Source organism: Tubulanus polymorphus, chromosome 6 (genome assembly GCF_964204645.1).
Source record: "Tubulanus polymorphus chromosome 6, tnTubPoly1.2, whole genome shotgun sequence".
NCBI classification, from domain to species: domain Eukaryota; kingdom Metazoa; phylum Nemertea; class Palaeonemertea; order Tubulaniformes; family Tubulanidae; genus Tubulanus; species Tubulanus polymorphus.
In genome coordinates this window covers 563,350-705,624 of record NC_134030.1, presented here as the reverse complement: position 1 = coordinate 705,624, position 142,275 = coordinate 563,350, and the positions used below count along the sequence as shown (strand labels likewise).

The 142,275-nt window shown below is 39.0% G+C and overlaps 6 protein-coding genes and 1 non-coding gene across 7 annotated transcripts; 3 read left to right on the top strand and 4 right to left on the bottom strand.

Moving 5' to 3' along the window:
* The first annotated feature begins 3,649 nt into the window (after positions 1 to 3,649).
* LOC141907116 (uncharacterized) lies at positions 3,650 to 5,179 on the top strand. The gene is made up of 4 exons (XM_074796687.1): positions 3,650 to 3,758; positions 4,161 to 4,377; positions 4,656 to 4,762; positions 4,840 to 5,179. Exons 1-4 carry the CDS (start codon positions 3,650 to 3,652, stop codon positions 5,061 to 5,063), a joined length of 657 nt encoding a protein of 218 aa, XP_074652788.1. The 3' UTR covers positions 5,064 to 5,179.
* A 2,478-nt stretch (positions 5,180 to 7,657) lies between these two features.
* LOC141907642 (uncharacterized) lies at positions 7,658 to 9,740 on the top strand. Its single transcript, XM_074797356.1, has 4 exons — positions 7,658 to 7,868; positions 8,080 to 8,290; positions 9,178 to 9,284; positions 9,362 to 9,740. Exons 1-4 carry the CDS (start codon positions 7,763 to 7,765, stop codon positions 9,589 to 9,591), a joined length of 654 nt encoding a protein of 217 aa, XP_074653457.1. The 5' UTR covers positions 7,658 to 7,762; the 3' UTR covers positions 9,592 to 9,740.
* Positions 9,741 to 10,751: 1,011 nt separating this feature from the next.
* Positions 10,752 to 12,945, bottom strand: LOC141907448 (uncharacterized). The gene is made up of 3 exons (XM_074797093.1): positions 12,640 to 12,945; positions 11,948 to 12,039; positions 10,752 to 11,500 (listed from the first exon to the last, which is right to left on the bottom strand). The coding sequence occupies exons 1-3, from the start codon at positions 12,651 to 12,653 to the stop codon at positions 11,289 to 11,291; spliced, it is 318 nt and encodes a 105-aa protein (XP_074653194.1). The 5' UTR covers positions 12,654 to 12,945; the 3' UTR covers positions 10,752 to 11,288.
* Positions 12,946 to 78,269: 65,324 nt separating this feature from the next.
* On the top strand, positions 78,270 to 84,302 carry LOC141907051 (phytanoyl-CoA dioxygenase domain-containing protein 1 homolog). The gene is made up of 10 exons (XM_074796602.1): positions 78,270 to 78,443; positions 78,574 to 78,676; positions 79,167 to 79,286; positions 80,154 to 80,303; positions 80,709 to 80,815; positions 81,198 to 81,249; positions 81,766 to 81,903; positions 82,990 to 83,102; positions 83,417 to 83,516; positions 83,938 to 84,302. Exons 2-10 carry the CDS (start codon positions 78,587 to 78,589, stop codon positions 83,995 to 83,997), a joined length of 930 nt encoding a protein of 309 aa, XP_074652703.1. The 5' UTR covers positions 78,270 to 78,443; positions 78,574 to 78,586; the 3' UTR covers positions 83,998 to 84,302.
* Positions 84,303 to 85,307: 1,005 nt separating this feature from the next.
* LOC141907046 (uncharacterized) lies at positions 85,308 to 91,107 on the bottom strand. The gene is made up of 5 exons (XM_074796596.1): positions 90,932 to 91,107; positions 90,235 to 90,321; positions 88,840 to 89,011; positions 87,449 to 87,555; positions 85,308 to 86,425 (listed from the first exon to the last, which is right to left on the bottom strand). Exons 2-5 carry the CDS (start codon positions 90,317 to 90,319, stop codon positions 86,166 to 86,168), a joined length of 624 nt encoding a protein of 207 aa, XP_074652697.1. The 5' UTR covers positions 90,320 to 90,321; positions 90,932 to 91,107; the 3' UTR covers positions 85,308 to 86,165.
* An 11,449-nt stretch (positions 91,108 to 102,556) lies between these two features.
* On the bottom strand, positions 102,557 to 102,628 carry Trnaq-cug (transfer RNA glutamine (anticodon CUG)). Its single transcript has one exon. It is a non-coding gene; the product is annotated as a tRNA-Gln (tRNA).
* A 2,673-nt stretch (positions 102,629 to 105,301) lies between these two features.
* Positions 105,302 to 123,602, bottom strand: LOC141906845 (homeobox protein Dlx6a-like). Its single transcript, XM_074796279.1, has 3 exons — positions 123,028 to 123,602; positions 121,541 to 121,722; positions 105,302 to 107,567 (listed from the first exon to the last, which is right to left on the bottom strand). The coding sequence occupies exons 1-3, from the start codon at positions 123,311 to 123,313 to the stop codon at positions 107,199 to 107,201; spliced, it is 837 nt and encodes a 278-aa protein (XP_074652380.1). The 5' UTR covers positions 123,314 to 123,602; the 3' UTR covers positions 105,302 to 107,198.
* Between the last annotated feature and the right edge of the window lie 18,673 nt (positions 123,603 to 142,275).

Here is a 142,275-nt window from a genome sequence, read left to right as displayed (position 1 = left end):
GACTATATCCTAATAGTCATCTTCAGGAATACTGTATTCCTTGAGCTAGTGTAGTTTATTCAACGTTTCGACTATATCCTAATAGTCATCTTCAGGAATAATGTTATTCCTGAAGATGACTATTAGGATATAGTCGAAACGTTGAAATAAACTACTATCTCGAAGTTTCATTTTCGGACTTTTTATTATCATTGTGGGATTCTCTCCTCATCGCGTCAACACGGATATAGTGTTCTACCTATCGTAATACATATATGGATAATGCGGGATAATTACATTGTAAATACGTTATATAGTATATTGTATTAAAAATACATTGTATCAGTTCAGGCCGTAAAATAGATGTATAAATATTTTACTGATTTGATGACGTCATTTGAATGTCATTAATTTCATAAACTTCATCGGATTTTATACTCAATATATTTGTATCAAATGTAATATTTATTGTACTAACTTCTGAATTTTAGTTTTGTTGAAATAATAACTTTGAATAAAAAAGCTTAATAAAGCTATTAATTCTCAAAGCTCCTTGATTTGAGTGCAGATTCAATTCGTGACGTGTGACAGTGTGATCAGTGAGATGTAACGGTTTGGCGATTCTGATATTCATTGACATGAAACAACTGATATATAACCTATAACCACAGGTTGGGACTAAAAACAAGGACATTTTTAGAAAAGAGCCCCTATAAAGAGTATTATACTACAATAATACAATGTAGTTATATCCAATAGAAATGTAATGTACAATCATTCTCTTGAGACTGACAGAGGTTTCGTGTACTCTACGGGTATACTGGTACAGACACGCAGGGCCTTACATAATGAGGGGCTTCCCCCCTCACCGAAATTTAATGTAGAACCCTTCACCTGAGACTGACAAATATTGTATTATAGATTGTTCTTGTTGGGGTATTTAAGAAGAAGAATCGTTATATCGGTTTCCTGTCATCAATTCTAGTTATCATTACGGAGTAAATTTCAATTTTTTATAGTTGGTCAAAAAATGGAAATCATCTCTAAATGATGGTGCGGCATGTTGCAGTTTGACCGGTGAGATGGTGCGGCATGTCACAGTTTGACCGGTGAGATGGTGCGGCATGTCACAGTTTGACCGGTGAGATGGTGCGGTATGTCACAGTTTGACCGGTGAGATGGTGCGACATGTCGCAATTTGACCGGTGAGATGGTGCGGTATGTCGCAGTTTGACCGGTGAGATGGTGCGACATGTCACAGTTTGACATCTTCACCTTTAACCACAGATTGGGGTCAGCAGCTATTGGCCTCATTAACACCCACATATAGGGGTGACAAAAAATGGTGTCAACTCAATATTGATTTTTGAATGGTGTCACGGCAAAAGAGGTTACGGGACTGAAGTCTTGTGCAAACAGCGTTTATTAATAAATGATAACACGTGACGTGTTCGCCACTTCTCATATCGACAAAAACAATCTATACGTGTATATATAACAGTAGCTCAACCGTGTAGTTCCCAATCCTCCTCTTTGAGTCTCTCTCAAACTTCTATGTCTATATATTGCCGCAAGATGTATGATTTCATTGTTATACGGAGTGGACGAATATTAGCAGTTAATATCCTGTGTTTATGGATACTGATTGTGGATATATCTTCTGTTACTGGATACAACGGTAGGTTTTACATCATTCCGAGCGTGGCACTATGATTTTGAGAAACCTATAATGCTGTATGTGTGTGGGTTGGTGAGGGGTGCTGTGTGGGTGGTTGAAGGGTTATAACTTTGGCGGGGAGGGTACTTTATGTGGTAGAGGGGTATGCAGTGTGGATGAGTGGGTGCTCTGTTGGTGGATGAAAGGATGATGTGGGCGAGTAAGGGTTTTGCAGTGTGGGTGGGTGAGGGGATACTGCGTGGGTGGATTTTTGAAACTTATAGTTTCTAAGATCAAGTCAAGTGGGAAGTTTATGGATAGCATGGATATAAATTCGAACCCGGGACGTCTAGCATCGGGATTGTATAATATTCTATTATATTTACAGGCTCGGTTTGTACGGCGTTTTGTAGTAAAATGGACAGTGACTACGGAGGACACTGGTTCGATGTTGAATATTGTACAGGTGGAGAATTCTGTTGCGGAGGGAAAGGAATAACGAGTTACATTAAATACTGCTGCACAAGAGAGGGATATAGAATACCTGAGAATGAGAACCGACCAACAACAACTACTAAAAGTTCATGTGAAAACGCAGGGTAATTAACAGGTTCAAAAGACAGTCAAGGGGCCCGCAGTTTATCCGGGCCCCGCAGTTTATCCGGGGCCAGATGCCCATAAGACAGTCAAGGGGCCCGCAGTTTATCTGGGCCCCGCAGTTTATCCGGGCCAGATGCCCAAAAGTTGGTTGAAGATAGATCTTGGATAGTGACAATTAAAAATGCATTTGAGCAGTTAACTTTAACCAGCTTTTCTGCAACTGGATGTTTTACGTAATTTGATACAATGCGACTTTATCATTCCCGATTTATTCCTATACACAACACACAGTCGAGGTCTCACTAGTAGCAGTGACGTCACTGGGAGGTTGCCATTAAACTTTAACTTTCAACTTGTAGACAACAAATACAAAATTATTTAGTACTGGGTGGTACTGTGCTTCCATCGGCTTACGATAATCATAAATACACAAATGCAGACGATACTTTAAATGTTAAACATATGATTGATATTTATTCATAGGTTAGTAATAATCATTGTACCAGTAGTTGTGGTCGCTCTGCTGATGGTCTGTCTCATCGGTGGATTTATATTTTGGTTTAAAAAGCGACACCAAGCGATGAATCAAGGTACCAGATTATCCCCCAAAAAAAAACATAGGATAAATGTCGCCTCGTTTGATAAAAGTTTGTTCATAGTTTTTTTTGTTTTGTTTTATTTCAGTGAATGGACCAGCCTCGTCAACAGTAGCGTACGGGGGAGCTCCAGCGCATAATGCTTACAGCGGTCCCCAGAACAACGCCCCCTATCCACCAGCGAATGCACCACCTCCACCAATGAACTATAACGCCCCTCCACCATCTTACGATTCTGCTGTTAAACATTGAACTGTTGACGACTTGCATGTATATAACCCATTGATTGATTTTGTATATAAAAGCGATACTACTTAACTTAATAAAATCATGTATGAAATTAATTTATCAAAATGTAAATGTATCATCTTCTGACGTCAATGAATATCTATTCTGCATGGTTCTATAATTTCTATCTTTATATTTTGAATTTTTTGTTGAAATTATTTTAATAAAAGTCTATTAAAAATAACACTTTATATAGAATACCGGCTTCGAAATTAACCCAACTCTAGGACTCGAGGTTTTTTAGAACGAGTTGAATGGAAAAAAAACGGTGACAACAAACACACTATTGATATCACCATTCATAAAGAATAGTCTTTATGAATTTTTGATAGCACAGAATGCCATTAGAACCGAACACATTGCGCCTTTACCTCACACAGTGAGTACAGCACACAGTGCACATACACTTCTCATTATATTGATATCCCGATAGAAGCAATCTGTAAACACCACCAGCTTGTTGCGCTGCTGATGTTTTTCCGTCCATTACTGGATTTTAAATGCATTTTGGTCTAAATTTCAAGGGAAAATGTATGATTTCATTGCGGTTCAACTACGGCGAATATTAGCAGTTAATATCGTGTGTTTAATTGTATGGATACTGATTGTGGATATATCTTCTGTTACTGGATACAACGGTAGGTAATAAATCATTCCGAGTGTGACAATGAATATGAGTTGATGAGGAGGGAGGGGTATTTTGACGGTTGGTGAGTCGAAGCTGTATTGGTGGTGGTGGTGGTGGGGGGGGGGGTGCAGTGTGGGTGAGAGAGGCGGCCGTAATATGTGGGTGGGTGAGTTATGGGTGGGAGAGTTCCCTGTGGGTGAGGAGCTGTGTGGATGGGTGAGGGGATGTTGTGTGGGTGGGTGAGGGGATGTTGTGTGGGTGGGTGAGAGGGCGCTGTGTTGGTTGGTGAGGGGATGCTGTGTGGGTGGGTGAGGGGACGCTGTGGGGGTGGGTGAGGGGATGCTGAGTGTGAGACTACCTGATTCGAACCCGGGACATTCACCAGTAATTGACGACATGTTTTATTTTACAGCCTCTGTTTGCACAGCATACTGCAGTGATCCCGATACTGAGCATGCGCACTGGTATGATACTGAGTATTGTGGCGGTTCACATTTCTGTTGTAAAGCGAGAACGATCGGCTTTTCAAAGAGCTGCTGTAGTTTTGATTTTAGAAAATTAGGACCTAGCGACAACCAACCATCGACAATTGCAAAAAGTGACTGCAAAAAACCCTACAACAATAGCCGGTATGAAATAAACTACTAACGCCGCGTCTCAAGGATACATTTTTAACGCTTTTTTCTGAGTATTGTGTGATTTTTACCTTGAGTCTCTTCTTAACGGATCTCGGGGTTATTGTTAAATATCAGTCTCTAAAATGCGGTCACCGTTTTAGTCTAGAAACCTCGATACCAATACATCCATAAACAAGTTGTTAAATTAACTAACCTGATAAACGCCCCCTGGAATCAGTAAAGTTTGCAGATGGTCATTGTTATGTTAAATATGATTAATTTCTTTGTAGTTATACTCCTATAATAGTGGGGGCGGTTGTTGGCGGTCTGCTGATTGTCTGTCTAATTGGTGGATTTGTGTTTTGGATTGTAAAGCGACACCAAGCGATGAACCAAGGTACTAAAATTCACCCCCTCTAATTTTGAAACTGGTTTTTCGTTTCTGCATCAATTTCTTATTTCTTTTACTTTCAGTGAATGGACCAGCCTCGTCAACAGTAGTGTACGGGGGAGCTGCAGCGCATAATGCTTACAGCGGTCCCCAGAACAACGCCCCCTATCCACCAGCGGGTGCACCACCTCCACCGACAAACTACTATGGAGGTCCTCCAAACAACGCCCCCTATCCACCAGCGGGTGCACCACCACCAGCTAACTACTACGGTGCCCCTCCTCCATCTTATGATTCTAAATATTGATTCTTCCAGTCGTCGTAGCACGTGGTACACGGGATATACTGATATATAAAAACAGGGGAAAACTCAGGTAGTTTGGCAAATTTCACCAAAAATCTGGAAAACTCTGGGAATTCGGAAAAAAGCTGTTGACCGCGAGTTTCTTTATCAGTAGGTGATCCACTGAAAAATGAATGAATTGTAACACTTTAAACCTAGAGATCTTTCTGATTCGCTCGGAGAATTATTTGGAACAATCAAGGACTCTTAAATGGGTGGAATGTGGCGCCACCTTGTGGAAATCAATCGGAAAATAACCGTAAAATACGCCTTTATTTTTTGTTTATATGACGTCATCGCATATCATTGATTTCACAAACGTCCACGGATTTTATTTGATATAGGCTATACCGGGGGTATTACTGGGGGTATTACTGGGGGTATTACTGGGGGTATTACTGGGGGTATTACTGGGGGTATTACTGGGGGTATTACTGGGGGTATTACTGGGGGTATTTCTATCAGACTTCTACAACTCACTTTATAAAAACTAAGTAGCTCTAATAGAAGATATAATATATAGATCCTATTTATCTTCTGACGTCGTTGAATGCGATCTATTATTCCTCATGGTTCAGTGTAAACCTGTTTGTTTTTTTGTGTCATTTTTTACAAACCGTTTTCATATTTGTGTTATTCTACGCGGTGTAGTTTTGTTGAAATTATTTCTAATATATATCTTAAAAAGTAAGAAATTCTTAGATCTTATTCAAAATAACCTCCAACCTTGGACTCGAACCCGGGAGCTCAACGCGCTAACCACTACCCCACTGAATCCAGTACAACAGATATAATTAGACCCTCGTCAATTCAGAGTTGATATCTGAGTTGATAATATCGATGACCTTTTCAACTTCAAATAGAGTCAAATTCAACTCACATCTCTGGTACCGGATTCTCGGCTAGTGGCGAACAGTCATGAGAGGCGACCAGTCCCGTGAGTGGCGACCAGTCCCGCGAGTGGCGACCAGTCCCGTGAGTGGCGACCAGTCCCGTGAGTGGCGACCAGTTCAGAGTGGTGACCAGTCCCGTGAGTGGCAACCAGTCCCGAGTGGCGACCAGTCCCGCGAGGTGCGACCAGTCCCGAGTGGCGACCAGTCCCGCGAGTGGCGACCAGTCCCGCGAGTGGCGACCATGTTACTAGTGGTAACTGAACTATTTACCGTGGATACAGATCTGTTGAATGTCCAATCAGACAGTTCTGAATTACAAACACCGGCTCTTTTGGCATTAGTGTAGCCGCTACAGTTTTTTTGATACTCGATCATGCCAGTCAAACCTGCTAATCACTAGACAATAGACCTAGTAATTTGTCTGTTCAGTGCGGTGACCGATGACCAGTCAGATGTGGTGACTGATGACCAGTCAGATGTGGTGACTGGTGACCAATCAGGTTTGGAGACTGATGAATTCGTCACTGGTTCACTAACCGCCGTATCTAAACTAAAACAAAATCATTTTTTCTAACATGACATTTGAAATTCGGTAAATGTTCCATAGCTCAATTAAAAAACTGATATTTATGTCATTTAAACTTCATATTCGGCCAAAATTGAACGTATGAACTTAGTTATAATATGGTGTTATTGTTTTTAGTCAAGCCCTAAAAATCATCGAAATTTAGGGGGCCAAAGTTGTGCGTCCTTTCTGCATTTCACATAAAACACGTCACCTTATCCTATAAGATATGATAATATTGCCTATTTAATTCTCGGCTAGTGGCGAACAGTCATGAGAGGCGACAAGTCCCGTGAGTGGCGACCAGTCCAGAGTGGCGACCAGTCCCGTGAGTTTCGTGAATAACGGTACGCCCTAAAATTTAAAAATGACGTCATAAGCAACCTGACGATGACATATCACGTACGTGCTCTGCCGGTTATTGACCCGCTATTACGACGCCCGGTTATTGACCCGTTTAAAAACTTTGAAGACAGGTCGCAGTCATAAAGTTATTTACAAAAGATGAACGTCGTCATATCAATTAGTCATGATTATATCTGATTATTCAACTGTTTTTTTTTTCGTTTTCGATTTCCGCGTTATAGTAAAACCTACGAGCAATCATCCAAGATAGGTAAAACCGACCGGCGCCTGTTCGGGTTCATGTTTCTTTACTTGAAATATTTGGGGAATAAATTTGTGTCAAGAACAAACTCTCCATGAATGTGCGTCAGTTTGTACTCTCTTATTGTTCGTTATAACATAGGTCAAATATCCCCTTTTTGTCAACTAAATACTAGGTTTTTTAGAATAAAGTAATCAAGATAAGAATTTGACTAAAACCGACGACGTCGATGACTCTATGTTTTATCGGGTGATTACACGTTGTACCGGTATGAGTAAATGTCGACCTTCACCTTCTATCGGTTATCGACCCCAGTCTGTCGTTTTGTCCCGCTTTATCTCAAGCTTATGAAAATAACGTCGACCTTTTTTGTCATAAAACTCGCGCGGAGTAAAATATACACGTGACTAACACCCATATTTGCACACTGATATATAAAAGGCGGTGATGTAATATATCGCCATACCAGCCGTATAGCGTCGATCGTCTGCCCGACAGCGGCGCTGTATTTGAATTACTGATACTACTGTCTCCTTTTTCGATATCGCATCTCGCGGGAAGAGAAAACATTTATCCGTGTATAAAATCACATTCAGAAATGTCTCATTTCACTGCTGTTAAACTGTCAGGTTTTGAAGTTAATATCGTGAGTTTAATTGTATGGATACTGATTGTGGATATATCTTCTGTTACTGGATACAACGGTAGGTAATACATTCCGAGTGTGACACTGAATTGGGTGAGGGGTGAGGGGTGAGGGTGGATGAGGGGATGTGGGTGATGGGGATTTTTCAAACGAGATATATTCACAAGATCTTGTTATGTGTGTATGTACTAGCGGGTTTCTAAGTGAATAAATTCGAACCCGGGACGTCTAGCATCGGGATTGTATATAATATTTTATTATATTTACAGGCTCGGTTTGTACGGCGTTTTGTAGTAAAATGGACAGTGACTACGGAGGACACTGGTTCGATGTTGAATATTGTACAGGTGGAGAATTCTGTTGCGGAGGGAAAGGAATAACGAGCTACATTAAATACTGCTGCACAAGAGAGGGATATAGAATACCTGAGAATGAGAACCGATCAACAACAACTACTAAAAGTTCATGTGAAAACACTAAGTAATTAACAGGTTCAAAAGACAGTCAAGGGCCCCGCAGTTTATCCGGGCCCGCAGTTTATCCGGGCCAGATGCCCATAAGACAGTCAAGGGGCCCGCAGTTTATCCGGGCCAGATGCCCATAAGACAGTCAAGGGCCCCGCAGTTTATCCGGGGCCAGATGCCCAAAAGATGGTTGAAGATAGATCTTGGATAAATGACTTCAGTGAAAATGTACTTTTACGATGATATTTGTAACTTTTAGATGCACTTCACGAATCATTGATCCTACCTGCAGTAAAGTCATTAAAGGACTCAGTCAGCATTTAGAATATATCATTATATCGTTTTAGTATCTTAGCACCTTTTAATCCTTCTTTCCACTGCAGCTATACAGCTATATTTCGACCTCATTTGGTAATTTCAACTAAATCAAATAATTAATAACTGAATATTCTCAGTTGTGTGTTGGCAACGAGTAAACTTGTCCGCAACTTAGGAACTCAGGAACTGAGCCAGTGATTACAAACTTGAAATGAGAATAAAAGTTAAAGTTACAAAGACCAAAAAACTATAGTTAATAAAACAATAGTAAAAAACAAAAAAAAATACAGTAAATCAAAGTAAGCCTCACTTCGCCTGGGGCCGGTTCCATAGTCAAGACTTCAAGACCAAAAGTGGTCTTAAATCTTAAGACTGGTCTTAAGTTGTTAGATTGGCTATAAAACTAAGTTGGTTTTAGACTGGTCTTAAGTATAAGCCCTCACTATGGAACCGGCCCCTGAAGATGGCTATTATTTGTTTAGCCGAAACATTACTGAAATATATCATATGATTTAACTCTAAATTTGAACCTAAACGTTAAAACTTTCGCTGAATTATTGTGTTTTCTTTGATATTCATTTATAGGTTCGTTAAAATCTTTGTACCAGTGATTGTGGTCGCGCTACTGATGGGCTGTCTCATCGGCGGATTAAAATTTTGGTGTAAAAAGCGACACCAAGCGATGAATCAAGGTACTAGATTATCCCAAAAACATATGAAAAATGTCCGCCCAATTTCTTTTCAAAAGTTTGTTTGTTATATATTTCAGTGAGTGGACCAGCCTCGTCAACATTAGTGTACGGGGGAGCTCCAGCACATAATGCTTACAGCGGCCCTCAGAACAACGCCCCCTATCCACCAGCGAATGCACCACCTCCACCGACAAACTACTATGGAGGTCCTCCAAACAACGCCCCCTATCCTCCAGCGGGTGCACCACCTCCACCAATGAACTATAACGTCCCTCCACCATCTTACGATTCTGCTGTTAAACATTGAACTGTTGACGACTTGCATGTACATAACCCTAACTTATATTGATTGATTTTGTATATAAAAGTGATACTACTTAACTTAATAAAATCATGTATGAAATTAATTTTTCATGTAAATGTATCATCTTATGACGTCAATGAATATCTATTCTGCATGGTTCTATGATTTCTATCTTAATTTTTGTTGAAATTATTTTAATAAAATTCTATAAAGAAATACGAATTTTTATATAAATAACGGCATTGAAAATAACCATAAAGCCTAGGAGTCAAATTGTGGACCTCGAACATGCCAGTTTCACGCTCAAACCACCAGTCCACTCGGCGCTGAGCAACTGATAATGTTTGTAAGTTTGTCTAGTCGACGTGTGATGGCCATTTCTCTGTGAACAATTAAATACACGTTTATTCTTTTTTTTTCTATGACATCATTGCATTTCATTAATTTCACAAACGTCCTTGAATTTTATTCTCTATATACTGGGAGTATTTTTTATCAAATACAATCATTTTTGTAACTTCTGAATTTTTATCTTTACTGAAATCACTTTGTAAGATATAGATACTAGTATTTATGTATGCCAAGAGTGGTCGCTGGTTCTCGGAAGACTGATGACGTCGCTTATTTTCAATCCCTCGTGGCTTGGGAGAAGCAGTACCCTCCTTACGCCCCGAAACATTAAAAAAAAAAACTGGGACGCAGTGCGGTTACACAAGATAGTGCGACAGCTATAGCCGAGATATAGGTAACCCAAACCAGGTGACACCATAACTCTAAACCTATAGCATGACTCGAACTCCAGACCTACAGCACACGAGTCGAGCATGCTAACCTCTAGACAATAGCCTAACTGTGTCATATTCCTCAGTGATAATACATATGTTTCTGGTCAGTGTGGTGACCACTGATCGTGAACTCAAGGGATGATAGTTCCTGTTTTAAACGTATTTTCAGGTGTCTCTAGAGTCATCCGGTAGAATAGCCACACTCCGCTATATAGTGAATAGACCGCTGGACTATCTTATGGATAACTCTGACCAAACTGGAGTCAAACAGCGAAATTTTTCGACGCCATTTGTTCATACTGAATGAATAAACTAACGAATGTATCGATATGAATAGTGTTAGTCGTTTTAATTTTCATTATGAAATATATTTCGGACATAGAAAGTAGTTTATTGAATATACATAATATATATTATTTGCGGTTGAATCATAAACAAAGACGAGGTCATTTAAAACACAGCCAACCTCATCAGCTATATGAACCCACATTGCATACATTTTTAAAATTCTCATATTATTTACCGCGGTAGATTTAAGTATCAACAACATAAAACCTGGTACACGGTTCCGAGTTCACTTGACACCGAGTTTAAACTCATTGGAAATGAGGTAATTTCAACTGAGAGTTCACTCTAACTCACAACTGTGGAACTGGATCCAGAGTTGTGAGTTAACTCTAACTCACAACTGTGGAACTGGATCCAGAAGACCACGTTTAATCCAGATCAGGTCCAGCATAAATATGTTAAGAAGTTTAAATCTCATAGTCATCATGACACTAGATTCAAGTCGTTTCGATGACGACTTTTTGATGCTGAAGACAACTTTAACCCTAAACAGTATTACACACTTAGTAAATTGAAAATTGATTGAATCCGGAAACCATATTATCTTGAATTGTTATTAGACAAAGTTTATTTGACAACCGAGTCGTAGCTAGGAGGAGGCATGGCGGTCGGTTCTATTGTTGGAGCAGTCGGTTGCTGGGGTGTGTATGGTGTATAGGGGGCGCTATAACCGGGGTCGTACTGTTGTAACTGCTGTGGTGGAGGGTATGTAGATGTAGGATATCCGGTTACCATTGTAGTATTCGTCTGACCGACGCCTACTCCACCCATTGTCTGAACTGGAATAGAAATTAATGAAAAATTGAATGTTCGGGATTTTGCGGGGGGTACATCTGCGGTTCTGGATGAATATTTGATCATCTTGAGAGTCTAAGAATCTTTAATAAACTCATTGTTAACTCTGATACAATAACTGAATTAAAACTGTGGAACTAGGTGATGAACTGTAGAACTAGGTGCTGTGGAACTAGGTGCAGAACAGTGGAACTGTGCAGAACTGTGGAACTAGGTGCAGAACTGTGGAACTAGGTGCTGTGGAACTAGGTGTTGACCAGTGGAACTGCGCAGAACAGTGGAACTATAAGGTGCTGTGGAACTAGGTGCTGAACTGTGGAACTAGATGCTGTGGAACTAGGTGGAACCAGGGTCTAGATCTAAAACGTTTAAAACTTCTGAACTGGAAATAGTTATCTTTTATCGACGATCGTAAGTGTGAAGATACTTACAACGTTTTAGTCTAATGTGTCTGATCCAACATACGATCAGTACTACTATTCCTGTACTTATTATTATCACTCCTAACGTCACGAAGATTGAACTTGAAAACAAGAAAAAATAAAACACACAAATAAGACGCTATTTACGTCATCATGATCAGGAGATCGCTCGCTTTAAAACTTTCTCATTTTTAATAAGTGTTTGTCTGATTTGATATGTGCACTTTAAGGGTGATCGACTGTTCTGATTGCGAGGCGTGAGTTGAATATTGCAGAAATAAGTATAAGAAGTGGACTGGACTGTAAACTCAAACTTCGTAACATCTGCGCAGTGCATGAGTTATATCACACAAACAACGCATAGAAAGCATCTTTTCCGTCTCAAATTAACACGTGTTTTTATCGTATTAATGACAAAACTTTGGAATATGTCGAGAATTAAGAATGAAATCTTAAAGTTCCACAATAAAAACCGAAAAATGAAAAAAATCGACGTTTTTTATGCCTGTCGTCGATATTTCAACTTTTTAGAGTCTTTTTTTATTGCGGTTATGTAAAGTTACACTTTGCGAATTTTATTGTTTGTTTTTTTTCTCATCGCTGTACATATACATGTACATTCTAACTATGACTTTATCCAAACTAAAAATGATGTAATTTTTGATAAGTTAGCGACAGGTAGGCCTATTTCAATTATTTACCTCAAGTTAGCCATCTTTCAGAGTGCATTGGCTAGTATTCCCCAAACATATAAAAACGGATCCGAAGTCTGATAAGTTCCACGTAAACTGTTGATCATGTATTGTACAGATGTCGATTTAGGAATTTTCCGAAAAGGCTCTTGATTTTCGGAACACGCGAATTCATCTATCGTCGTTCACTGTCCACAGAATAATTCCGATCATAGGAAATATTTCAACACGAAAACAAGAATTCAGTCAGCAGCGATTCGTCGGCGGTTTATCGTGAACGATACCGACTCGTTATCCGCCACATGTTCACCCGTGTCTAATGTATACTGCATACACTGTAAGCCTAGTGAGCGCGGAAAATCAATACGCAGCAAAAAACGTCACCGTTTTCAGAAATAGAAGTACTTCACCTTGACACAGTTCCAGATGAGGGCAATATGGTCGTCGCTTCAATCGGGCGACCACTGCGCCATCTTACGTATTGTGATAGAATGAAACTGAAGTCCTGCGCGGAATAGTGTTAGCAAAAAACATAATGTTACAACACTGACATATTATCACGTACATGTATATACAATTATCACGTACATGTATATGATGTCTTGATTGGCAGGACCACGGCCGACTGAGAAGCGATTTTATCGTGAGGTGCTGCCAGAAAAAAAAAACATACATTGAATGCAAATTTGTGAACTAAACCCCAACCGCTCTATATTCCTACTGTGGCATGCGTGTAAAGTTAGTTCACATATTCACCGTCAACGATATCTTGAGCGGCAGCACTTGACGGTTAAAGCGGAGCGAGGGACTTTTGGTACACAGGGACACGGGTCCCGAGTTCAGATCCCATTCATTTTCTTAACCTGTGATTATACACCTATCCCACGAAGTGTCAAGCATTTTTTTCATATTATCTATGTTGATGTATGTTATTTAAAGAAATGGTGATGATGGGGAAATTTCATCTATTTGTTCAAAAGTTAATACATGTTTATTTCTGTAGATATTCAAGAAATGTGTAAAATAATATAATATGATCATTGAAAAGAGGTTGATAATAAAGTTTTTTTTACCGGGCATTGTTGGGAGAAAATTCAGAAAATGTGTTGTAGAATTTATTTCAAAGATTTAATTTGTGTTGTTGCATATCATCTATTATAGCACCACTCTAAATCAGTGTCAGTAATTGCTGGGTTCGAACCCGGGACGTATAAAGTGTAACCAAAGTGAAATAATATTGGGTTTTGAATAGTTTTCGAATAGACTGGTTGCCGTAATTTTGGTCTGATTGAAGATAGAGCCCGGTAACCAGTCTTATTCTCTAAACGATGTACTTATTACTCGCGTACCGCAGTTGGACAATCGACCTATGTACGATCTCCACCGTCGAGTGCTGCCTCTATATAAACAATAAGCGGTAAATCTGTGAACTAATTTCTAACCTCACTTGCCACAGTAAGACACCGATCGGCAGCCGACGAAGTTAATCCCAGTCCAGTGACTAAATCGCAAATTTAAATCATAAATAAAATATGTATTGAACTAAAAGTATGTGTTTATGTTGATGGTTGAGTTTTTGTCAAGGTGTGGAATGCGCGTTTGTGCCGATCATACAGCAACTTATGATTGTTTGTACATCACAGCCAGAACCCAGGTCCACTCATTAGGATCCAGTTCCACAGATCAGGATCCAGCTCCTAGGATCCAGTTCCACAGATCAGGATCCAGCTCACAGAATCCAGTTGCATATAGTTTGATCCAAGGTTAGACTTATAGTAATATGTTCATTTCCACAGTGTTAGTCTTGACTTTAATTTTGAGCATACAAAAACATCTCGATTCAACGGACGGCTAATTACGATTCAAGAGAGGCTTCTAGGTATAATGTGAACAAATGTTTTAAAGAAGTTAAATGATTTAATGTAGATAGTTTAAAGTCGGTGAGCCTCTGATTTTAGTCTATACATGTTCACGGATTTTTCCCATTATAACCTATTTCTTATAATCACAGGTCAGCGGTCGCCATTGTGTCCGGATTCAGGTTGAATTTTGATCGACTTTTTTCACAATGGAATCGGTGCGCATTCCTTTACCGGATATCGATCGTATGGTATTGTTATAGATAATCGCTTGGATGGACCGCAACTCTTCCGATCCATTTTACCTGACCAGCACCTTCCTTTCGACCACTGGACACCAGACAGCGAACACCTCCTGTGAAAATTCTCCCGGAACCCGAACGTGTTTGGTTAGTGTTAACATTTGACATAACCATTAGAAATTTATTCGTAAGAAACTTTATGAACTTGTTTCATTTCCGCTTATGTTTTCCGCACCCAGTTGAACAGTTTAAGAATGATTTTGACTCTTTAAAAGTTAAATTTTTTGACGATGAAATAAATTACTCTTACTAAACAATTCATTTCAAATGTGGCTGACTCTTGACTGGTTAAACTCAATTAGATTGACTTTAAGCCCGGGTTAATATTGATACTGCTCTATTAAACCAGCCCCTGTTCTCAATTTTTTAAGTTTTATTGCCATTGTCAATGAGGACAACAATTTGTACTTAACCGTTTTTAGCTTAATGTTCTCACAAACTCGCTAGGCCATGGTGGCAAATTTTAATTTCATTGAAGTTTGTACTGTTTAATACATGTCATCAAAATTTTAATTTCAAAATCAAAATAATTTGAAGTGTTCAATGTGTTGTCCTCTTTTGTAGGATAGCGAAAACACACTGCTGGAAATAACTGAAGTCTGAACAAATCGTTGAGAAGCGCAATTCTTTTTGGTGAGTAAGTATATATCGCTTTCTTTCATCATTTTCATTCTTTTACAACTCCCAGTCTTAAATGTATCAATCAGTTTCCCTCAGGCCAGGTACCCATCTTGGGTGGAGCAGGGAGGTCACCTCCCTGAGTGTCGTGCGGAATTCGAACACGTGAGTTGCTTCCCAGATGCGAACGCGACAACCACGGCTCGCCCGCTGTTAAATCTTTCGTAATTTTTTAGGAGTCCTAAAACCGTTTTTAGTTTGAAAAAAATTGTATTCAAAACTTCTGAAAAAAACTATTTACTTATTGAGATAATACGCAAATTCATTTCTGAAATCCCTTTTGTCGAACCGGGTGATTTATCTCATCGCTATATCTGCGGCGAAAAAACCGATATGCGCGAGCAGTTCTGAACGGCGGGGAATCCCCGTAACGTTCTCCGCAGCAAAGCCACGTGACACGACTAACTTGTACGTGCGTGCTCCGTATTAGTGAAGACACTGTTACTCACGAGATGCTGGTTCAGAGATCGCCGCCAGTACTCTTAGACTAGTTGAGGTCGCACTCTAGAGCAGCGAGATTTATAAAATAGATACCGCGCTCTTTGAATTGATGTCAGTATTCTTTAGATCTCTCAAACCGGCTGAGTAACTTTTGAATTCTATGTTTTCTAGCATTTGCTGGTGAGTCATCGATCCACACCGGGGACCGCACCTAGGAGCAGCAAGTAGGAGCAGCCACAGGGACCACACCTAGGAGCAGCCACAGGGACCACACCTAGGAGCAGCCACAGGGACCACACCTAGGAGCAGCCACTGGGACCACACCTAGGAGCAGGCACAGGGACCACACCTAGGAGCAGCCACTGGGACCACACCTAGGAGCAGCCACAGGGATCACACCTAATGTCTATTTATTAATTGATGAGACCTGTTTTTCTGGGATATTTTGCTTACTTTTTGGGGTACATACCTCATTTATGTCTTAACAGAATGCCAAAAATCGCGGACAACAACTGAATATCTGATATATTTCCAGTTCTGTACCAATTAGATGGATTGGCAAAAAGACTCCTTAAGTCCAGTTTAATGAGAGAGAAAATCCTCCATTTTGTCAAATTTCTTGGATTTGAACATTGTTACCATGCCTACGCCACCCTGATTTAGTTGTTGAGACCCCACAAGAAAAATAACTTCATTTCGTAGGCATGGTGACAATGTAAAAATTCAAGAAATTTCACAAAATGGAGGATTTTCTCTCTCATTCAATTGGACTTAAGGAGTCTTTTTGCCAATCCATCTAATTGGTACAGAACTGGAAATATATCGGATATTCAGTTGTTGTCCGCGACTTTTGGCATTCTGTTAAGACATAAATGAGGTATGTACCCCAAAAAGTAAGCAAAATATCCAAGAAAAACAGGTCTCATCAATTAATAAATAGACATTAGGAGCAGCCACAGGGATCACACCTAGGAGCATCCACTGGGACCACACCTAGGAGCAGCCACAGGGACCACACCTAGGAGCAGCCACAGGGACCACACCTAGGAGCAGCCACAGGAGGGACTGACCTGAATTGGGAATCACTGAATGGAAAAGATAAGTAGAGATATATTTATTATTAAACTACAATATTTTTGGAGTACAGGTCTTGAGATGTTTTCAAACTTCCCATCATCTCTTCAGGTGTTTCTGTTGTAGTATGTGGTTATTTTTCTGTTCAAGTGTCGCCCCCATATTTTTCTGATTGCTAGCAAAAAACAGGGTTAAATTGCTGTATCAAGCATATTACGATGTTAGATTAATTTGTTCTTGTTGTTCAGGCGTTTCTGCAGTTTTTGAATGTTTTAATGTAAAGTCCATCACCGATTTACACACCGCATTCAGGTATTCTCTATCGTGATAAATTGTGAATCAAAAACTTACATATTTAGACTTAATTAGAAATTCATTGGTTCAAAAGGTTTTCATTTATAAAAAAATGTTAAAATTGATTGAAAATAATTACATTGTTGTAATGGGAGTGATTTTTCGACCCTAATTAACATCGAAAAAGTTAAACAGAAAATTTAGAAAAAAATAATGAAATAAATAATAAAATAGATAAGTAAATCTAGTCCTGCTTTCACAAAAAAGTTTTGTTCAGACTTTTTGGGAAACTGGATATATATATATAACTTATATTTATTTTAATCATCAGGTATAATATAGCAATTGACTTGAAATGAATATCATACTAGTATTTATAAACATACAAATCTTCATTAACAAACTAGGGCAAAACATCCCAAAAACGTTAGTTAAAGATATATCATAATTCATTTACTCATTTCAAAATTAGATTTACCATATTTACATATATCATATCATATATCGTTATCTCAATTTTTATGGTTATTCAACTACCTCAATTCTGGGATTTATTAAATAGCAACAATTGTGCAAAATCTTAGTATTTTCACTGGTGTCACTTTCTTCTTTTTGCCGCTGCCTTTTATTTAAAGAAAACACGTTGGCCTTCGTCAATTTGATAATAATAATTGTCTTATTTGGAAAGAAATTCTTGGATTCAGAAAATATAGCACTTGTATCTGAATTCTTGGAAATATTCATTGAATCATCAATCGAAGTGACAAAAATTTGACAAAAAATACTTTTAGTGGATAAATGGTGGTTGTAAGCGGGATTGTTAGACGGAGAGGGGAGATAGAGGAACCGCTCGTCTTTTCTTCTGATGCTGTCCTGTCTTGCATTCTGTGACGCAGATTGTAGTTGGATAAACACAGCTGATATCTCATTATCATCGTAATTGAAATGTATGTTGTACCTCTGAATCTGCATTCTTTTTTGGCGGCCGAGGTCCACTTGTTCCCTCACTACAACTGCTGTCCGATCCTTTTCTCTTGCTCGAGGTTTTGGAATTAATTTGAAAAGTTTCGTCCATCAGCTCTTAGCCGTTGAGAAGTACTGCGTGAAAATGAGCAAAACTAGTAATCATAGCTTGACCTGGTTTCTCAATGATGATGTCACTGGGAAAGCCTTTTGGAATAGTTGAAAGGCTTGATGTTAATACTTGATCTGGATGGGTCCGTGCCCCTTCTATAATGTCAAAAATATATAAATTGTGAAATTTTCCAATTTGGATGCTGTTCTTGGAAATGAAAGGATAATTTCACTCTGTTATCATTTGGTTTTAACGGATAATTCTTGCTGGAAACTACCGTCTTGTGTCTGAACACTCGATATATCGATTTCACTTGTGTGTGTGTCATTAGCATGTGTTGCTTGAAATGTGACTTTTGCTCAAACTATTGACAGCATATTAGTTTGATTCCTTATTATCACCAGTAGTCATTGCACGCTTTAATCTAACATTGCTAAGGTAATTTTAGGTAATTGCCCTCCCATTCTATCTGGTGTGCAGCTATCTGATAGGCCGCTGCTGAGGCGTATTAATCCGATTTTGGGGAGGGGCAGCAGCGGGCGACAAAGGTGGTGGTAATATCCTATCGGGAACCAAGTTTCTTTTAAATTCCTCCACCAATTCCCCGAACGGACATTCGTCTAAAATGTTGATGACTGTAAAATAAAAATAGGGAGAAATACATTAAACAACAAGTCGAATGGTTTCGATGCTACGGTTAAGAATTCTGGTACTCGGCGAGGTTAAACATTCATTTCTTAAACTTTACAATCGATTGTCACATTGATGGCGCCATCTATCCTTTCTAAAAACAACTATAGGATTTCAATTGCACAATGTTAATACTAGGGAACAACAGTTATTATTAGATTTTGATTATCAGTGACACACGTCACACTAAATGATATTGTATGAAAATAGTTAAACTACTTACACTTCGGTAGAAATAAACGTACAAACTCCTCCCGCCGGAACGCACGACGAATTCTAAAAGCAAGTGTTCCTGCTTGACAAAACTAGTTTGAATAAGAGCTGTTTGTTTTAATGAGATGAACTGAATCCATAGAATTATGTAACTGAACCTAAGTGTGTCCAGTTCCCAAATAAGGATTTGTATTTTTCTAACCCATTTACGTAAGATATCAACAGACAGGGTTCATTCAGAGGTCAATCCTAAATGTCCCTCCCTTGAGAAAAGTGGCGTTTCAGGTGATCAACAGATAAAAATTCATTTAAAATCTGAATCTTTGGCTTTTCTATAAACAGATTGCAGATTGCATTGGCTTGAAACCTGCTTTTGGCATCTAGAAAAATAAGTAAAAATCATTTGAAAATACATTTTATAATGAGTCCGTCAAACAGTTCAATGCTTTCTTACACTTATTCTTAACAAAGTATGAATAAATTAGCATGAAAACAGTACATTTGTAATTGCAGCAGCTTAGCCGCTTGAAGTCGAAGGGTCTGCCCCCCCTGTTTTTCTCTGAGCTTTCGGCATCTAGTAAGATAACTATGATATAATGATATTAATAGAAAAATTTAAAGTAAAAGTATTGAATAAATTGAAGATACATCATATAATCGAGGCAGTCAAACAGTTCAGTACTTTCTTACAACTATTCTTAATCATGAATAAATTAGCATGGAAACAGTAAATGTGTACTTACAGTAGCATACGGGCTGGAACTTGAGGGGCCCGCGGCCCAGGTTTTTCTAATTGCTTTAGGCATTGTTGTAATGCATGGTATGAATAATTAGCATGGAAGCAGTACATTTGTAATTGCAGCAGCTTATGGGCTGGAGGTCGGGCTGGAAGTTGAAGCTTCTGCGCCCCCTGTTTTTCTCTGAGCTTTCGGCATCTAGTAAAATAACTATGATATAATGATATTAATAGAAAAATTTAAAGTAAAAGTATTAAATAAATTGAAGATACATCATATAATCGAGCCAGTCAAACAGTTCAGTACTTTCTTACAACTATTCTTAAGCATGGTATGAATAAATAAGCATGGAAGCAGTAAATTTGTACTTACTTTATTATACGGGCTTGAATGTGAGGGGCCCGCGCCCCGTGTTTTTCTTGTTGCTTTAGGCATCTTCTAGAAAAACAAGTAAAAATATTAAATCATTTGAAAATATATCAGTCAGTCTTATTCTGGTTCAGTGAACTAATTCTCTATATGGTGCATGTAGGGGTCCAGGGACACCACATTCACTAATTCTCTATATGGTGCATGTAGGGGTCCACTCTATATGGTGCATGTAGGGGTCCAGGGACACGTATTGTTAAAAAGAGGCAGTTTAACGTCGTACCACAGGACAAATAGATAAAAATCACTGATAAAATGTATGGATAAAACGTATTGTTAAAAAGAGGCAGTTTAACGTCATACCACAGGACAAACAGATAAAAATCACTGATAAAATGTATTGATAAAACGTATTGTTAAAAAGAGGCAGTTTAACGTCATACCACAGGACAAACAGATAAAAATCACTGATAAAATGTATGGATAAAACGTATTGTTAAAAAGAGGCAGTTTAACGTCGTACCACAGGACAAACAGAGTGCAATAATCAATGATTTTAATCCAAATAAGATCTTTTTAGTTGTGACTGTTTGAATTGAGAGGCGGCGATCTCGCTAGTGAGCCAAAAGACAGACACTTGAAATGAAAATAATATAAATAGTCAATTTCATTCGACATTTTTATTATGACGTTCATTAATTAAAAAATTAGCATGAAAGCAAAGAATTTATAATTACAGGAGCATATGGGCTTGATGTTGAGGGACGCCCTTGTCCGCTGGGTGCCTTTTTCGTGGCTTTTGATATCTAAAAAAATTAGTAATAATATTAAATAAATTGAAAATATATCATATATCGAGCCAGTCAAACAGTTCAGTACTTTCTAACAACTATTCTTAATCATGAATAAATTAGCATGGAAACAGTAAATTTGTACTAACAGTAGGATACGGGCTTGATGTTGAGGGCCCGCACCCCACGTTTTTTTCACTGCTTTCGGCATTATCTAGAAAAATAAGTAAAACTATAAAATCATTCGAAAATACATAATATATCAGATTGTGGTAATCATGGTAATCATGGTATGAATAAATTAGCATGGACGCAGTAAATTTGTTCTAGCACCATTTGTACTGGACGTGAGGGTGCCCTCGCCCACTGGGCGTTTTTGCAGCTTTAGGCATATAGAAAAAGTAAAAATATTAAATCATTTGAAAATATATCTAGCCTCTCATACAGTTAAGTACTTTTACTTGCCTTATTCTTAAGCATGATATAAATGAATTATGCTGGGCGTGAGACAGAAACGGAAAGAAAACAGGCCGGCCCAATTCCCGGCCACCTTCATACCGAATGTTGAGTCAAAAAGGTGCTTTGGGCTTTAAAGAATTGAAGACACTATTGTAAGCCGAAATAATTGTGGAATTGGACTAAAATTAAATCAAAAAATATGTGGTACATGTTATAGTTGATTTTTTTTCAGTGAAGGCATATTAGGCGCACATGAACGACTCATGCGTTCAAGGCATATCCCTTCACTGAAAGAATATTCTTTAGATCAGTTAACAAATCCGGAATTGTCCCCGAACGAAGCCGCTCCTCCAATAGGAATCTCCCAGAGGCAATTTAATTGATGGGCACATTTTCAAAATTTGTTTTGGTTAGCGGGCCCCCGACACAGAGTTATGAAAACTGGTCACAACTTTTAACTACATACAAAAAAATTGAAAGCATTGAAATTGTATTTGGAGACTGAACTTACTTGGTGCTTGAAAGTCGGGAGGCGTCTCTGGAGGGGTGCTACTGCTGCTGCTGCTGCTGCTGCTGCTGTTGCTGTTGTTGTTATTTGACAGATTAGAAACAGGCGTCTCCGGAGGGGTGCGCTGCTGCTGCTGCTGCTGCTGCTGTTGCTGTTGTTATTTGACCGATTAGAAACAGGCGTCTCCGGAGGGGTGCGCTGCTGCTGCTGCTGCTGCTGCTGTGATTCACCGACTGTAAATGGAAATAATATAAAAATAAATGCAACAGAAAATGAACACAACAGGCACTTATTATACGGTAGTTCAGTAGAATGAAGGGGTCTGGGTAGAAAAACGTGTATTCTAAGATTACTAGTATATATTTCCGTGAGGAATTTCATAAAAACCGGCACGTACGAGGGAAGTGAGGCATGTGAGATTGAGGGCGTCACTGATACTTACATTTAGCAGCGGTGACCTTGCCTGCGAGGCAAACCGACGCTAGAAATGAAAATAAAAAAATACATTAGTCAAATTCATTAACGTTGCTAAGTTCAAGGTGCTGGTTTTTTAAACAATTTTAATAAGAAAAAAATATTCAGGTATAGCTAGCACTATATCAGGAACGTAGCTTGAGGCGGTTCGGGGGGTTCGAAAATTCAGTTCCTCGCAAAGAAAAATTAAAAACAGAAATGTTAAACTTACAAATATTGAAATTTGTTCATTTAATCAAAACCTTCGTTATATCAATAGAAATCGCCCAGAGGCAATTTGATTGATGGGCACATTTTCAAAATTTGTTTTGGTTAGCGGCCCCCGACACAGAGTTATGAAAACTGGTCACAACTTTAACCGTTTTAGCTCCATACAAAAAATTGAATGCGTTGAAATTGTATTTGAAGACTGAACTTACTTCGCGCTTGGAAGTCGGGAGGCGTCTCTGGCGGAAGAGATGCGCTTCTGCTGCTGCTGTTGTTGTTATCCGAATTCAGAGGTGGCGATCGGCCTGGCGACCCAAAGTAGAGACGCTAGAAATTAAAAAATAATATAAATATATTAGTCAATTTCATTAAAAATTAAATTTTCAACATTTTTATTGTAACGTTCATTAGTTAATAAATTAGCATGAAGCGATGAATTTGTACTCACAGGTGCATATGGACTTGATGTAGAGGGACCCCCTTGTCCGCTGGGTGCCTTTTTGGTGGCTTTTGACATCTAAAAACATTAGTTATAATATATAATAATATGAAAATATATCATATATCGAGCCAGTCAAACAGTTCAGTACTTTCTAACAACTATTCTTAATCATGAATAAATTGAAAATATATCATATATCGAGCCAGTCAAACAGTTCAGTACTTTCTTACAACTATTCTTAATCATGAATAAATTAGCATGGAAACAGTAAATTTGTACTAACAGTAGGATACGGGCTTGATGTTGAGGGCCCGCACCCCACGTTTTTTTCACTGCTTTCGGCATTATCTAGAAAAATAAGTAAAACTATAAAATCATTTGAAAATAAATTATATATCAGATTGTGGTAATCATGGTAATCATGGTATGAATAAATTAGCATGAAAGCAGTAAATTTGTACTAGCACCATCGTTTGTACTGGACGTGAGGGTGCCCTCGCTCATTGAAATTCCCTTTTGTTTACCATGAGGTAACATTTCAGATGGAGCCACTTTGACTATAATAAACGGTTGTAGTTCTACTGTTCACTGCTTCAGGTTTTCTATTGCAATATGTCACTATTGAACAAGAAACAAGAAATCAATCGAAGTTTGTCCGAACTGGTTTTTCAGTTTTTCTCCACTCGTCTATAACGGGCTATCAATCAATATGGTCGAAAGTGCAGAATGTTCCAGCTGATAAAAACTGGGTTCCAAAATAATCAGCCCTTTGCATGTGATGATGCGAACGATCTGCCTGGGTGCACCCTGGTATAGATTTGACGATGCAGTAATGTATGACGGACATTACCTGTCAGTAGCAGAAGCAGGGTTTAATATTCTATATATATATATAAATTTCGGTTTCAAGCTCAAGAATGATGACTTCAAACAGGCGTTTACGATAACTTACGTCAATTCCGGACATCGAAATATTGAACCGTTGTTGTTGTTGTTGTTGTTGTTGCTGCGCTGTACCCTATAAAAGAGAAAACATATTCATACAATGACAAGAAATAGGACGGATGCGAAATCAGAGTTTATCTAACAGTTTATCTCCAGGACGGATGTGGCTGTGAAATCAGACAGTTTATCTCTAGGACGGACACGCCTGTTAAATGTTGCCACTGGTTACCTCGAAAAAACCGTTCCTGATATAACTAAATAGTTTCCATAGCAACCAGACGAGGTCAAACAATGCAAATTGAGAGATAATAAGGTAATGGATTCGAGGGGGTCTGTCTTGAGGTTGTTGGTTGTTTCAGCAGCAGCAGCTATGGGTCAGTCTTGAGTTTGTTGATTGTTTCAGCAGCAGCAGCTATGGGTCAGTCTTGAGTTTGTTGGTTGTTTCAGCAGCTATGGGTCAGTCTTGAGTTTGTTGGTTATTTCAGCAGCAGCAGCTATGGGTCAGTCTTGAGTTTGTTGATTGTTGCAGCAGCTGGGTCAGTCTTGAGTTTGTTGGTTGTTTCAGCAGCTATGGGTCAGTCTTGAGTTTGTTGGTTGTTTCAGCAGCTGGGTCAGTCTTGAGTTTGTTGGTTGTTTCAGCAGCAGCTATGGGTCAGTCTTGAGTTTGTTGGTTGTTGCAGCAGCTGGGTCAGTCTTGAGTTTGTTGGTTGTTGCAGCAGCTGGGTCTGTCTTGAGTTTGTTGGTTGTTTCAGCAGCTATGGGTCAGTCTTGAGTTTGTTGGTTGTTTCAGCAGCTGGGTCAGTCTTGAGTTTGTTGGTTGTTTCAGCAGCAGCTATGGGTCAGTCTTGAGTTTGTTGGTTGTTGCAGCAGCTGGGTCAGTCTTGAGTTTGTTGGTTGTTGCAGCAGCTGGGTCTGTCTTGAGTTTGTTGGTTGTTTCAGCAGCAGCAGCTATGGGTCTGTCTTGAGTTTGTTGATTGTTGCAGCAGCTGGGTCAGTCTTGAGTTTGTTGGTTGTTTCAGCAACAGCAGCTATGGGTCAGTCTTGAGTTTGTTGGTTGTTTCAGCAGCAGCAGCTATGGGTCAGTCTTGAGTTTGTTGATTGTTTCAGCAGCAGCAGCTATGGGTCAGTCTTGAGTTTGTTGGTTGTTTCAGCAGCTATGGGTCAGTCTTGAGTTTTTTGGTTATTTCAGCAGCAGCAGCTATGGGTCAGTCTTGAGTTTGTTGATTGTTGCAGCAGCTGGGTCAGTCTTGAGTTTGTTGGTTGTTTCAGCAGCAGCAGCTATGGGTCAGTCTTGAGTTTGTTGATTGTTTCAGCAGCAGCAGCTATGGGTCAGTCTTGAGTTTGTTGGTTGTTTCAGCAGCTATGGGTCAGTCTTGAGTTTGTTGGTTATTTCAGCAGCAGCAGCTATGGGTCAGTCTTGAGTTTGTTGGTTGTTTCAGCAGCTATGGGTCAGTCTTGAGTTTGTTGGTTATTTCAGCAGCAGCAGCTATGGGTCAGTCTTGAGTTTGTTGGTTGTTTCAGCAGCAGCAGCTATGGGTCAGTCTTGAGTTTGTTGGTTGTCTTGATTTTTTTCTATAGGAATTCAAGAACAAAGTAGTCGCATGTAGGTAGACACATTCATGAATCACTCAGTGTCTTCCTGTCCCACCATAACTTCCTTGATCCTCATTACTCGGATTTATTCTCTGAACCACTTTTCCATGTTTGTTGTGGTTTGTTTGTTTTGATTTGGTATGAATAAATTAGCATGGACGCAGTAAATTTGTACTAGCACCATCGTTTGTACTGGACGTGAGGGTGCCCTCGCTCATTGAAATTCCCTTTTGTTTACCACGGACTCTTTCTGACCATCTTTTGGCACCCGGGGGCGGCTGTCTGATAGGCCGCTGCTGAGGCATTTTTATTGGACGTGGGGGAGGGGCAGCAGCGGGCGACAAAGGATTAACCGGTGGTGGTATCCTATCGGGAACCAAGTTTCTTTTGAATTCCCTCACCAAGTCCCCAAACGGACATTCGTCTAATATGTTCATCACTGTAAAATAAAAATAGAGAGAAATACATTAAACAACAAGTCGAATGGTTTCGATGCTACGGCTATGAATATTATTCCAACAGGGGGCGCCTGATTTTACTGAAGTATGATTTCAATGTAACTTCAGTAATTGAAATTATTTTTATTCAGCAGTTAAATTGCACAATTATTCGTTATCTATGATTTCCTGATGAGATTTACTGTTTGAGCATCCAGAGATTCCAAACTTTGTCGTTTTACCAATAATTGGTTTAACGATATCACACGGCACCTGCTGAACTCTTTGTTACGTGTATCAGTCTTATATATGTATTTATTACTTATATTTGTGTAAGGATTGTGTGACGTGACAGTGAATAATTAGCATAATTAATGCAAACTGGATTTCGTCTACGGACGGATGAAAAGTGAACGCAATAACTATAGTCCCAAGTGAGATTAAAAAAATTAATTAGTTTGAACTTGAAATAGATATAGCTGTCGTGCTGGATTGGTGAAAAAACCTGTAAAAATAAAATAAAACAAATTATTAGATGGATATTCATGAATGGAAATGACAACTGTAGAGATAGCATCATTGATATATTACTTCTACGATGATGAGACTTAATCGAATTTGAATTTATTCCTAATTAGCATAATTTATGCAAAACAGCTACTACCCTCTATTTTCAAATTACAAATTGAAATAAGCCTGATTTATTAGAAAATAGTTATCACTTACCGGCGTAGAAACACCACTGGGTGGCGTTTTTGGCAAAAACTGAAAATACAATCAAAGACAATGTTAAAAACCTGATCTTATTTGTATAGTGTAAGTAAATGGTTTTGGGGTCGGACCAAATTTCTGTAAATGTGAGTCAAATCAATCGAAGTTTGTCCGAACTGGTTTTTCAGTTTTTCTCCACTCGTCTATAACGGGCTATCAATCAATATGGTCGAAAGTGCAGAATGTTCCAGCTGATAAAAACTGGGTTCCAAAATAATCAGCCCTTTGCATGTGATGATGCGAACGATCTGCCTGGGTGCACCCTGGTATAGATTTGACGATGCAGTAATGTATGACGGACATTACCTGTCAGTAGCAGAAGCAGGGTTTAATATTCTATATATATAAATTTCAGTTTCAAGCTCAAGAATGATGACTTCAAACAGGCGTTTTTGGCAAAAACTCAATTCCGGACATAGAAATATTGAACCGTTGTTGTTGTTGTTGTTGTTGTTGTTCGGTTCTTTTTGCATACGGGCTTGATGTACTTGGACCCGCGCCCTGTGTTTTTTTTCATTGCTTTAGGCATAATCTAGAAAAACAAGTAAAAATATTAAATCGATTTAGGCGTTAATCCTTTTTGTGAAACTGGACCCAGGGGTACAAAATACTAAGTATGGGATGAATAAATAAGCATGGAAGCAGTAAATTTGTACTTACTTTATTATAGGGGCTCGATGTTGAGGGCCCCGCGCCCCGTGTTTTTTTTACAGCTTTAGGCATCTTCTAGAAAAACAAGTAAAAATATTAAATCATTTGAAAATATATCAGTCAGTCTTATTCTGGTTCAGTGAACTAATTCTTTATATGGTGCATGTAGGGGTCCAGGAACACCACATCCACTAATTCTCTATATGGTACATGTAGGGGTCCAGGAACACCACATCCACTAATTCTCTATATGATGCATGTAGGGGTCCAGGGACACCACATCCACTAATTCTCTATATGGTGCATGTAGGGGTCCAGGGACACCACATCCACTAATTCTCTATATGGTGCATGTAGGGGTCCAGGGACACCACATCCACTAATTCTCTATATGGTGCATGTAGGGGTCCAGGGACACCACATCCACTAATTCTCTATATGATGCATGTAGGGGTCCAGGGACACCACATCCACTAATTCTCTATATGGTGCATGTAGGGGTCCAGGAACACCACATCCACTAATTCTCTATATGGTGCATGTAGGGGTCCAGGGACACCACATCCACTTAGTTGTTGGGCCCGGGCGCTTTCACCCTTCTTGCTGAAAATCAACTGATATCCTGAATTCTGACTAATTACAGATTGAAAACTGTAATTCACAAGTGCATAATCAATGATTTCAATCCAAATAAGATTTTCTTAGCTACAGTTTAAATCATCTTAGTTTAATGAAATATGAAAACAAATAAAGATTCTTACCTCCGTCAGATCTCCTTCAAACAGCCGCCCACGGACTCTTTCTGACCATCTTTTGGCACCCGGGGGCGGCTGTCTGACAGGCCGCTGCTGAGGCGAATTTATTGGGCGTGGGGGAGGGGCAGCAGCGGGCGACAAAGGATTAAGCGGTGGTGGTATCCTATCGGGAACCAAGTTTCTTTTGAATTCCCCCACCAAATCCTCGAACGGACATTCGTCTAATATGTTCATCACTGTAAAATAAAAATAGAGAGAAATACATTAAACAACAAGTCGAATGGTTTCGATGCTACGGCTATGAATATCATTCCAACAGGGGGCGCCTGATTTTACTGAAGTATGATTTCAATGTAACTTCAGTAATTGAAATTATTTTTATTCAGCAGTTAAATTGTACAATTATTCGTTATCTATGATTTCCTGATGAGATTTACTGTTTGAGCATCCAGAGATTCCAAACTTTGTCGTTTAACCAATAATTGGTTTAACGATATCACACGGCACCTGCTGAACTCTTTGTTACGTGTATCAGTCTTATATATGTATTTATTACTTATATTTGTGTAAGGATTGTGTGACGTGACAGTGAATAATTAGCATAATTAATGCAAACTGGATTTCGTCTACGGACGGATGAAAAGTGAACGCAATAACTATAGTCCCAAGTGAGATAAAAAAAATTAATTAGTTTGAACTTGAAATAGATATCGCTGTCGTGCTGGATTGGTGAAAAAACCTGTAAAAATAAAACAAATTATTAGATGGATATTCATGAATGGAAATGACAACTGTAGAGATGGCATCATTGATATATTACTTCTACGATGATGATACTTAATCGAATTTGAATTTATTCCTAATTAGCGTAATTTATGCAAAACAGCTACTACCCTCTATTTTCAAATTACAAATTGAAATAAGCGTGATTTATTAGAAAAAAGTTATCACTTACCGGCGTAGTAGGCGGTAAACTGGTGGCAGTGGCGGTAAACCGCTGGACGGCGTTGTCGGCAAAAACTGAAAATACAATCGAAGACAATGTTAAAATCCTGATCTGATTTGTATAGTGTAAGTGAATGGTTTTGGGGTTCGGACCGTCTGCCCACACGAGAACACCCGACCCTCGCGCTACTGCTGCATATGACTGCTCGGTGCGTCTGAGGAGCCTTGATGGACACTTACCGGCGTAGTAGGCGATAAACCGGTGTCGAAACCCCGCTGGGCGGCGTTTTTGGCAAAAACTGAAAATACAATCAAAGACAATGTTAAAAACCTGATCTGATTTGTATAGTGTAAGTAAATGGTTTTGGGGTTCGGACCGTCTGCCCACACGAGAACACCCGACCCTCGCGCTACTGCTGCATTTGACTGCTCGGTGCGTCTGAGGAGCCTTGATGGACAGAACACACCATTGATGGAATAATGGTTAATTCAGTCTAACCTCGTTAAAACTCTGTAAATGTGAGTTAAACTCATTGAAATTCCCTTTTGTTTACCATGAGGTAACATTTCAGATGGAGCCACTTTGACTATAATAAACGGTTGTAGTTCTACTGTTCACTGCTTCACGTTTTCTATTGCAATATGTCACTATTGAACAAGAAACAAGAAATCAATCGAAGTTTGTCCGAACTGGTTTTTCAGTTTTTCTCCACTCGTCTATAACGGGCTATCAATCAATATGGTCGAATGTGCAGAATGTTCCAGCTGATAAAAACTGGGTTCCAAAATAATCAGCCCTTTGCATGTGATGATGTGAACGATCTGCCTGGGTGCACCCTGGTATAGATTTGACATCAAAAGGTCGTTGTTGTTGTTGTTGTTGTTGTTGTTGTGTTCTATTAGCGTAAGGGCTTGACGTTGAGGGGCCCGCGCCCGAGGTTTTTCTGATGGCTTTTGGCATAATTCGTAATGTGGATGGGCTGGCGTCCCATGTGTTTTGTTTGCTTTTAGCATACTTGAATGGTTAATGCTTAACATCTCTCCCAGATTGTATTGGCTTGAAACCTGCCTTATTGGTATCTAGTAAAATATGTATAACTATTTAATCATTTGAAAATACATTTTATAATTAAGTCAGTCATACAGTTCAGTACTTTCTTACACTTATTCTTAAGCATAGTATGAATAAATTAGCATGAAAAGAGTAAATTTGTAGTTACCAGCATACAGGCCGGCGCCCCACATTTTTTCATGGCTTTTGGCATTGTTTTCTTTGTTTGTGGCAGCAACTATGGGTAGGTCTGTCTTGAGTTTGTTGGTTGTTGCAGCAGCTATGGGTCTGTCTTGAGTTTGTTGATTGTTGCAGCAGCTGGGTCAGTCTTGAGTTTGTTGGTTGTTGCAGCAGCTATGGGTCAGTCTTGAGTTTGTTGGTTGTTTCAGCAGCAGCAGCTATGGGTCAGTCTTGAGTTTGTTGGTTATTTCAGCAGCAGCAGCTATGGGTCAGTCTTGAGTTTGTTGGTTATTTCAGCAGCAGCAGCTATGGGTCAGTCTTGAGTTTGTTGGTTGTCTTGATTTTTTTCTTCAGGAATTCAAGAACAAAGTAGTTGCATGTAGGTAGACACATTCATGAATCACTCAGTGTCTTCCTGTCCCACCATAACTTCCTTGATCCTCATTACTCGGATTTATTCTCTGAACCACTTTTCCATGTTTGTTGTGGTTTGTTTGTTTTGATTTGCTGGTGGTTTAAGCATGCATGTAGAGGGAGCTCTATCAATCCAGGAACAGTCGGCTCACAAGCAGCCTCTGCCCAAAAGGTTTTGACATTATATTTTCAAAAGCTCTGTAGAACCGAGAGCGGAGCTCTGACTTGTTCCCCTCACTGCTGAGGTCTACTTTCTCTGATTCGCTGATTGGCTTCTCTTTTGTACATTTTAGATGATCAAAAACTAGAAACTGTCATGCGTTTATTCATTGGTATATGTTAAAATTCTTTTACAGTAAAGGCATATTAGGCACATCAAAACAAATCCGGAATTGTCCCCGAACGAAGTGGCTCCCTCCACTCTCCATCAGTATGCCGGGCCACCACCTCTACCACTCGGGCAACTCGATCACTCGCCAGCTTTTTGGGCGAGTGAACGAGTGACCGCCCGAGATACGGATGGAGGAGCAGGACCCGCACCATCCCCAGCCCCACCACCATCCCTCCTCGGCCTCTTCCTATTAATTCTTACCCCTTCCTCCTGATTGCCTTGATCAGCTGCGCCATCCGCAGGGGCAACTCTTGCCTCCCCTCCCTGAGGAGCCACGACGACCGCAACTTTTCTTTTCCTTTTCGTGCGAGTTTTTTTTGGCGGTGGTCGTGTCTGTAAAGAGAAAAAAATGAACAATAAGTATTTAGTATAATACACCTATGTGCGTATAATACACCTATGTGAGTCCTTCACTATTAAACTCATGGAACTGGATCCCGAGGCTAATCTAAATGCGCGCAACTGAGTCCAAGTGCAACTAAAGCACACAACTGCGGATCAGATAAATCATTGGTAGATTCACTTGTAAAATATCTTGCTAAGAACAAACTAAAAAGTGTAGAATGTTGTTGAAACTGTTGTGTGTTATTCATTTGGGTATATGTTATATTTAAATTTTTTTCAGTGAAGGCATAGTAGGCGCACATGAACGTCTCATGCGTTCAAGGCATATCCCTTCACTGAAAGAATATTCTTTAGATCAGTTAACAAATCCGGAATTGTCCCCGAACGAAGTGGCACCCTCCACTCTCCATCAGTATGCCGGGCCACCACCTCTACCTCTCGGGCCACTCGATCACTCGCCAGCTTTTTGACGAGTGACCGCCCAAGATACGGATGGAGGAGCAGGAGGAGCAGGACCCGCACCATCTCCAGCCCCACCACCATCCCTCCTCGGCCGCTTCCTATTTATCCCCTCCCCTTCCTCCCGATTACCTTCGTCAGCCGCACCATCCGCCGGGACCACTCTTGCTCCTCCTCCCTGCGGAGCCACGACGACCGCAACTGGTACTTTTCGGTTTCTCTTGGTTTCCCACCATCTTTCAAAAGAGAACTATCGATATATCATTAGCTACAAGGTAACTTTTCAGAAACTTTTTCAGGTCATTCTTTCTTGTATTATTAGCATTTGATTCTCTATATATCGTCAGAACATGGACTCAGAGTGTTTCTTTAATGGTTAAGAATGTCTCTTTAACCAACATCCCCCTCGCCTGCTTCCTACATATCCCTTCCCTTTCCTCCTGATTACCTTTGATCCCCACTGCCTAGCAGCTAACCGCTGCTGCTATTTTATCTGGTTTACATGTTTTGCAGATAGTGTCTGTTATGCTATAGTTGTTCTTTTAATCGTTTAACTTCTTCATCTGAAATTTCATTATTCTAATTTCAGTTTCACGCCGGAAATGGTTCATGAAAATCTGCATTGAGACTGGGACGAAATGTGCATTGAGACGGATGAAATCTGCATGAACAGAGATATACTTTAAGATCCCCATTTTATCCATCGGAGTGAATGTACATCCACTACTCACAGGTAGAAAACCTACAAACGCTAAACACTCATCCCTGGGCCCTGATTCAAAAATAAAAATAAAAGATTAAATTAAGAATTAACATTTTTATGAATCAGTGATCAGTTTCATAAAATAATTCCTAAATTAATTTTAGGGGTTTATTATTTCAGATTGAAATGAATTCTTCATGTTTATGCAATTCTCATTATCTTTCATTGCAGCATTTATATATTCAATTTTAATCATACATGTGAAATATATAATGTATTTTCAGGGAAACGTAAACAAGAAAGGAAGGGAAGAAAGAGAAAGGAAGGGAAGAAAGAGAAGGGAAGGGAAGAAAGAGAAGGGAAGGGAAGAAAGAGAAGGGAAGAAAGAGTTGGATGATTAATGCGCACTTATTCTCCATTCCGAATTCCTGTATTCGACTCTAGGTGATCATCATACGAACGAGATATAGAAAAAAAAAACATTACTGAAGTCATCTCTATTTTTTAGTCTCAATTTGTATTTCTAATTCAATTCACTAAGTGTGTAAGTCATCATTTGGATAAGTCGTCACATTATTGAAGTCATCTCTATTTTGAAGTCTCAATTAGTATTCAGTTTACTTCAGATAACGTAATTTGGTTTAATCACAAGTCGTCAACATTATAATCAATGTAACTACAGTGACTACATTATTGTCCTTTTATTGAGAAATTTATGTTAAATTTTGATTTCTGGGATAAATCAAAATTCAAATGTTATCATTTTTTGTATCAAAAATTGTAAAAAATTGAATAACTTGTGTGCTATTGAAACATTCAGTTATGGGGAGTTTTTAGCTCAGAAAACTTTGAGCCTGTTTATACAAGTGTTGTAACAAGTGTTGAACAATTCAAAGATCATGTTTTTTATACTTTGCCATGTTAGAAAAAATGTTTTCTAATATATTGATGTTTCTAAAAAAACATATGATTCAACTTCAAACGGCCAACAAGCCTTCTAATAAAACTAGTTTGTCATATATATATATATTACTTGGTCATTGTCAAGTTTTTTAAAAAATATTTTGGTTTTCTCAGCTTTCTCTGGTGGAAATTTCTTCGTGGAATTCCTCTTCTATACAAGTTCCTCCTCAGACTGTTTTAATGCGAGAGTTTTTAACAACCGGATCCTCAGAAAATGGTCGGAGTGCCAAGTCTTCGATTTAAGATCACCAGTCTTATCTGAGACCATAAGTTCACTAGCGATTCCAACAGCTATAGGATGGAACAGTATTATTATATAGGTCACCACTGTGCAATTGAGCCCAGATCATCAGAAAAAGATAAAAGTGAAGATATGTGATGGGATTCATTGAAAATTTTGCATATATAATTAATTCATTGAACTACTTAATTTGTATGACTTATTTTTTGGGAATTTTCGAATTTGTCATCAATAACTAGTATATATTTCTTTTCAAGTTGTGAGCGATCTAGTTCTCTGTCGACCCATTGAAAATGAATCGACTCTGAACTGTAGAACTGGACCCAGGGAGCTGAATCTCGCGTGCCACAGCAAGATACAGAGCTCTTCAATGTCTTAACCGTCAGGTGCTGCCCCTAAACAAATCAATAGCGGTAAATCTGTGAACTAACTTATAGCTCGCTTGCCAGAGTAGAATCATAGCGAGCTGTCTAAAATCTTGAACCGTCTAGTGCTGCCCCTTAATCGATATGTATCGGAAAAGTGAATTTATTACTCGCATGCCACAGTAGTTGAGTAGTTGGAACATCATGATAGACTCGTTTTTCTGTGCAGCTATAACGGGAACTATTTCAGATCTGATAATGAATATAAACTCAGTCACAGTTCGATAACAAACGCCGCTGGGTGAAATTGATGTAAACAAATAATCGTGTTGAAATTGAATTTAGTTTAAGATATATTTTCGTGGTAGTTTTTATTTTCAAGCTGTTTACGTTCACTTCAAATGATGAAACGATGAAACCATATTAAATACATCCCTGTTTTAGTGGGGATTTTGAGTTTTGGTCCTTTCCGTATCTTCTAGAAACATCAAGTAGAAAGGCATTAACTGAACCCTATGTCTTTAACTTCAGGAGTCTATGGAGTTTTCGGATGCCTCTTTTCCTCACTTCTTGCATGCGTCACTATTAGAAATCCGGACAAACTGAATTCAGTTCGACGAGGCCGAAGAACAGAAGACCAAAGAGTGATCTGCACTAGCCGCAGGGTTCGTGTTGGCTTGGATCGGTGGGAGGCAATCAAACCCCGACACGTGAAGATGTATCCTCAAAAATGGATACCGGAACGCTTCTCTGGTTTACGATGATTAGTCTGCAGGGATAACTCTTTGGCGGGGCGTGATCGCGTGAATAGCCCAAACTAAACCTTCAGAGTTCACTGTACTACAGCATACAACATCTAATAACTTGCATAATAAAGCGCGGCGTGCATGAAAAGAATTGTATAAATGCGGGCAAGATTCCGTGCCCTGGCAATCGAACGCCGGAGTGGAGGTATTCCATACACTGGTAGGTGAGTCGGAGCATAGACTGGTTGCTTGTCCCATAGAGACCGGTAACCAGTCTAGCCACCTCACGATCCGTCTACATTGAAAAACCATTACTGAAATATGGTTGACGGAAATATTCATTTCATATCAGATTCTGAAATATTTTCTCATATTGACTACAAAATTTTTATTATCTTCATAAGATAAATCTGCCAAAGCTCAACAATTTGCATTAGTGAAAACCGATGTGCGAAGTCGTCAATTCAGTAGCCTGATAGAGCCCGGTAACCAGTCTAACTGACAATGTTCATTGCGCGGGAATGAACGGGCAACCAGTCTACGATGAAAAATCATTTCTGAAAAATTATGAACGGAGATATTCATTTTACTTTGAATTTTGAATTATCTTATTAAAATGACAGCCATATTAACCAAAGTATTAATAGTAAATCTGATAAAATCTAATACCGGTTTTAGAATAGGTGAAAACTGATTTATGTGATGCCGTCGGTTCAGAAGACTGATCCGTAGAATCGTTCGCCACTTTCTTCCGGTCCACTTACTTCCGCGTTTGTGATTTGCATACAAGTAGTTTGAATGTTAAATGTATTAAGCCGCGTGTTGATTGGTTGAGGTCAGTGCGGTTTACTGAACGATGACCAGCTGTCAGCTGATCGAATCATTCGTTTCACAGACATTACGACGTAAGTATATTTTACATCTTTGATCAAAAATTGTAGTGTAAAAAAACTCAAAACTAAGGCCTCTATAAATGATCGATTGACTTTAAATGATTACTTTAGCACAGCTCTTGTAGACAATGATTAGGTGTCATAGTAGTTTAGCTCGAAAGTGCACATATAAGGTTAATTTTTATCCCTTATTTAGAGACCGAGGTATTGAGCGTCCATTTCAGCCCTTCAAACATCATCAACCTACCTCAAACTGACTGTTTTTAAATCCAGCAATAGTTACCTAACTATTGACTCATCATGGATTCGATTCAAAAACAATTTTTGATGATCATAGTGATTCGAAACGTTTGAATTTTTGAAAAACACGAATGCTAAACGACGGATCCGGACTTCGATTGCGGCCCAATGGCAGAGTTGATTTTCTTATTTGGAATTTGAAGATATAAATCACTGAAATCAATTGGTTTTCTCAACCAAAATTAAAATTAAGAAGAATTTAGGATGGAGATGTTTGATTTTCATTTTGTCTAAAATGCCGACTTAAAAATTAATTCAATTGAATCAAATTAATGAATTCATCATTTCACGATATTATAGATAATCAAAATGTGAATATGAAATCACCTTTTCAATCGCTGTTTTTGGGTAAGATCGCAGTTTTTAGGTAAGATCGCAGTTTTTAGGTTAGATCGCTGTTTTGAGGTTAGATCACCGTTTTTGGTTAGATTGCTGTTTTGTGTTAGATCACTTTTTGTGTTAGATCACAGTTTTTGTGTTAGATCGCTGTTTTTGGGTTAGACCGCAGTGTTTAGGTTAGATTGCAGTTTTTGGGTTAGAACACTGTTTTTCTGTTAGATCGCAGTTTTTTGTTAGATCGCTGTTTTAGGTTGGATCGCTGTTTTAGGTTAGATCGCAGTTTTTTGTTAGGTCGCTGTTTTTGGGTTAGAAAGCTGTTTTTGTGTTAGATTGGTGTTTTTAGGTTAGATCGCTATTTTGTGTAAGATCGCTGTTTTTGTGTAAGATCGCTGTTTTTGGGTTAGATCGCTGTCTTTGTGTTTTTGTCAATCATCATATCAAGATTTGCAATCCCAGTTGCCTTCAAGTTTCATATAGAGAATTAGTGGATGTGGTGTCCCTGGACCCCTACATGCACCATATAGAGAATTAGTGGATGTGGTGTCCCTGGACCCCTACATGCACCATATAGAGAATTAGTGGATGTGGTGTCCCTGGACCCCTACATGCACCATATAGAGAATTAGTGGATGTGGTGTCCCTGGACCCCTACATGTACCATATAGAGAATTAGTGGATGTGGTGTCCCTGGACCCCTACATGCACCATATTGAGAATTAGTGGATGTGGTGTCCCTGGACCCCTACATGCACCATATAGAGAATTAGTGGATGTGGTGTCCCTGGACCCCTACATGCACCATATAGAGAATTAGTGGATGTGGTGTCCCTGGACCCCTACATGCACCATATAGAGAATTAGTGGATGTGGTGTCCCTGGACCCCTACATGCATCATATAGAGAATTAGTGGATGTGGTGTCCCTGGACCCCTACATGCACCATATAGAGAATTAGTGGATGTGGTGTCCCTGGACCCCTACATGTACCATATAGAGAATTAGTGGATGTGGTGTCCCTGGACCCCTACATGCACCATATAGAGAATTAGTGGATGTGGTGTCCCTGGACCCCTACATGCACCATATAGAGAATTAGTGGATGTGGTGTCCCTGGACCCCTACATGCACCATATAGAGAATTAGTGGATGTGGTGTCCCTGGACCCCTACATGCACCATATAGAGAATTAGTGGATGTGGTGTCCCTGGACCCCTACATGCACCATATAGAGAATTAGTGGATGTGGTGTCCCTGGACCCCTACATGCACCATATAGAGAATTAGTGGATGTGGTGTCCCTGGACCCCTACATGCACCATATAGAGAATTAGTGGATGTGGTGTCCCTGGACCCCTACATGCATCATATAGAGAATTAGTGGATGTGGTGTCCCTGGACCCCTACATGCATCATATAGAGAATTAGTGGATGTGGTGTCCCTGGACCCCTACATGCACCATATAGAGAATTAGTGGATGTGGTGTCCCTGGACCCCTACATGCACCATATAGAGAATTAGTGGATGTGGTGTCCCTGGACCCCTACATGCACCATATAGAGAATTAGTTCACTGAACCAGAATAAGACTGACTGATATATTTTCAAATGATTTAATATTTTTACTTGTTTTTCTAGATGCCAAAAGCTGTAAAAAAAACACGGGGTGCGGGCCCCTCACATTCAAGCCCGTATAATAAAGTAAGTACAAATTTACTGCTTCCATGCTAATTTATTCATCCCATACTTAGTATTTTGTACCCCTGGGTCCAGTTTCACAAAAAGGATAAACGCCTTAATCGATTTAAGATAAACTGAATTAATGAAGAAATTAAATCGATTTAAGAGTTAAACCTGTTTGTGAAACTAGGCCCTGAATTGCATCTAGAATGAAAAAAAAGAAAAAAAAATATTGAATATAACGTTGGTGAAATATTTCTGGATCTCTCTGGATTTCTGCTCAATGCATCGTTTAGTAAAATATCGATATTCTCTAAAAGTAAAGATATAAGAATAAAAATATTGTATTGAATCGTGATTAGTTACTGTATGCGCTGCTAGTTGTTGCCCAACCCATAGCCTCATTTCTCTCCATTCTAAATTTGCATTGTTTAACATTGTCTGGTCGCTATGGAAACTATTTATTTAAGTTTCTTTGTGGTATCCATGGCAACAGTAACGTTTAGGTAGTGGCACCAATTATGGGTCCCAACGTTCCCATGGCGATACATGAGAACATTTATCCTATTTTTGAGCTTCATGACGTAAGATGGTAGTGAGTCGATGACGTCATTTTCGTCTCACCACTAATGAAAAAAAAAAATAAAATGAAAAAAAAGGAAGAAATGGTTAGAATTACGTTTATGAAATTTTTCTGGATCGGCTAAATGTATTGTTCCATTAAATATCGACATTCTCTAAAATTATAGGCATCAATATCAAAATGATGATACAGCAGACTCCGCTTAACTCTGTTCTATTTGGACCATTAATTAACCGAATACCAACTTTTTAAAATTTTAGGATTTTTACGTTAAGGATCAGAAAATGTGTATGCAATTTCAACCGGGTACCGAGTAGGGTGGCCGAGTCTACTGTAGTCTGCTGCCCCCTCGAATCCATTACCTTATTATCTCTCAATTTGCATTGTTTGACCTCGTCTGGTTGCTATGGAAACTATTTAGTTATATCAGGAACGGTTTTTTCGAGGTAACCAGTGGCAACAGTTAACAGACGTGTCCATCCTAGAGATAAACTGTTTGATTTCACAGCCACATCCGTCCTGGAGATAAACTGTTAGATAAACTCTGATTTCGCGTCTGTCCTATTTCTTGTCATTGTATGAATATGTTTTCTCTTTTATAGGGTACAGCGCAGCAACAACAACAACAACAACAACAACAACAACAACAACAACAACAACCAAAATTTAATATTTCTATGTCCGGAATAGACGTAAGTTATCGTAAACGCCTGTTTGAAGTCATCATTCTTGAGCTTGAAACCGAAATTTATATATATAGAATATTAAACCCTGCTTCTGCTACTGACAGGTAATGTCCGTCATACATTACTGCATCGTCAAATCTATACCAGGGTGCACCCAGCCTGATCGTTCGCATCATCACATGCAAAGGGCTGATTATTTTGGAACCCAGTTTTTATCAGCTGGAACATTCTGCACTTTCGACCATATTGATTGATAGCCCGTTATAGACGAGTGGAGAAAAACTGAAAAACCAGTTCGGACAAACTTCGATTGATTTCACTCACATTTACAGAAATTTGGTCCGACCCCAAAACCATTTACTTACACTATACAAATCAGATCAGGTTTTTAACATTGTCTTTGATTGTATTTTCAGTTTTTACCAACAACGCCGCCGAGCGGTTCTTCTACACCGGTAAGTGATAACTATTTTCTAATAAATCACGCTTATTTCAATTTGTAATTTGAAAATAGAGGGTAGTAGCTGTTATGTATAAATTATGCTAATTAGGAATAAATTCAAATTCGATTAAGTCTCATCATCGTAGAAGTCATATATTAATGATGCTATCTCTAAAGTTGTCATTTAAATTAAGTGTTATATTTACTACTTCATTTGCTTCATGACCCAAAAACCTCTACTATATAACTACTGGTTTTGTTCTAATCTTGGAGAATTTGCTGCAAAATTTACCTATCATTTGTGAAACAGTTTTTATTGAAAACCTGAATCAGTGATACATGCATTCATGAATATCCATCTAATATTTTGTTTTATTTTATCTTTACAGGATTTATCACCGATACAGCACGTGGACGTAAGAGATTAAACATTGATCTTGAATTTTAAGTTCAAACTAATTTATTTTTTATCTCACTCGGGACTATAGTTATTGCGTTCACTTTGCGTCCAGTTGTCTCGGGTAGTTTTTGATTTATCGTGTTGATAATTGGTTTATATACTCAAACTCAAAATATCGGCGCAATTGGAATTAAGATGGCGCACTTGTATGTCCATTTTTTTCCCCGGCAAAATTAGCACTTTAGCAGATTTTAAGGATCAATTCTGTTGTTATATTACATTGAAATCAGAGTTTAATATATATCGGTATAGAGCAGGTTTTTGCTCTAGTTATAAATAAAGTTATAAATAATCTCATGACATGTTCTGTATATGTGTAGTGAGTTTCAATGTCTTTGGTTCCTTTTAAACCAGGGGGAGTTAAATTTGAAAATGTCAGATCGTCGACCATTTCAGACCACTTCCAAAGTGGGTCCCTGCACCCCTAGTTATACCGTTAATATTTTGATAATATATTGATATACCATACATTGATATCGGTCTTGTAATTGGATCAAAACACAGCAAATATGAACCTGCTGTGAATCAATAGATTTGTGATAAATGTAATGAAATTGCTATTTTTCATATTGACTTTTTGAGTTAAGGGTCTGTTGTATAAGAGTCTTTGGTCTCGCGTGTCAATGTATGATATCAATCTGTTGTATTTCCTCGTTCCAATGTTTAAAAGGTGTTCGTCACCTTATATTAATAAACTACTTTAACCGTTAGATGGCGCCATAAGTGTGATATTTGATTTATGGGATACCCGCAAAACCAGCTATTCCACCAGATGGCGCAACGAGTAGTAGGTTGTTCGTTGTCAAAATTAGTTCATTTTCGATGAACTTTGAACTGGTTTGAAGAAGAAATACTTTCATTCTTCTACTCTGATATCGGTTTAGTTTTCATTAATAATTGATTCATTTAAGAGAACAATTCATTCAGATTTAATTGAAATGTACAAGAAAATCGAACGCAGACGACAAACTATTTACTAGCGACACCTGGTGGATCCTCGCCTGCCATAAGTGGAATCCTCGATTGCTACAGTAAGACTGCGGGTATCCCATTGTTTGGCGTGTGAAGTAAAGTAAAGTTAGAAAACGGATGTTTAACTTTGTTGTGAAACGAAAGCGTTTTGGAGATTTTTAAACCAATCAAATCAATATTTTGATATTACGCTTGAAACCCTTCCCACTCATATTCTACTTACTAAGTATATATTCTTGTTTCCGTGGAAATCATGGTGAGTGGCGCCATCTATACAGTGGAGTTAGCTTTATAAATCGAGCATGCTTCGACAAGTGGCTCCATCTATTCCCTAATACTGAAGCGAGGTAACCAGCAGCGCCCTCATATACAGGAAATGAACGCCTATCAAGTTTAACAATGCACGGTGTATTGACCACAGCGACCGGTGATAATTATATCAATGTTGATTAGCTATTGCCATAGACAGGTCCGTAGCGTTTGACTGGACCAGAACGGGGCCCCCTAACCAAAACAAATTTTGAAAACGTGCCCAGATAAATTGCCTCTGGGAGATTGATTTAACGAGGTTTTGATTAAATGAACAAATTTTAATATTTGTAAGTTTAACATTTCTGTTTTTAATTTTTCTTTGCGAGGAACTGAATTTTCGAACCCCCCCGAACCGCCTCAAGCTACGTTCCTGATATAGTGCTAGCTATACCTGAATACTTTTCTCTTATTGAAATTGTCTAAAAAACCAGCACCTTGAACTAATGAACGTCATAATGAAAATGTTTAAAAATTCAACCGTTAATGAATTTGACTAATGTATTTTTTTTATTTTCATTTTAGCATCAGTTTGCCTCAGAGGCAAGGTCGCCGTCGCTTAATGTAAGTATCAGTGACGCCCTCAATCTCACATGCCTCACTTCCCTCCTAATGTAACCATTTTTATGAAATTCCTCAAGAAAATATATACTAGTAATCTTAGAATACACGTTTTTGTACCCAGACCCCTTCATTCTACTGAACTACCGTGTAATAAGTGCCTGTTGTGTTCATTTTCTGTTGCATTGATTTATATATTATTTCTATTTACAGTTGTCAAACAACAGCAGCAGCAGCAACAGCGCACCCCTCCCGCCGGAGACGCCTCCCGACTTGCAAGCAAGAAGTAAGTTCAGTCTTCAAATACAATTTCAACGCATTCAATTTTTTGTATGGCGTTAAAACGGTTAAAGTTGTGACTAGTTTTCATAACTCCGTGACGTCATATTTCCATCGAGTACCGGACCCTTTCCTATGTTTTTTGCCAATTTGGATTGAATGATCGCCAGCGGTTTTTCTATACGACCCGGCTCTGCTGTATTGCATTTAGCCATCCTTTTTCTTGGCGTTTTTTATAAGAAGGTGTTTGATTTTGTCTCTAAGGGATTTAGGAATTTAAGAGACACTTGTACTTTCTATGCAGTGAGTTTGTTCTGTTTTTGTTCCCTCGTGAATTTTATTTTTGTTTGAATCAAATCAAATCAGTGCATCTTTCTTGAATTGCGTGTATGTTATAATATTATGTAAGTTATAACATTAAAATATCTGTTATATTTAAACCGAATATTTAATTGTTGTATTTTGAATGCGATAATGCCGCTCCCTGCTAAAGTCGAGCGTCGTCATCGTGAGGGATGCGGTCATCTGTTCGGGCCCTGATTACGTTCTGTGTTCATCCTGTTGGGCTACATCGGGCGTTATATGAGTTAATCCTTCCTCGACTTGCGGATTGTGGTCGGAAGATCTATGGGTTCGGGCCGATAAGTCCCGGAAACAGAAAGTACAGTTTCTGCCGATGTGCCCATTGATGTCTCTATTTCAGAACATCACAGCGGTCGCCGGCTGTACAAGCACGGTCGGCTTCCCAACTCCTTTCTCTGAGGAGGATCGCTGGTTCTCTAGTAACGGTCAGTCACCAGTCAATCAACGGTTCAGCTGGTTCAGTTTCCCAGGTATCGGCGCGCGACAGTCGGGATACCTGCACAGGAACTCAGGTCCGGGCTACTCCGAGCACCGGTCCGGTCCAGGCCTCACTGGGTAATGAACATCTGGTCCGGTCCGGGCGGCTTCGAGCACCGGTCCGGTCCAGGCATCACCAGATACTGAACATCCTGTCCAGTCAGCTCCGTGCACCGGTCCGGTCCAGGCATCACCGGGTACTGAACATCTGGTCCGGTAGCTTCGAGAACTGGTCCGGTCCAGGCATCACCGGATACTGAACATCCTGTCCGGTCAGCTCCGTGCACCGGTCCGGTCCAGGCATCACCGGATACTGAACATCTGGTCCGGTCAGCTTTGAGAACCGGTCCAGGCATCACTGGGTACTGAACATCTGGTCCGGTAGCTTCGAGAACTGGTCCGGTCCAGGCATCACTGGGTACTGAACATCTGGTCCGGTAGCTTCGAGAACTGGCCTGGTCCAGGCATCACCGGGTACTGAACATCTGGTCCGGTCAGCTCTGTGCACCGGTCCGGTCCAGGCATCACCAGTTACTGGTCCGGTCCGGGCAGCTTTGAGCACCAGTCCATTCCAGGCATCACTGAGTACTGAACATCCAGTCTGGTCCGGTCCAGGCAACACCGGGTACTGATCATCCAGTCCGGTCCGGTCCAGGCATCACTGGGTACTGAACATCTGCTCCGGTAGCTTCAAGAACTGGTCCGGTCCAGGCATCACCGGGTACTGAACATCTGGTCCGGTAGCTTCCAGAACTGGTCCGGTCCAGGCATCACCGGGTACTGAACATCTGGTCCGGTAGCTTCGAGAACTGGTCCAGTCCAGGCATCACCGGGTACTGAACATCTGGTCCGGTAGCTCCGAGAACTGGTCCGGTCCAGGCATCACTGAGTACTGAACATCCAGTCTGGTCCGGTCCAGGCATCACCAGTTACTGAACATCCAGTCCGGTCCGGTCCAGGCATCACCGGGTACTGAACATCTGGTCCGGTAGCTTCGAGAACTGGTCCAGTCCAGGCATCACCGGGTACTGAACATCTGGTCCGGTAGCTCCGAGAACTGGTCCGGTCCAGGCATCACTGAGTACTGAACATCCAGTCTGGTCCGGTCCAGGCATCACCAGTTACTGAACATCCAGTCCGGTCCGGTCCAGGCATCACCGGGTACTGAACATCTGGTCCGGTAGCTTCGAGAACTGGTCCAGTCCAGGCATCACCGGGTACTGAACATCTGGTCCGGTAGCTCCGAGAACTGGTCCGGTCCAGGCATCACTGAGTACTGAACATCCAGTCTGGTCCGGTCCAGGCATCACTGGGTACTGAACATCCAGTCCGGTCCGGTCCAGGCATCACCGGGTTCTGATCATCCAGTCCGGTCCGGTCCAGGCATCACCGGGTACTGAACATCCAGTCCGGTCCGGTCCAGGCATCACTGGGTACTGAACATCCAGTCCGGTCCGGTCCAGGCATCACTGGGTACTGAACATCCAGTCTGGTCCGGTCCAGGCATCACCGGGTACTGAACATCCAGTCTGGTCCGGTCCAGGCATCACTGGGTACTGAACATCCGGTCCGGTCCGGTCCAGGCATCACTGGGTACTGAACATCCAGTCCGGTCCGGTCCAGGCATCACCGGGTTCTGATCATCCAGTCCGGTCCGGTCCAGGCATCACCGGGTACTGATCATCCAGTCCGGTCCGGTCCAGGCATCACTGGGTACTGAACATCCAGTCCGGTCCGGTCCAGGCATCACTGGGTACTGAACATCCAGTCTGGTCCGGTCCAGGCATCACCGGGTACTGAACATCCAGTCTGGTCCGGTCCAGGCATCACTGGGTACTGAACATCCGGTCCGGTCCGGTCCAGGCATCACCGGGTACTGAACATCCAGTCCGGTCCAGTCCAGGCATCACCGGGTACTGAACATCCAGTCTGGTCCGGTCCAGGCATCACTGGGTACTGAACATCCGGTCCGGTCCGGTCCAGGCATCACCGGGTACTGAACATCCAGTCCGGTCCAGTCCAGGCATCACCGGGTACTGAACAGGGTTCGTCGCGGTGCTTGAAAAGCTTGAAATGGCTTGAATTTGAAAAATACTACTCAAGCGCTTGAAAACAGCTTGAAAATAGATCGAAAGCTTGAAATAATTATTTTTGACTTGAAATAAAAAGATATGGCTTGAAATGCTTGATTATCACAAATTTTCTTCTTCGCGAATTTTTTTCGATGAAATCGCAGACAGAATATGTTCTTGAGTTGTTTCTACGCGTGCGTCATGTTTTAGGCATCAATAAAGAAATTAATTGAATTGTATTGAATCGCTATGAGACTCTTGTGGTGAAACTCTACGGTGTCTGGAGACATGAACATACGGGGAAATTTCAGTCATGCATGTTATCGAGCATTGATGTAAAATGGCATTGAAATCCCACACCAGGAGTGAGAGCCATGTTGAAGGCACCGCGACCTAGTCAAAGTCATTGAACATTACAAATTTCGTATTAGGCCATCCAAAAATCAAGGTCTGTTTGCCGTCATCCGACCGACCCGACTTCAAAGGTACCCAGTGGAAACTTTTTTCTTGGATTCATTGAAATAAATTGTATTTTTGATACAAATGGCCGACCCACTGCCGATGTATGAGCTATGTATGTTTGAAGTTAAGTGTGCATCATGTGAAAACATGCCTCGACTATTTAGTTGAAGTTTTCCAGGAAACTGGCAGTGTTCCAATAAGCTGCCATTCATTCTAAAGCTGGTAATGTTATAGCGTGCATATATTCAATCTACTGTTTCATTTTGAACGCAGATTTCGGATGTTGTTTCCGCTAAAAGTGGTGATGATAAATTTGTTGTTTTTTTTTGCCCCAAAATTTTGCAAAAAAAATGATGCTACCTTCCTACTGACTTATCCCAAAAATTTTAGTAGGTGTAACGGCAAAACAGACAATTAATTTGGGATGGCCAAATATCCAAATCTTGATTGATATGAATATTTAAGCTAGGAAATGCTGAAAATCATTGTGATGAACAGGTTTCATCTCTAACAGAATCGTATCAACTCGGAGGTTCCACTGGAATCAAAATTTTACCTCTTTTTTAACATTTTTATACGAACCTGTTCAAAATAGGCAAATTGGCTGCGACTAACGAAAATTGCTTCCAACGTGCCTTAAAAAATAGCTTGAAAATGGTATAAATCTAGCTTGAAATGGCTTGAATTTCACCTGAGCTTGAGACAATGAACCCTGCTGAACATCTGGTCCGGTCAGCTTCCAGCACCGGTCCGGTCCAGGCATCACCGGTTACTGAACATCCGGTCCGGTCAGCTTCCAGCACCGGTCCAGGCATCACCAGGTACTGAACATCTGGTCTGGTCCGGGCGGCCTGGCATCTATGTTTCGAATTTAAAACATAGTTATCATGGTTCTAGGTTTGGTAGAGGGCGCTCTTCTACCAGATGCAGGAGCGAGGTCACCTTCACGGAGATCGAGATCGAGGGATTATGATTGATTCTGTAGGAACCATCATCATTCATCAGTTCAGGTCGAGGGACCGTTTAGGAAGTTCACGTCTTTCACGTCGAGGGACCGTTTAGGAAGTTCACATCTTTCACGTCGAGGGACCGTTTAGGAAGTTCACGTCTTTCACGTCGAGGGACCGTTTAGGAAGTTCACGTCTTTCACGTCGAGGGACCGTTTAGGAAGTTCACGTCTTTCACGTCGAGGGACCGTTTAGGAAGTTCACGTCGAGGGACCGTTTAGGAAGTTCACGTCGAGGGACCGTTTAGGAAGTTCACGTCTTTCACGTCGAGGGACCGTTTAGGAAGTTCACGTCTTTCACGTCGAGGGACCGTTAAGGAAGTCGTCACAATAATCAGGATTTCCGCGATTTCGAAAGTCAGATTTTAAACTTGTTATTGTCATTGTAAGCTACCGCAGTTACAGGTAAGCCTATTCTTGATTGCCCGAGACAGGCGTGCAGATATTGTTCCCGACTTAAGTTTTTGGTTGATTTTCTTGTGACTTGTTTGTTTTAGGGGTGAGATGGATGAGCCTTATTGTTTTTTGACATATATAGGTCATCCAAGATGGCCGCCACAGCCATTACAATGTGTGAAATAGCCATTTTGAAGCTTGTGACAACTCTACAATCTACAGTTTCAAACCAATTTGCCAATTACTTATTCTGTGGTTTCATAATGGTAGGAGAATGAGCCTTATTGTTTTTGACATATATAGGTCATCCAAGATGGCCGCCACAGCCATTTCAATGTGTGAAATAGCCATTTTGAAGCTTGTTACCGCTCTACGGACTTAAGTTTTAAGCTTAAGACTTAAGATGGCCACCACAGTTATATCAATGTGTTAAATCTTATCCGATTTGGAGCTTGTTACTGCTCTAAGATGTAGAGGTTTAGAGGTTTATAATTTCATTCATACTTGTACTGTGGTTTATTTATGGTGGTCAGAGGATGAGACCTATTACAATTTGCATTCTCTACTTGACTCACTGGTCAAGGGTTAATATCTAGTTTGATAAATGTGGAGCATGTCGGTGAATCATCCCCCCCCCTCCCCCGGACTCTGATCTCAATGTCTGATGTCAATCGTCAGCAGTTTCAATGGAATAGGCTCGATTAGGTGTGGAACAAGTGGAATCCTCGATTGCCACAGTCGAACCTAGAGTATTAAGAGCTCAATTAGGTTCTTCTTTGCGTCTCTTCTCCGGTTGGAGTGCTCCAGTTTCCACCGAGTGGAGGAAGATTCGAGATGTGCAGATTCAAGTCCACCATGCGGACTCCGGCTCCGGCTCCGGCAGCTCAAGGTTCAGCCCGAACTCACACAATGCCATCTCAAGCATCCGTACTTTCTCAAGCGGCTACTAATGCTGTTTGGAGAACAAGTGCACAGCTCCAACATTCTCGTGCCCCTTCTGGTCAGAATAATTCTAGTTCATATCGGGGAATGCTCCTAAAAGGAGCTCTTCCTCTCGGAGAAACTCAAAATGAATGCTCGGGGCCAGTGAGAGGTTGTCTATAACGAGCAGCCACCTACTGATCCGGCGTTCCCGGGTCGTATCACGGCGGCTACTGTCTTCAATTCTGAACACCTCCCGACATGCGCCCGAAAGCAGGTCACGAGACACTAATCTCGTCAGCTCTCAAAGATCTGGCCAAAAAGAGAGCAATAGAACCAGTACGGGACGAAGCCACATCCGGCTGGTTTTCATGAATATTTATGCTCCTGAAAACCATAGGGCGTCGATGGACTGTCATTCCTCGAGTGGCACCTGGATATCCCGAGGCTTCCGATGACTAAAACAGGGAGGTAATTCAAGGTCTCCGTCGAGGTTAATGGGCGGCTTCATTGGACCTGAAAGATGCATATTTTCAGGTTCCTGTTCACGCGAAATCCCGTCAATTTTACAGAATAAAAGTTGAAAGGCTGCCAGTTCCAGTTCAGGTCTCTTCCAATCGGCCTCAGTACAGCCCACGCCCTGGGTATTTACCAGCTTGGGTCAAGTCCAGAAGGTACATTACAGTCCAGGGCTGGGTTTCATAGATATGGAAGAAAAATAATTCCAGGGAACATTTTGAAATTTGTCAGTTATAACCATGGTTTCTCATTGTTAGTATGGTGGTTGAGGATTTATCCCTTTGGATAACTTTGATACTCAGTCTATGAAACCGGGTCCTGGAGTATTTGTCTGTTGGTTTACCTCGACGACTGGTTACTAGTACCAAACTCGACTATAGAATGTCAGGAGGCGGTGACCGCTGTCGACCGCTGTCGTAGACTTAGTTCACCAGTTCCGCGTAAACTAAGTAAAATCTCACTTGATGCCGTCCCAACAGTTCACATCTCCGGATCAGCACGGTCTTTCCGTCCATGGCTCGAGTAGCCAAACTTCAAGAAGCGTAGTTACCACAAACGAGAGGACAGCTAGTTATCGGTGACGCCTGTGGCTAAATGCAATACCGCAGTGCCAGGGGTCGTATCTCTGGCTATCTACACATTCAGAGAATATTAACTAAAACCATAGGAAAGGGTCAAGCACTACTCCGAAAAAAAACTAATTTTATTTCCAAAAAATTATGATATTATATGGATTGCATGCTGTGTGGAAGAAGTTTTCAAAATTATTTAGGAGCTTATTATAATTTGAATGCATGAATTGAGAGCAATTTGAAATGTGTTGATATCCGAAAGTGTTTCCATTGACTTCACTCATTCACCTGATGAAGCTTCTATACATTAGTACCCAAAGCTTGTGTGTCAAATAAACTAGTTACACGTCCTATAAAGTACTACTTGTCTCGTTATATATTCTAAACCCCAGTTAACAATTCCAGTAAGTCAGGTTTAGGGAATAGATATTTAAACCTTGAGATGAAACCGATGTGATACAATCCCAGTAAGTCAGGTTTAGGGAATAGATATTTAAACCTTGAGATGATACCGATGTGATACAATTCCAGTAAGTCAGGTTTAGGGAATAGATATTTAAACCTTGAGATGATACCGATGTGATACAATTCCAGTAAGTCAGGTTTAGGGAATAGATATTTAAACCTTGAGATGAAACCGATGTGATACAATCCCAGTAAGTCAGGTTTAGGGAATAGATATTTAAACCTTGAGATGATACCGATGTTATACAATTCCAGTAAGTCAGGTTTAGGGAATAGATATTTAAACCTTGAGATGAAACCGATGTGATACAATTCCAGTAAGTCAGGTTTAGGGAATAGATATTTAAACCTTCAGATGATACCGATGTAATACAATTCCAGTAAGTCAGGTTTAGGGAATAGATATTTAAACCTTCAGATGATACCGATGTTATACAATTCCAGTAAGTCAGGTTTAGGGAATAGATATTTAAACCTTGAGATTAAACCGATGTAATACAATTCCAGTAAGTCAGGTTTAGGGAATAGATATTTAAACCTTCAGATAAAACCGATGTGATACAATCCCAGTAAGTCAGGTTTAGGGAATAGATATTTAAACCTTGAGATGAAACCGATGTGATACAATTCCAGTAAGTCAGGTTTAGGGAATAGATATTTAAACCTTCAGATGATACCGATGTGATACAATTCCAGTAAGTCAGGTTTAGGGAATAGATATTTAAACCTTCAGATGAAACCGATGTGATACAATTCCAGTAAGTCAGGTTTAGGGAATAGATATTTAAACCTTGAGATGAAACCGATGTGATACAATTCCAGTAAGTCAGGTTTAGGGAATAGATATTTAAACCTTCAGATGAAACCGATGTGATACAATTCCAGTAAGTCAGGTTTGATATTTAAACCTTGAGATGATACCGATGAATTTAGCAATTTTGAATGAATTAAACCAATATGAGATTTCGATCCTAAGAATATTGGAAGCTTGTGTTTAACGTTACTAAATATTAATATTATATAAAGCTAGAAGGACACGAGCGTATCCATTTTTCGCCCGATCGCGACGATTAAATTCGCCGGTGAATTTATACGCCCGATACGAGCGGGTACCGATCTATCTATAAATCGGCCGTCACGGTGATTTCGTCGCCCGCCGACATTAAACATGTTCGATATTTACGCCGGTGTTCGGGTCACTTGTTAATTTGCTCGGCTTGTCGGCAAGCTTAAAAAGATTTAGAAAAAACTAGAAATTCTCATTCCTGAATGAACTGGATTCATCTGGGTTCAGTTTCATGAGACACAGTTCAAACTGCTCTTGAATTTGAGTTTGTAATTAATGTATGTGATTATAATGAATTGTATTTTTGTTTTACAGCTTTGGCATTTCGGTTAAGTCGTGCGTTCCGGCGGGAGGAGTTCGTCAGAATATTTCTACCGGAGTGTAAGTAGTTTAACTATTTTCATACAATATCATTTAGTGTGACGTGTGTTACTGATTCAGGCACGGATCCAGGAATGTTTCCAAGACGGGGTTCATAAAAATGCTGACTAAAATCTCTAATAATAGCCGGGGCCTATACGGCATATTTTTTGGCCAAACATAAGGCCTTTTTTAATAGCATAAAAAGAATTAGAAAAAAAATTTTTTATTCCTGTCTGTGAAACAAATTCAGTGAAAAACCGAGCAAAAAAGATTTTTCACCTCGGCCGAATGAGAATCCTGGATTGAACGATGAAACAATTGAAAAACGCGAGGTTCTTTTTTGATCGCAGTGTGCAGAATTCAAACTTTCCAAGAATCATTTGTTCGGACATATGTATATTGCCCTATTGACAGTTCCCTCTTCCTTCTAAAAGTGATTTTATCTCACTGAGGGAATTTTTAAAAAATTTTCTCTGAAATGATATGGTAGCGTTTTTTTTTTTGCTTTAAAAATTTTTTGGTAGCCGATCAGCGGGGTCACGACCCCTGAAACCCTCCCTGGATCCGCGCCTATGATATCTCCTCAAAATCTAATAAAAACTTTCAATGAATTAATGCTGTAATGACGATATGTAGCCATCTGTCTATTTGAATGCATTTGCAAAAAGACAAAAAGAAATAGTAGCAGAATTTTGGCTAAAAGTTTAGAATACCCAAATTCAACATTGCTTGCAGCAGACGGAATTTCCGCCATTTTGGTTAACAGGGGATTCCCCCCTCCGGTACTTCCCATGATCAATAGTGTCTATGACGCGTTGCGTACGGAATGCCATGGAATTCCCTCACATGATTTATGATAATAATGTTTACTTGCATTCTGATTGGTTAAAATCGCGTGTAGTTTGAACGTAGGCAATGTTTACATTTGTAACGTCACCGGCGAGTCGCTGACATTAACGTAGTCATTGAGTTAACATTATCTTGCACTGAATGGTGATATCAATCGCATTCATTTTATAAATATTTTGAATATGAATTTGTTTTTATATATCAACTGCGAGTAACAGTGTTACGCTATTGAGTCTTAAGAGACAGCCTTTATGGACCTTATTGGTTGTTATAACTCACAAGCTGACTGAGTTAGCATTCTGGATCCGTCAGATTAGTTACTTCTAGAAAATATGTTAGTCACATTTTCTGACTATATTCTGGAAAACAGTGGAAGCTTGTATCCACCCTAGATTAGAACCAATCAGAATAGAACCAATCAGAATACACTATTTTACAGAAAATGTATTTATGACAATTGCGTAAGGTTTTAGTAAAATAGTGTTTTTTCTCGAGTAGTTGCCGAAGAAGCATAAAAATTTGATTCAATTTCATTCAGATTTAAACAAACAAATCGAATTTCATTTCATTCAGCGCAAACTTCAAATCTAATTAAAATTTTGTTCAGTATGAATAAGTTGCAAATCATTGAGAGGAAAAAATAATTAATTGTGTTACTTAAAAAAATCACAATTGTACTGTGTTTATCAAAACAGGAGACCACAGGACCTTTGGTCCTCTAGTATTCTTTTCCTAGTTATTCCAAAAACACTAAAACAGTCCAATCAGCGATCGCTGCCAGACCAACACGATTACATTGAAATCAAACTTAAGTAACATCAGGCGCCCCCTGTTGGAATAATATTCATAGCCGTAGCATCGAAACCATTCGACTTGTTGTTTAATGTATTTCTCTCTATTTTTATTTTACAGTGATGAACATTTTAGAAGAATGTCCGTTTGGGGACTTGGTGGGGGAATTCAAAAGAAACTTGGTTCCCGATAGGATACCACCACCGGTTAATCCTATGTCGCCCGCTGCTGCCCCTCCCCCACGTCCATTAAATTCGCCTCAGCAGCGGCCTGTCAGACAGCCGCCCCCGGCCGCCACTCGTTCGTCAGACAGAGTCCGGGGACGGCTGTTTGAAGGAGATCTGACGGAGGTAAGAATCTTTATTTGTTTTCATATTTTATTCAGGATATCAGTTGAAGTTCAGCAAATAAATTACCAGACCTGTAAACAGAAGAGTAGTTATAAATTTCCATTTGCGGGTAAAACCCCATAGTCGAAAACCTTCGGTTATTGATCTATATCTGCTTAAGACCAATGGTTGTACACACGAGTGCGAAAACTTATCGCTCAAACTTTGATTGTATCCATGGTAACGCGTACAGTATACTATGCGTGACTTACCGTTTCCTATCACTGGAATACAATACTGTTTTTGACCATGAGCGCCATCTGCGGCGGTCATAACGGACTGACTGGTGATTGGCTGAAATGCTCGTCTACCGTGGTGACGATTATTCGGTGTTACACGTGCAGCAGACACGTCTCTGAATATCTAACATTTGATTGTTGTAACTCATCGGGAAAAATATGTTTATGAGTCGATTTTTTGTCGAAATTTTGTTCGGCAGAAAATTGGCTGCGTACGTCAAGAAGGCGGCTGATATTTGTATCGTGTGACCCCTCGTCCCGGTAATATGCCGACCCACGTACACCTGAGACCAGTTGCATAGTCAGAGCTTAGAATTAAGACCGTTCTAAGACCAACTTAGTTCTATAGCCAATCTAATAACTTAAGACCAGTCTTTAGATTTAAGACCACTTTTGGACTTAAGTCTTGACCATGGAATCGGCCCCAGATGCTTATTCCGCTGTATTGGATGCTGACGTGCTCGTGTCTTCCAGCAATGTTGTTATTCACCAAAAATATCATGTTTTGTTCGAATAACACAATTCATCTGAGTCTGGGTTTAACGGATGACACGTTCAAACAGAACTACGAAATCAATATCAGAAGTCCTTTTATATTGAAACGGTCCCAGAAGTCCCTGTTATAATGGGTACTTTTTCAAAAAAAGTAACGAGAACTCCGATGGCTTTCCGTATCGGTAAAAACTAACTATTTCTATGAGCGTCACTCGTAGATTTACCGAAACGCCACCTTGTGACACGATATCCTAACTACGTATAGGTGTTTTATTTGCTGAATCGCTGGTTTCTCATTCTCATTTTTTATACTTGTGTTTAATTTTATACTAAACAAATTTTTCACTTTTTCTCTTTACAGACACGACCACCGCCAAAAAAAACTAGAACAAAAAGGAAAAGAAAAGTTGCGGTCGTCGTGGCTCCGCAGGGAGGAGGAGCAAGAGTGGTCCCGGCGGATGGTGCCGCTGATGAAGGTAATCGGGAGGAAGGGGAGGGGATAAATAGGAAGCGGCCGAGGAGGGATGGTGGTGGGGCTGGGGATGGTGCGGGTCCTGCTCCTCCTGCTCCTCCATCCGTATCTCGGGCGGTCACTCGTTCACTCGCCAAAAAGCTGGCGAGTGAACGAGTGGCCCGAGAGGTAGAGGTGGTGGCCCGACATACGGATGGAATGTGGGAGGAGCGGCTTCGTTCGGGGACAATTCCGGATTTGTTAACCGATCTAAAAAATATTCTTTCAGTGAAGGGATATTAGGTGCCTTGAACGCATGAGTCGTTCATGCGCGCCTAATATGCCTTCACTGAAAGAAAATCAACTATAACATGTACCACATATTTTTTGATTTAATTTTAGTCCAATTCCACAATTATTTCGGCTTACAATAGTGTCTTCAATTCTTTAAAGCCCAAAGCACCTTTTTGACTCAACATCCAGTATGAAGGTGGCCGGGAATCGGGCCTGTTTTCTTCCATTTTTGTATCCCGCCCAGCATACTGGTTGTTGACTCGAAAAGGTGCTCGCTCTGGGAGCTTATCAAAGGCAGGTGATGGGAAAGGTGCCATCACACACTCTCCTTTGATAAGTTTCCTAGAGTGTCACGGGCTTTAACGGGTTGAATTCACTATAATACCAATTTTCCAAAATCAATTTAATTTCTTTCAGGCCATTCTTTTTCCATGTTTTTCTGGTACATGTTATGGTTGATTTCCATTTTCGAAAATCCGGAATTGAAGCCGTTCGAAGTCGGGGGGATGGTGGTGGGGTTGGGTTAGTTTAGGGTTCCTCTCTGATTACCTTCTTTAGCTCATCATCCGTGCAGGTGGCGCTTGCTCTTCTAGCCGGTGTTCCCTGGGGTAAACATTTTAAATTTAAAAAATCAAAAATAAAAAAAAATTATAAAATCTTTAAAAATCTCATCTCATTTCATCCAATTTATTTATTTGCGGGTGCGATGCCTATCGCACCCATTCATGTCATCCATCAAAAAAAAAATTAAAACTAAAAACGAAAAAAAATATAAAAATTAAAAAAATCTCATCTCATTTCATCCAATTTATTTATTTGCGGGTGCGATTCCTATCGCACCCATTCATGTCATTCATCCAAAAAAAAATAAAAAACTAAAAACGAAAAAAAAGTATTAAAATTAAAAAATCTCATCTCATTTCATCCAATTTATTTATTTGCGGGTGCGATCCCTATCGCACCCATTCATGTCATTCATCAAAAAAAAATTAAAACTAAAAACGAAAAAAAATATAAAAATTTAAAAAATCTCATCTCATTTCATCCAATTTATTTATTTGCGGGTGCGATTCCTATCGCACCCATTCATGTCATTCATCAAAAAAAAATTAAAACTAAAAACGAAAAAAAAATATAAAAATTTAAAAAATCTCATCTCATTTCATCCAATTTATTTATTTGCGGGTGCGATTCCTATCGCACCCATTCATGTCATTCATCCAAAAAAAATTTAAAAACTAGAAATTAAAGTTCTAAGTTTGTTGTTAGATTCTATTGAAAGAACGTTGTAAAGTTCTTAATTTGTCGTAAAAAACGTTTGAAAAAAAGAACTTCTTAAAGTTCTCAATCTGCCGTAAAATGCAATTGAAAAGATTATAACTCACATGAAAATTAAAAAGATAAAATAATTGATAAATAATCATTAATAAAAATTGAACTTTGGTCTCGCAATGTTTCCCCGTTATGCATTTTTTACTCGTCGTCAAACATCGGCAGCTCATCGTCGATACTCGCAGCTCGATACACACCAGCAGCTCGTCGTCGATACACACCAGCAGCTCGATACACACCAGCAGCTTGTCGTCGATACTCACCAGCAGCTCGATTCACACCAGCAGTTCGTCGTTGATACACACCAGCAGTTCGTCGTCGATACACACCAGCAGTTCGTCGTCGATACACACCAGCAGTTCGTCGTCGATACACACCAGCAGTTCGTCATCTATACACACCAGCAGTTCGTCGTCGATACACACCAGCAGCTCGATACACACCAGCAGTTCGTCGTTGATACACACCAGCAGTTCGTCGTCGATACACACCAGCAGTTCGTCGTTGATACACACCAGCAGTTCGTCGTCGATACACACCAGCAGCTCGATACACACCAGCAGTTCGTCATCTATACACACCAGCAGTTTGTCGTCGATACACACCAGCAGTTCGTCGTCGATACACACCAGCAGTTCGTCGTCGATACACACCAGCAGCTCGATACTCAGCAGCAGTTTGATACACACCAGCAGCTCGTCGATACACACCAGCAGTTCGTCGTCGATACACACCAGAAGCTCGATACACACCAGCAGCTCGTCGTCGATACACACCAGCCGCTCGATACTCACAGCTCGATACACACCAGCAGCTCGTCGATACACACCAGCAGCTCGATACTCACCAGCAGCTCGATACACACCAGCAGCTCGTCGTCGATACACACCAGCAGCTTGATACCAAAACAGCTTTTAGCTGGTGAAAACCTACCCCCCATCGGGGTTAAACATGATCAAGCTATTATTCTAGGAATATAACTGTTGCAAGGGAAGTTAAGATTCATTAACCTAAACTTGATACAAAGAGATTATTGCTAATTATGAATTTCAAGGGTTTAAAAACTGATTTAAAAATCTTGAAAGACGCTCGGTCTCACTAGAGATTTTCATCTTAAAGATTTATTGTCCTCTTACTATTGTTTAGGTGATCTATAATTTGGTAAATGCTGCTGTTGGAAAGATGCCAGAAGAAAGTTGATTCGTGCACATCTTCACTTCACGTATTTATTGCACAAGGCGCCGACTTGCACCTGCACTACACCATTCACACTTCACCACTTCTGCATCTTTATCAATTAATTCTGGCATCTATTTGAAAATTACTTTAAACATCAGATCTCAAACTGAAACATTGAGGTATTGAATTTCAAACTGAAATATCGAGCTATCGAATCTCGATCTCAAATGTTTACTGGAAGCCATATTTGATGTTGTATTATTCATCATAGATTGTTTAGTGTTTTCTGGCATATGCGGGCCATTTAAGATGGTCAGATAAATTCCCCGGTGGAAAATATATCTCGTGGAAGAGTCATGGAAATGAAAAATATCTTATGTAGATGTGAAGTTAGGAACCTTGCAACAGTTATTCCACCTGAGGATAATTTGATATAAGATGAATCAGTTATTGGATCATTTAACTGAAGCCAAATATAGTGAAAAATCTTAGTAAAAATTTGTCTCAAACTACAATTGAAAGGACTTATCACAGTTCTAATTCGACTCTAGGTGCGTTCAGAAGAACTTCTTAACAGTGAAAAAACTTGACTAAAAATCAGGAATCGACCCTGTTCATTGATAAGATTTGATCTTTATTTGAAGATTAAGAATCAAACTCGCTAATTCACAATTTTTGGTAGTAAATACTGTTGATCCATCATACTCGCAGCCCCAGTGGGCTTACCAATCCATCATACGTGCAGCCACCTTGCGCTTACCAGTCTATCATATTCGCAGCCCCAGTGGGCTTTTCGATCCATCATACGTGCAGCCCCCGTGGGCTTACCAGTCCATCATACTCGCAGCCCCAGTGGGCTTATCAATCCATCATACGCGCAGCCCCCTTGGGCTTATCAATGAGAAACATTCAGACATAGTAACCGTTTTACTCGTGCTTTTCAACGACACCGTCTTATCACTCTGTAGAACGGCGATCGCAGCGTGAAATTTGTAATCGTATTTCTCCGCTGAATTTGAATATTTGATACGCGACGCGCGTGATTGAAGCTTTGTTTATGTTCGTGCTTGCCGCGATGAATTGTCATAAATATATCCTCCGTACAGGAGGACCATGAAAAGGTTTGAAGGGATCCCTAGTTAGCGCTTGTCCAGGTTTGGCTCTGGACCCGCTTGTTCGACTAGGCATCTTGTTGGAAATTTTGTCGACTGAAACTTCCGTAACTTTCGTTTTAGACCTCGCTGCTCGAAGAGCCGTTGCTGCGTCGGTTACTGTCATGCTTCGGCACAATTTTGAACGATTGTTGGAAACCGCCTTGTTCTTCTGCTGCAGATGTTGACTGTGTCGTACCCACAGTAAAGTAGCCATCTTAAATTCAAATAGTTTCGGACATTTGAGGTCCTCATCAACTCCGAGTCTTCATTCAACTGCAGTTACTGCCATTTGCCAGTGTCTGATGTAGAAGTTCTGACTTGACATTTTGATTTTCAGAATTAAAACCTTTTTTCTATTAAAGAAATTAGATATTGGTTAAAAAACAAGTGAATAATTGTTTGTAAGAAAAAAGAAAATCATGTTAGAAAAAAATATAGATGTAAAAAAATATTGATGTAAGAAAAAAAAAGTATATTGTAAATCGACGAGACGACAGAACCAGCATCAGCAACAACAACATCAGAGGAAGCAGTAACCAGTTATTTATCAGCTCCATAAATTACTGAAACGAAATCCACAACTCGGATACCAACCACACTCAACTCTAGAATTGTTCATACAACTGTCAACATGGAGTTCATCTCACAAGCAAATTAGGTAATTATCTTATGAAATTGTATGAATTGCCAATTTAACATTTTTGCATTTCAAGTAGGTGTAATTGAATGTTTGTCAACCTTACTCTTATAAAACTGTGTTAACCGTTGAACAGGATTCTAAGACTGTGCAGAAAACCCGTTATCGCTGCTTTGCAGCTATAATTATCTGATAAATTAGTATGGAATGCCAATTTTACATTTTTGCATTTAAGTTTAAGTGAGTTTAAAATCACGTTTCATTTGTTGTTTATTTTGTCTTTTCAGTTTTCAATTTGCCGAGATCAGTCGTCAAAAACTGTTACAACGGAAACTAAGATAACAAAGACTTGATTTGGCAAAGATTGAAGAAATCCTGCGAAAAGATTATTCATGAATTGTTCATACAACTGTCAACATGGAGTTCATCTCACAAGCAAATTAGGTAATTATCTTATGATTTTGTATGAAATGCTAATTTTTACTCGTTAATTTTTTACAAATAAGTTGACTTTGAAATCTTTATTAATTTCTTGTTTATTTTGTTTTTTCAGTTTTCAATTTGCCGAGATCAGTCATCAAAAACTGTTACAACGGAAACTAAGATAACAAAGACTTGATTTGGCAAAGATTGAAGAAATCCTGCGAAAAGCTTATTCATGAATTGTTCATACAACTGTCAACATGGAGTTCATCTCACAAGCAAATTAGGTAGTTATCTTATGATTTTGTATGAAATGCTAATTTTTACTCGTTAATTTTTTACAAATAAGTTGACTTTGAAATCTTTATTAATTTCTTGTTTATTTTGTTTTTTCAGTTTTCAATTTGCCGAGATCAGTCATAAAAAAACTGTTACAACGGAAACTGAGATAACGAAGACTTGATTTGGCAAAGATTGAAGAAATCCTGCGAAGAGATTATTCAAGAATTGTTCATACAACTGTCAACATGGAGTTCATCTCACAAGCAAATTAGGTAATTATCTTATGATTTTGTATGAAATGCTAATTTTACATTTTTGCATTTAAGTTTAAATGAGTTTAAAATCACGTTTCATTTGCTGTTTATTTTGTCTTTTCAGTTTTCAATTTGCCGAGATCAATCGTCAGAAAACTGTTTCAACGGGAACTAAGATAACAAAGACTTGATTTGGCAAAGATTGAAGAAATCCTGAGAAGAGATTATTCATGAATCATATAACTGTCAACATGGAGTTCATCTCACGAGCAAATTAGGTAATTATCTTATGATTTGTATGAAATGCTAATTTTTACATTTAAGTTTAAATGAGTTTAAAATCATGTTTCATTTGTTGTTTATTTTGTCTTTTCAGTTTTCAATTTGCCGGATCAGTCGTCAGAAAACTGTTACAACGGAAACTAAGATAACAAAGACTTGATTTCGGCAAAGATTGAAGAAATCCTGAGAAGAGATTATTCATGAATTGTTCATACAACTGTCAACATGGAGTTCATCTCACAAGCAAATTAGGTAATTATCTTATGATTTTGTATGAAATGCTAAATTTTACTCGTTATTTTTTTACTAATAAGTTGACTTTGAAATCTTTATTTATTTCTTGTTTATTTTGTCTTTTCAGTTTTGAATTTGCCGAGATTCACATGTAGCAGATATAATGGAATTAAGTATTGAGAACCGCAACTTAACAATAAACCGGATCAACTTAATATAGTGCTGAGGACCAAAAATAAAGGATAAACCCGACCAGTGTAATTCAGTGTCGAGAACCGCAGTTAAACGATGAACCCGACCAGTGTAATTCAGTGTCGAGAACCGCAGTTAAACGATGAACCCGACCAATGTAATTCAGTATTGAGAACCACAATTAAACGATGAACCCGACCAGTGTGATTCAGTGTCGAGAACCACAATTAAACGATGAACCGGACCAGTGTAATTCAGTGTTCAGAGCCGCAGTTAAACAATGAACCGGACCAGTATAATTCAGTGTCGAGAACTGCAATTAAACGATGAACCGGACCAGTGTAATTAAGTGTCGAGAACCACAATTAAACGATGAACCGGACCAGTGTAATTAAGTGTCGAGAACCACAATTAAACGATAAACCGGACCAGTGTAATTCAGTGTCGAGAACCGTAATTAAACGATGAACCGGACCAGTGTAATTCAGTTTCGCAATAACCGCAATAAAACGATAATCTGGAGTTGTAATAGTGTTGTGTATTTGCGTAGTGGATCAAGTGGAAGGATTTTAAGTGTATTTGGTGACTTTAATTCGTTCGCATCCAACAGAATCAACAAAGACATTACAAAAAACGACAAAAAATGATTGAATGTAAATGCATTGAATTTAGGTTTGATGATCAAGATAATCACTGATCAAGATTGACAGTTATAATCCATAATTGTTGAACTTGATCAGAGATTTTCAAGATCGATTTTAAGGTGATTCAGAAGTTTAAATCTGATGTTTTAATCTCTGGGACTCAGATATTAAATCAATAGATTTTTACTGCTGAATGATCTTCATGTACAGATGAGCTACAATTGTTCCTAGTGTGTTCTGTTAAGACTGATTAAAGGGTGGAAAAACTTGACTCAAATTCAAATTGAGTCGAGTTTTTCCAAGATAATCTCTGATCAAGATCGGCAGTTACTGGTATAATCCACAATTGTTGAACTTGATTGGTGATTTTCAAGGTCTGTTTTAAGGTGATTCACAAGTTTAAATCTAATGTTTTAATCTCTGGGTTCCAGATATTAAATCAATAGATTTTTACTGCTGAATGACCTTTGTGTTCAGATAAGCTACATTTGTTCCTAGTGTGCTGTTAAGAAAGGGTGGAAAAACTTGACCCAAATTCAAATTGAGTCGAGTTTTTCCAAGATAATCTCTGATCAAGATCGGCAGTTATAATCCATAATTGTTGAACTTGATTGGAGATTTTCGAGAACTGTTTTTAAGGTGATTCAGAAGTGTGAATCTGATGTTTTAATCTCTGGGTTTCAGAGATTAAATCAATAGGTTTTAACTTCTGAATCACTTCGGGTTTTGGTAAGTTAAAGTGTTTCCTATTGTAATCTGTTAAACTGATTAAAGGGTGGAAAAACTTGATTCAAATTAATAATCTGAATCAAGTTTTCCAATGATAATCCGCGATCAAGTTCGGCAGTTATAATTCATAACTGTTGAACTCAATTCACAATTAAATGAACTGTTTTAAGGTGATTCAGAAGTATAAATCTGATGTTTTAATCTCTGGGTTTCAGAGATTAAATCAATAGGCTTTACTTCTGAATGACTGTTAGGTTTTGATAAGTTGTAAGTTGTTCCTATTGTTTAATGAATTGGTAGAAATTCTATTTTTAGGTGACAGGTCAAATAGATTAGAACAGTAATTTATGCAGAGGTTGAATTAATTTAATGTTTGATATACCAAAGAATGGTTTATTGTGAAGATTTAATTAAAATCTTAAATAAAGAGTTGTTCAATTTCATAAATGTTTTGTTTTCGATGAAGTTTTTTCATTTTCTGGATTTGAGGAATTTGACTTTAAACACATCGGTGGATTCAGCACAGTTCTGTGGACACAGTTTTGGGACCGAGACCTGGAGACACAGCTCAAGACCCAGTTACAAGTTCAACTGGACTCCATCCCAAAAAACCCTGGGCCCTTCAAACCTTTAAGTAAGATGCTCACTTACAGATTCATAAAATTGACCCTTATTATCTTGTCATCTGCAGCACCATCTCAGAGGCTTAAACCAAGAATTTCTTGTAATGTTCAACAAATGTGAATTACATTAAGTAATTTTTGAGATCGACTTACACCAGTATTGAGTTTTTTCTAAATCACAGTCTACTTATTTTATATTCATCCACGATTTCATAGCTCTTTAACTATTCAACCCTTTCCCTGATGGGCCCTGGCCCCAATTGCTGAACCCAGTTCTCCAAGTCTAACTTCTGGGTTTAATGGTTTATCAGAGAATTAATGGATTAATTGGAAATAATCTAACAATCAATAAAGTTTAAAATTAATTATTTGACATATCGTAATTGATTTTGTTCGCCACAACGCCTTTCTCATCAGGATTATAGCATTTTACTTTCTATGGGTTTTTAAAGGTAAGTTTTCAAAGGAAAGACAGAATGTCCGAATATACGTCCGGATCCGCCTTTATATGCCTCATTCCGATTCTGCTCATTTGCATATATTTTCAGCAAGTGGAAATTCCCCGAATTCCAAGATGGCGGCGACCATGATATATTAAATAACAACTATTTTGGGCCAAATCAACGCTTTCTCAAGCTCAATATGAGATTTCCCGAGCGCAAATGTAACTTAAAAAGAAAATAATCCTGTTGGTTAGTTATATTTTTGATAATTAAATTTATTTGCAAAGTTAAAGTGAAGTTCCAATGACAGATAGAAACGTTGAAAGACTGGGGTAGATTGAAACATGCCCTAGCCACTGGCCACTATGAACAGTCCTAAACGTTTTGATCCAACTGCACCAGTTGAGGTCACTAACTGTGTGGCCCTTATTTAACAATAGTGTGTACATATAAACACAAGGGCCCCCAAACTGCAGTTGCTCTGTTGGTTTTAAATCTGTATATAGTCATAGTCATTTTTGATCTTATCATCTGTTCTCCACCTTCTTGAGTGTGAGAGTTTTATGAACTGTTGTGAAGATTGAGGAAGTCGATAGAAAGAGATGAAAATTGTTTAAGTTGTTATCATGAAAATGACTGAGCTTACTATGTACGGTATATACGACCCAGAGGGACATGGCTTATTATGAGAAACATTGAGGTTTTCATGAAAGTTCATGAATTTTGCATGAAAGTACAATGTTGGAAAATATATCCCCTATGTCACACTCCCTGATTCTTTTTCATTGCCCTCATTTCTCTGAAAGGCCCTTCAACTGAATCATTCTCCAGTCGAAAAGGTTCCTCTTATAAGTTCAAATGTCTATAACTGATGATGTGATGTGAAGAGTCAACAATTGAACAAATACCGCATTGAAATCAAATCTTCTCTATTTCAGGCATTACTTCTGGCATAAAACACTATTCAAGCAATGTATAGGAGCATTTATAGGCGCAGCAGGAAGGAGGAGTTCAGGAGCAGCATCATATAGGAGTTGCACAGGAGCAGCATCATAGGAGTACTGCAGGAGCAGTGAGAGCTTCATAGGAGCAGCAAGACCAGCATCATAGATAGGAACAGTAGCTGAAGAAATGAAACAAGATAAGTAGCATTTGAAATATAGAAAATAGAAAAGCTGTAGAATGTTTTCTATTGTAAAAATATTTTCAAATTCAGTCTGATTTGTGTCAGATTGTAACTGTAGAAGTTTCACTCATTGTTTCAGTCTAATAGAGTTATAACTGATGTACATGTAACATTGACTGTGTAACACTGCAGTCATTTCTTCAATTATTCCTTCTCAGTTGGAAGAATGTTTGTTCTCTCATCTTCATTAGCGATAAGAATCAATCCCATCCGTCTACCAACAACATCGTCAAATTTCCACTTATCTAATCCTAGAGGGAATGAGTAGTATGAGGTTTGGGTATGGAGTGGGGCAGGGTATGGTGTAGTTGATAGTTAGGGTAGGATAGGGTAATGTGATGAGGTAAGGTCGGTCGGATGATGCAGGGTTATTTGATGTGGTTGGATTGGATGATGAGTTTGATATGGAACTGGTCGAGGTGGGTGTATGTGGTAGTGTATGGTGTGTATGTTCGGAGGGTGTATGATAACTGATTGAAAGGTTGCTGTTAGAGGTCAGTGCAGTAGTGATGCTGGTATAGTTTGTGTAATGTAGGCGTCGGTGTACCGGGTTAAGTATAGGGTAAGGCATGGTCAGAGTAATGTTACCGTAGAGGAAAAGTTATGTGGGGAAGGATGTTTTTGTTTTCAGCCCACTTGAGACTTAAGTCTCAGCGGGCCGTTGCATTTTCTTTTCATCCGTTGTCGTATCCGCAGACGGAATACAGTTATTTTTGGAGGTTTTTAAGTTTTCCAACGCCACTGCACATGTTCTCCAGGGGGTGTTGAGTGTAGAATTTTCAGATTGTCAGGAATTTCACCAAGTGAGCATTGGTTTCCCTGGACTCCCCAATTTTGAAATTAGGGTGAATTCTGTAGAATTCTAATGATTGGTTAAATGGGCATCACTCTTTATCGGAATTCTGTGCTTAAAATATTGAATACGAAAGTAAGAACAGACGTCGAAGCTGTCACTGTGGACAGTGAATCTATTTCTGATTTGTCTGGATGTGATGGCGCAGGTGGTGGCCATAACTTCGAGGTCACCTCTTAATCATTACATGTCCTTAGATGGATAGGACACAAGGGTAAATGAAAACATTCTTTAGGTTACTGCCAGGTTTTAGGGTATCGTACCAAGCCTTACCTTCCCGACCTCCTTCCCGCGCTAGCTATTCCAAAATCTCTATATGAGATACATCGAGAACGATGCTATTGAAGATTGAATTCATCGATTCATTTTGGAATTGAAACTTGTTTCATGGAACAAATGTCACTGCAAATAAACAATATCATCAAACAATGATTCTGATTGACTATAGTGAACTGCTGCCCTACTACTAGTTTTAAAAGCACTGATTGAGATAGATTCAAACCCAGTTCAATTACTATATTTCCCATATAGACACTTACTGCCGGTTGGTACTGATACATAGCCAGGAGAGACAGCCATAAGAAAAAGAAAGAATATGAAGAACATGAAGAGTGGGGGGTTTAGTCCACTGTCTGCCTAGCGGGTAGGCAGTGGTCTATTCCTACCTCGACTCAAAAAAAGAAAAAAGATATGAAGAGTGGGGTCCGAGAGCAATTCGAAGGTTTAGTCCCCTGTCCGCCTAGCGGGTAGGTAGTGGTCTATACCTACCTCGACTCAAAAAAAAAGTGAGCTTAAAGCCACCAAGCACAAAAGTGGGGTCCGAAGGGTAGTCCTCTGCTGGCTTAGAGGGCAGGCATTGGTCTATTCTTACCTCACGTGCTTAAAAATGTTCACAAAAATGGCTATTAAGAGAGAGAGTGAGAGAGAGGAGGTGCTAAGTTTCCTGTACTTGACTGGGTGTAAAGTGATCAATAATGGAAATCATTTACGGTAAACCTAGAGTTTACTAACAATGTATTTTGGGTTCAGAGTCTATTTCTCAACAGTTTGCTGTTAACAAGCTGGTAGTAGGGTAAAAACTACCGGTATTCAGAGATTTGTGAATCAGAAGTTTTGCCGTCATTTGCTTCATGAATCATTCACTTGTTAAAATGAATGATGTGACACACATGTAAAATACTGTTACTGATTTGTCATTGTTTTGATGGTGTCTTAATGTTCAATATCTTGCAGGTATCATCTCCTAGTATTTCACATAGAATTGAGGAGTAGTTTGAGTGAATGGGAGGCATGGAGAGATTCGGCTCAAGATATCTCACTCATTTGTTTAGGTTTAGTTTGAGATCATCTAATCAGCTTAAGTGTATACATCCTCGACTACTTTTCAACTAGTAGTTCATCGTAGGTTTTAGACATCACATCCATAGCTCCTTCCACTACTCGTGAATTTACAATTCATTCCTATCCGATGATGCTATTTATGATGGAATGTGTTAAAGTAGATGTCTATGTGTTTTCATCTTTTGGTAAATCGTGAAAAAATCTGGCTAATTTGAATCGAAAGCCATTGATTATTATCTTGCGCGGTAATGATGGAAAAATTCAAAATGCGAATAGCTGTGTGGAATAAGAGAATGTCTGGAAAGGATTTGAGACATTGAGATGTGTAAAGGGAGACTGATTACACCTGTACTGTCCTAGCCCCTCCCCAGGCAGTCACCACCTCACCCCAACCAATTCTACCAAATCACCCTCACCTCAACAACATCAAAATCCCTTTCACTTCTCCTCTACCATTATTTTTACCATGCCAGCTACCTTATCCCTAACCCTGCAAACCACACTCTACTCTACACAAACCATACCAACATCACAACTGTACCGTCCTCCAGCACCAACCTTTCTTCATTGTCAGACACCTCTCTAACTATACATCGTACACTACCACATACACCCACCTCGACCGGTTCTATAACAAGCTGATCATCTAATCCAGCCATATCAAACAACCCTGCATCATCCAACCTGACCTTACCTTACCACAATACCCTATCCTCCCCTAACATGTCAATCACACCATGCTTTGCCCCATTCCGTACCCAAGCGCCATACTACTCATTCCCTCTATGATTGAATAAGATAGAAATGTTACAATGTTGTAGTTAGACGGATGGGATTGATTTTCTTTGCTAATGAAGATGAGAGAACAAACATTCTTCTAACTGAGGAGGAATAAGTGAACAAACTACAGCGGTGTTACACATTCAATGTTACATGTACATCAGTCACATCTCAATTAGACTGAAACAATGAGTGAAACTTCTACAGTTACAATCTGACACAAATCAGACTGTGTCAGAAAACATTTTTACATTAGCCCCACGTGCTGAGTGGATGATAGACATCATGAGACTCATCAAATTTTGAGAAATTAGTTTAATTGAAAAATTAATTTAAGCAATGTCTGTTTTTGCATTTCAGAGGTTGATGTTACCTGAACATGCAGATCTGAGCTGACTCCAGATCAGGTGAGCATGTATGCAGTGAAATTGGATAAAATCATGAGATTTTCCAAGAGCTCTTATTAGTGGAATTTTTATCTCTAATAGCCCTTGATCCAAGTGCTGCCCAGTGAGACACTGTCTGGTGAACTCAACATCCAAGTGCTGCAGAATCTACCCCCAGTGAGACACTGTCTGGTGAACTCAACATCCAAGTGCTGCAGAATCTACCTCCAGTGAGACACTGTCTGGTGAACTCAACATCCAAGTGCTGCAGAATCTACCCCCAGTGAGACACTGTCTTGTGAACTCAACATCCAAGTGCTGCAGAATCTACCCCCAGTGAGACACTGTCTGGTGAACTCAACATCCAAGTGCTGCAGAATCTACCCCCAGTGAGACACTGTCTGGTGAACTCAACATCCAAGTGCTGCAGAATCTACCCCCAGTGAGACACTGTCTGGTGAACTCAACATCCAAGTGCTGCAGAATCTACCCCCAGTGAGACACTGTCTGGTGAACTCAACATCCAAGTGCTACAGAATCTACCTCCAGTGAGACACTGTCTGGTGAACTCAACATCCAAGTGCTGCAGAATCTACCCCCAGTGAGACACTGTCTGGTGAACTCAACATCCAAGTGCTGCAGAATCTACCCCCAGTGAGACACTGTCTGGTAAACTCAACATCCAAGTGCTGCAGAATCTACCCCCAGTGAGACACTCTCCACACGCTACAGAAGGTGAGTAATGAATAGACAAATTTCTAATTTGAATTTTTTTCAGAGGTTTGAATTCTCTTAGAATTTTTAAACCTAAAATTCTAAGATATTCTGTAAAGACAACAATTTGACCAGTTGTCCTTTTGACTGCATGTTTTGAGGGAATCCCAATTAGCTACATGATTCAATGCGTGGTTGTCAAATGGCTCAATATTTCCAAACCATTTTCTAATTTATAACTGTCAAAATTCATTTGTTCAATCATGAGGTCTAGAATTGGTTTTCATTGAATACATGAAATCCAGATATTTTATTTGTTGATTTCAAAATTATTTATTTCGCCGATTCATTTCTAATCTCACTTTGGCAACTCATTCTGAATCAGCGACGGAAAGTGACAAAATGGTCACATCGAAATACGCTGTGCTCGGTGTCTCGGGAACCAAACCCAAACCTGACCACACGTATAAATCCAATTGAATCCATTCGGGTTCTTCCTTTTCTTAGTTAAACTCGTTTCTGTGGTTGCGAGACGGCGGGAAGAAAAATAGCGGTGGCGGTAAGGGGGCTGGTAGCCCTTAAAGTGAATATGCTTGGTGACAGGGATGGCGAAAGGCCACCCGGGGAGGACGATAGCATCAGGGCATCGGACGCTCCTTTACTGAACCGCGGACTCCGGGGCCCGAGAGTATCGTGTGTACGATCACTTACTCGATAGGGTAGACATGTGCGTCAAGAGATACGGGCATTTCTATCCTAGCCTCAGTTGTCTGCGGGGACGCACCTTAAAACAGTTTGAAAAAATCACCTCGAACATGTTTAAGCATAATTCACGGGCGCAAAAAAAGAATAAACAGAAAGAAAGAAAGAGGTGTCGGTCGTCTTTATAAACCACTAGGGGCGAGTTTAGCTTAGACGAGGAATTTGGCATCTTAGAAATATATTCGAAATTCCTAGGTTTTAATGGAGAAATCAGCAGGTAAAATATTTGAGTATGTTATGTGATTCAATTCTAAATTGTAACCTCATCGTGCAATGTATTTTATTGGAATGAACTTAAACATGCAGGCTGGACATCACGTGATGTTTTGAAATATAGATTCAGGAACATTGACAATTCCTGATTTGAAGCACATGTTTTTACCACGAGTCAAAGCAGTTAAACTTTACTCTGTCTACTGTATGATTATATTCTAACATGTATATCTTTTCATTATTTTTCTATCATTCACGCTGAGATCATCTACTCCCAGTGAGATGCTGTCTGGTGAACTCACCATCCAAGTGCTACAGAAAATAACCCCAGTGAGACACTGTCTGGTGAACTCAACATCCAAGTGCTGCAGAATCTACCTCCAGTGAGACACTGTCTGGTGAACTCAACATCCAAGTGCTACAGAATCTACCCCCAGTGAGACACTGTCTGGTGAACTCAACATCCAAGTGCTACAGAATCTACTCCCAGTGAGACACTGTCTGGTGAACTCAACATCCAAGTGCTACAGAATCTACCCCCAGTGAGACACTGTCTGGTGAACTCAACATCCAAGTGCTGCAGAATCTACCCCCAGTGAGACACTGTCTGGTGAACTCAACATCCAAGTGCTACAGAATCTACCCCCAGTGAGACACTGTCTGGTGAACTCAACATCCAAGTGCTGCAGAATCTACCCCCAGTGAGACACTGTCTGGTGAACTCAACATCCAAGTGCTACAGAATCTACCTCCAGTGAGACACTGTCTGGTGAACTCAACATCCAAGTGCTGCAAAATCTACCTCCAGTTAGACACTGTCTGGTGAACTTAACATCCAAGGAGATGATCTGTTAATTACACTCATGGTTGTGCTGGCTACTGATATGGGAGGTATGTATCGTATCTGGAGCCAATTTTACTTTGATTCCAACAACTAATTCCTTATGATTCTCCATTTCATTTTCCATTAGAAGGAACTGTGTTATTATGATTTGTCTGAGTGTCCGTTAATGTTAGTTGAACTGTAACTCAGAGAAGTGAACCGTGGATGTGACAATTATCTGGACAATTTTCATTATCAACGTCTTTCTGTTTTAGTTTTCCGCAGAAGAATCTGATAAATATAATGTTATGGACTTTGTGTTTTTCTTTTGAGTGTCTATCATCATTAGCTTATTTCATCATTAACAATTTTATTAATTTTTTCCTTCAGTTTAAAGAATCTGTTTAAGGAGATGATCTGTTAATTACACTCATGGTTGTGCTAGCTACTGATGAGTGGTATGTATCGTATATGGAGCCAATTTCTATTTGATTTCAACAACTAATTTCTTATGATTTTATTCAGTTTGTTTTCCTTCAGAAGAAACTTTGTTATTATCAATTGACTGAGCCTCCATCATTATTAGTTAAACTGTAACTGAGAGACATGAACCACGAATATCCTAACTCTTTAGTCAATGTGTATGTATCAGGACAACTTTCTGATTATCGATATCTTACCGTATGATTTTCCTGCAGAAGAATCTGATGAATATAATGTTATGGACTGAATGTGTTTTTCATTTTAGTGTCCATCATCATTAGTTTAACTATAACTGAAGAGACCTGAACCAGGGATGTTATAATTCCAATGTTGATATGTATGTATCACGACAACTTTCGTTATCAATGATTTTAATTTTTCGAAATCTATGAAATACGGTAGATGTGTGATTGAATCTATATTGTTCTCATTTCAGAGTCTGCTACATACATGTGATACGTGCACAGAGAGACAAATTATATTAACTTGAAACACTTATCCCTTAGTTATCAATGATTTTCCATATTGTTTTAATCTGTTAGGAGAACTGAACTCTGGTCCTGAACATGTTTCAACTCTTCTATCAATAAGTGGTTTGTATGGAAACAGAATTTCCTGCAATAGAATCTGATGAATAGATGTCATGATAATATGTTATTCTCATTTCAGTGTCCATCATTATAAGTTGAACTGTACAGAAACCAATAGCTGAATTGAACTGATCTCCGCAGTCAATGGTTGCAGATGGCTACAGATACGAGTGGTATGTGTGTATGGACACAAATTCATTTTCAACAACTGATTTTGTATTTTATATTCTGTAGAGGAATCTTTGAGAGATAGATGTTATAGAATCTGTTATTTTCAGTGTTGATCAATGTTAGTTGAACTGTAATGAGTAGAACCAGTAGTTACTCCACAGTCAATGGTTTAGTCAGTTACAGACATACATACAAATAGTCAGCAATAATTCCCTCAAGTGCTGTTCTGTTAAGACAATTTGTTGTAAGTAAACCCACAATGTACGTGATGTGGTTTGTGTGTATGGAGACAATTTCATTATTTTCATTAATTATTTGTTAGGCAATGACAAATTGTCCATGGGATGACCGATTACCAGTAGATGACCAGGAAACAGTCTACATGTATGTATCGAGACAATTTTCTGTTGTTTTGAGGAATCTATAAGAGATAAATGTTATAGAATCTGTTATTCTTATTTCAGTGTCCGTCATCATGAGTTGAAACAAATATCTGATTTGAAGTGAACTCTGCAGTCATTCAACAGTTGAGGAGCCCTAACACATATATAAGTTACGTATTAGTGATATTTACCACTGACAGACAATTAAAACAACTTGTATAATAATGATTCACTGTTTGTGAATGAACTTGTGAACAGTCGCTACTCCTTAATGCTATCAGTTACAGCCACCTTCTGATAAAATCTCTGTCTAAACCTCTTGCATGATCATCTATATCTCAATTATAATATAATAAATACTAATCCTTCATTTTAACTCTCTTCTATTCTAATACATTGTATGAGTCAAAAGATGGTTGTCATTGATAGAATTAGGGACGCTATACAGCTGGCTAATTGTCATAATCTAAACCCTTTTTGTGTTCACTGCATACTCTGTGACCCTCCACTTCAATGCATTTTAATTGATTCAATTTCACCAACTTTTTATATTTTTTTTCATGTCAGCGTCAATCATTTTTACCTGCTGCAGGTAGAAATGAATCCACTGCTTGAGTGGCTATAAAAGTCATTGGTGAAGACAAGTACACTCAATTGGAGACAATAATTTCTTTGAGATCTGACAGTGGTAGGAATTGTAACATTTTAATATATAAGGGGCACATCTAGAAAATTGGAAGACACGTTTTAATTGATATCTGTTATTTTACGTGTTTCAGCTTCAAAATTATCCGAGTTCTACCAAATGAGATTATTCACCCATGAAGACTCGACTGATTCATACCCACATAAGGTAGTTGTACTTTCATTTTTATTAAACATTTCAATAATTAAAATTGGCGATATTAAGAAGAAAAAAGAAATTCGTAAAAATTGCATTATTTAAAGTACTTAAAACCTATTCATAAATAACAATGCGGTACCGCTACATAACAGATGGCACCACTATACGGTCGTTGCTACTACTAGACTGGTTACCTGTATAATAAGTACAATACAATGAATTTTATTCGCACGGTGACGTATGTATTGGCATTGAAGCGCTCACTTATAATTCTATTTTATTGAATGTGGATACTATGTAGACCCAGAAAACAACGAAGGCTGCATTACGATTGCACCTTACACACAGGGCCACCTTCGGTTATCGGAGTCAGTCGACTTATAATAGTCCCGAGTAACTCATGTCAAATGTCGGAACTATATTCCGGAAATAGTTCGAAAATCAAGCGCATTCGGTTATTAGTTCCAACCACTGGTCGACTAGCTACCTATTACCGAATTTGGCCCAGCCTGTCTAACTCTGGATTCGCAACTGGCAACCGAGTTAAGTGCTTCTCGCTAGCCAGGTTGCCGCTAAGCGGCCACCAGTCTATAATATTAACCCAATCACACGTTGTCTGTCACTCGCTGATTCGCTACGCATCTGATTGGCTAGATATATAGACTGGTGGCCGCTTGACCATTGAGGCAAGCGAGGATGGTTGCGTGACTTATCGAAATGTTCGCTTGCCACAGCAGGAATACCGTCCAATGTAATAAGTGTTTATGTATTAATTGTAGGAATGCCTGGTGATGTAGATCAAGTTCACAGAAACTGAGAACAGAAAGAAACCTGGCGGAATCTATTGTGTATAAATAAATATATTTATTATCGTGTTGTGTTGTTTATTCTGAGTGCGATCTGTGGTGATTCAACCACTTGGTCCTCTCAAGTTTTTTTCCCCATCCAAATTTTTGAATCCGTTTGCGCCGTTTTGACTGAAGTGATCTTTAAATTTGTATTAGTTCTAAGACTTAGACAGGTCTTAAATTCTTTCAGTTGCGGCCACCTCTCGACAAAAATCTATTGTACTAATCCTTAATAACTTTTAATCACTTCTAATCGCATGCGTCGTAAGGTGGCTGTCATAGATGGAATAAGAGATATAATCAGTGTCTAAGATGAATACAATTGCGTTTAATTTGAAACTGCTAAACAGTTGCAGTAAGAGTTAAATAACGATCATCACTGTATCTATGCTTGTGATGCTTGTTCCACTCTCAGTAATTACAGAGCTGCCAACTGTTACTGATTTCCAGTATTAGTTAGTATTATATAACGAGAAATACTGATCTGATTTGTGAAGGTCTTGCCGTTGATTACTGATTAATTGAACATTCCTTTCATATTTCAATGAAACCTTACTGAAAAAAATTCAATTTGCTACTGATAGGACTTTTCAAAGGTTGGCAGCCCTGTAGTTATCTTGGTCTCGCAACTTTACCACCTCAGTACCGGCGACGCATCACTCGTAATCCTCGCCTTCCATGCCGCGCATTTAGCTATCCTCGCTTGCCGGGGTTTAATTGGTTCTGCCCAATCAGATGCGTTGTTTTTCTACCAATAAGGGGCGCCAATTTAAACCCCGGCAAGCGAGGATTAATTTGTCAGCGTTGCCAACGTTAGCGCCAGTACTGTGCCATTGTCAGTTAGACTGGGTCTGAAATGGTGGTGGCAAGCTGCAGGTCTGGACTGCGCGACCAACATTTTCCGTTCCTACATCCGAAATCTACACGTTTTCGTGGCACGTGGTAATAAGAGTTTGGTTGGTTTTTGTTCGAACGCGCCTCTGGTAGTAGACTGGTTGCCAGTTTACATTAGACTTGTTGCCGGTCTCTATCTTTCATTAGAGACCGGTTGTGCCCATCCTCCATTTTACATTTTCGATGCATGTCAAATAAGGTCAAACATGTAAAGTAGCAAGTTACTTCCTGGTTAAGATGGCGTCTCTTCGAATCTGCTTGGCTTCGAGCGATATTAAAATTGTCCTTTATAATGGACGGAAAGACATTAATTGCTGTAAGTATCAGATAATTTTATTTTGAGCCCATAATCTCACCGGTAAAAAATTCTGATGTAAATAGTAATAAATAGTACAAAATTCAGAGAACATAATTAAAAAAAAAGGATAAAAACTACATAACAAAATAAATAATATACAAAAAAAACAAATAAAATTATAAGTAATAAAAAAATAAACAAAACCAACAAACAATAAGTTAATATAGGGCTCCGTCATCAGGAATTTTTTCTTATCAACTTAATCTAATTATTAAAGGTTCTTCTTTCATAGAACAACCTTCTCTGTGGTTCCCAACCTCTTGAGATCTTCTTGTTGTTGTTTTAAGTGTTCTATCGGATCAGTAATAAACAAAACAAATAACCATAAACCTTAAATAAACCAAACACACTAAAAAATAACTGATTCGATAGAATGCATCGAATAGCTGATGAAAGATCACGCGTCCTTTTACCTATATACCACACCCTATCACTGCTGTAACTGTTAATTGTTTTAGGGATAATATCTGGGAGATACATTTTACTCTTTTTTAGAAAGAATGTTAAACAGCTATAAACGTGATTAGTTATCGATAGTAAAATTATTGTCATGTTTTCCTTGAGATAACATTGAATTAAATGAGTGAACTGATAATGTTTGAAAATCTTTAGTTAAGACAAGGTGCAGTGAAAATTCTAGTTGTCTAGTAAAAATGATGTTAATGAAAATGAAATTTAGAACGTTAAGTTAATACTAAGCTTTCCAGGATGACTTAGTAGGATTTGTCTCTTTTATGTTGAGCTGTTTTTAAAGTGCAGTTCATTTATTTACTAGGAACTTACAAGATAATTCCTCGATTAAATACCTGTCATTTAGCAAGGTGTAATTTTGTCATGAGAACAAAACGACACATACGTGTTCATTATTCATCTTAAAACTTTTCGATTGGTCAGTTCAGTTTATAGCAACCATCAAACTGATGTCCTATCAAATAAAGTGGAGCAGTAGTTTTTATAAATGAGGATATATGAACAGTGTTGATTAATAAATTGTCCTGTTTTGATTGTCAGTTTTACAATGGCTATATATAGTTTATTTATTTTTCATAACTCATGCATACAATGTTGGACAGGTTTTATGTGCGCTATATGGTTATAGAGGATCCAGTGCTAGCTAGCTGGCTGTGCTTAGAATTAAGGCACTAGACCATTTCAAATATCGAAAAAAGTTGTAGATAATTGTAGATACTTTAGCAATCAGTTATTTATAATTTACCTAGCTATATTCAAATGGATAATGGAACAATATCTATATCATGATACTCAATATGTCTTAATTAAAAAACCTTCAAAATACTTTTCATTAAACGAAACAATGTAGAGAAAATAACGTTGATAATGTTTGAAAATCTCAGGCAAAGTTGGCAAAACTCTAGTTATCTTGTTAAATAATGTTAATGAAAATAAGGATTGATTAGTTGATTAGTTAATCTGAAGCTTTCCACAGTGAATCTGTTGGTTTAATCTATGGTTTTAATGCTTTTATGTTTTTCACCCATTTGTTAATGAAGAACTTACATGATAATTCCTTGAATACAAAGCTATGTTATGCAGTTTTATTTGTATAAACAGAATATCTTAAATCTCTCTTACATTGTCATTTGAATAGTTGATATGATTGAATGCTTCATATTTCATGAAATAACCAAGTGTCACTTATGCCCAGTGACTTCATGAATGTCAAATTAATAGTCTTAGACATTCAGACTAGTCCTAATTGTCGGTGTTTTATGGATCAAGGTTTACAATTCTGTGTGTAATTTTTTATCATTTTCCTATTGATTCAAATTGTATGAATCAGTTGCAGTGGAAATGTTTTTGGCGAATAAAACCTTGAAATACCTTCCATGATGTAGCATATGTGATATTAAAAGCTAGTAATCTTATATTTTGTATAATCTAAGTCATTAAAAGGCTAATGATAATACCTTGTTTTTCCTGATCGGCCGGGTCATTTCATAAATCAATGAAATTTGTAATCAGCTAATTTCTATCTGCCGTGTCTGTTATGTTTAGCTTGATCATGATATCAAAAAAAGTAATGTAAGGTCTAAGGTAGATAGGCGGCCGGCCAGGTAAACGATTCATTAAATCTTACGCTTTCCAGGGTATTCGGCCAGGTTTATCTCTGGTTTTAGTGCGGGGAGCCATGCACTCTCACAGTTTAGAGTCCATGGTTGGGCCATAGACATTTTTGTTTTATAGTCTATGCTTGGACCATGGACGTATAAACTCTAGTTTATAGTTTATACGTCCATGGTTAGACTGTTTTTGAATTACAGTCCACGTGTTTGAGGAACTTAAGTTATAATTCCTCGAGCACACCTGGCATTTCGTATAATTGTTGTATGAGAGTAAATATAATTGTTAGAAACTCTTTGTTTGTTTAGTTAATTAGCTACTCTGAACTTAATTAGTTCACCAGTCAGTGGTTGCGATGCTATGTTCTGCCGATTCTTAAGATTCACTATGCTTGGATTTGCATAACTAACACGAACTGACTCTGGCAGTAGACTCTTGGTTTGCCAGAGACAATTCACATTAGTGTATGAAAAATCTGCTAATCCACGGTACATCCTTTATTCAGCATCTAGACCACTCTGAATCTGTATCAGTAATTACTGGGTTCAAACCCGGGACACCCCTGTACATCCTCTATTCAGCATCAGGACCACTCATCAGTAATTACTGGGTTTCCAACCCAGGACACCACTGTACATCCTCTATTCAGCATCAGGACCACTCTGAATCAGTGTCAGTAATTACTGGGTTTCCAACCCGGGACACCCCTGTACATCCTCTATTCAGCATCAGGACCACTCTGAATCAGTGTCAGTAATTACTAGGTTTCAAACCCGGGACACCCCCTGTACATCCTCTATTCAGCAGTAAATCACCCCGTAGCCCGACTCTACCAGTTAATCACCCCGTAGCCCGACTCTACCAGTAAATTACCCATAGCCCGACCCTACCAGTAAATTACCCATAGCCCGACCCTGCCAGTCGCCCCTGACCTGCAAATTTTGCTCTCCTAAGCTCAGTTCATTTGATGAATCTGGTTATGAACAAAATATAAGATGTGCTTCATTGATGTATCGTTTGTTGGATTTAGACGCTGAAATCACCTCGAGCTTTTCACTTGAAGTTGAAAGGTAGAGGATTTTTGCCCATCCTCCCCCAGGGAGGGATTCGAACCTGGTGGCATCGAGATTGCCACGGTATAGACTGGTTACATGTCCCATATTCTAAGATAGAGACCGGTAACCAGTCTAGATCCGGGTTAAGGTTTCGGAAGTATTCGGAAATTCTAGCTCGGGTATTTCCGTCAGCGGGTCATATGACCATTCAAAATGGCGGATTATCAAAAATCTGTGTAAACAAAATAAAAATCAATAATTCGATTAGTAAATCAAGGTTGAGACGACTGTTTGGTCGCAAACAATTCACCACCTCTCAGAAATCAATCACCTGTAATCAGCTGAAGGCGTTGACATTGACGGGCAGATAGATAAAAAGGTAAAACAGTCGGAGGTCAACAAATACCGACGAATTCAAATCAATCAAATTGACAAATTAATTTAGTATGAACATGAATGATGAAAGAAACTGATGTTGTCTGATTTTTTTTGTGTTCTGGTGAAATCAGGTCGGACGAGAAGATGCCCGTGGAACCAAAAGAATTTAAACCCGGAGTGCCTGACTATAGTTCAGTCCATGAACCAATGGGGGAGCTATTCCAACCGGTTCAGGTAAACAAAAACTTGAGAGCTTTTTCTAAATTTTAATTTAACAACGAAGTATGTTGATAAGAGTAGATGTAGGTTATGGAGATCTTCACCCGTCAAAGGATTCGAACCCACTACGCTAAAAAGCTGTTCGCTGAACCTCTTGACCTCACGAGTCGTTGGAGTCGTTACTAGCCGACCAGAATCCGGTCGTACCAATCACAGCGCTTGTAACAAACGACTTTAGGCTTCTATTGGTTTTCCTGTTAAATGGACCAATCAGCGAACGTTTTAGCGAACAATGAAGTATTTTGCAAATCGATGTATGACGCCAATAATGAAATCACGCGTCGTGAGGCCAGGGGGCGCTGAGGGAAGCGAGTTTGGGGAGCGATACCGGGCCCCTGGCGAGTGAGGATGGTAACCTAATGCCACACGGCACAGACAGTGGAAGATAACCAGCTACGCTTTTAGACCGACGGATTTTTGAACGGATATTTTTTGAATCTTATAGAATCCGTTTGAATGGAATAAGTTCAAGTTGACAGACGCTCAAATAAATCAATACTGGAAGGATGGATTCCTGTTGAATGTACCCGTATTAACGACCGAACAGGATTACAAATACTTTGTCGTAAGTAAAAAAAAATCTGTTAACAGGATCGCCAGGACCAGGGCTGGGTTTCATAGATATGGAAGTGAAATAATCCCGCGGAACATTTTGAAATTTGTCGGTTATAACCATGGTTTCTCATTGTTACTACGGTGGTTGTCAACCAGATTGAGGATTTACCCCTAGGGATAACTTTGATACTCAGTCTATGAAACCGGACCCTGGTGGTGTTTCAAATTTTTATATTGAAAACATCATGAATTGCAATTTTCATATTTTTCTCAACCTTTTTATGTTAAACATAAACCAATGCTTGCCTCTGATTGGAATTAGTCATAAATTACCAAGTATTCCTGGGGCCGGTTCCATAGACACGGCTTAGACTTCAACCATTCTAAGACTATATTAGTTCTATAGCTAATCTAACAGCTTAAGACCAGTCTCGAGATTTAAGACCACTTTTGGACTTAAGTCTCGACTATGGAACCGGCCCCTGAAGATGACCCTGTTTGAATACATGTATAGCCCAAACATTGAATAAAGTTAATGGCTATTCTTCTGTACTTAATCCTATGTGGTAGATAACCTACAAGCCATTTGTAAATCTCTGCATTCGCTATGGGGTCATTTATTTATTACGTACGCATTAGGGTAGGGGGAGGGGTCAGTGCAATCGCGTACTGTAATGCTTAATGTATATAAAAAATGGCCGATTTTGCGTACAGAGGGGGAGGGGGGGTTGAAAAATTCAAATCTTATGCGTACGTAATAAATGAATGATCCCTATCGGTATAGTTTCTCTGTTATGTACGTTTTTTAGTTTGGTCCAGTACTTTTAGTAAACCTGCTATCTTATATTGAAATGCTTTATTTCCTTTATACTTTAAGGACGAAAATTATAAACATCCAGGAATGGAAATGATGTATGAATATCATAGGAATCAAACTGACGACCCGAATAATGTTCTCATGCACGCTCTCGGACACTGGCGTCTGACTAAACTATTCCATGACCTCTGCTTTTTACCGCAAGTTATTGTAAGTAAACAAAACTCGGTGAATTCTAAATCTGGATCAACCGTTTGTTCATTTCTGGGTATGACCTGACTCCGCAGTCCTGAGTTAGCAGCCCGGTTCTCGTCCGGAAATTCAAGATTACCGATTAGTTCATATACTCTTATGTGAAATTCTAGTCCAGAACTGCGGAACGTGATCCATAAATTCAAATTTGAGAACTCGTAAGTAATTAGCTTAAATTGAAAATGGACCTATATTGGGTCTATAGCCAACCTTAGAATATAAGACCAGGCTTATGATTTCGAATTAGGTCACAAATTACAATGCAGCTGGGCCTGGAACTGGGTACATGTTGAAATTATACTAGGTAACAACTAAATATAAAACTAATTTGAAATCAATATTAATGAATATTTTGTATAATAGGTGGCAGCGTCTCAGTTGATTCACCCGGACCGTAAGGCTAAACGTCTCAGATTATGGCATGATCAGTTATTTGCTAAACCTGCTCATCACGGGGGTGTGGTCGCTTGGTAAATATATTTACTCTCTCCGCCTCCCCTCTCCTTCTCTCTCCCTCTCTTTGTCTCTCTCCCTCTCCCCTCCGCTCTCCCTTTCCCTCTACCCCTCCCCTCTCTCTGTCTCTCTCCCTCTCCTCTCTCTCTCCCCTCTCCCTCTCTCTCCCCCTCTCTGTCTCTCTCCCCCTCTCCCTCTCTCTCCCTCTCTCTCCCCCTCTCTGTCTCTCTCCCCTCTCTCTCCCTCTCCCCCTCTCTGTCTCTCTCCCCTCTCTCTCCCTCTCCCTATCTCTGCCTCTCTCCCCTCTCTCTTACATTTCCCTCTCTGCCTCACTCTCCTGCCTACACCTCACCCCTCTCTGCATCTCTCCATTTGTAACAACTGTTTGTATTATTTCAGGCATCAAGATTATTCGTATTGGACACGTACAGAACCTATGCAGCATATTACAGTAAGTTGTCGAGATCCTTTAATTCAAGGGGGTTCTGTAGGATGTCAACTAAACCGCCTCAATCAATCTCAGGGTCCAGTTTTATGAAGAACATAGCTTAAAACGAGTAATGTAATGTAATGTAATGTAATGTAATGTAATGTAATGTAATGTAATGTAATTTATTTCATCATCAATTATAATTACAAATAAAATGTATAACAAATAAGTAGATTGATGATGAGGGACCTGAACGGAGCCTTAAAGGCTGTACAATCACTAGGACGTTCAGGCCCCCTAGAGAAAAAAGAAGAAGATTGATGGTAATGATAACATTTATTAGTTAAATTTGAATTTTTGCCTAACATGATGCCGTCAACCAAAAACTTGAGTTTAATTTATCCATGATACTGGATCCTGTGTGAGTCAGACTACTGGACTAGTCATACTACTTCCAGACTATTCAGACTGGAGGGTAGGGGTCAGACTCACTCATTCTGTATTCAGCAATATGATTAATTACCGTGATGTTTATAGGTTCATATTGCGCTTGATCAGCAAACTGAAGAGAATGGAGCTTTGAATTATATACGCGGGTCGCATCATTGGACACGAGATGGGGGTAAACCATTACCTGTTACCGATTTCAATTTCAAAGACATGGAATCAATCAAGGTAAGGAGAACGTACTGAAGGGACGATCCGGTCTGGTCCGGTCCAGTTGCACGGTCATTAGACTTAGGACCATCTTAGATCATCTACAGTGGAACCTCTTTGTCAAAATTATCGTATTAAGTTGGTTTTGTCGTACCCAAATATGGATTGATATAAATATTTTAGCCGGGAGATGATGGAAATCATTGCAAGCGTCTTAAACAGATTCGTATTAACAAGGTTCAAACTACAGTCAACCCCCCGATACACCACCCTCCCATTTATCGCCACCCCCGCCTACCTGGCGGTAGGCGGGGGTGGCGGTAAATGTACTCAATGTACATCTCTATACAAATGCATAGTAAACACCCCCGATATACCGCCATACTCTCTATACCACCAAAATCGTTCTGCACCGATGTGAGTGGTATATCAGGGGTTTGACTGTATATTATCTAATTACGATTAAACTACATTGTTTAAATCATTCAAAATGATAAGGCTTCAAACGAGGAACTAAACATCATAATTACCGGTAGGGATCATTGATTTATTACGTACGCATAAAATTTGAATTTTTCACCCCCCCTCCCCCTCTGTACGCAAAATCGGCCATTTTTTCATACATTAAGCATTACAGTACGCAATAGCACTGACCCCCTCCCCCCTCCCCTAATGCGTACGTGATGAATAAATGGTCCCTAAGTCAGCAGAGCTTTATCAACCCCCCTCCCCCTCTGTACGCAAAATCGGCCATTTTTTCATATGCATTAAGCATTACAGTACGCAATAGCACTGACCCCTCCCCCCTCCACTAATGCGTACGTAATGAATAAATGGTCCCTAAGTCAGCAGAGCTTTTTCAACCCCCCCTCCCCCTCTGTACGCAAAATCGGCCATTTTTTCATATACATTAAGCATTACAGTACGCAATTGCACTGACCCCTCCCCCCTCCCCTAATGCGTATGTAATAAATGAATGATCCCTAATGTTGAAGGTTCAAATAACATGATAAGGCTTCAAACCAGGAACTAATCATCATAATTACCGGTATGTTGTATAAAACTGGCGCGTAGCGTCTAATGTCAACCATCGTTTGTTTTTAGACTATTTTGACTGAGGAAGAGAAAGCTGCATTTAAACCTGTTTGTAGTCTACTTAAAAAAGGAGAAGCCAGTTTTCATCATCCGTTAGCCGTGCACGGATCATACGGAAATCGGTAAGCAGTTCGACTCATTATCTCTACTTCAGTGAAAGGAGAGTTACTTGAACGTTAACCTGTGCACTCAAACGTGGTGAACGGATAATTAGATAAAAACCCACTATCTACTGATTAAAAGAATTTAGAAACAAGAATTTATTTATTCAATCTAAAATATATAAAATACACGACATTTCGATCTCACCCTAGAGATCATCGTCAGGTGTGGTGGATTACCGGACAACTAACGATGATCTCTAGGGTGAGATCGAAACGTCGTAAATAAATATATTGTTGTTTTTAAATTGAGAGTTAGTTGTTTCTCTTTATAGATCAGATGTACCTCGACGAGCGGCTGTATTGAACTACTTCGCAGACGGAACCAAATCGAACTCCGATGAAGAATTACTGAAAGGCAGCATCGTGAAAAAGGTTTGTTATTTTCGATAAGTCGAAAAGATTCACAAGATTCAACGTGTAAGATAGATTTTTGTAATCAGGATCCAGTTCCACAGTTAGGGTTAGTTATAGTTAACCCTAAAATTAGGTTTAAGTTGAAATTAGTCGAAATTTAAGTAAAAATTAGTTCTAAATTTTCTATGAGATGACTCTGAATCGAATCCTAACCCAAAATTGTGGAAATTGATCCAAAAATTCATCATTTTGGTTGGAAAACTGAAATGAATAATCATAGGTGGTGGATAACAGAACATCAGTTGAATTGGGAAAAAAGGAATCAGAAAATGTTAAAATCATGGACTCAAAATTTTGTGGATAATCAATTTTTGACTGTACTTTGAATGTTTGTCAGAATGAAAGGTGTAATGATGATATGTGTTTGTATATATTTCAGGGTGAACTGATGGGAGGACAGCTCTACCCTATTGTCTACGATCCTGCTTGGGAGAAATAGTCTATTAACCACAAACTCAGTCCTAAATCTAACCGATATTTATCACACGTGTATCTACAACACTGGCCATATTTTTATCCATTACTTAATTACCTATTTTTTGCATTCAATATTCTACATAATTAATATTATACAGGGGGTCAGTTTCTCAAAAGTTGGTAAAAGATAACCGGCGGATAAATACCACTGTAACAATGAACTTTTAATGTTTAATGTCAACTATCCACTGGTTATCTGTAACCAACTTTTGAGCAACTGACCCCTGATATGTAATTTGAGTAAATAAACAAAATGGTGCTGTAAGTCGTCAACATTGATTGTGTCTGAATCGTTCTTGGTTTGTTTATTCAGCCAGTTTTGTAGTCTATTTTTAACAGGTTTCATCATGAGCTAGATGGAGTAAATCTAAATTGAGCAAAATAGTTCCATACTTTATCGGAAAAAGGATAGTTTTAGAGGTATAGGATAGTTTTGGGGTCGTGGTCGAAGACTGGAGCGCTGATGGATGGACTCTATGACTATAGGACTCTATGATTAAAGGGCATTTTTCCACTCAGTCACTGAATGGATCTCTACACAGGGGTAGATTTAGGAGGTGGTCCGTCTCGCGGGGTTCGGACATGCAGTTAAAACCTGCAGAATCGACGCTCATCTCGGAGAGGATGGAACCGAACCGCTAATTGTTGATTCGGCCATGGACGTATAATCTAGTTCATACGTCCATGGTTGGGCTAATAGTTTGGGTTCATTCCAATTACTGAGGACAGTGATTCAGAGTGATCTTGGTGCTGAATAGAGGATGTACAGGGATGTACCAGGTTGGGTTTGAACCCGAGATACGGCGAGAAATTGAAATCGAATGCTGCCCAGTACACCGTCCGGTGCTGCCGCTATGCTCAACATTAGCGGATTTTTCATACACTAACGGGAATCGACTCTGGCAATCAAGGAGAGTCTACTGCCAGAGTCAGTTCGTGTTAGTTTATGCAAAATCCGCTAATGTCGAGCATAGCGGCAGCACCGTACAGCACAGTTTACTGACACTGAATCAGTGTGGTCCTGATGTTGAATAAAGGATGTACAGGGGTGTCCCGGGTACAAACCCAGTAATTACTGATACTGATTCAGAGTGCCCTTGATGTTGAATAGATGATGTACAGGGGTGTCGCGGGTTCGAACCCAGTAATTACTGATACTGATTCAGAGTGGTCCTGATGCTGAATTCCCGACTGATTCAGTTTCTGTAATTACTGGGTTCCGGAAACTTGTTCTAAGTTTAGCACGTGATTCAATACATACAATTAACTTTATTCGTATAGAAAATGTACAATACACACATTATACGGTTAGATGCGCATGCGCGGGGTGTGAACATTGTACAGGACACTTGTTAGATACCACACATTCAAACAAACACAATAATTCCACATTTAACATTCAGATATAACATTTGTGGACTTTTTGGGAGAACACGGTTCAACCTCCTCGCCTTATTCAAACCTAACTCGAATATTTGGACAAAATCTGGTTCAGAAATGAAATTGTGTTTGAATTTGAAACTGTTTAAAAATGAAATCATGTTTCTCGCTGACGTTTCTAAGTAGGAATCATACCCTCAGAAATTATACTAAGGTTCTTAGGTAAAAACATTTCGGTGGTTCAGTACACAGTGTATAAGATGGATATAAAAACGAGGGTTTATTTATTCAGTCTGCACAATTTTACAGATCGTGCAATTAAGACCAGTTTGAGGTATGTGTTCAACAGATTAAGAGAAATATCTCTCAAAAAATAGATCCCAGACAAGAATAAATGGATAGTCGTCGATATTGAGTTACATAATAATCTTAGTAAGTTAGTCATATTCCATATGATCCGACGTTGCGTCCACTTCCTTCATTTTGACAGTTTGTTCCATGCGCTCTACCCGATTATAGCATCCAGCATCCAGCAGCAAGGATACAGAGCACCCAGCATCCAGCGGCCCGGCTCCAGATCACCCAGCATCCAGCGGCCCGGCTCCAGATCACCCAGCATCCAGCGGCTAGGCTCCACAGCATGCAGAACTATATGTACTTTCCATAAAAACTCCAAACATTTCCAACAATATAGACTGTTGCTAAGTAATCGCGAATCCAATCCAAAAGGGTACTGTGACAGTTGAATGATCATCTAACAACCGAATCATAAGATGGGGGAGGGGCTGTATAGTCCGTAGGTGCTGGTGGTGCACTAGCTGGTGGATAGGGGGCGTTGTATTGCGTCCCTTGTCCGAAAGGGTAATCATCGGCGGTGTATTGTTGCGGTTGCTGTGGATACGCGGCAGTAGGATACCCGGTAACAGTAGTAGTGGGTGGTGGTCCGTACACGGTGGGTTGAACTGGACCAGCGGCAGTATACATCACCGCTCCACCAGCACCTCTTTGCGCTAAAATAGAGATCAATAAATTAAATATGTTAATCATCTCGTTTAATTTGAATATTGAGGTTTTAAAATCAACATAGTGCGAAGCGTCAAACGCGCTGAGAAAGTCGACGTATTACTGAATCTATTCCAAGTCTCAATTCTTCGTATAATTCTGCTAATATCTAATTCAATTTACTAAGTGTAAGTCATCATTTGGATAAGTCATCACATTACTGAAGTCATCTCTATTTTTGAGTCTCAATTTCTATTTCTAATTCAATTTACTAAGTGTAAGTCATCATTTGGATAAGTCGTCACATTACTGAAGTCATCTCTATTTTTGAGTCTCAATTTGTATTTCTAATTCTATTCACTAAGTGTAAGTCATCATTTGGATAAGTCGTCACATTACTGAAGTCATCTCTATTTTTTAGTCTCAATTTATATTTCTAATTCAATTCACTAAGTGTAAGTCATCATTTGGATAAGTCGTCACATTACTGAAGTCATCTCTATTTTTGAGTCTCAATTTGTATTTCTAATTCAATTCACTAAGTGTAAGTCATCATTTGGATAAGTCGTCACATTACTGAAGTCATCTCTATTTTTTAGTCTCAATTTATATTTCTAATTCAATTCACTAAGTGTAAGTCATCATTTGGATAAGTCGTCACATTACTGAAGTCATCTCTATTTTTGAGTCTCAATTTGTATTTCTAATTCAATTCACTAAGTGTAAGTCATCATTTGGATAAGTCGTCACATTACTGAAGTCATCTCTATTTTTGAGTCTCAATTTATATTTCTAATTCAATTCACTAAGTGTAAGTCATCATTTGGATAAGTCGTCACATTACTGAAGTCATCTCTATTTTTGAGTCTCAATTTGTATTTCTAATTCAATTCACTAAGTGTAAGTCATCATTTGGATAAGTCGTCACATTACTGAAGTCATCTCTATTTTCTAACCCCAATTTATATTTCTAATTCAATTTACATAATGATCGTCCCAACTAGAGCGACTGATGTACATTCTATACTTACTGGAGCGACCTCTGCGGTATCTGCAACAGAATATGCAGATTATCACGCTGATAATGAGAAATATAGAAAATACTGCAGACAGGATTATCGGTAACATGTATGCTCCGCTGAAAAACAAAATCGTAAACATTTCTATCTTTGTTCAGAAACGATGAACATACCCCACATAGGATTTAATTCAGATGAATCGAACATTGATCATGCGACAACTTATACAGGTATCAATCAGGAGCCTACAGGCACCTCATTATCGGTGGACCAAGGAACCCCTCCTCAGCATTGTCACGGAGTACTACCTCTTCTCAGCCTGGACCCAAAACGACATATTCTTCCAATTTCTAATCGTCCACACTTCACATGTGTTCAGTGCTTCACCTGAGACATTTCTAATTGAAAATGAACTACAAACACCAGATATTAGACATTTTATCAGCACACTTTCAGAAACTGATCGTCCACACTTCACATGTGTTCAGTGCTTCACCCCAGACATTTCTAATTGAAAATGAACTACAAACAACAGATATTAGACATTTTATCTGCACACTTTCAGAAACTGATCGTCCACACTTCACATGTGTTCAGTGCTTCACCTGAGACATTTTTAATTGAAAATGAACTACAAACACCAGATATTAGACATTTTATCAGCACACTTTCAGAAACTGATCGTCCACACTTCACATGTGTTCAGTGCTTCACCTGAGACATTTTTAATTGAAAATGAACTACAAACACCAGATATTAGACATTTTATCAGCGCACTTTCAAAAACTGATCGTCCACACTTCACATGTGTTCAGTGCTTCACCTGAGACATTTTTAATTGAAAATGAACTACAAACACCAGATATTAGACATTTTATCAGCACACTTTCAGAAACTGATCGTCCACACTTCACATGTGTTCAGTGCTTCACCTGAGACATTTTTAATTGAAAATGAACTACAAACACCAGATATTAGACATTTTATCAGCACACTTTCAAAAACTGATCGTCCACACTTCACATGTGTTCAGTGCTTCATCTGAGACATTTTTAATTGAAAATGAACTACAAACACCAGATATTAGACATTTTATCAGCACACTTTCAGAAACTGATCGTCCACACTTCACATGTGTTCAGTGCTTCACCTGAGACATTTCTAATTGAAAATGAACTACAAACACCAGATATTAGACATTTTATCAGCACACTTTCAAAAACTGATCATCCAAACTTCACATGTGTTCAGTGCTTCACCTGAGACATTTCTAATTGAAAATGAACTACAAACACCAGATTTTGGACATTTTATCAGCGCACTTCACAAGAGTGAAAAAGAGGTGCATAGACAGCAGATTGATACCCGTACTAATCTACACGCTGAGTATTCTAATGTTATACCCTCTTGCACCACAATTACTGTTTACGTGTCCTCTACGATTATCATGAGCTGATATTTGATTGGCGTATCGGGAACAGCAGTATTTCAATTGTATATCACCGCAACAGTATTTACTGCAGTGTTCATCCTCGTGCCAGATATCATATTCCGAACAGTAAGCGGTGCAAACACCTACAAACACAAAAACCGTTTGAGAAATTCTAAAAATTTCGACAAGGTAGAAATTTATCGCAAATTATTCTAAGGATTTTCTCTAGAAGGGCTAAAAAAATTGATACCTTGTTTTTCTCATTTATGCTGAGTTAAAAAGTTGACCCGGCCGGCCGCCTATCTACCCTGTACATTACTTTATTTAATCATGATCAAGCTGACAATAAAAGACCCGGCAGTTATATACATATAGAATTAAATGAACTGATTACACATTTTATTGCAGTTTACGAAATGACCCGCGCGATTAGGAGAAACAAGGTATCAATTTAGCCTAGAGACTTATTAGACAGTAGAGTTCATTGTCAATTATAGACCCTATAAATTAAATTTCAACTCATTAGCACTAACGGTAGAGTCGAGTTCATAGTCACATTTTACTCACAATTCCAGGGGCGGATCCAGAGGCCAATTTTGAATGACTTGTCACGTACCAGAATGGCACCTTAACACATGCATGTCCCGTAAGGGCTACATTAGGTATACTACCACCATTGAGGTCACGATAGGTAAAACACAATATCCGTGTTGACGCGATGAGGAGAGAATCCCACGATGATAATAAAAAGTCCGAAAATGAAACTTCGAGATAGTAGTTTATTCAACGTTTCGACTATATCCTAATAGTCATCTTCAGGAATACTGTATTCCTTGAGCTAGTGTAGTTTATTCAACGTTTCGACTATATCCTAATAGTCATCTTCAGGAATAATGTCTCGGAACAATTTTATATTAAATTGTTTAATTATATAACATTTTTATCTTCGTTGACAAAAATGGTACCAAAAAGGGAACTAGAAAAGAAATTGATGGACACATTTCACAAAACCCTCTGGATCTGTCCCCGAACTCTGTAGAGACCTCAAAGCCTACCTCGGGGCACGGCCATCTCGGACACAAAAACGAAAATCGTTTCCTGAATTCCAAACGTATTCATCATCTATTCCTTAATTTGGACTTTCGCTTTTAAACTTTAGGGCCCGGTTTTAGAGACCGATATAACCTTTAACCCGAGGGTTAACTCAATTGAAAATGAATACAGTTAGTCCCGGGGTTAAAGGTTATACCGGTCCGTTAAACCGGCCCTTGAATTTCAAGAATTTAGAATTTGTCCCAGAAATAGGCGAGAGGTTTTACTGTAATATTTGTTAAATGTTTAGGAGCACGAGCTCGGGAGGACATACCACCATCTGCTGCCGGTAAACTAATAATCACTATCCATCCGCACCAACAGACTATATCAGTAATCAATATACGAACATCCGCCATCTCTACGAACACAGAATAATAATCAATAAACTCGTGTTCCGGTATTAAACAACTCTACTATATATTACTAGAAATATATGATGACGTCAATCCATTCGATTCGATGAAAACCGGTTTTTTACCGGGTACAACAGACGGCAGAGAGACAGACTAGCAGACGGCTTAATTATGAGACATACAGACAGTGACCTACAATGCATGTACATTGTAGTATGGTACACACAGTCCGATACGGGTACGTCTCACGGCTTCTTCAAAACGCAGACATGCAGAAACGCAGAAATTGGTGTGTTAATTTTACGGACAATGTTAAGGTTTCATTAGAGCTGCATATGTATGTCGTAACCTGTCTGTGGTTTATTGTCTCAAAACCCAACTGCTGTGGTATAGTCCCTGTGGTAGGTATGAGTCAATGCTCACAGGTCTCTAAATCAACGATATCCTACTTATCGTGTGAGCCATCAGTAGCTATCACTCGACGGATACCTCGGAGGGAGTACATGACCTAATTCAAGGATATTTCAGGAGAAATTCCCCGAGCAAATAATCGAGGTTAAGCCTGTTCTTTCGGAAACACCCCGAGGCCATGACACTTCCGGTATATGTACATACCTTATTCGGACCGTTTTATTTAAAATATCTGTCGCAAATTCTTCATCAGTGTAACCTACACAGCCTCCGTATCCTTCGATAAACCGGATGAGATATCATTAAACATCTACACCGTATAGTACCGCCATCTATTATTCGAAATCATTTCGCGCGCGAAAATCAGTTATCTCGTGCGAGACACTCACGATCTGATCGGTGCTGCCATACACTTTGGTTACGGCATAATTATGAACTAATGCCAGGTCAGTTTTCGAAATACTAGTTCACCGAAAATCCAATAGATGGAGATGAAATAGTTTCGGTGTAATTATCGCACTGAAAATTCGTTATTATTCTGACAATTAAATGTAAATTAAAAGTCTGGATTTTAATTGGCTGTCTGAATTCCAGCTGTGTGGAATAAACTACTCCACATTTATTTGTCGCTTGTTTGTTGTTCCCCACTGCATACAGAACACAGTTCCTATCAGTGTTTTTTTCTCGAATATTTTGTTAATTGCATCTCGTTTCTAGACTCATCTTCTGGTTTCTGGACCCGGTTAAATTTGATTCTGCAATTAGAATAAATTCATTTCCGTCGTGTGGCGTCTATAGAACCTTAACCAAGTCCAGAACCGTAGATGGCCAGGCTCCAGAACTGTGGAACTCTATCCGGAACCGAAGATAATGTCCAGAATTGTGGAACGGGTCCTGCAACTGTGGAACTATGTCCCGAACTGTGGAACCTGACCCAGAACTGTGAAAGTGAGTCTAGAATATTGGAACTGGTTTCGGAACCGAATCTAGAACTGTGGAACTGGGTTCACAACTGTAGAACTGAGTCCAGAACTGTGGAACTGGATGCAGAACTGCGGAACTTGATCCAGAACTGCGGAACTTGATCCAGAACTGTAAAACTGGATCTGGATGTATCGAAAGTTTCATATTGAGCTCTCTGCGAATGGATACACCGCGAGGCCAAGGTCATGAAAATCTTTTTCTGCAATAAAAACTGAAATATTTGTCTTTAATCTGCGGATATGTCGGGAAGCCGCAGTAATCCGTTAATCCGTTAATCTGTTCTCCTTACGGTCGCTTTAAATCGTCCAAAACATTTCCGTCTTAAAAGAGAAAAACAGATGAGAATTTGAACGTCACAATAGACTAATGCCATTGCCGACTGCTGCGGAACCGTGGTGATCGATAACGACTCGCATTGTTGAGAAATATTGTCCCGCGCGATCGATAACGATTTTAATTGTTGTAGATGAGGACGTGTGCGGAGGAAACAGAAACAAAAAATGAGAACTGTTCGAACGTGTGTGTACGGGCAGACAGACGAATGCGAGTATATGACAAATGTCTCCCAACACGACAGATAACCACCGCGACAAGAGCCGAATTTGAAATCTTCTAAAACTAGAAGACAATGAAAAGGCATGAAATGCGAGGAATAGTGCCTGTGACGTAGAAGGCGCCTAGGTGTACATTGTGGAGACACATTGTCCGGCGATGAAATAGACCACACAGTCTGTTCCGAGGTTTTTTATGTATGTAGATTTTATCGGATATTTCGTGACAACGACATTAATTGCCACATTATTGCTGGAAATCTGTTTCTAAAAAAAGCGATAAAGAATATTTGGAGATCTTATCTACGATCTTTATTGAATCGTTTAAATTCGTTTTTCTGGATCCGGAGTGACGTTTGGTCGGTCGCGGTGGTCATGTGTGCGCGCTGGATTTAGAATATCATCGGCGACGTCGAGTCCTACAATCACAAATCAAAAACTCGATTTGTTTTTCGTTTTAGTTTTTTTTCCGATTTCTCAAAATTCTTCGGCACACGTCTCTTAGTTCCACGGACCTTGAGTCAAATAAAACCAACATAACCGTGGACTTGAGGACCAAAAGAAAAATTAAACCCACACAACTGTGGAATTGGATCCATAGTCAAATTATGCCCACAACTGTGTGGATCCAAAAGCAAATTGAACCCACACAACTGTGGAATTGGATCCATAGTCAAGTCGGACCCACAAAACTGTGAAACTGGATTAAGATATACTATGTAGTTTACTGGTGTGGGTCCATGTTTGATAAATGGACCACTATATCATCACCTCGCGTTGTGTTGAATGTATCCATTGACACTGTGGTCACCACTTTCTATCTAATTACCCTTAATTACCCGAAAATGGCCCCAACAATTATCGACTTCATTTATACAGCTTATTATTGAGTAGTTAGAATCTGTATTACAAGCCCTCCTGTGGTGCTACCCGCTAAGTGTTAGTGTCCATTTCTGATTTGTAACTTTGGAAGCAATTTCAGTTTTATTATGATTATTTATGATTTTTTCTCGTAATTTTTTGTCGTTGTGAATAACTAATTATCACAGCACCTGACTGGTGACCGGTCTCCACACCTCAGACTGGTGACCGGTCTCCACACCTCAGACTGGTGACCGGTTTCCACACCTCAGACTGGTCACCGGTCTCGACACCTCAGACTGGTGACCGGTCTCCACACCTGACTGGTGACCGGTCTCCACACCTGACTGGTGACCGGTCTCCACACCTGACTGGACCGGTCTCCACACCTCAGACTGGTCACCGGTCTCCACACCTGACTGGTCAACGGTCTCCACACCTCAGACTGGTCACCGGTCTCCACACCTGACTGGTCACCGGTAACGACACCTGAACGGTCACCAGTCTTTACACCTGACTGGACACCAGTCACTCCGTCAGTCTAATGGTTAGTGCATCCGGTTGTCCACGCTTTGACGTTTCAGGTTCGAGTCTCAACCTGTGATTCACCACAACTTGACCAGGTTTATATTATGGTGATGGCGATTTCGATTAATCTATCTCATATAACAATGGCGTCGCCATTTTTTATCATGATACATGATTATGAATAGATCCTGTAGGTGGAGCCACTAGTCGCACGCTGTGTATTTTCCCGATTACCACTAAATAACCCGCCGAATTAAGTCTTATATTAATCTGTAAACAGAATGAATATATTTTCTATAATTTTGACGCAATTTTCTCCAATAATTTGTTTGCAGACGGCTAACATTAACCGCTAGCGCAGATACAAACATCGACGGCAATTTCGGCGTCAATTTTCTGCAATTTTCTGCAATACCGAAATTACGTTGAAAAACTAACTGTACATGTACTACATATACCAGTATCATAGAACAGCGCCGAAAAATCAGGACTCTGATTTATAATGTAACTATTACTTAAGCTAATTGATGAAATAACTGCTGTTTATAACTGTATATCGTTCGATATACACATCGTGTGTATTTCATAATTTAGCAAATATTTTGCCTCAATAAAATCATAATTTAGGAAAATCAGCGTCGACGCGTTGTGAATAACCGTGGAATAATCCGTTAATTGATTAAACGTGACGATAATACGGAGTTTATCATTTTCATTAGATTATTGTCGATTATTCGTATTTTTATACTTAACAACCGGTAACAGTACCAGCTAAACAGTACCAGTTTAACAGCACCTGTGTAACGCGTGTTGAACTTGAGCAGTCCCAAAATCCATCGCATATCCGAGTCCCACTCAAGAAAGCTAATATCGACATTTGGATAAGTCGTCACATTACTGAAGTCATCTCTATTTTTGAGTCTCAATTTGTATTTCTAATTCAATTCACTAATTGTTAGTCATCATTTGGATAAGTCGTCACATTACTGAAGTCATCTCTATTTTCAAACCCCAATTTCTAATTCTATTTTCTAAGTGTATGTCATCATTTGGATAAAGTCGTAACAACGACTTGTACCTTTGAATTAGTATACTATGTACAATTACACTGCGCCTAAGATAAAGAGACTTCAGGCCCCACTAACATGACGAATCATCAGATGACAATTTCAGCTCGAGAATTTGACCGTAGATTTCAAATAAGTACACGAGTTCTTTCAGATGGATATTTCATCGCCTGTTACGTGTATATTATAGGGTAAAGGTTTGTGAACCCGTCCAGTCTGCAGTCATCATCAAAAACATCATATATATATATATACAATAAATATCCTATATGAGGGGGATATATACATGTACACTGTAAAAGCGTTGAGTTCTGCGCCGAATAAACATTAATATCTACATACCAGCATTTATTTAACGGTAATTATCTGATCATTTAGATTGTCAAAGAGCGCGCAGTCGCCCTCGTCTCAAAACGCAATAATTACACCCATAATTTTGGCAGTCGTTTTCGACCGCTGAACTCTTGTATATAATTGTCCAATTATCGGTCCCAGTAATTGCATATTAAATCTAGTTGTATATTTGAGTATTAGGTCGGACGGAGACGATGAAACCCGTTTTGTTTTTTTTTCATCTGTCAAACGACTCTCTCTCTCGTTGCTTGCGCCATCTTATTTTTTGATGGAATGCTGTGCTGATTGTTGCTGTTTTCCCGCGGGGACCAGCAGCAGCAGACTGTATTATTATAAACGGCTGCAGGTGCGACCGGTTATTAAACCGCCAGCATTGTTACGTTACATTGTGTTTGTGTGTATCGATGGTAACTACAATTTCGAAACTTATTTTTCAAGTCAAAAACTTCCTTTTTCGTAATTGATTTGAAAAAACAAAACTGTCCGTAGTATAAACGATACATTTGGAAAACTTCTATTAGTCCAGTTGCGCAGTCTTGATTGACCGAAAATGCCAAAAAATTTCTTTTCAAAAATGTTCTTGAATCAATTGTAAATTACAATGTTTTATTTCGTCCCGCTGATATATTGTAACATTTCATAATTAATTATATTTTTACATATTTCATTCTATGATATTGATATGATTGATAATACTATGTGACGTATGATATATACAGGATATTAGAACGATAATCACGCCACGGTGTCACACCTGACGATGATCTCTAGGGTGAGATCGAAACGTCGTGTATGTTATATATTTTAGATTGTTCGAATAAATAAATTTCTTGTTATTAAATTCTTTTATTCTGCATATAGTGGGTTTTTGTCTTATTATATTCAGGATATAACGTAAAAATATAAAAAAGTTAAAAAAAGAAATAATAATAATACATTATGAGACTAAAGTCTTTCTAGTATTTCTGGTTAGTGTTACCTGCAAGATGAACTCTAAAAAATTTATATTATTCTTCACTAATTTGGTAAAATGAATAAATTAATCCGGTTAAATCAAAATGATTCGCTTTAACTGATTAAAATGATTCGGTTAACTGATGATAAAGTTAATTCGGTTAACTAATTAAATTGATTTAGGAATGAATCCACTATTTCGTGAACTTGGACCTAGAAGTGCTTTCGATGATGACGGTTTTGATGGTAGGTGCTTAACGCAGAAATTATTGCGACTATTAACTGAATTATAAGTTACACATTGCAGTAATTACATGCTTTATTTTATCTATGGCTATATTTTAACACGAATTTCACCGGTGACGTATTTCTCACCGATAACAGTATAACTAACGGCGCTTTATTGAGTGGTATTTATTTGAATTGATTATCCAGTAGCTGAAACTATCGATTTTCCCGTCATGTTACGAGCTGTTATCGACCCTGTGATCAACCCTGTGATCACTTAATCACAACCCTGTGATCACTTAATCACTGGTGAGAAATCTAAACCTTTTATTAATCGGTTATATATATAATTAAACTACGGGTCATTGTACCCCTAATTAAACTGTGGGTCATTGCACCCCTAATTAAACTACGGGTCATTGTACCCGGTTCGTGACCGTTGGAAAAATGATCGGCGATCGAGTTCTGGATACCTGTAAAATGCGTGTACGCGGACCAGACTGGTTGCCGGGACGTCAGTAACAGTGGAGTCCGGTGGCGGGAGCCGAACTTTACTCTCGTCGATACAGGCTTCATTTTTGGTTGTTGCTACGATACGGCGGCATTGTTGGAAAATAATGTTCAACAATGCGTACGGTATCACGGCAACCTTATAATATAACAGAGTGTATTATGGGAAGGGTCGGGATGATGAACACTTCAATCAACAGACGACACTTTGTGTACTGTTATTTCGGTATATGATATATATTTAGATGAATTTCAATCAATTAAATATTGAAGTATGACTCACTGTATATATATATATATATATATATACAGTTCTCGCGTGCTAAAATTCATACGATCTGTCGTGCCGTTCCACGCAATAAAGAAATACGTTTTATATTTCAACGGCATTGATTGTTGAAGTGTGTTTTTGATGATCAAACGTTTGTTTGTAACAATATTCGATCAACCGACACAAAAGCTGCTGCTGCTGCTGCTGCTGCTGATGCTGGATGAGCTGATACTGTTACTGATCTGCTGCTGGCGATTTTACCGTTAATGATTTTTAATACGTATATATTGTAATATGATCGACTGAGAACTCGGTTTCTCGCCTCTAGTTGATGGAGGTGGGGTCCCGTGGAGTCAGGTCACACCGACTGACTGTTACCATATCTATTTCCATCAAATGATAAGTTTCACCCAAAAAAAAGAAAAATGAAAACCATGTTAACTTTTTGAAATTCAATTACTATTATTATTTACTTTATTCAACATCAATCAGATTACCATTATTAGTTAGAATTTCGAATCGTTTTTCGGTTGAAATTTTCATGAAACTGCAACTTTGACCCGGTTCAACATTTCTGAGTTACAATTTGACACTTTTAAGTGGACGCAATTGATTATGTACTGATTTCAACCATACACCCAAACCCTACTAGCCCAGGGGCTGCAGAACTGAGTCCAAGGGCCTGGTTTCATATTCGAGACTAAAGTCTAAAAGTGGTCCAGGCTTTAGTTATTTGATTGGTTACAGAACTAAGTTCGTCTCAAATCTAAGCTAACTTAGCCGCTGACTAGGCCCAGGGGCTGGATGCATAGTCCTGGTTTAGACTGCGCAACCGGCCCAGGATTCAAATTTTGCGTTCATTTACTAAAAAAAAGTAATCATTTTGAATTTTGAATTTTCAAGTCTTATTTCGAAGGAAAACCTACACGAAAAGATAACGTACTTGTCAAAATGTACCCCCCACGAGACAATGGGATCCAAGTCTTAAGAAGTCACGATAATGTTCTCACGGTTTTGCTTGTTGTGGTTTCACAAACCCGCCCACAGGTGGCGCCACTCGTATAACCCTAAAGTTATAAATACCATAGTTGTCATGTAATAAATAATACACTACCGACTTATTACCTAAAGTTATTTAATAAAATGTAGATTCCAACCGGTGCCCGACCGCCCTCTCACCACACCAGACCGATTCACGGCACCTACGACGCATTCAACATTGGCGAAATAGAACAACTTCAGATATTCGTTTTAACAATAGTTTTAAACGCACGATTATAGTGCGTCACAAATTTAGAGTTCTGGTGAATTTTAAAACTGGTTTCCGTGACAGTTGAACAATAGACCAATCACCGACCGCAGAAATCATGGCTCCACACGATTAATTAACATTGCCGACCGAGTCGTACTCGCCAGTTACATTATATCTATGTCTCTGTTTTTATCGGTTCAATTTGTCGGGTTTTTATAGCGAAACTCCGTTTGTATTCGCAAACAAAACCGAACAGGCATCTTTTAGAAAAACTGGTATATATATTTATGTGCGCGCTTGTGTGTGTCTGAAAGACTTTTTTCTCTTTTTTAAAATCTCGATAATTATGTTAAAATATCTAACAATCGTATCTGATATAGCAGGCGAGCTAATAGGGGCCTATAAGTCTCGCTGATAACATCGGATCAAGATTTAATCTAAGAGTAGAATTTATTGTCGGATTGTTATTCAGAGTATTGTTCAGGTTATATTTAGAATTTTTATTGACGCAAAACCAGAAAATTCGACCGGTATTTTTTAAACACGTGGTGCGGGTTTTTCTTTTTACATCAGTCAGAGAAAATATCAGGGACTAGTCAGCCAGCCAGCTAGTCAGTCAGGTGGTCAGTGTGCTAGTTAGTCGGTTAATACTTAGTCAGTCAATCAGTCAGCTAGTCAGTCAACCAGTCAGCTAGCTAGCTATAGTGAGTCACTCAGCTAGTCAACCAAATATTCTGCATACCAAGAAAAGTAACTTTCAGATGCTTAGCTGGTTGAAATTATGATGATCATTATGATGAATATTGTGATTTAGCCAGTTAGGAAACGATAGATTAAATAGATAAATCTAGTTTTCTGGTTATATGTCAAAAAGAGGTGCTTGCTATAGTCGCAATCGATACGGGCCCCCTCTCTCTCTCCGCCCCCCTCTCTCCACCCCCTCTCTCATCCCTTCCCCCTTCTATCCATACTCTGATATTCAACACCTTTCAACAGATGTGATATCATTATATTACATTTCAAGCACATTTTGTTAAATAATCCTAACAATCAACGGCCACTGAGTGTAATTATCATTTAGGGTCGTAGCTGGAGGGTCTAGGGGTATAGGCTGATGGGCTTCAGGCTTCAGGGCTGGAGGGTATAGGCATGTGAGTTCAGGGGCTTCACGGGTTTAGGGCTGCAGGGTATAGGCGTGTGGGCCGACGGTTTTCACTGTTTCAGGGCTGGAGGGTATATTATGGATGGATATGAACGTCGATTGAGGGGTTCACATATTTACTCAAATCGATCTTACAAAATTTATCACATTTTCATTCTCAGACAGGCGGACAGACAGCGGGTAGACAGGCAGGCAGGTGGGCTGACAGACAGACATGCCGTATCAATACTCTGTTAATATATAGTGTTGTGGTATTTGAATTCGCTGGACCGTTAGAGGCAACACAACCAGTTTCACAAGAGTTTGGCTATATGAAAAATATCAGTAGGAATTGTTGCATTTATAGTAAAAAATGAAACGTTTATAGAACGTAAAGTGTACTTTGTGTTGTCTCTTGGATTGTCTATTTTTTACTTCTTTATTTGCATTTGAGATAAAACTTCAACGCACAACAATATATCATTATAAACAATGATCCAACAATGATCCAACAATGATCCAACAATGATCCAACAATGATCCAACAATGATCCAACAATGATCCAACAATGGTCCAACAATGATCCAACAATGATCCAACAATGATCCAACAATGATCCAACAATGATCCAACAATGATCCAACAATGATCCAACAATGATCCAACAATGATCCAACAATGATCCAACAATGATCCAACAATGATCCAACAATGATCCAACAATGATCCAACAATGATCCAAAAATGATCCAACAATGATCCGGTAATGATCGTTTTCCGTGGTTTTGTTATGATTCGAGTTGTTATCGGGATTTATCTTAAAAACATCAGAAATCAAAATCCGTTAATCCTCGAAAAATATTCCGCGACATAATGAACAGATTATTTGTGTAAACGAACGATTGAAGTGCGCCTGCGTCAAGGCGTGAAACACCGGAAGTCGTCGATTTTAAACGAACGTCTATTGTCGATCGAATCGATGACGTATTGTTTGAACTCGTGTGAGTCTCAACCGCTTCGATTGTTGTCCATTTTGTGTCGTTAAGTACGAAATGAGCTACTTACACCGAATATAAAAGAAGTAACGAGAATAAATCAATTCTATTTTGCTAATTAAGTAGACTGGATGGCTTTATATGGGAGACGCGTCCAGCCTCCGAGATCAAGCTTGAGAACATCTGCTCTCGCGGTTCCTGTAGTTGAAAAACTCTTTGATGTCAACAATACGACAATTTAGTATATTATATTCCTATCGCCGACGCAGATGTGTGCAACAATGTGTGTCGACAATTATATCGATTTTATTGATTTTATTAATGATTGTAAAATGACGTAATCTATTCGTGTATGGGGTCGATTGGGGGTAATTTTTGACTTGTGTCTTTTTCGATTCGTCTTTGATCGCATGTTTTAATCGCACCCCCCGCTCCACACACCTCTCCTCATTCTCCACCTCGAACAGAATTCAACACCTTAATGATTCATTAATAATTATCGGTCTGACGCGAGTCGGAGAGATTTCACAAGTTCGTCTGTTGTTGTCCACGCGAATAACTTATATAAACAAAATTATAGTGAACACAACAAATCCAAGTTAAGTTTGTCCATTTTCACCAATCTTGGCCTTGATAAAATTCTAAAAAATTTAATGAAAAAGTAATTAAAGTCTCCATTGGTTGCCTGTTAAGTTTAAAATTCTTGTTTTTACTTATAGAATTGTTCATAACCAGCAGACACCAGTCTATCTTACTGAACTGTTACATATTTGAAATCCGACTAGGATTACAAGACAATAATCTGAAATCCGTAGCTTCTGTTCACGTCCTGTAAGTTCGTGTTCATTCCTACTTCTGTTTCTACTCACATTCTCCACCCTACGATGTGAAAAACCGAAACGATGTACTTCAATAAACTATATCATATGAAAATTCGAATCTTGAGACCTCTTCGTCTATTGCTCAAAATCTAAATACACTTCTATTCAAGAACGTTTCATCGTTTTGCTGAATTTATTTTGGGATTAATCTCGTTTATTCATTCTTACACGGGGATATTGTGTATCTTCTCAACTCGAATCTCGTGTCTCGTGTCAAACTGTTGTTATTGTAAAGTTGGTTGGTTTAGTGGTTTTACGAATTGACAAGAAGTAAAACTACTTGAAAATATGTTATTTCAAGAAGTCATCAGACACCCTACGTATCCATAGTACATCCCTATAAGGAGTCGAGAATTTGAAGTGCTCTTGACTCTATTCTGTATCGGTTATCACGGTGGTTACCCTTACAACAATGAACCCCACGCCCCGCTGGGCCATTGGTTTATATGCTATTCTGACAATCAGCTTGTGGTCCCTACTTGACCAACCCCTTCTAAATGGACATTGTGTTTATGGTTATATTTCTACAGTCGTCTGTTATCTCCAGTAGATATTATTCAAACAAGATATGAGCTGATAGAACCGCACCGCAGAATTACGGTTTACAATAAGAAATGTTGCGAGGAATTTATTTCATAAGAATCGAAAAATTATAGCGGAACATTTTAATTGCTTAGGTGGTTATAGTTGAGCCGATTGTTGAAAAGTTACACTTAATAAATGAAGAAATACAAATTGAGACTCAAAAATAGAGATGACTTCAGTAATGTGACGACTTATCCAAATGATGACTTACACACTTAGTAAATTGAATTAGAAATACAAATTGAGACTAAAAAATAGAGATGACTTCAGTAATGTGACGACTTATCCAAATGATGACTTACACACTTAGTAAATTGAATTAGAAATACAAATTGAGACTAAAAAATAGAGATGACTTCAGTAATGTGACGACTTATACAAATGATGACTTACACTTAGTAAATAGAATTAGAAAAACAAATTGAGACTCAAAAATAGAAATGACTTCAGTATTGTGACTTATTGATATCCGAGTTTAACAGTGATGGGCCAAAGCTTTTGTCCACACGTAGTGAATATATATTAATACTAATCCGAGTAGTTTTTATGATGCGGAGCGATGGTTCAAAAGAGGTTTAGAATTTATAGAATTGTTAAGAAATTAAAGGAATTAGGAAAAATTTGAAAAGAAAACAATAACAAAGATTCGGGTGCTGAAAAAGTAGAAGGTTCTACCGAGACTCGAACTCGGATCGCTGGATTCAGAGTCCAAAGTGCTAACCATTACACCATAGAACCGATACGTATCAACCCTAAGCACCTGACCCCGAATTACAATGACATGTCTTTAAGTGTCTGAAATAAAATGAAATTGATTCCTTAAACATTTATCATTTTGTTGAATGATAAATTTTAAATCGCCATCTTTATTTTTCAGTCCCAATTTTGACGTCGTAAAAACCGTTACAATAATGTTTATATACATTGATACCTAGGATGCGTCATAGGTTCTGTGTGCACTACGTCATCAATATTGGTGTTTCAAAATCACAAATACAATTGGGAATTTTGGTCTTTTTGATAATTAATTTTTTTGTGAGGATATATAATCTGTACTACGTCACAACCAACCTACAACGACTTAACAAAAAACGAATTTCGCTGTCGATGATAATTGATATTCACTACTTCCGGTTATTTACGCATAAATGAAACGAATGAATGGGATTGAGAGAGAGAGAGTGTTGTTAAAAAAAAACGCCCCGAAGAAATCGGAGAAAGTTCAGCTCATAAAATCAGTTGAATACCGATGAAGAATAATTTTTCTTCTATTCGTCGTCTTTAAAAGCTTCGTCTTCGCCCGATTTCCTGACGACTGATTCTCGCTGTCGTCGAGCGAGCGAGCGAGCGAGCGAGCGAGCGAGCGAGCGCCGGTGTATAATTACCCGAACATCTCTCCGTCTCTTCTCCTCGCGCAGACGACGCTTTAGTCCCCGGGAACTTTGAAGTGAAACGTCGCATAAAAGCCCATGAAGTCATCATCTGTTATTTCGGTGCTTTCTGTGTGTGACATCGCCGAGAAAACTAGCGGGAAAATTGCTGATGGCGCGCGCTTTGACAGGCGACAATTCTACAACAGTGAAAGCGGTTATAACCACGGCAACACGACACACACGACGGCGTATCACGTGATATAGCCTAATGCGCACTGCGCCGTGGCCGTCAGAAGACAATTTCACTTTCTCCAAATCTGTTTTCATCTTCGAGTGAAATTAAATACGAATCTTAAGAAAAATCTTATCAAGACAACAGGACTCGGTTCCGAAGTTTTCAGTGTTGAAAAAAAGTTAAAATATCCATGAATTATTGTGATTATTTCAAAGAATCGTTTGAAATCTGACGAACATAATTTGACGATGAAATGATAATATTGACCATTTATAGACTCGATGCTACTGCGCGCGCATGCCGGCGGAGGAGTTCTCCTACTAAACACATTATGATGCGAACTAATGTCTGTTATAAAACTATTTGAACTGATAATTACTACGTCGCCTTCTATATATATATATATATATATATATATATATATATATATATATATATATATATATATATATATATATATATATATATATATATATATATATATATATATATATATATATATATATATGCACACATATACTGTAATGATAGTAAATTATATCAAGCTATAATTATTTCCCCTCCTCTCTCCCTCTCGACCTAGTTTTATATTCTATCAATTATCAACAAGCTATAGATTTTATAGAATACCAAGTCTTGCAGGCTATAACAGTACACAAACCTGTGGTGAACTTTGCGTGAATGGACAAATTAATTCCCTCAAGTCCCTCAATCAAAAAGCCGAGAGGTTAAGCACGTTTTTGACTTATTTCGTACATTGTTTTTATCCATCGCAGCAAATTTTTTGTACCAATATTCATATATTTGAGAAAATAAATTCATTCATTCATCTCCTAACTTTCAGTTTAGCATCATCAATTACTATCTGTTAATTCAAGTTAATCTGTTAATTTGTAAAATTAGTCCATTAGCGTTGTACCTATCCAATCCGTGTCCTTTAATCGTTCAGATTTTCAATACGTTTTTCTCGTGAATACTTTTTAGTATTTTCATTTTCCTCTCCTGGTTTTTACTTTTTGTACGAAACGAAGATTTATTATCAGCAAAATTTCGAAACTCTAAATATAATTATTAATTATCTCAATTAAATCATTCTAATTAATTATTTTGATAAATCATTCTAATTAATTATTTTGATAAATCATTCTAATTAATTACTTCAATTAATTATTTCAATTCATTAATCATTTTCATAATACATTGTTATTCATAAATTATCTTAATTGATTATTACAGTGTAGTAGAAATTCTATTGTATGTATTTATCAATATATTCTAGTTATACAGCAAGATATTCAAAAACCGTCGATTTCAACGGATAATTTCTCATAGAAATAAAAAAAAACAATAGAATCTGACGTTGAAAAAAATTTCAATTTGATTATAGAAAATTGTAATGATTTCCACCGTGTAGATGTTAACTTACCGGGGATCTAAATATGAATACTGTTTTCTATTAAGTCGTGGTTTCTGTTTATGGACTTCAATAATCCATATATAATAACCGCATACGGCGCGCGCACGTCAATCATTTTATTTTTGAATTCAAAAATTCAACGGTCGTCTTTATCATCCGTAACCGCGACGTAAATAGAATTTAGAGAAAAATCCGTAGTTCTAGAAATTACTCTTAGAAGTGAAGCTAAAAAGGTCGTCTTCTATCCTCCGAGGTCTGAGAGTTCCCAATCTCAGCGCTGGTGGCGCGGCGCATGCGCGCACGTGTATCCATGGAGTGTGACTTCACAAACCATAAAAGACCCACAAAAAAATCAAAATTAATTCATACAGTTTTTTTACTTGTATTTTTATATCTGACTTTTATTTTTCATTTTTTACATACGATTTTTTTCTCGCCAATGACGTCATCCAATGACGCGTGAAAACTGGTCACATAGACTTTTTTTTAGGTATGATACATTATTTTCGCCGAGCTTATTTCGTAACACACTATAATTTGGTATTTTGTACGATTAGAATACAGTAGTATCTTCGAAATTGGAAACAGACTTTAGAAATGGCAGTTTTTTACTCATAGACATATATTCAGTTTGCGCATGCGCGCGCTACAAAATTGAAAACATTTTCTAAAACTATGAAAATGATTATATTCAACATGGCCGACACATACGTCTGATTACATACAATATAGTCTGTTGCTAAACAACGGTTGGGGAGAAATATAACCGACGCACATTGTTGATGATATTTAAAACATTACACAATAGAACACAATCCGGTAGAAAATGACGTCATTTACTATATACATTTATTTCTATAATCATTTTTTATGAATTGACGATTTTTATTTCGTTTCGAATTTCGGCATCAAAAAGATTTAACGATTCGAAACTGTGCACGACCGACTTCTCTTCTTAAAGTTTCCGAGCAACGGCAACAGAAGGCGTCGTTAAATCGGTAGCCATGACATTAACGAGATTTGTAACCGACCGTATTGTTGTGCGACTAATTGATTCGATCGTTGTTACAAAAACGTCCGCTGCGTCGGCGTGATTTCATAAAGAACAATCCGCACGAACGACTGGAACTCACACTCACCTGCCGCTGCCTGCTACATCATCAATCTCGTTAAATCTTCAACATATCAATATAATCTAATGAGATCTCAAGAGACCGAAGCGTCAGGAAGCGAACGAACATAACAGAACAAGTGACGTCTCGTTAACAGCTCGATTATTGTTACTCGGATGAGGGTTAAACGCCAATATCAGACCGGAAAAATCCGTCTAATTAGCAATCTACATATTTTATAGACGACACTACTCACAAAGCGTGTGTGGCTGTGCGTACACGTCGACCGAGAGAGAGATGGTAAATTGAAAGGTTAAATAGTTGACAGCTAAAAGTAAGCGAGACTAATATCGTCGAGTACTTCTGGAAATTTTACACCTTCCAAAAAAACGGAATTGCCTAAATACTAATTCGTTTTACAATAGATTATTTAGAATTTTTGGCTTACGTTTTTCGACTTTTCGGCAAATATAATATATATTCATGATTATTCTTTAAATCTAAAGATTCTTCGAAAATGGATGTAAAAATATTCTATCGAATTAAACAATGATAGCGAAATCGTTCTGATACACAATTAATTACACCGATCCGTACAAACTGATCTACTATGAAAAAAAAAACCTGCTGTCAATCAATATTACACTATTAGTATTTACGGTCTATAGGACGAGGAAAACGCCATCTATCGGCGAATAGACGCCACCTATAGGAATGAAATGAAATTCATCTCCTGAGTATGAATGCTATATATCTATATTTATATATATATATATATCTATATATCGGTTTTATTTACAAATATTTTTAAGTGCCTCGGAATAAGTTACATCCGTGGGCAACAATTTATTTATTTCATTTTAATTAGTAAAAGACTAGTTTTCATTCTCAAGTGCTCCGTCGTCATCGATTGACGCGCATGCGCTGTCGTTCGTCGTGTATCGTCGTAACAGACGAGCGCGCGGGCGGGCGTTAGAGCGCATGCGCACGGATCCGGACTCGCGAACGGACCGTTCTAGGAAGTTCTATCTATCCCTTGTATCCGATCAGCTATTGCACATTTAAATTCGTGACCGCGACAGTATATTGTTACAGCACCAACCTATATCTCACTGTACGCATTACTAACACTGTTGTTGTTGTTGTTGTTTTAGTAGTGTATAAAGCTGTTTTAAGTTAATAGCGATGTTTGACACATTGTGTTCTGAGGATACCACGAGTATTGAGGGAGACAAGCGTACGAATTATGCGGATTCGGACCGCTCAAGTCCTGCCAGGTCGACGTCGGACTTACTGAAGAATGCGGCGGTAGCATAGAGTTCGTCGGACCGTTCGGTTGTCCGTTAGATGGCGGTGTTGGAGGTTGTTGCGGTACTGATGGTGTCGGTGTTTGAGCGCTAGGGGGCGTCGGAGGCATATTCGTCGGTTGTCCGCCAGGCGGCGGTTGTTGTCCAGGTGGCGCCGTCTGTCCGGGAGTTGTTCCTTGTTGTTTCATGATTTTCTTTAATTTCGAGCGTTTGTTCTGGAACCAGATTTTCACCTGTAACGAAACGAAACAATTAAACGATATGAATAGCTGCGCATGCGCTGACCACGTGACGAATAATTAAACCGGTAGAAATTACAAATCGGAAGCGGAAACGATGAACAAAACGAATGCTGGGAAATAGAACGTTAAGATGAAGATGAGCGGTTTGGCTAGAGGCGATACGGGATGCTGGAATACAGGAATACAGGATGTTGGATACAGGAATACAGGATGCAAAATACAGGAATACAGGATACAGAACAGATTCAAGTCTGAATATGAGCTGTTTCTATTCACGTAGCTTCCCGAATCAGAGGCAAATAACCGCCATGAACCTAACGGCGTTTTGGAGAGGGGGAGGGGGTGGTTTCGGTGAATCAGAAAACAGTTCCGGACACTTCGAGTTTAAACAAGTTCATATAAAAATGTCTAAACTCTCTCCCACCCTTGTAACTCCCTAAATCGATTTGACAAAACTGAATTTATGAACAAGAATGGATAGAAAATTGTTTCCCGAAGAAAGAATGAATTTATGATCGTTAATGAATTATTTATTGAACCTACTGTAAAGAAAGAATATTATGAAAATATTTAGAGGATTTTTATCTATTCTGAATTCCTGAAATCATGAAAAGATTCTATATTGATTGTCGTATTAATTCTAACCATAAAACAAATAATTTTGCAAATAATTCTGAATTCCCCCCCAAAAAAACAAGACAAAATTGTAGCCTCGTCAATACTGATAGAAACGAATACTACATCTCGATGGCTGCGGCGTAAAAATACACAGACAATGATAGTTTCACGTTCTGCATCGGGGGCTCAGGTGTGTTACATGTACGTATGAATAAATGAACAAAACACTCGAAAACAAAAGCGTTTGATACTGTGCGCACCTGAGCTCGAACGCGCTGCGAAACTCAATAAATTTCTAAACCAGCTCAAAATATATACACAGTGAATTGCATCCAAATAACGACCTACTTCAGCGGTTAATTACATTGCAAATAGAAATTGGGACTAGAAAATAAAGTTTTATATCAGTATCAGACTTATCTAGAAATACTGGCTAACACTGGCAATTTAAATTAGAAATACAAATTGAGACTCAAAAATAAAGATGATTTTAGTAATGTGACGACTTATCCAAATGATGACTTACACTTAGTAAATTGAATTAGAAATACAAATTGAGACTCAAAAATAGAGATGACTTCAGTAATGTGACGACTGATCCAAATGATAACTTATACTTAGTAAATTGAATTAGAAATACAAATTGAGACTCAAAAAAAGAGATGACTTCAGTAATGTAACGACTTATCCAAATGATGACTTACACTTAGTAAATTGAATTAGAAATACAAATTGAGACTCAAAAATAGAGATGACTTCAGTAATGTGACGACTTATCCAAATGATGACTTACACTTAGTAAATTGAATTAGAAATACAAATTGAGACTCAAAAATAGAGATGACTTCAGTAATGTGACGACTGATCCAAATGATAACTTATACTTAGTAAATTGAATTAGAAATACAAATTGAGACTCAAAAATAGAGATGACTTCAGTAATGTAACGACTTATCCAAATGATGACTTACACTTAGTAAATTGAATTAGAAATACAAATTGAGACTCAAAAATAGAGATGACTTCAGTAATGTGACGACTTATCCAAATGATGACTTACACTTAGTAAATTGAATTAGAAATACAAATTGAGACTCAAAAATAGAGATGACTTCAGTAATGTAACGACTTATCCAAATGATGACTTACACTTAGTAAATTGAATTAGAAATACAAATTGAGACTAAAAAATAGATATGACTTCAGTAATGTGACGACTTATCCAAATGATGACTTACACTTAGTAAATTGAATTAGAAATACAAATTGAGACTAAAAAATAAAGATGACTTCAGTAATGTGACGACTTATCCAAATGATGACTTACACTTAGTAAAATTAATTTAAAAATAAGGAATGAGACTAAAAGGATGATATTTTCATCTTTAAACATTTTGTATCATTAAAAAGGACTATTATTAAATGTATCTAAGTTGATTGAACTTCATTCATCATTACAATTAATTCTATTGAACTTGATAAATATCAAGAAATGTGCAATATGTAAAATATGAAAATAATTTCAAGTTTATTTTGAAACCTGAAAACCAAACTATTCGGTGAAACTGGATCAAAAATCTCGAATATCTCTCCGTAAAACTGCGAACAAAGACTACAATATTCCCGAAATCGATTTCTCTATATAGTGTGTAAAAATCGTCGCTTTAACCGAGAAAGAAAAAAAAACACTCCCAACTATAATTATATGACACGCGAGATACATTCGGAATCCGGCGACAAAATAGTCAGGCGCGCGATCCATTCTGACTGGCTGAAACTATTCACCAGCCTCGGGCTAAAACCTCAGCTCAAAACCAACTCATATACGCACATACTATACAGATAATATATCTGATGAATAGTTAAATCGAAAACCACTCGACGCGATCTGAGATGAGAGAGAGTCTCCAGTATCAATGGATAGTGTTTGATAGAAACTATTACGACGTGCGCGTAATTTTCGTAATAGTTCGTGAGAGTTTGTTCGACAAAAAAAAATCCGATTGATTTTTGTGAGGGTATATTTTTAAATTTTTAAAGAACGGCGCTCCAGGGGGTCAAAATATCACGGTCCAAAAAGCGTCACATTCAGAAATGATTTAACACATATTAAATATTAAATTTTCAAAAAACTGTAACCATTTTCAAAGCTGTTTTGATATGATTTTATCAGTTTAATTATTTCAGATTAAATTAGAAAAGTTTTGAAAATGTTTATACGTCACATAAATGCATAAGTAAGAGTACAAGAATAAGACTATCTGTGAGCTCCAATAGTAAACGTAGCTCTGGGTCCAGTTCCACAGTTCTGAGTTAAGATTTGACCCTGGGTTAAAACATTGAAAATTAACTAACTTTAACCCAGACTTAACTCTAACTCATGACTGTGGAACTGGGTCCTGAAGCATAATAATAAATAGATAAATGTGGATTGTGGATTCTTTTCTTTCACCGTCACTTATAGAAATACAACCAATGCATAGAGCGCAGATATACGCGTGGAGTGGCGGGTTTGATTTTAGACCTCTAAAGAATTCGAGTCTTATTTTACACCGCGGTAATTACAGGTTGCCGGACTCTGCCGCTGCTGCTGCTGCTGCTGTGTGTATGGATGTTTATTACCCGCAGACGATCGAGGTCTGGTCGAACATCTCCTATGAAAACTACAACATCCGTTAACCGACATTGTTTCTGGCGCCTCTTAATCACAATTTCAAACCGAGTTTGTTTTTCATTGTTGAAATTGCCCCCCGTCGAGATAAACATAGCCTACCACGCGGGGACCGTATCATCACCCGGGGACTGTATCATCAAATCCGCTACGTTTTGTACAGAATCCCGCATATCCCGCGGGATAATCGGCGCGCGGACCCCGGCCCTCTCTCTGAACGTTTCTCTCACTGTCCTGCGGTATAACGCTTCCGTTTCCGGTAAACGTGTACGCTAAGATAAAGTTTGTTTAAGGCGGTCACGTGACACGTGTTTGTCGGACCGATGCTGGAGGATAATTTCCCGAAATACGGCATCCCCTGATTGGACGTCCATCCATCCAGCTCCGAGCTACTCGGGACGGGATCTGAACCCGAACCGGTCAAATAGACTAATTCGCATACAGCTAATTTATTCATGTTTTCAAATTAAACGGTTCGATGACCGGTATCTATTGGAGGGACTAATTTTTTCTACTATAGACGACGATTATTTATTTGAATTCGACTCGATATTTTACCGGGACTTGTTGTCCATTGTTGCGCTGGTATTGTTAGCTGTTGTAGAGGGCGTTTTCTCGTATTCTAGCCACGCTAGACACATCTCATCTGTTGTAACTAAAGAATAAGTTAGTTTTTGAATGAGTTTCTCTATGAGCGCCAACCAGTCAAGAGGTTTTAACGTTACGTTTCAATAGATTTCTATACGGACAGCCGAGCGTTCTAATAATAGTGACATTGAAAACGTCACCAGTCCGTTCAGCCGACACTTCTCTCTATGGCTTCAACGGGTGACGATAGCTAAATGACCAATAGCGGAACAAAAACCCAACAATGCACTTCCGTCCCGTCGCCGCGGTGTTGCGACGATAAGATCGCGATGGCTTCGGGATTTTAAGATTTTATCTCATTGATATATAAGAATCGATTCGTATACGAATCCTACATATAACAATCGGTTAAACCCGCGAGTTGGCACAATCTTAAACCTAAAATCTTCTCGGCCTAAACCAGGATTTCAAAAATTTCGAAGAAAAGTGTTGCTCAGAAGTTTACTCTAACCAACTTTGACCCCCTGGTACCTATGCACCATACTCCACACATCCCCCATCCAGGCATAATATACATTTTCGACTAGCCAGCCACCGTTACTTTACTATCTTAGATTTTGATTTCAGGATTCTAAATTGATTAATGAATGCAAAAGGCACTGACAACCACAGCGCACACTGCGCGCACACAGCGCGCACACAGCGCACACTGCGTCCAATCTAACAATCAAATCAACTTCAAACCTAATTAGATAATTTACTCTTTTATAATATAAACACTGACTTGAAACGGCGACTCAATTTCCTAAATCTTACCACGTGATAATTCCAAATATCATTAATTCGAATTTCTAATATCTATTATTATTATTATTATTATTATTAATATTAATCGAATTGGATTAAAACGTGCATTTTTATATTATTTCATTAACGACATCAAAGTTAGAGACAATATTCAAATTGTTGTTCATTTCACCGGCGAGACTGGTCACGTGATGGAGCCCGACTGACAGACGTTATCTCGATTCAAATCTACAACAATTTAAACTGTTGAACTCTGTCGTATACGGCATTGTTATAAACTATATTAAACAATTCAAATATCTGAATATGTAGCTGCAATAAGGAAGATATTTCACGGTGTTCTATTTCGATTTCTGATGAATCATTTTGATATAACGGAACTCACATCCAAGCACTAATATTTGATTTTGATATATAAAATCCCTGCACACTAAAAATTGATAAAACGAGTCTGAAATGTTTCCTTGAGCTAGTGTAGTTTATTCAACGTTTCGACTTTATCCTAATAGTCATCTTCAGGAATACTGTATTCCTTGAGCTAGTGTAGTTTATTCAACGTTTCGACTTTATCCTAATAGTCATCTTCAGGAATACTGTATTCCTTGAGCTAGTGTAGTTTATTCAACGTTTCGACTTTATCCTAATAGTCATCTTCAGGAATACTGTATTCCTTGAGCTAGTGTAGTTTATTCAACGTTTCGACTTTATCCTAATAGTCATCTTCAGGAATACTGTATTCCTTGAGCTAGTGTAGTTTATTCAACGTTTCGACTTTATCCTAATAGTCATTTTCCGGAATGCTGTATTCCTTGAGCTAGTGTAGTTTATTCAACGTTTCGACTTTATCCTAATAGTCATCTTCAGGAATACTGTATTCCTTGAGCTAGTGTAGTTTATTCAACGTTTCGACTTTATCCTAATAGTCATCTTCAGGAATACTGTATTCCTTGAGCTAGTGTAGTTTATTCAACGTTTCGACTATATCCTAATAGTCATCTTCAGGAATACTGTATTCCTTGAGCTAGTGTAGTTTATTCAACGTTTCAACTATATCCTAGCAGTCATCTTCAGGAATACTGTATTCCTTGAGCTAGTGTAGTTTATTCAACGTTTCGACTATATCCTAATAGTCATCTTCAGGAATACTGTATTCCTTGAGCTAGTGTAGTTTATTCAACGTTTCGACTATATCCTAATAGTCATCTTCAGGAATACTGTATTCCTTGAGCTAATGTAGTTTATTCAACGTTTCGACTATATCCTAATAGTCATCTTCAGGAATACTGTATTCCTTGAGCTAGTGTAGTTTATTTAACGTTTCGACTTTATCCTAATAGTCATCTTCAGGAATACTGTATTCCTTGAGCTAGTGTAGTTTATTCAACGTTTCGACTATATCCTAATAGTCATCTTCAGGAATACTGTATTCCTTGAGCTAGTGTAGTTTATTCAACGTTTCGACTATATCCTAATAGTCATCTTCAGGAATACTGTATTCCTTGAGCTAGTGTAGTTTATTTAACGTTTCGACTTTATCCTAATAGTCATCTTCAGGAATACTGTATTCCTTGAGCTAGTGTAGTTTATTTAACGTTTCGACTTTATCCTAATAGTCATCTTCAGGAATACTGTATTCCTTGAGCTAGTGTAGTTTATTTAACGTTTCGACTTTATCCTAATAGTCATCTACAGGAATTTAACTTTTAAGTATTCCATTAATCTAAATTATGTATTCCTGAAGATGATTATGACTATTTCAGGATACAGTCGAAACCTCGAATAGAATATTAGCTCAAGGAAATAAATCAGGCTTGAATCATTTTTTTCCTTTTTGTTGGAGCAACACAACGCAGACTCAGACAGTGCTTATTGACACCATTAATTTCACATCCTCATAGGATAGAATTCAATTAATCCTCATGAATAAAGTTAGAAATGATTCAAGTTTCACAGTATTCATCTCTACTCAAAATACTACATATTACACTCTGTTCCATAAACATTCAATATATGTATATATGGATATATATATATATATAATATCTAAGTTCTTTCAATCAATAAGTAATTTTAGTAGTTCTGGTGCGCAATGAACCCAGGGTTCTCTTTTGAAATATCCGTCGTATATGCGTACGCGAGGTGGCCTTATTGATGTAAGATAGATTCTCCAAGGCAACCGAATCCGCTGTAAGATAATTGATGATAATTGCCGGGTTTCATATTTTACTCCTTAGATTTAGTTAAAACGCTACGTCACATTCTACAACAATGTGTTATAAACCGCGCTCTCGCGCGAGTTTACACAGATAGTTTATCGACGCCCGAATTATAGAATTATTATTTAAAAGAACTGAGTGTGAATTATAGAAAAAAAATTATAAATAAAAGATCTATTCAAATGGCTTCTCCTCCATCAATATACCCCTTATTTATTTCTTCGCATCTCTCTGAAATTCGCAACGTCGATTTTGATTCTAAATCTCAATAAATAAATTTCATTTCTTTGATATGGTAGTTGTTGCTTATGTCTGGTAAGTTATACATATATTTAGGCTACGATTGAAGTTTACAAAAGATGAAAACGGACATAATATTTCCACCACACAAACAGAAAAACGAATAAACATAATATAACAACGCGATGAATGCGCACATTTGCGGTGTTTTGTATTTCAGCGCCAAATGTAGCGAACGGTCGGTGAAGTTTCGGTGCTAAACCATCGCGCAATATTTCGATTCAATTATTAGGCTAATTTTTCTATCAGTAATAATTTCATATAATTTTCTCTCCATATATGTGTACGTCATGCTTGATATATATGAATATAATATATAGATAGGACCAGTGTAGTTGCCCGCATTTTCTGTTATTTTGTTTTGTCATTCTCATCTTCCTGGTTCGTAGTGATTTCAACCCGTCACCACCATCACCATCATGTGTCCCAATGCAGGGCGAGAGAGAGAGAGAGAGAGAGAAGCCTTATAAAAGTGCCGATTCAGAGTAAGTCGGAATGGAACCCAATATGTCGTGGCCGGTACCGCCCCCGTCGCCAACTGCGAATTGTTAATCTGTAGCGAGTCTATTAAACGCGAAAGGTACAATGAATCACGGTTCCTTGTCAGTAGGCCCGAACAAACTACCCCACAACGTCTACCCATTAATTATAGCGTTGTGGGACGCATTGAGCAGACGAGAGTGTCTTTCTGCCCGATTCGACGCGACGCCAGTGCTCTCCCGGAACATACGCGTATATAAAAATCTGTTGGTCCTATTCACTCAAGGCAGCCGGCTCTTCCTCTCTCTCTCTCTCTCTGTCACTTCTCTCACTGTCCCTTCTCCCTTCTCTCTCTTTCTCTCTCTCTCCCTTCTCTCTCCCTCTTCCCTCGAAACCTAACCTGTCAAATACTCTAATTTCATGTTGATGACTTTTCCAGATGACGACTTGCACTTGAAAAATGTGACTATGAAATACAAATTCTTGAGGCTATTCTTGGAATAAAGATGACTTCAGTGATGTGACTTCTTTCCCAACTAATGACTTACACTCAGTAAGTTTAACTAGATAACACATTCTCGGGCGTCAAAAATAGAGATGACTTCAGTAATGTGATTATTCATGGCCTACTCTAACATTAAAAAACAAAGTCCGATCCTAATCGAAGCTCTTTTTATCTAAAATTACTATTTTTACTAAACTAATTCCCATTTTCCAATAAAAACCCACTAAAAACCGCTAGCATAATAAATATAAAACGTATAACGTATCTATGGACACAATAGAAAACGAGTCAGTTGATATTTTAAATCACTGTTTACATTTATCGATTTACCTATAAATAATTCAACAATTCAAATAACACTCGTAACGCTCGGTGATTTGTTTAAATCCGGTCACGTGTTTAACGTTCTAGCACCTGTTGCAGCCAATTAACGAATCGAGAATTCTTTTATTCTTATTTCCGTGCGACGCAATAATGAGCGCAGTTACAACAATCAAACACACACAATAATCATTATAACAAAAATATTGCGACTGACTTCAAATTCAGAAAAGCGTAGCAATTATTTTTATTAGTTACAAATTGTAAATTGACGGGGAATCCTGCTGATAAGTCTTCATACAAACTACGCAGGGTTTCAACAGATGTGTGATGAAACGACGAACTGATTATGCGGCGACCGCGTTCATTTCTTATTAACGTTCCTGCGCTCTAATAATGAAACAAACCGCGACGCGTCCAGCGACGGTTCTTATTCGAAATATTGTGAACCTTATTCGTTTGAGTTACATATTAAGTACATGTTGACGATACGATATTTTTTCGAAAAAATAAAATATAATTTTATCGGGAAAAAAATCTTGAATCCTAGAAAGATATTCGTGAATGCGTAACTTAACCATCGATGAAATACTCTGTGTTGTAAAAAATCCCTGCCTATTGAGAATTATAAAAAAAGGTTTCGACTATATCCTAATAGTCGTCTTCACGAATACTGAATAGTCAGATAGGCCTGTATTCCTGAAGATGAATATCAGGATATAGTCGAAATGTTGAAATAAACTACACTAGCTCAAGGAATACTGTATTCCTGAAGATGACTATTAGGATATAGTCGAAATGTTGAATAAACTACACTAGCTCGAGGAATACAGTATTCCTGAAGATGACTATTAGGATATAGTCGAAATGTTGAATAAACTACACTAGCTCAAGGAATACTGTATTCCTGAAGATGACTATTAGGATAAAGTCGAAACGTTGAATAAACTACACTAGCTCAAGGAATACAGTATTCCTGAAGATGACTATTAGGATATAGTCGAAATGTTGAATAAACTACACTAGCTCAAGGAATACAGTATTCCTGAAGATGACTATTAGGATATAGTCGAAACGTTGAATAAACTACACTAGCTCGAGGAATACAGTATTCCTGAAGATGACTATTAGGATATAGTCGAAATGTTGAAATAAACTACACTAGCTCAAGGAAACATTTCAGACTCTTTTTATTCTTGGTGTGCAGGGATTTTACATTATATAAATCTAATTTCAAGAATAACTTTTTTTTCGCCAAAATAAAACCAAATTTCCTTGATTGCCACCCGCCAAATCCTACAATATCCCTGTTAAACCCAGGTGTGTATAGTCAGTTCCCTCTGACTCGATGTAGCGTACGACGACCTTGTCTTGTCGGACATAAAGAAAATCTAAGTTCATTTTCGCTATTATTATGTAAATATATATCTGATTAATTCTACTTTTAGACGTGAATTCCTGGTCCGATAAGATCTCCATGATTTCAATACGTCGTGACGCGTTACATTGTCGAAGCGTCCGCCATTTTTAGGCGTTTTCTATTCAACGGTTTGACGCGAAAGATTTTATCAGTATTCAAGATTGTATTATTTCGGGGAGTATATTTATGACAGGGTTTAACGACGCTGGCTATACCAGGAGTACACGTACAGACACTGCTATATCTCACTATACATTACATTACACTCAATCAGCTATTTTCCGCTATTAAATGTTGTTTTGATAATTTGTCAAAAATGTTTCCTATCAAAGTACATCATTATACCGAAATAGAATAATGACACATTATGTTGAATTATTGAGTGTTACCTCGATTTGCGGTGTTTATACTGTGTGTGTAGATGCATGTAAAACATGGACTTAATTGAAATATTTATTGAAAGACTGAATTCACAACACTGTGGAAGTGGATCCAGAACTGTGGAAGTGGGTACAGAACTGTGGAACTGGGTCCAGAACTGTGGAACTGGATCCAGAACTGTGGAACTTGGTTCATAACTGCAGAACTGAGCTCAGTGTGGGACTGGGTCCAGAACTGTGGAACTGATCCCAGTAACCGTAGAACTGAGTCCACTAAGTGTGGAACTGGGTCCTCAACTGCAGAACTGGGTACAGTTATTGTGGAACTGAGTGCAGTGAGTGTGGAACTGTGCCCTGAACTGTGGAACTGGATCCACTCACTGTGGAACTGTATTCAGATATTTCAGGTATTCTACTGCACTCTACAGCATTTGAGTGGATATTTATCGTCACTGATAAAATATGAATAGATTGATTAATGAAGCGATGAGTGTGAGAGTGTCGTCTGCAGCTTCTAAACACACAGTAACCGGAGAATGTTACAGCCAGCCTCCGGGAACATGCGGTGAAATACGATATACCATCTTACCCCCCTCCTGCACACTGAACGCCAATCAGCGAGAAATATTATAAGATATGCGTGATCATTAAACGCCGACATTTCCCTGTTCATCCGAATATTCCTACTCATTTTTATTTATAATTATATCTCGATCTGGATGGACCGAAAAAGTTAGATTCCCAATTTTTAATTGTTATCGATATTGGTTGCTTTATATTTTCAATGTGGACAAAAACTAAAAAACAAGATTATTGAATTTAATTGCAAAACGTTTTTTTTTGCTTTCATTGGAATTATTCAATTTTTCTAATTTTGAAAGATGGAGATCACGAGAGGTTGACTGTGATCAGGAGATCTGCCGGTTCGTCCGTGTCACGAGGGAGCCTTTTCAGGAAGTCATACAACTAGTACCATCATATAAATCTCCTCTCAACTGACAACAACAAGTAACGATGAACTGAGCGCAGACACACACACAAAATGATGATAATAATATAATCCAAATTCTAAAAATCGTCCATTCACTCAGCGCGAACTGCGCAAACAAAAGGCTGGTTTTTATCCATAATGAAAGGATGAAAGCAACAAACTGTAGGAGACAGTACTCAAAATACCCGCATCAGACAACCAGCACCTGAGACCCACCGCCATTTAGAAAAAAGGAAAATTCAGACGAACAAAGTGAAAATATATGTAGGCCTATATATCTTCCCGGCTGGGAATTCGTGTTTCTGAGAATCGCGTCACCAGGAAGTTTAGAATCGTATCCTAAGCCCGTTTTTGCCAAGTTATTAGGATTTTTAATATATGAATAAATACTTCATTTATAACTCCATCAAAGGCTGGGAAACAATACGCAAAAAAAACCGACAGGATTTTGAATCGTCGGCGCGTCTTCGCAACAATGAGAACCGTTGATGCCGGAAGTACGCGGTGATGGGGACAACGGAATACCCGGATATAGACGGGTGCGATCGCGACCCCGGGATTTCGACGACATCAGGCTGAACTACTACCGGGTACTGTAGTACGGGCGCGCGTGCGCACGCAAAATCATCGGGTTAAATAATTCAAATCCAATCATTTAACGACATTATTGGCGATCATGATTAAATTAGTATTCTCGGAGGAGTGAGGTGAGTGGCGATAGGAGACTCGGTGATCGCCAGTAGTGACAATATCATTTATAATTCAAACAGTTTAAATAGAAATTAACCGTCGTCCTTTAACACTCTATACACTACTGTAGGATAAATCAATACTATGACAGGGGTATAAACTGCTAATAATGATTCTGTTCACATTGAGAATTATCCGTCCAACTTTTACTGTTAACTGGGGTGAACATTTTATACCAACAACACCGGCTATTACTATATCTGATATATCACTATCCGATCCGATATATCATATTAGGGCATATTCGATATATCAAAATAGTTCTATATCTGACAAATTTCATATTCATTTCGGAGGTTTTTCCTAAATTGAAATAAACGAAGAATTTCATATTGACTAAGAATCTGCAATGCAAGACCTATTTTATAAATTATGTGATTTGTTGAAAAAAAGTCTAATTACTCTTGATAATAACCCTGATTCTAACCGTGAAATTTAACCGACAAAAATTAATTTCGATATAGTTATAACTCCACAAATTTAGGAAATGATAATTTTCAAATTTAACGAAAATGATCCAAAGACACACGTCTTTATCATCACGAATCTCAAATTGAAGCCATTAAATAGACACTGTAAACTGACCCCAACTCTAAAATCTACGAAATATTTGCGGTTTTTAATACGTGTTTCACGCGGTCGAGTCTGAAGAGACAAAATCTCATTTGTGCAGTGTCATTCAATTCAATAACAAAAACAAGTTGTAAAGTTGTCGTAAGACTCGGCGCCAGTGATATATATTCCTTTACGAGTCCCTCCTTGTAAACAGACGGCGTGGTGACCGTCATAATTACACTGAGGGTTATACCTCTCGACACATGGGAAAATGTTTACGTTCGTTAAATTACTCCCAAGAGATCAGTTCGTTTTTGACTGTGATAATCTGTTTAAATCTGCTCGAACTTTTAGACGTGTAAATTAGCCCTAAAACCTCATCCGCTAAATAAGACTTATCGAAATTGGTGAAATATTTTTCTAAAAATGAAACGTTAAAAATTTTGGAATCGAAATTATTTAAAATGATTTAGTTCTAAAAATTTTTAAAAGAAAAACAAAATTCAGCAGAATAGATTTCTGGTGATTTTGATTTATGGACATCACGATATAGCTTGAAGATAAGACGGTAGGGGACCTTTATCGGGGTGAGGGGAGGGGAGGGGGTGCGCTGTGTGATCCCCCTTCACCAGAAGATGATGACTGAATAATGAGATGCTGGGACGATCCACACGTTGTATGTTACTGGTCCATTAGACCTGTAATCAGCCTGTAATCATCCACCAGATTACCCTCCTATCGACGGTATTATTATGTTATATTGCCTCTGATTACCGTCAGACGAGAATCTGACGTTTTCTACCGGCGAAGAAAACCTAGCAATTTATCAGCCGAAATTACGCCGTAATTTCCACTTTTCCGGAAGTTCGACGAGTCCTTATTTTAGCGAAATTACAGGCGACGAAATAACTGAAATTACGACGTCACCAGTGACGGTCTCGAGATCCCCCCTTCTCTCACCCCCGCCCCCTATAATCAAACCCCGGTATAAACTAGAAAAACACAACCGCTTAATTAACAAAAATGATTGTTTACTTTTATAATAAATGGGGACGAGGCATCAATTTTACGTGAAATAGTTCGTAATTTGTTAGCGAAGCCTGCAGCGGCAGCAGCAGCAGCAGCAGCAGCGGTAGCGGCTGTTACTCCGTAGTAAATTAGGTATAACTATTGAAGATAGGTCTAAATTCACTGTCAGCGCCTTAACTGATAGTTTTCAGCGCACGCGCTATCACCTAATGACAGACAATCAGATGATTTTAATTCCAGCCGATTTGAGCTCAATCAACTACTGTAACTGCTGTTGCTGCTGCTGCTGGAATTTGAGGTAATAATGACTGGTTATATTTATACGACCCGTACCTGAGTTTGTGTCAGTCCTAGTGCAGCTGCCAGTTCGGCTCGTTCCGGTAAAGCCAGGTACTGAGTCCTCTGAAATCGACGGTTCAGCTGTTGAAGTTGTAACGACGAATATATCGTTCTGGGTTTGCGCATTTTTTTACCCTTCCCGTTCATGCGCAGTTGTTCTTCCACCATCGATTTATCTGCGACAAAAAAAAACAATTAACAAATTAAACAATTAATTAACGGATTATTATCTGGATTATTATTACAATATTTTAACGGCGCGGGCACCTGCGCGCGGGCACCTGTAGAAATATTACGATAAACGGAAGGAAGTTATAAATTTCTCAGTTGGAAAAACGACGGCGATAAATAATTCGTTTATTGTGCGACTTTCGGTCTCTAGAGGATTATCGGTTTATTACTATTATTATTATTGGATTAATTATATTCCCGTTGGATTATCGCTGATATACAGGTATGTATGTATGAATAGCGCGCTCATTTTTAAAACGAGTTCTTTGCACGATTTCTTTATTTTTATTATTTTTGAATTTTACGAAAAACTTTCACACACGTTCAATATTTTTAACTGTGTCGATTTTAATTCCTGTTTATTTCTATTTTTCGATTTTGATCTCAATTTCGATGCCGTTTTATTCAATTATTGATATATCTGAAATTATTACGATTATCATTAGCGATATTAATCATCTAAACGTTGATATATATCTTATGGTTTTACGCATTATTTTTCTATCTATTTAGATTTGAGCTGCCGCAGTTTTTAGCTAGCGTGTTTATCTTATCAAATCGGGAAAAAAACAACTTTCCGAATTTCGGGGAACAAGGAAGACAATTTTCTGTTCGTGGTTTTTTTCCGAATTCCGCTCTAGTCTCGGAATTCTACGCGAGTCGGTTTCAAGGGGAAAAAGGTTTAAAACTTTCAAAACTTATTTCTTCGTCAATTCGATATTTGACACATATCGATTTAGGAGTTATTATACTTTTTAACGGAACTGAACCAGTTTCAAAGTTTTGAAACCAGTTCCAAAGTTCTGGTGAAGTTAACAGATATTATATTACTAGCTTTATGAGTTAATCCTGGGGGACAGTTGAACAATGATGGCTTTGTTTTAAGACCAGTCTTAAATCTATGGTGAATCTAACAATATAAGACCAGTCTTAACATTTTAAGACCACTTTTTTACTTAAGTCGCGATTGTGAAACTGGTCTCAGTAATTATTGTGAAAGTTACACGGATTTCTAAGCCATATTTTAGCAGCATTTAGCGAATCATCAGATAAAATAAAAGTTCTGAATAAAAGTTGTAACTAGTATTCCTGAAGATGACTTTTAGGATGAAATTGAAACGTTGAACAGACTACACTAGCTCAACGGAAACATTTCAGACTTAATATCATTTTAGTGATCATTACAGGATTCTCTATATAATATACAAAAGTTCTAATAGTTCAAGAAGATTTTTTGTTTTCAAACTTACCATCTCTTGGTGGACTGGTAGTACACGGCTGGTAGGACATTCCGAAATGGTGGTGCCCAGGCGGTGTATAGGACGTCGGTGACATGGCGTTCATCGGAAAGTATCCTAAATGTCGCTGATGTTGAGGCCCCCCAAATCCATCGTGTTGCGGATGTTGATTCGGGTATCTGATATAGTGAGAATGCGACATGCTCGGCGCCATCGTTTGCTGTTGAATTTCCATGAAAGCGGATTTGTTGCCTAAATCCTGATCCAAAGGATCCGCTGAGTTCGCCATATTCAACATGGTACTATCGACGTAGCGCGCGCGCAAAACAAGTTCGAAAATATTCAGATAAATATTTCAGAAGTTCACCGTCGGTCGGTGAACAGTATTTAAAATCTAGGCGATAATCGTATCGCAAAAACACCAGAAATTTGAAAACAGTTTTTCAAGCAGATGAATTCCCGGTAAATAGCAGTCGCCTAACTATATTCTAGATGCGCTGATCGCCAAGTTGATTATGTATAATTTTGCTAGTTAAATATAGTACGCCAGTCGAGTCTATGATAGCTTTCAAATCTAAACTGACGATTTAGCCAACACCGGCACTTAAATCATCATCTGCGAAATTCCGACCGTCACATTAACAGCAAACTGTCGTGCTCGACACGCCCATCGGTGTAATTAAGCTCGCTGATTGGATAGTCGTGTCGTCGACGCAACAATGGAGACGGTTTGAACGACGGGTTATTGTCGTCAAAGTATGGATGAAATTCGGTTGGTCGCTCGGGATCGCGTGACGTAGACACAGCCTCAACCAATCAGCTGATAGCGGAACGAACACTCTCAGATAACCGCTGCTGCTGCTGCTGCTGCTGATGCTAATGTTATTCTTTATCGCAAACCGAATCAACCGAAAGTTTTGAAGAGAAAATTTTTTTCAGACGACAGAAATTTCAGCATTTCAAACGGAATGCGCGCCTTTTTATTGAATCGACCAATCAGAACGCAGAGATATAGTAATCCAACAGAGACACAGAAATATTCCCGAAGCGATCGTTTGAGAGTTTTCCAATGATAAGTATTCCAGTGAAGATCGCACCTTCCACGGGTTCTTACTGATGGCGCCTGAAACAATACTAGTAATCACTGCAATACACAACATTGATCTTACTAATCGCCTTTAATCTGTTAATCCTTGACTCCTGTTAATCCTCTTGACAATAGTGGCCTGTAATGAGAATGAGAAGCCAATGTACGGTAGTAGACCAACCGAGTCTTCAGGGCATCCACTTCCCTCACTCTCCCTCGTCCTGTCCCTCGCCCTCGTCGTCGCCCCACCCTCGCCCTGTCCCTACCCCTCACTCTCCCTCACCCTGTCCCTATCCCTCACTCTGTCCCTGTCCTTTCCCCTTTCCCTCTTCCCCTCTCCACTGTGTTCCTGTCCCCTCTCTTTACCTAGCACTCTCTCCCTCTATCTCGCTCTCTTTACCTCTCTCGCTCTCTCCCTCTCCCTCGCTCAATTTACCTAGCTCTCTCTCCCTCTCTCTCTTTACCTCTCTCGTTCTCTCTCTCTCCCTCGCTCAACTTACCTAGCTCTCTCTTCTCTCTCTTTCTCTCTTTCTCCCTCTCTCTCTCTCTTCTCTCACAAGCGAAGATTTATGAACGCGGAGCGCGACGTAAAGTAAGAAATTACAAGACGCCGCGGTAAAAATTTTATACTCACAAATTGAAAGACTTCACTTGTGTCGAGTGGCGCCAAATGGTGACAGTGCGACAATACGAGAGGGCGGCCTGTCGGGTGACCTAGGACCGGGCTTTAGTTCGGGCACTTGAAAACTGAATAATACACAAAAATCGAATCAAAATAAACCGACCAAAATTCCACGGCATAAACGACAACGCGTCGATCATTAAATTCATTGTTGGACGGAAAATTTTGATTAAATTCCCTTCGTGTAATTCAAAAACACAGATATCGCGATATATCATCAAAGTCGTCTGCCAACAATACCAGACAAAACGACCGTTTTATATACACTATATAGAGTCGTTATGTATTTATTTCAGTTATATTTCAAATGTTGTTTATATTATGTGTGAATCTATTATCGAGGACCCACTTGCTTCGCGATATCTGCCAATCATCATTGCCATTCATAGATCTATCTATTTCACAGACTTATTGGAAATACACACATCATAATTTGCTAAAAAAGAAATCGTTTTGACAATCAATCAAGCAATCAATCAAACAATCGAGCAATCAATGAAACAATCAATCTCACTTAGAATAAAAAGAGTCTGAAATGTTTCCTTGAGCTAGTGTAGTTTATTCAACGTTTCGACTTTATCCTAATAGTCATCTTCAGGAATACTGTATTCCTTGAGCTAGTGTAGTTTATTCAACGTTTCGACTTTATCCTAATAGTCATCTTCAGGAATACTGTATTCCTTGAGCTAGTGTAGTTTATTCAACGTTTCGACTTTATCCTAATAGTCATCTTCAGGAATACTGTATTCCTTGAGCTAGTGTAGTTTATTCAACGTTTCGACTTTATCCTAATAGTCATCTTCAGGAATACTGTATTCCTTGAGCTAGTGTAGTTTATTCAACGTTTCGACTTTATCCTAATAGTCATCTTCAGGAATACTGTATTCCTTGAGCTAGTGTAGTTTATTCAACGTTTCCACTATATCCTAATATTAATCTTCAGGAATACTGTATTCCTTGAGCTAGTGTAGTTTATTCAACGTTTCCACTATATCCTAATAGTCATCTTCAGGAATACTGCATTCCTTGAGCTAGTGTAGTTTATTCAACGTTTCAACTATATCCTAATAGTCATCTTCAGGAATACTGTATTCCTTGAGCTAGTGTAGTTTATTCAACGTTTCGACTTTATCCTAATAGTCATCTTCAGGAATACTGTATTCCTTGAGCTAGTGTAGTTTATTCAACGTTTCGACTTTATCCTAATAGTCATCTTCAGGAATACTGTATTCCTTGAGCTAGTGTAGTTTATTCAACGTTTCGACTTTATCCTAATAGTCATCTTCAGGAATACTGTATTCCTTGAGCTAGTGTAGTTTATTCAACGTTTCGACTTTATCCCAATAGTCATCTTCAGGAATACTGCATTCCTTGAGCTAGTGTAGTTTATTCAACTTTTCAACTATATCCTAATAGTCATCTTCAGGAATACTGTATTCCTTGAGCTAGTGCAGCTATATCCTGATAGCCATCTTCGGGAAACTAGAGTATTTCTGAAGGTTGACTATTAGGATATCGAAATTACGATTTACTTGACATTAAAATTATGATTAGTTACTAATAACGAACTCCTTTTCATTAAATGAATGTTGATATCAGATTTTGTGTCCATTGTCGACTTCACACAAAATACCACAATTAAAACTAAACAAAGCATTAAAATGTTTGTGGACTAGAAAATAAAGTTTATTATTGATAAATTATATAAAATGTTATCAGGCAGTTGAACTGACACGAAACAAAAGGTTTAAAATAAAATAACAATTCAATTGAAACAAGGCCGCAGGCGAGGCACCAACATTAAAATCGAATCCATCACACAACACATCTCTCTCCTCCGTCACAGCATCCAGCAGCAGTAGTTGCAGCAGCAACAACAACAATACCGGAACGCTGACGTTACTGTTGCTAGCGGTTACTGTCGTATGTCATACGGAGGTGAAAAAAAAAACGTGAAAAACGTTTGGAAATTTCTGACGCTTGTAGTTCCAACAATTAATACAGTTTAATTCGGATTTCAAAAACATTTGAATAATATATATATATCTACTTAGACCCGGGTCTGGTGGAACTGTGGAACTGTGGAACTGGCATTCTAACCTATATTACCGTGTAGCAACTGGCTCATGTGTCAGTCCTCACATTGATTAGTCTATCCTCTGTCAATCCATGGACGTATAAACTAGATCTCTAAATCTAAATCTAAATCTAGTTTATACGTCCATGGTCAATCTGACCTGATCCGAACCTTGTAAAAACATATCTTGCCATGGATGAAATTATTGAAAATTACTGTCTGTCAAATAATCTGTAATTTCATGTATAATCATCGAGTGTCAGAGAATTGGAATAAAAACAGAAATAATCGAGAAATTACTCGTTGACAACAAAGCGAAATTTCTGCCAAAATATTATCCTAGATTGATTAATATCTCGGTAATTATCAGTGATCTCATTAAGCAATTAAAGAGTTGCGTGATAGGTGTGATATGGCAGATAGGTGGACGAGTGGGGTGTGATGACTGACCGGTGGTCAGTCGGTCTCGCGGGCCTATAGCACACAAATCTCATCGATATCAGAGTCGTATTGATTAGCAAGTTTGTTCAAGCACTTAAATATGTCTTAATTTATCAGTCTAATTGGACGACGATTTAGATCGGGGCAAAACTATGAATATTGATAATTAACTCCTAGACATAATTAACAATACGACAAAACAACAACAACTTATAACCATCAAAATCAGAATTATTTTACATAAGGGAACATTTTCTGCAATTCCAGATCATCACAAAGACCGATTTAGATTTTGTAAACAAACTATCGATCAATTAGAATTCAGAATTACAAACATATTAAAAACTGTGGACAATTGATTATAGGGATTAAAGCGGATTAAGACCGGATTAAAGGATTAATATAATTGGATCGTGGGCCCAAACTTTATTTGATGTAGTATATACTGATAGTTATTGGGAGTAATTCTGGTACAAACTGTGGTTAAACATCGAATTGGAGTAATTCAAACTCGGGGATTTAATTCCGAGACAAACTTAAAAATAACAACAAATAAATACAAACGATGATTTCGATATGATAGTGAAATAGTCCAGCCCAACAGCCGGAGGACACTCAAGACACTCAGGAAGCTCAGGATGCTCTGGACAAATCTGTCCAATTTTCAAAAATGAGAGTTCAGTATTCAGCGCACGAAAATACGATTTTACGAACATCCAAAATTCTAGAAAGATTTAGGAATTTTTGGTTGATTAACGACGTAAGCTTTTTTCTACTGGTGCAAATGTAAATATGTTGCTTTCAAAAAAGTCCGGTTTGATAGTGGATCATTGTTTTGTAGCAAGGATCACGAAAAAAAGATGTTTCTGAAATGCATCAAGCGGGCGATATTTCTAAAAAGCCCCAGACTCCCTTCTTGTCGCCCTGAGATCGTGGGTCCTACTTCATTATTCACTCACTTCCCCTCACTGGAAGCTCCTCTAATTGGAGAAAGTTAGCGACTGACCAGTCTCCACCCCTGACCGGTCACCAGACACCACACCTGACTGGTCACCAGTTACCACACCTGACTGGTCACCAGACACCACACCTGACTTGTCAATAGTCACCACACCTGACTTGTCACCATGACCACACCTGACCGGTCACCAGAGGTCACCACACTGATCGGAGAAACTTACAAACATGTTCAGTCACTACTGATCTATGGTCTAGTGGTTAGCATGCTCGGCTGGCATGCTGGAGGTCACAGGTTCGAGTCCTGCTAGGGTTAGGGTTACGGTACAGCTAGGACCTTTCATGTGTGTTAATCACTATGGTCAATGCGCTATGTTTGAGACTAGCGTGTCATTTAGTGTTATTTTGCTAGCTTTTCTTGGACGATGCATTTTAGATGAATATTTAGTCCATTCCAAATGTTTTAACTGAGCTAAATGTGGAACTGAGTTCAAAACTGTGGAACGTGATCCAGAACTGTGGAACTTTGGTCCAGAACAGTGGAACTGGGCACAGAACAGTGAAACTGGATCCAGAACTGTGGAACTTGGGTCCAGGACAGTGGAACTGGGCACAGAACAGTGAAACTGGATCCAGAACTGTGGAACTTTGGTCCAGAACAGTGGAACTGGGCACAGAACAGTGAAACTGGATCCAGAACTGTGGAACTTGGGTCCAGGACAGTGGAACTGGGCACAGAACAGTGAAACTGGATCCAGAACTGTGGAACTGGGTCCTGAACTGTGGAACGACGAGAGACAAAGGACAACATTTGAGACATACCGAGCTGAACGGACTCCTGGCTGGTCACAGCAGTATACCGAGCTGAACGGACTCCTGGCAGGTCATAGCAGCGGATTTACAATCAGAAAGCGACTTCTCTTCTCAGATTCTTTCAGTAAAATAAAACTTAAATCGAACACGTAATATCTATACCGGTATCAGCTGCTGCTGCTGCTGCTGCTGCTGCTGCTGCTGCTGCTGCTGCTGCTGCTGCTGCTGCTGCTGGTGATGATGATGATGATGATGTATTGATGTGACATCGTGTGTAAAAGAGGTGTCGAATTAAACCTGGATTACCCGAGGCTTACTTGCACTAGGTGTATATTTTACCCTCGGGTTTAACTTTTTCACCCGCGAAATCTAAAACCTTTTATGTATTGTGCGGATAAAGCGATTTATTTTTAAAGTTTTTAAAAACCAGAACAAACGTGTTTAAAACTTGATTGGATAAATAAGTCACGAATAGAATTCTAGACTCAGTTATACCACAGTTGTGCCTAGATCCAGAACCACAACAGTTGTGCCTAGCTAGGATCAGTTCTACCACAGCTGTGCCTAGCTAGGACCAGTTCTACCAAAGCTGTGCCTAGCTAGGACCAGTTCTACCAAAGCTGTGCCTAGCTACGACCAGTTTTACCAAAGCTGTGCCTAGCTACGACCAGTTTTACCAAAGCTGTGCCTAGCTACGACCAGTTCTACCAAAGCTGTGCCTAGCTAGGACCAGTTCTACCAAAGTTGTACCAAGCTAATTTCAACCACGGTTGTGTCTAAGCCCGGATATGCCAGCCAAGCCAGACTCAATTCAACCACGGTTGTGTCTAGCTAAACCCAGATATACCAGCCAAGCCAGACTCAATTCAACCACGGTTGTGTCTAGCTAAACCCAGATATACCAGCCAAGCCAGACTCAATTCAGCCACGGTTGTGTCTACCTAAACCCAGATATACCAGCCAAGCCAGACTCAATTCAGCCACGGTTGTGTCTAGCTAAACCCAGATATGCCAGCCAAGCCAGACTCAATTCAACCACGGTTGTGTCTAGCTAAACCCAGATATGCCAGCCAAGCCAGACTCAATTCAGCCACGGTTGTGTCTAGCTAAACCCAGATATGCCAGCCAAGCCAGACTCAATTCAACCACGGTTTTGTCTAGCTAAACCCAGATATACCAGCCAAGCCAGACTCAATTCAACCACGGTTGTGTCTAGCTAAACCCAGATATGTCAGCCAAGCCAGACTCAATTCAACCACGGTTGTGTCTAAACCCAGATATGTCAGCCAAGCCAGACTCAATTCAACCACGGTTGTGTCTAGCTAAACCCAGATATGCCAGCCAAGCCAGACTCAATTCAACCACGGTTGTGTCTAGCTAAACCCAGATATGCCAGCCAAGCCAGACTCAATTCAACCACGGTTGTGTCTAGCTAAACCCAGATATGCCAGCCAAGCCAGACTCAATTCAACCACGGTTGTGTCTAGCTAAACCCAGATATGCCAGCCAAGCCAGACTCAATTCAACCACGGTTGTGTCTAGCTAAACCCAGATATGCCAGCCAAGCCAGACTCAATTCAACCACGGTTGTGTCTAGCTAAACCCAGATATACCAGCCAAGCCAGACTCAATTCAACCACGGTTGTGTCTAAACCCAGATATGCCAGCCAAGCCAGACTCAATTCAACCACGGTTGTGTCTACCTAAACCCAGATATGCCAGCCAAGCCAGACTCAATTCAACCACGGTTGTGTCTAAACCCAGATATGCCAGCCAAGCCAGACTCAATTCAACCACGGTTGTGTCTAAACCCAGATATGTCAGCCAAGCCAGACTCAATTCAACCACGGTTTTGTCTAGCTAAACCCAGATATGCCAGCCAAGCCAGACTCAATTCAACCACGGTTGTGTCTAGCTAAACCCAGATATACCAGCCAAGCCAGACTCAATTCAACCACGGTTGTGTCTAGCTAAACCCAGATATACCAGCCAAGCCAGACTCAATTCAACCACGGTTGTGTCTAGCTAAACCCAGATATGCCAGCCAAGCCAGACTCAATTCAACCACGGTTGTGTCTAGCTAAACCCAGATATGCCAGCCAAGCCAGACTCAATTCAACCACGGTTGTGTCTAGCTAAACCCAGATATGCCAGCCAAGCCAGACTCAATTCAACTTTAAAAAAAACCAATCGATCACTGTGTGTATAATATTGACAACGACGCATAAAAAAAGGGTTTATATTTTCTGGTGTATTTTTCCCGTTCTCTGACACGAGTTGAAGTTTTATATTTCCTAGTGTTGTTTTTGTTAAGTTTGAAATTGCAGACTACGGAATCCATCGCAGACGACCGCGGGCCGTTTTGTGTGACGTGTTCGTCTCCGATATAGACAGAAAAAAGAATAATGATAAAAATAACAATAATAATGATAATCAATTCAGGGAAATCATTGAATCGGCAGAAATAGCCCTCATCGTAAACACCACGACTTTATTATCGAATTTGAATTGAATTGAAGGATCACCTGCCATAGACGACGTACGTTTCGTCTCGAGTGGGTCGGTTAGAAAGTGGCTCCACACGACCTCGTCTATCGCGCGCACGTGTAACCAGCAGCATCAAATGTAATTTCTCATGTTCTATATTCCCGTCGAGCTTTTCGAATATAATACAATTAATTACAATAGAATACAGCAGCAGCAGCAACAACAGCGCTGGTATTTCTAATACTGAGCTGCGCCTTGGAGAAAAAAAATGATCAAACAGACACTAGTCAGACACCGACGTATTGAAATGGATAATTTAATTTTTTGTGTCTAATGTTTGGATTTCAGGGCAATGAACCTGGTACCCGCATAGCAGCAGGCTGACTGGCTGGGCAGCAGGCTGACTGGCTGAGAGACTGACTGACTGACTGCTGACTGACTGGCTGGCTGACTGACTGGCTGGCTGTCTGGCTGATTAGCTGAGAGACTGACTGACTGACTGACTGACTGACTGACTGGCTGGCTGGCTGACTGGCTGGCTGACTGGCTGGCTGTCTGGCTGATTAGCTGAGAGACTGACTGACTGACTGACTGACTGACTGACTGACTGACTGACTGACTGACTGGCTGGCTGGCTGGCTGGCTGACTGGATGGTTGGCTGGCTGACTGACTGACATTAGCATATTATCAGCAGATATCAGCAGACATCAGCAGACATTAATTCTATTCATGCAATCGACACTGTCTCGATGTAATAGTTTTTAAGTTGATTCATGCGGGTTGTTCCTAAAAGTAAAAACTCCAATATAATTTTTTTCGCGGACGCGATGGCCATGCGCGTACATTACCCCCGCGACCCGCAGTCCCTCGCTCTCTCTCTCTCTCTCCTTACTCGAGAACACAATAGCTACTAAAATCGGTGAGAGGTTTCTGATCGAGGTCCGGGTCCTCTCGAATGTCAAGTTAAAGTGGTTGTACGTATATACTCATAACCCCCACACATGCGCCGCTCTCTCCATCTCTCTCCCTCTCTCGATCAGTGTCTGTACAAACACCGTGACCGACCATTCTCTGAATGCTAATACTTCAATTGAAGCGCGCGCATTTTTCCATAAAATTCGACTACAAAGACAAACTAACACGTATTTCATAGTCGCAATAATCAACCCTCATATTTGGAGACTGCAGATATCGGGGTGGCTTTTATCTACTCAATTAGTCATTATACATATAATAAAATGATGCGTGTAGTTTTTGAGAGGGGAACCCGGCCGACATAAAGTAGCACCTGTTGCGCACGTGCGAGTCACGTGATTCGGACCAGACGACTTTGCTTTTTAGACCAGAAAGTAATTTCGCCGATTCGACGAGTGAAATAGAAGAAGAGCGTGTGATTTTTCGACCGGGTCCAATAGAGCGGGTAATCTGTAAACAATACCACCTGACCTACAGGGCGCACGTGCGCGTCTTACTACACGCGTTATTTACTCCTCGATTAAAGTGACTCTTAAATTTAATCAGCTTTGTGTGTAGTTTAATAGTCGTTATAAGAAGGACCACGTGCTTGACCAATCACTCCACCACGCACGTGTCTGGACGTTTTCTATCGGTAATTAGTTTATCATTTATCATTCATTCCGAGTCGTTGAACAATTATATATATATATATATATATATATATATATATATATATATATATATATATATATATATATATATATATATATATATATATATATATATATATATATATATATATATATATATATATATATATATATATATATATATATATATATATATATATATATATGAAGAATATAGGAAATTCTGTTCCTAGTCGGGAAGTAAAAGCGAGTTTGAAAAGGTGTTCTTTGTAATGCTGAGGTTATTACAAAACAGAATTCCAGTAAATAGTTTGATTACGATGATACCAAATCATTATCATTGATAAAAGAGAGTCTGAAATGTTTCATTGAGTCAGTGTTTCGACTTTATTCTAATTGTCATCTTCAGGAATACTGATGTTGTCCTCATTATAACCATTGATGAAATACTCTGAGTCCGCGTTGCAAATATAATATAAAATCCCTGCACACTAAGAATAAAAAGAGTCTGAAATGTTTCCTTGAGCTAGTGTAGTTTATTCAACGTTTCGACTATATCCTAATAGTCATCCTCAGGAATACAGTATTCCTTGAGCTAGTGTAGTTTATTCAACGTTTCGACTTTATCCTAATAGTCATCTTCAGGAATACTGTATTCCTTGAGCTAGTGTAGTTTATTCAACATTTCGACTATATCCTAATAGTCATCTTCAGGAATACTGTATTCCTTGAGCTAGTGTAGTTTATTCAACGTTTCGACTATATCCTAATAGTCATCTTCAGGAATACTGTATTCCTTGAGCTAGTGTAGTTTATTCAACGTTTCGACTTTATCCTAATAGTCATCTTCAGGAATACTGATGTTGTCGTCATTATAACCATTGATGAAACACTCTGAGTCCGTGTTGTAAAGATAATATAAAATCCCTGGACACAAAGAATTGTCAGAGTCATCAGTGGAGTCTTTTAAAATATTGAGCTGTTTATAAACATTCTAATTCAAAGAGTTTTATGTTGATTCGCTATTCATTCAAGCGATTCAATTTTCTTTAGGCTCCTGGTGTCGAGAAAAATATAATTGAATCATTTTTAAATGAGTCCCGGGTTCGAATCTACATCTGTGACGGATGCACGGACACACAGTGAACAGTGATTGTTACTGTCGATGATTGAACTCCCTACGTAATTATACCCTGCGACGTAACGTCGTTTCTTAGCGACCGAATATTTCGTCGTCTTTACTGCGTACAGGATGAGACGTCAAACATCACGCGAGAAACTGCGAGATTACCGGACCGAACAGCGAGAGTTCCCGGGAACCTGCCAACAGAGAGATTGGAGAGTTCCCGGGAACCTACCGACAGAGAGATTGGAGAGTTCCCGGGAACCTGCCGACAGAGAGATTGGAGAGTTCCCGGGAACCCGCCGACAGAGAGATTGGAGAGTTCCCGGGAACCCGCCGTGAGAGAGATTGGAGAGTTCCCGGGAACCTGCCGACTGAGAGATTGGAGAGTTCCCGGGAACCCACCGACAGAGAGATTGGAGAGTTCCCGGGAACCTGCCGACTGAGAGATTGGAGAGTTCCCGGGAACCCGCCGACAGAGAGATTGGAGAGTTCCCGCGAACCCGCCGTGAGAGAGATTGGAGAGTTCCCGGGAGATGGGATAGGTTCCTTCCAGGACCCACAGTTCCACGGGATCCACCCCCTCAGGACCCAAAAAACCGTGTCAGAAAAACCATTTCCATCTCATAATTTTACATCGCGGAAATTGAGCTATCATTTTACAGAAACGGATTAAATTTTGTTCTTCGTGCGGTCGGTCGGGGGAGGGGGGTCCGTAGTCGTAGGATCTCAGATATATCAGATAGTCTGTTGATTGAGAATCTCACACACCCAGATGACGAGTTGTCACGCAATAAGACACTGACAGAGAAGACTCGGATTGCGTGACCTGAGATTTTGTAATAAACTCTATGAAAATGTCCCAGCTCCATTGTAAACTACATTGTACGGTGCATTGTACGGTGCATTGTACGGTGCATTGTACGCTGTATTGTACCCGGAGATAAGGGGCGCCTTTTCATGCCCCGAAATAGGGTAGAATATAATACATTGACAATTCGCATGTTAGTATTATCGGATAGTCGAGCACATGGCCACATTCTCTTCAAAAAACAACCCGACACTTTTTATATAGAAAGAATCGGATTGTAATAAATAAAATAAAACGTTTCGTGTTGGGAGTTTGTATTCTATAGATATATTCATTTTTTCGCTCAATGTCCGTTTCGATTTTGCGAGTGAAATAAGAATGAGATCACGTGATCACGTGCAGGCGTACAATAGTTTATCGTCGTACGATTTGAATTGCGCTCAAGTTGCATCTAATGACTTGAGAACGATATCCGAGTTGGGCCCGTACAGAACTGTGGAACTGGGTACAGAACTGTGGAACTGGGTTCAGAACTGTGGAACTGTATCCTGAACTGTGGAACTGGGTCCAGAACTGTGGAACTGAGTCCTGAACTGTGGAACTGGGTAGAGAACTGTGGAACTGGGTCCAGAACTGTGGAACTGGGTTCAGTAATGTGGAACTGGGTACAGAACTGTGGAACTGGGTTCAGAACTGTGGAACTGGGTTCAGAACTGTGGAACTGGGTTCAGTAATGTGGAACTGGGTACAGAACTGTGGAACTGGATCCAGAACTGTGGAACTTGGTCCAGAACTGTGGAACTTGGTCCAGAACTGTGGAAGTGGGTTCAGAACTGTGGAACTTGATCCAGAACAGTGTCTTGTTCTTTGAGAGAGTTTCAAAGTCTTGATGTTCTTTCATTGTGTCACAAAACAGTTGATTGAGGATGAAACAATGCGCAGTGTAGGCGCCCCGGATCACAGGCCATTGTCCCCACTCCGCGTTTTACTGCAGCTGTAACCCAGTCCGCACACGTGATTTTAACATCACCGGAAGTGAAGACAGTCTGTAATCCGATCTCGCGAGATCTCGCGCGAATTAATTGCGTTAACGTTTAATTAGCTTTTAGCGGGAAATACACGCGCACGTGCGGCTGTTAATATAGTCTGTTCTGTGACAAGGCGATCAGAGACGGCTCAGAGATATGTCTATTTAGCCTCGTAAACACCGGGGTTAACTAGACTTCTGCCTCGAGCTGGCTTAATTCGGCTGTCATGTTTACTGCGTGTAAAATATGACAGCACCTTCCAGCAGTTTTTACTGACTCACCCGCGCACGAGTAATCACACTGTGGTCATCAGTGCCTCCTCCGGTCTCCTGCAGCGCCACGTAGTGGTCGCCGCCGAGAAACACGTAAATTCTTATTGACCGTTTAATTTTTAAAAGACTCCAGGATCCAGTTTCACAGTGTTGTGAGGGAGAGTTTACTCTGAACTCAGGATCCAGTTCCACAGTTGTGAGTTAGACTCAGGATCCAGTTCCACAGTTGTGAGTTAGAGTTAACTCTGAACTCAGGATCCAGTTCCACAGTTGTGAGTTAGAGTTAACTCTTGACATACATTTGGATTGGAATTTGCTATCCGAGGCACAGTACTTGTTCAAGATCAAGATACAAAGTTCACGATTATTACCCCCCCCCCCTCCCGGTAAAAAAAACTATTCAAACCCTCAATTCTAATCTCGAAACTTCACCTTAAAGATATCACAACAAAAACGAGACGCATAAATATTTATATAATTATTTGTATGGATTTTTACTAGTTGTTTGTGTTACGTGTTTGTTACGGTTAGGAGATATACACAGTAATTAGACCGCGGTTTGTGTCAGCCATGCAGAGAACTGTGACGTTCGGTCGTCTCGGGTTTGAGGTTTAATATCAGCGTGGTCTGACGCCACGTCACGACGGGGTACACGTCCTATGGACCCCGGGGGTTTTAACGCTGACAATCAATTGAATACTGAACCTAATAGAAGCCACTACACCGGTCTAGTAGTCTGAGAAATTTCACTAATATCTGCTCAAACAACTTATCCTCGCTCCCGGAACGCCTATGCAGACTTCATTGTCTCGTGTACACGCCTATAGAGACTTTATTTGAAGTGCTTTTCAATTGATATGTGTTAAGTGCTAATATCGTCTTTGAAATTCACTAGACTTGATATTAATTTTTGAAAAGTTGGTTGAATACGTCGGGCAAACCCTTGACTTCTCCTCCCGTAGAGCGGTGGTGTTTTTGAGTGGCTCTTGACTGGATCTTCGTACAATAGACGACGAAGTCAAGCAGCCATAAATAATAATAATATAAAGAATTAAAAAACACGATTATAAACACAAGGATCGACGGATCAAAGATAGATTGAATGGTCTTCACAAAAACCACTTCAAGTTCGTGCCGCCAATAGAGACTTATTTTATTTTGGCACCTGCCTGAAATATATGCAAACAACACGTAATAGGATATCTATTATTTTGCAGTTACAACTCACAAGTTGTTGACAAGATCAACATTTTGACGACTTATCCAAAAGATGACATATACACTTAGTAAATAGAATTAGAAAAACAAATTGAGACTCAAAGATAGAGATGACTTCAGTAATGTGACGACTTATCCAAATGATGACTTACACTTAGTAAATAGAATTAGAAAAACAAATTGAGACTCAAAAATAGAGATGACTTCAGTAATGTGATGACTTATCCAAATGATGACTTACACTTAGTAAATAGAATTAGAAAAACAAATTGAGACTCAAAAATAGAGATGACTTCAGGAATGTGACGACTTATCCAAATGATGACTTACACTAAGTAAATTGAATTAGAAATACAAATTGAGACTCAAAAATAGAGATGACTTCAGTAATGTGACGACTTAGATACAAATTATGAATTACACCATGGACTCTAGTCCATGATTACACTTAGTGAATTGAATTAGAAATACAAATTGAGACTCAAAAATAGAAATGACTTCCGTAATGTGACAACTTATCCAAATGATGATATGACGAACTTTTTTTTCATGATTCGCTGTTGGCTGCTGGATATAGTTCTGAAGTGGTACGTATAAACTTCCTCATCACACGAGCGCTCTTTCATTCTTAACTGAGACGAGAAGAGAAAATTAAATTCCGTAATCGTGTTCATGCATAATTACTGGATAAATTATCATCGATTAGAATAGTTAATTATCGTGCAGGTGCGCGTTTTAACGGCTGTAACGATATTTCAAAATATGAACGAAAATATTCTGGCGTTTTTTTTTTGGTGTTTTCTTTATATCGGTATTGTGTATATATCGATGTCGACCAGGAATAAACTGACCAGGAAGTTAAACTGAGTTCAGAGATGGAGGTCTATGAAGCCCCCTCTCTCTCTCTCTCTCTCTGACTCACACTCGAACACGTGTTTTATAAATCCACCCTTATAATACTTAAAACGCGGAAGCGATGATTCAAAACAACTCATTAATTCTCGACGAGTGGTCCCTGGCAGGTGACGTTTGGTACTTATACGCATTCATATTCCCGGAATTAGATTTCTATTGATCCACGACAATCGAATCGTTTAAATAGATAGAAAAAATGACTGTCGAGTTTAACGCGCGATTTGAGATATTTTAGATTGTGAGAGGTAATTATTGTCATTATCTGACGCGCGCGCCGACGTGAGACAGACAGTCGTTCCGAGAAACCACGCGCTCCACGAATCTAACTAGGATGACCGCAATATCTATTAGAAAAAATAAAAATTTCCTGTATTTTGCGAAGTTCCTTTTTGGGAAAAAAATAATAATGTTTGCGCAAGGATCGTGAATAACGTGATGAATTGACGGGTTCTAAGAAATGGGAATGGAATTCCATTTTCAAAAATATACGTCTAATAATATGCTGTTACTAAAAAAATGGAAATTTCATGAAAAATATTAAATTAAATTAAAAATACTAAATGATATAGAATCTGCTAATTAAGAATAAAAAAGAAAATGTTTCGTAGAGTTTCTAATGAAAGTGACTATTATAAGGATATAAAGTCTAAACGTTGAATAAACTACACTAGTTCAAGAAAACATTTCAAACTCTTTTTATTCTTAGTGTGCAGGGATTTTGTATTATCTTTACAACACGGACTCAGAGTGTTTCATCAATGGTTATAATGAGGACAACATCAGTATTCCTGAAGATGACTATTAGGATATAGTCGAAACGTTGAATAAACTACACTAGCTCAAGGAATACAGTATTCCTGAAGATGACTATTAGGATAAAGTCGAAACGTTGAATAAACTACACTAGCTCAAGGAATACAGTATTCCTGAAGTGTTTCATCAATGGTTATATTGAGGACAACATCAGTATTCCTGAAGATGACTATTAGGATATAGTGGAAACGTTGAATAAACTACACTAGCTCAAGCAAACATTTCAGACTCTTTATATTCTAAGTGTGCAGGGATTTTATATTATCTTTACAACACGGACTCAGAGTGTTTCATCAATGGTTATAATGAGGACAATATCAGTATTCCTGAAGATGACTATTAGGATAAAGTCGAAACGTTGAATAAACTACACTAGCTCAAGGAATACAGTATTCCTGAAGATGACTATTAGGATATAGTCGAAACGTTGAATAAACTACACTAGCTCAAGGAATACAGTATTCCTGAAGATGACTATTAGGATATAGTCGAAACGTTGAATAAACTACACTAGCTCAAGGAATACAGTATTCCTGAAGATGACTATTAGGATATAGTTGAAACGTTGAATAAACTACACTAGCTCAAGGAAACATTTCAGACTCTTTTTATTCTTAGTGTGCAGGGATTTTGTATTATCTTTACAACACGGACTCAGAGTGTTTCATCAATGGATATTTAACTAAATGATCGTAAATTTTTTAAAGCCAGATTAAGTTAATCGTTCTGTAAACGTCATGTTTGTCTGTCTATAGAACGATAACCACATTCAAACGTGGTGAACGGATAATAAGATAAAATCCCTCTATCGACGGATTAAAAGAATTTAAAAACCGGAATTTATTTATTCAATGAAAAATATTTAAAAGACACACACCTGACGATGATCTCTAGTGTGAGATCGAAACGTCGTGTCTTTTATTTATTTTTGATTTAATAAATAAATTCTGGTTTTTAAATTCTTTTAATCTGTAAATAGTGGGATTTTATCTTATTATCCGTCTATATTGTCTGATCCTTTGTCCACGAATAGAGACAATTTTTATTAACTTGTTTATTTAATAAACAATTTCTATTCCGATGATTTAACAAATAAATTCCGCTTTTTGTTATTAGAAATTTGTGGTCCGAATTTTATCGCGAGTTGTGGATTTATTCTCGTGGAGCCATGGTAACCAGCTCAGTCCGGGGGGAATTGCTCGGACTGGACGGGGTGTGAAGGACGCCGGGTCAGGAGTGTTAAATTCACAGGTTCTCGTCGGTGAGACAAGGCTAATCATTGAATCAAGCGATTGAAGCGAATCTTCTGTCTGTCCGTCTGTCTGTCTGGTTGCACCGGGCAACCCGCGCAGAACCAATGAGCAGTGACTGAGTGCCCTATAGGGCTCTCAACACGATGCCCTGGGGCTTGAAACACAAACACCATTTCACAGTCTGTATATAATTATTCAATTAGACCTGTCTCTCGGGTCGAGTGCGCGAGGTGAGATTCGAGCCCGGGACGTGTGTTTGTGTGTGTCAGACATATCAATGATATTATACCGTTCCGGTTGATATCAAACAATCTGCAAACCATTTAGACAAAATACTGGTTTTACAACTTTAGATTTACACTTAGTAAATTGAATTAGAAATACAAATTTTGACTCAAAAATAGAGATGACTTCAGTAATGTGATGATTTAACCAAATGATGACTTAAACTTAGTAAATTGAATTAGAAATACAAATTGAGACTAAAAAATAGGGATGACTTCAGTAATGTAACGACTTATCCAAATGATGACTTACACTTAGTAAATTGAATTAGAAATACAAATTGAGACTCAAAACAGAGATGACTTCAGTAATGTGACGATTTATCCAAATGATGACTTACACTTAATAAATTGAATTAGAAATACAAATTGAGACTAAAAAATAGAGATGACTTCAGTAATGTGACGATTTATCCAAATGATGACTTACACTTAGTAAATTGAATTAGAAATACAAATTTTGACTCAAAAATAGAGATGACTTCAGTAATGTGATGATTTAACCAAATGATGACTTACACTTAGTAAATTGAATTAGAAATACAAATTTTGACTCAAAAATAGAGATGACTTCAGTAATGTGATGATTTAACCAAATGGTGACTTTGCAAGTTCGACTGAAGATATCACTAGCCATTTTTACTATGCAGCTCTTAATGCAGGTGGGGGTTGGACAAAAACAAATAGGAGGGAATCCTTAAAAACTTTTATGTTTGAGATAAGACACGCGCGCATGCGCAGTTGAATCGACGATGATTCACTGACTGGGTGTAGATATATAGGAATCAGAGCTGTAACCGGTGAGATGATAGAGAGAGAGAGAGAGATGGGAGGGGGTTCTCCCGCTCCCAGCTCGCGTTCAGATGCATAAATAGCCAGTAATAACAGTAATTTACTGTCGTGATGAAAGTCGTTTCTGGCACGGCGACATAAGACATCAGACACGACAGTCTTCCGTTCCAAGACGCACGGAAGTAGAATATTAACATTTAATAACTTCCTGCGCGCGAGGACTAGAGAGCAGAGAGGGAGAGAGAGAGAGAGAGAGAAGAGAGAGAGAGAGAGAGAGGGGGAGAGAGAGAGAGAAAGAGGAGAGAGAGGAGAGAGAGAGGAGAGAGAAAGGAGAGAGAAGAGAGAAGAGAGAGAGGAGAGGAGAGAGAGGAGAGAGGAGAGAGAGGAGAGAGGAGAGAGAGAGAGAAGAGAGAGAGAGGGGGAGAGAGAGAGGGAGAGAGGGGGAGAGAGGAGAGAGAGAGGAGAGAGAAAGGAGAGAGAAGAGAGAAGAGAGAGAGGAGAGGAGAGAGAGGAGAGAGGAGAGAGAGAGAGAAGAGAGAGAGAGGGGGAGAGAGAGAGAGAGAGAAAGAGGAGAGAGAGGAGAGAGAGAGGAGAGAGGA

Bases quoted from the DNA above. Each gene is read 5' to 3' on its own strand.
- LOC141907051 (XM_074796602.1), top strand. From the start codon at position 78,587: ATGCCCGTGGAACCAAAAGAATTTAAACCCGGAGTGCCTGACTATAGT. The intron at 83,103-83,416 runs GTAAGCAGTTCG...TTCTCTTTATAG, and splicing joins CACGGATCATACGGAAATCG to ATCAGATGTACCTCGACGAG. The intron at 83,517-83,937 runs GTTTGTTATTTT...TATATATTTCAG, and splicing joins AAGGCAGCATCGTGAAAAAG to GGTGAACTGATGGGAGGACA.
- LOC141907046 (XM_074796596.1), bottom strand. From the start codon at position 90,319: ATGGCGGATGTTCGTATATTGATTACTGATATAGTCTGTTGGTGCGGA. The intron at 89,012-90,234 runs GTATGTCCTCCC...TTGTGTTTGTAG, and splicing joins TTTACCGGCAGCAGATGGTG to GTGTTTGCACCGCTTACTGT. The intron at 86,426-87,448 runs GTAAGTATAGAA...TCTCTATTTTAG, and splicing joins ATACCGCAGAGGTCGCTCCA to CGCAAAGAGGTGCTGGTGGA.
- LOC141907642 (XM_074797356.1), top strand. From the start codon at position 7,763: ATGTCTCATTTCACTGCTGTTAAACTGTCAGGTTTTGAAGTTAATATC. The intron at 7,869-8,079 runs GTAGGTAATACA...TTATATTTACAG, and splicing joins TTCTGTTACTGGATACAACG to GCTCGGTTTGTACGGCGTTT. The intron at 8,291-9,177 runs GTAATTAACAGG...ATTCATTTATAG, and splicing joins AGTTCATGTGAAAACACTAA to GTTCGTTAAAATCTTTGTAC.
- LOC141906845 (XM_074796279.1), bottom strand. From the start codon at position 123,313: ATGTTGAATATGGCGAACTCAGCGGATCCTTTGGATCAGGATTTAGGC. The intron at 121,723-123,027 runs GTAAGTTTGAAA...TTTTTGTCGCAG, and splicing joins TACCAGTCCACCAAGAGATG to ATAAATCGATGGTGGAAGAA. The intron at 107,568-121,540 runs GTACGGGTCGTA...GTTTCGTTACAG, and splicing joins TAGGACTGACACAAACTCAG to GTGAAAATCTGGTTCCAGAA.
- LOC141907116 (XM_074796687.1), top strand. From the start codon at position 3,650: ATGTATGATTTCATTGCGGTTCAACTACGGCGAATATTAGCAGTTAAT. The intron at 3,759-4,160 runs GTAGGTAATAAA...TTTATTTTACAG, and splicing joins TTCTGTTACTGGATACAACG to CCTCTGTTTGCACAGCATAC. The intron at 4,763-4,839 runs GTACTAAAATTC...TTTTACTTTCAG, and splicing joins ACACCAAGCGATGAACCAAG to TGAATGGACCAGCCTCGTCA.
- LOC141907448 (XM_074797093.1), bottom strand. The intron at 11,501-11,947 runs GTAAGTATCTTC...TTTCTATTCCAG, and splicing joins ACACATTAGACTAAAACGTT to TTCAGACAATGGGTGGAGTA.